Source organism: Dreissena polymorpha, chromosome 4 (assembly GCF_020536995.1).
Source record: "Dreissena polymorpha isolate Duluth1 chromosome 4, UMN_Dpol_1.0, whole genome shotgun sequence".
NCBI classification, from domain to species: Eukaryota; Metazoa; Mollusca; class Bivalvia; order Myida; family Dreissenidae; genus Dreissena; species Dreissena polymorpha.
Genome location: NC_068358.1, coordinates 117,576,015 through 117,720,193, shown reverse-complemented (window position 1 = coordinate 117,720,193; position 144,179 = coordinate 117,576,015). Strand labels below are relative to the sequence as shown.

At 35.8% G+C, this 144,179-nt stretch overlaps 7 protein-coding genes across 9 annotated transcripts in view; 2 read left to right on the top strand and 5 right to left on the bottom strand.

The window, feature by feature from the left end:
* The window catches only part of LOC127878733 (multiple epidermal growth factor-like domains protein 10), a 26,868-nt gene extending 15,076 nt beyond the window's left edge, over nucleotides 1–11,792 (bottom strand). Inside the window, exons 1-3 of the mRNA XM_052425262.1 lie at nucleotides 11,777–11,792; nucleotides 11,136–11,267; nucleotides 9,962–10,084 (exon numbers count right to left, since the gene is read on the bottom strand). Coding sequence (XP_052281222.1) covers nucleotides 9,962–10,084; nucleotides 11,136–11,267; nucleotides 11,777–11,792 — 271 coding nt within the window. The remainder of the gene's footprint in view (nucleotides 1–9,961; nucleotides 10,085–11,135; nucleotides 11,268–11,776) is intronic.
* Nucleotides 11,793–32,175: 20,383 nt separating this feature from the next.
* On the top strand, nucleotides 32,176–48,349 carry LOC127879643 (cytochrome c oxidase subunit 5A, mitochondrial-like). The gene is made up of 7 exons (XM_052426623.1): nucleotides 32,176–32,334; nucleotides 38,047–38,086; nucleotides 39,184–39,274; nucleotides 43,190–43,294; nucleotides 46,956–47,118; nucleotides 47,823–47,866; nucleotides 48,109–48,349. Exons 1-6 carry the CDS (start codon nucleotides 32,259–32,261, stop codon nucleotides 47,834–47,836), a joined length of 489 nt encoding a protein of 162 aa, XP_052282583.1. The 5' UTR covers nucleotides 32,176–32,258; the 3' UTR covers nucleotides 47,837–47,866; nucleotides 48,109–48,349.
* A 1,254-nt stretch (nucleotides 48,350–49,603) lies between these two features.
* On the bottom strand, nucleotides 49,604–91,350 carry LOC127879647 (DIS3-like exonuclease 1). The gene is given in 24 exon segments (XM_052426627.1): nucleotides 49,604–50,022; nucleotides 50,752–50,886; nucleotides 51,231–51,402; nucleotides 52,612–52,754; nucleotides 55,175–55,282; nucleotides 56,225–56,374; nucleotides 58,636–58,788; nucleotides 59,419–59,514; nucleotides 60,716–60,872; nucleotides 70,848–70,942; nucleotides 71,522–71,624; nucleotides 72,948–73,139; nucleotides 73,888–74,036; nucleotides 78,032–78,185; nucleotides 78,701–78,813; nucleotides 80,652–80,781; nucleotides 82,295–82,441; nucleotides 84,151–84,283; nucleotides 84,728–84,872; nucleotides 85,933–86,014; nucleotides 88,135–88,286; nucleotides 89,673–89,809; nucleotides 90,277–90,443; nucleotides 91,192–91,350. Coding segments are annotated over 23 exon segments (3,153 nt in total). The 5' UTR covers nucleotides 90,425–90,443; nucleotides 91,192–91,350; the 3' UTR covers nucleotides 49,604–49,863.
* Nucleotides 91,351–102,636, top strand: LOC127879628 (uncharacterized). Of its 2 annotated transcripts, none has more exons than XM_052426595.1 (8): nucleotides 91,351–91,541; nucleotides 93,321–93,434; nucleotides 94,011–94,169; nucleotides 95,050–95,186; nucleotides 97,913–98,113; nucleotides 98,365–98,525; nucleotides 99,024–99,164; nucleotides 102,240–102,636. In XM_052426595.1, exons 1-8 carry the CDS (start codon nucleotides 91,374–91,376, stop codon nucleotides 102,344–102,346), a joined length of 1,188 nt encoding a protein of 395 aa, XP_052282555.1. In that variant the 5' UTR covers nucleotides 91,351–91,373; the 3' UTR covers nucleotides 102,347–102,636. The 2 variants fall into 2 exon arrangements, with proteins under 2 accessions (XP_052282555.1, XP_052282556.1); XM_052426596.1 differs by lacking the exon at nucleotides 91,351–91,541 and adding an exon at nucleotides 91,586–91,699.
* A 5,581-nt stretch (nucleotides 102,637–108,217) lies between these two features.
* Nucleotides 108,218–111,468, bottom strand: LOC127877827 (uncharacterized). 2 transcript variants are annotated; one of them, XM_052424084.1, is made up of 2 exons: nucleotides 109,920–111,468; nucleotides 108,218–109,855 (listed from the first exon to the last, which is right to left on the bottom strand). In XM_052424084.1, exon 2 carries the CDS (start codon nucleotides 109,825–109,827, stop codon nucleotides 108,877–108,879), a length of 951 nt encoding a protein of 316 aa, XP_052280044.1. In that variant the 5' UTR covers nucleotides 109,828–109,855; nucleotides 109,920–111,468; the 3' UTR covers nucleotides 108,218–108,876. The 2 variants fall into 2 exon arrangements, with proteins under 2 accessions (XP_052280044.1, XP_052280046.1); XM_052424086.1 differs by having other exon boundaries at nucleotides 108,218–109,815; nucleotides 109,944–111,468.
* A 132-nt stretch (nucleotides 111,469–111,600) lies between these two features.
* On the bottom strand, nucleotides 111,601–130,214 carry LOC127877828 (GPN-loop GTPase 2-like). The gene is made up of 6 exons (XM_052424087.1): nucleotides 129,828–130,214; nucleotides 121,515–121,640; nucleotides 120,285–120,490; nucleotides 119,636–119,816; nucleotides 118,317–118,415; nucleotides 111,601–113,120 (listed from the first exon to the last, which is right to left on the bottom strand). Exons 1-6 carry the CDS (start codon nucleotides 129,918–129,920, stop codon nucleotides 112,929–112,931), a joined length of 897 nt encoding a protein of 298 aa, XP_052280047.1. The 5' UTR covers nucleotides 129,921–130,214; the 3' UTR covers nucleotides 111,601–112,928.
* A 6,796-nt stretch (nucleotides 130,215–137,010) lies between these two features.
* Nucleotides 137,011–143,710, bottom strand: LOC127879141 (mucin-5AC-like). Its single transcript, XM_052425809.1, has 2 exons — nucleotides 143,316–143,710; nucleotides 137,011–141,156 (listed from the first exon to the last, which is right to left on the bottom strand). The coding sequence occupies exons 1-2, from the start codon at nucleotides 143,365–143,367 to the stop codon at nucleotides 137,933–137,935; spliced, it is 3,276 nt and encodes a 1,091-aa protein (XP_052281769.1). The 5' UTR covers nucleotides 143,368–143,710; the 3' UTR covers nucleotides 137,011–137,932.
* Between the last annotated feature and the right edge of the window lie 469 nt (nucleotides 143,711–144,179).

Below are 144,179 nucleotides of genomic sequence, written 5' to 3'. Positions count from 1 at the left end.
CAAAATGTAATGTTGAAAAAAGCGTTACATGAGATGAATTTGAACAATTTAATGGACAATTTTTTACGAGAAAGAATTGATGATGACATTGCGCAAAAAATTAACCGACAACGACCTGATTAGGTAGGAATAGAAACGATCGGGGACCGGCATCGGTTTCAAACAAAACTAAGAACACGTGATGTGCATGTGGAAGAAGTTCAGCCAACTCAGGCATGTCAGGGGACGTCGACGTCGGTGAATTCACAATCGGTAGGTGTAATACATTCAGAGTATATGTAGCGTAAGGGGCAAAGATTTTTTTTAAAGAATTTTATGCCGATTGCACTTAACTTATCCCACCATGTTTAAACTGTAAATATTGTTTTTATCACTTAACTGCATATTCAATTTTCTTAAATTACACTATCAACTTTTATTTCATCTCTCACAAATAATTTACAGTATTAATTTTAGTCTCCCATACATTTCTTCCTTTAATTTCTTGCACTTAAATAATTTAGCAATGCCATGTTTCATCTGTAATTGCAATGTTTTTTCCGTGTCTTGTGTAAATGCGGTCCACCTGTCAAAATAGTCGAACTTTGCTGTGTCTACATCGTTCTTTATTATCCTCTCAGAGGTAAATAAATATGATGTAGAAGCTTATATGTTAAGTTATTAGCACTCTAATGAACTTCGTGAAAATCGTCTAATTTCGTACATATCCATCCACTCCGAACGTTTATCCGGGTATGTGCAGAATACTACAAAAATTGATAAATACGCTATGAAATACTAAATGTAGGACCCGCAAGCTAAATAAAATTTACAAACAAATATGGCCGACATTTTACCTGACATAATAGGTCGTTAAAGAAAGAGCAATTTGCTATCTTGAAAGAAGAAAGATTCATAAACGTTTTATTCTTGTTCATATTTATGTGACTTGAGTTAATGATAAACATCAACTTATGCATGGTGGTGTTGATAATTATGAAGTAACGATTCTAGGAAATACGAATGTCAACCATTAAAAAATTTTGACCACTGTCAAGAATAACGTTTAGAACCCATGTCACTTACAAAAATTTAATATTGTTGGTGAGCAGTTAAAAGCACAGGCATTCGGCATTAGCTACTACCCACCCATGACAAAAAAGTTCGTCGATTTTTTTTTTATTATATATATATAAAAAAATATTGTTTCGACAAATTTTTGTCCTGGGGGGGGGGGGGTAGTAGCTAATGCCGAATGCCTGTGCTCGGAAACAGGAAGGTACATGGATTATGCAATATTTTTTTATAACAGTTTTATTATTCATAATTGGAGTAAAGTAGATTTTGTAGGTAAAGTGCAGGTTCAGAGGCCGGGAACCTCGCTCATTATACACATTACAGCCACTAAGCGCCAGATTTGATTTTTTGACGTGGCTGATTTTTATCTGGACATCAACCATGGCAGACGAAATCCAAGTTTCAACAATTGGTAAGGAATGATTCATGTGTATTGCAATTTACAATATATTTTGTTGATTGTCCCATTAATTGAGTGAAACAATAGTTACAAGGATTTATCACATCGTCTGTGGATGTTTCTGTGTGAAACTGAAAGTTGATAGAGAAATAGCGAGGTTCCCGACCTGCGCGCGCATTTTAATAAGCGAGCGGGGTGACAGTGCTTTAATTACGCATAATGACACCACTTCCGTTTGCTTTAGAAAAGTGGCGAGTGATTTACCTTGTCAATATCTATGAACATAAGTCTTTTTTTAAGAAGACGTTTTGTCGGAAGATTTTTATTAATTTAGTATGTGTATGCATTATAATAAACAACGGGTAACTAAAAAACAATATAATAATAAAAAAAACAGTGTCATTGACATCGAGCGCCTATGCCAATGAAAAAAGGATTTATGAGGTGTATTGGCCGCTTTAAGACCCCTTGCTCCCCTTATCTAGAGTCCTGCTATAAGTTCAATTGAACAAAGTCGTGTTGGATCCACATGATCCGTGTATTTTCAATTCTCTCAATCTTAATTTACCACTTAAAAAACAAGTTTAAAATTTAGACCATTATTTTCGGTCGTCACTTGAACTATATTGCTTCAGAAATAAGCATTTGATTCTTATTTAAAATTTGCACTTATAATATTAATTATATATAAATTAAAGATTTTTGAAAACAAACAACACCCATTGGTTATATTTTACATGTGTATGTAATTACGTTATGCATAGATTCCCAATGTGTCGGGCTTGACCAATGCAAATTGATTCGTACTTCAAAATGTTTGGTAAGAATAGCCATAATATACATAATGCATTTTAGGTAGAAGATAAAACTCGGTTATCAGAATGCCAAATTTGTTGAAAGTTCTCTGTTATCGAACTGCCCTATATCGGGAATCAAAGTATCCGCAACTTCATGAATACCACCTATTAAACATGCTCTATCTTCGTTTAAACTTCATTGAATACTCTCAAACTTTCAGTATTTGAAGCACAGTAATTACTCTACATTGCTGGAATATCAAAAAGTTTTTGCCAATATTTCTAAGTAGTTTTTTTTTTGTTAAAATGTATACTGTTCATCCCAGTTTATGCTGTTTTTCCGGCCGAATTTTTATTTTGGGGGGAAAAAATCTACCATTTTTCATTGCTGTTTTTCTTTGCAATAGAAAGGATACACCATTATAAACTCGACCATGGCACCTTGTCTAAAAAACTAATCTTTATGATATAACTTAAAAAACCTGATGAACTTCTCGCGCGTGTCTTTTGTTGTTATCTGGTATCGAAGTGCCATCTGTTATCAAAGTATCCGCATACCCAGCGTGTATCAGGTACCATTAAAAATAATGTGGTTCGAACTTATCAGATTAGACATATCAATAGTCACTTTTTCTTATCAAACTTATTTTTTTTAAATGTTCAATCATATATAGAATGATTTTATCAGAACGAAATGAGAAGAATTATTTGACAATGGGTCGTATCTTAAAAATACTACTAGGACTTTCAACCGGAATAAGTGCAAGATAATAGAATTTGAATAATATTTCAAATAGGATAAACCAACAAAGCACAATTTGCAATCGTTTTATTTACAACCATTCACAATCCAGCAAAAACGTCAATAAGTATACACTTTCAGTCTTTCGCCTTCATAATTTTGCCATGATCTAACATGACAAACAATGTCAATGTCATTGCCGATAATAGTTTTATTTTCGTTATTTACAAGGTTGGTGGCGCAGTGTGAAACAGTCAAGTAAGAATTCAAAATAACTCAGATGTTTCATATAATGTTCGTGTGCTTACTAATAATTTTTGGTCCCAAATTTGGATGTGCCATGTCGATAAGTGACACTCGGAATGCTTCAGATGGGTATGACGAACACGATTCTTAAAAATAAAAAGATAAACTTTTGAATTTTAAAACAGTTTTCACTCACTTTCGTCAAGAAAAAATTTATATTGAAACGAAAACACCCAGCTTAGAACTTGAATCATTTTAGAGTTTTTGTTGAAGGTTTGCCTTATTTGAATTCCTCAACTCTGTCGCACACTGTTTGCAAACGCTTTCATTTATGGTTGATGGTGACGGTTAGGGACTCGGATCCGAGGACATGTGCCTCTGTACGGGACCTGGCTCGAGCTGCAAACGCACCAGCCGTTCACGCAGGAGGCGCCTCTGGTGTCTGGACACCTGCCACTGACGCAGATGCCACCATAAGCACCGTCTAAAAACAAAAATGTAAGACTGTAGGTTCTAGGTTCACTCGCGTCAGTTAAATGTTAGTGCATTTACATAAAAAGTACGGAATAATAGTTTAACACCACATCACAGTTTGAACTTCGGAAAAATATTTATACTGTAAATGTGTATCACAAGCGCCGTTTTGCACATCGCTACACATAAACAGTATGTATTTAAGAACATACAAATACGTGTGTTTTATATGTTATAGCCCCAAAACTGTTATTTGCAGGCGTGAAATGACATTTAAAACGTATTCTTTATCCTTGGGTATTTCCACAATTAAAGCACTTTAATTTTAAAATAAAATAAAAAGTTCTTAACGAAATAGCGAAATTAAAGTTAATGTCTAAAGAGAACATATTGATAACATAGGATTTAAATGTGCATTTTGACACAAATAGACTGGAATTAATGTCTAAAGAGAACATATTGATAACATAGGCTTTAAATGTGCATTTGACAAAAATAGAACTGGAATATTCAATATATAAACGCATGATTACTTCTGGTGCACATGCCGTGTGTGTTCAGTATATCCCGACGCACAGACGCAAGTTCCGTTCGTGCAGACAGTGTTGCTCTCGTTAGGACATGACGTGACGCAGATTCCTCCCAAGCGTCCATCTACGTAAAAACAAATTACGAAATAAATGGTCGTTCAATATAACATGCATAACAAGAAAATCTTTCCCGATTTGGAAGAATTTTATTTGTTAGTTTAAATACAATATTATTGAAATAGAGTATCATTTTTTCTTTTATATTTTGAAAATAGTGTATAAATTTAGGTTCATACTATAGAATAAATAACCTTAATTCAAAAAAGTAAAAATCTACAACAGTAACATTATTGTTACCGCGTGGTTAAGCTATCATCACGTGGTTGGTTATGAAAGCAGGGATTTAACCCAGCTATACTGGTTCCAGTCAAATCACAGCGCGGACGTTGTCATTTCAATCTTAAATAATACTAGACGCATTTACAACAAAAACTAGTTTGCTACGAAGGTTGGGGTTAAGCAAATTTCGTAAGCGATTCATTTTGAATATTATAATGTATGCTAATTAACCGCCAACAGTACGTGTTGGTGAGCTTCGCAGTATGCGTGGATACAAATCCCGTTGCAATAGCAATTACAACAACGTCGTCCCTCACCTTGTACGCATGAACCGTCGATGGCAGTGGTTCCTGGCTTGCACACACAGACCATGTTCTCGGCACACGGCAATTGCTGTCCCCAGGGCAGAGATTCATCAAAGCACCAGAACACATACATGTAGCTGACCGACTGTTTAAAGAAAAGTCGTTGGTCACACTATTGGGAGCTGTTGATGTTACATCAAATGAAAGTCTTCACTTTGGTAAAATGAGAAGTAGTCAACGAAATATTCAACGAAATACTTCTATGTTAAAAACAAAAGATACAGTTATATAACAGTACCTGCTCTGCACGACCCTCGATTCTGCTGAAGCCAGCTTTGGCACAGGCACACCCCGTTCGAGCAGTGGGCGTGACATCATTAGGGCAGGCGGGTACTCACCACACTTTCCACCCGACCTTACCGTCTTGAAACGTTAACACATTATTTTGTGAATGACTTCCCAACGTAGACATTTAAAAAGGTATTATTTGTCTCGCATACCCTAGCAAAATGAAATTTATGTTCGTTTGTAAAAATAAAGTAAAACATCATGCATAAACAGTTATATCAACACTAATGAAATGAAATGCCCAAATTGCAGATCGGAGGATTAAAATTATATGATGATGGTGTAGGTCTAGCATCTCCTTAAATACTTACATCAATATTCGTCTGGAAATATTATATTAAACTATATTTTCTATGAAAACCTACCTTGTACGCACGTTCCCGCGACTCTTGAGAATTCCTGGTCGACATGTGCATTGTGAGCCAAGGCAGTTTGCATTTATGTCCAAGCATACCCCGCTTGCACATGCGGCCCCAGACGAGCCAGCTACAACAATTAACCCATTTATGCCTAGTGGACACTCCCATCCTTCTAAATTGGATCAATTTATTTCCAAAAATTAGGGATGTCTAGTATATTTCTATATTTAGAATATTTCTTACAGAAATTAATTTAAGCAAACAGCGCAGACCCTGGGTGAGACGCCGCATCATGCGGCGTCTCATCTGGGTCTACGCTGATTGCCAAGGCCTTTTTTCTAGACGCTAGGCATAAATGGATTAAACAATGCATAAGAGAAAACATACCAACACGTATAAACAGCTTAAAATACGTCGCCTTCTCTTTTCAGCATTTGGTAAACCATTCGTATTATATAGCAAAGCATTTTTTATCGTCAAATACATTTCTCTTTCTTTTTATGAGAAATTGCTAACAATTGCGTTATGAAACAACATCGAAAGATGTTTATAGCTTTTCTTTTGTATACCAAACAATATTTTAATGTTTATTATGTCTCACACACTAACTCTTATTTGAGCTTTTTAGCTTTACGAAGTTTAAAATCAGTCTAACATGAATATTAATGAATTCTCAAAAAAACAAAACGATTTTGTGCATGCTCATGCTCATTCAAAATCTGAACGGCAAGTATGCGAAATCTCAAAGGTGTGACAATTCCGATGCGAAAGTCTAACATATTGACGTTTCGCAAGATGACAATATAAGATTGCAATATAAATTTGGTTACATGGAATCAAGATTCCCTATTTGCTTACACTATATATACAAGAGTGTAGTCCCAAATCAACCTGTGCAGTCCGCACAGGCTAATTAATCAGGGGCGACACTTTCCGCTTTTATGACATTTTTCGTTTAAATGAAGTCTCTTCTTAGCAAAAATCCAATTTAGGCGGTAAGTGTCGTCCCTGATTTAGCCTGTGCGGACTGCACAAGCTAATCTGGGACGAAACTTTACGCAGATGCATTATGTCCAGTTTTCTCAGAACACGACTCATGTCATCTTAAAATATTGCTTCACTGTATCGAAATTTCATTCTCGTGCAAGATTTTTTATCTAAACATCTCGATAAAACTAACAGGCCCTAACTCATGAAGTATTCAACAAAATACTTCTAAGTGACGCACACAAGACAAAGTAATAGTGCATTACATGCTGCGCCGCAAATCCCATTGACTCTGTTGAGGCCAGGTTTACACATGCACATCATCCCAACGCATTCAGTGTTGATGTCATTTGGGCAGGCGTTGTTCAAACAAACTCCACCGTCCGCACCGTCTGAAAAGTTAACACATGTTTTATTACGACTTTCCCAACTAAGACATTCAAAAATATATATTTAATCGTAAGTCCTAGAAAAATTAAGTTTAAAATATTGTTACTTATAAATCAAAAAATCATAATTACAAACATATTGTTGGCTTTGATCACACAATGGCTGACAAGATCCGCGCATCAAATTCTACACCCTATATCATACTAAGTAATAACATAATGTTTGGTTTTGAAAAACTTATTTGGCCATAAGTCTAGTAAAGGCATGTGCATCAAACTCGGCAGCCGCACAAACTATTGTATTCAGCGTCACACTTTTTAATTTAAATCGTTTGTATTCCTTTTAAAACCTGAATTTAAGTTCTGCACAATACCTCTGAAAATGCCGAATAAGAATCGTATTAGTTGAAACAAAATTAAATGTTTTCATACACTTATATTTAGTTAACGCTTTCAGTGCTGGAACCGAATTTTGAAGACCTTTGCAAACAGGATCCAAACTGTCTGCTATTCTGATAGTATTCTTTGACAAAAAAATCGACCGAAAATGCTAATCTTAGAAATGCAGCAGACGACATTTTAGCAGACTACAAATTTCCCAGCATGCACAGGGTTTTAAAACGGAAAGAATAGAAATTTTCAACTGTACATTAAGCAAGTTTTAACATGCGTAAAACCTTAGTCCTACACTGACTTAGTTGGACTCCATTGTAGGCTTATAAATAAAATTATAAGCAGTTATATACATTATCTTCGTAATTACAATACACACATAATGATATTTTTCTACAGGCAGCATCAATGCCGTGAACATCTTATGGGGTTAAAAGCGTCGTTGTGAGTTTCAATTATTTTTTAGAAAATGGCCACTTCTAAAGTAAGTGCCGAATGGATGGAACATTTAGTTTTCTGCTGATAATGTGTACGGCTTTTCTTCCGTAGGTTCTATATTTAAGAAATGCCACGTTCAGTTAAGAAGCAAGTTCTAAAATGTTGGATATTAATATCGTAAAAGTGCAATGGTATCTGCATGAGAAAACCCTTGTTTGACAACAAAACGTTATTAATGGTCAGTTGTCATCCAGCAAAGCACTTTACAACGGCACCAAACACACATTTTTGACAACATATCGGATCCTTGAGATAAAAGTTATTTATTTATTTAAAAAAAAAAAAAAAAAAAAAAAGTTATTTATTAAACTATCACACCGAATGTCGTTGATTTAAGAAAATTAGGCATAGCTTCACTTCTTTAGATACAAACATTTGTTTTAAGTAATCCTATAAATTGGCAACGAAACAAAGAACTGATAAGACAATCGTTTATCTCTTACATTGATAAAACGTCTAACGAAGACGAAAACACAAAACTTTGAAATGCTTAATTACCTCGAACACAGTGAGAGCCTACTTTTGTGAATCCACTCTGACACATGCACATCCCATTCATGCATATCGCGTTCGGATCATTGAGTTGACATTGGCTGTGGTTGGCACATGGTCCAAACACGGCACCGGCTGGCGGTCGAAAAAAAACCAGTTAAATATTCAATTACTCAGGTTTTATATATTGGTTTCTAATCAAGCTTTGACCGTATACAAATCTCAAAGTATCCGAGTGTGTTTTAAAATGTTGAGTTGTACCATTCTGAAAACTTTCGAAACAAAACGAATGTTTTGAAAGTTCATATCGGAGGTATTTATAAACAATTTAAACACGTTATAAACTATGTGTATTTTAGAAGACTCTGCAGATCTGGAGATCAATCCCCATATTCCTGGAAGCTTCGTATACTTGAGAGTCTACAATTCTACCAAGTAATTAAATTGCCCCTTCAGTTGGTTGAATGAAAGAAAATACCATTGAATGTTTGAAAAACACCATAATTCTTACTATTGAAAATACATATAATACAAGTAAATATTAGCCAAAACACAAATCATATAAGTTACTTACTTGCTATGCAAGATCCGCCAATGTTGGCTTTGCCGGCCGTCGTGTTGCACATGCACATGCCACTCATGCAGACGGCGTTTTTGTCATTACACGTCGTGTTACAAGTACCGAAATTTTCCTGAACTGCAACACAGTCATGCAGTCACGTTATTTTTATATAGTTATTATTAACAGAATTCCTTAAGATTTGGCTTTTCTGAAGAACGCAAGATCCATGAATTGTTTTATATTGGATGCTTTAAAAGGCTGGTTTAAGTAATATTTTGCCGGACTTAATAGCGTCCTCCGCTAAATGTTTTGGTCCTACATAACACATGTGTGTAATCTTTAAGCCTTTGTCTCGGCTGATTTTTTAAAAGTTATTGACTGCAATGTTTCATCCGAAAAGGCTGACCGGTTAGCTCTTGCTTGGTTCGCATGCTTCTCACCATGGTGTCCCGGATTCAATCCCCATTCCCGGAAGCATGTGAGTTTAGTTAGTGGTCATTATACCGGACATGTTGGGCTTCCCCAGGTACTCCTGCTGCCAAATACAACACCAAACCAAAGTTGGATATATTTTAAAACTATAAATAGCTTCGATTTGCAGTTATAATTCAAAACTGGTCCCGACTTTCGTGCGTCTAGTACTTTAATTAAGCAGGAGTTCAGTGACACGTTCCTGGTTCATACAAAGTTTAGCCTCAGGTTTGGAAGGACCTCATAAACTTCGTTATACACACACGTTTCCTCTGCAACTGTTTATCGATTACCACAGATAAGGGTGGGTGTGTATTTTGACGTTTATGAGGTCCCTCAAAGCCAGAGTCTGCATTGTGTGTGGACCCGGCGAGTGCCTTACCATTCCTTCATATCCGCAAACTGCACGCATGAAAATTGGGGTACATTTTGAAGTATAGCTGCTAATTCCAGCTACTAAGGTATCCGCCTATTAGGCTAATAATTCAGGATGACCCCCAGCGGGCTGGAAAAAAATAGATGTATTAAAAACGTTTCTGGATAAACTCTAACATAAACAAGTATGTCACTTACTAGTTATGCACATCCCGTTGAATGGCGATGAAAAGATGGTACACACACACCTTCCATCAACGCATTGGGCGTTTTTGTCCAGAGGACACGCAGTGCCAACGCACAATCCCCCAAATGAGCCGTCTGTAGAGAAGAAGAAGTGATATTGATTGAAGGTTTAGCAGCAGCAGTAGCAGCAGCAGTAGCAGTAGTAGTAGTAGAAGCAGCAGCAGTAGAAGTAGTAGTAGTAGTAGTAGTAGTAGTAGTAGTAGTAGTAGTAGTAGTAGTAGTAGTAGTAGTAGTAGTTGTTGAAGTAGTAGTACATGTAGTAGTAGTAGTAGTAGTAGTAGTAGTTGTAGTAGTAGTAGTAGTAGTAGTAGTAGTAGTAGTAGTAGTAGTAGTAGTAGTAGTAGTAGTAGTATTTTATACCACATTTATATAGCGCCCTTTTCATACTCGCGGGTGCGTTCAAAGGCGCTTACATGTTTTTCCCTGATCACTGAGTCACAAGTTGTCCGTTAACATCTTGGCGCAGTATGCAGCCACGGTACATTGGGCTTATTTCCCTCAGAAATAGTAGTAGTAGTAGTAGTAGTAGTAGTAGTAGTAGTAGTAGTAGTAGTAGTAGTAGTAGTAGTAGTAGTAGTAGTAGTAGTAGTAGTAGTTGCTGTTGTATTAGTAGTAGTAGTAGTAGTAGTAGCTGTTGTATTAGTAGTAAGAGTATTAGTAGTATTTGATATTGTTATTGTTTTTGCTGTAGCAGATGTGTTTTGATGTATAAGTAAGTATGTATTACAGCTGTATATTAATCTGTATTGTTTAATCACAGTTTTAAGGATACAATTACACAAACAATATGTAACAGATGAACATGGCCAATGTAGTATGCTGGGTTGAACGGAAAGTTTATGGTTTAATAATATTACAAAGGAACTCAGTAAAAACTGGATCTTCCTTCCACTTACTACAATAAAATACAAATGAACTAACACATTTGATAATGCAGTGGCATTCAAATAAAACTGAACTCAAATCTTGTGTCAATATGTTAATATGCATGTGACAGAATTGCATCAAAACAGTAAACATTGTACCAAAGGCAAAGGGCATGTTGAGTTCCATTCACGGTAATAAAGCACAGTATATTTTGTCTTTGTGATCCCTACTCTGTAACAGCAGTTGTGTGTGTACTTACTTGCAACGCATGAGCCATCTATTAGAGTAAAGCCTGCTTTGCAAACACAGATGGCCGTGGAGCCACTGCCAGTACATTCCGAATTCTTGCTCACGCAGTTGCCACTCTGACAGGGACCACCAACGGTACCAACTTTAATGTACAGACAACACAGATTTATTATAAAGTCAACGTTTCACCTGAACGCATATATGGTGTTGATGATGTGTATTGTACATATAACATATTCCTCAGAACTGCATTGGATGTGCTCCATGTTTTACATTTTTATAGTATACACGAATATCAGAAAGGCGTTCAATTTATTTCTATATAAAGAGATACTCTGGAGTCTGGAACAGTAATATATAAACAAAAGCACGAAAGGTAAGATTCCCACTTTTTTATTTATATCCTTAATATTACTTTTTTAAACACGGTACATCGTGAAGTTGATAAATGGTATATCCTTTTGTATTGTAAAAAATAGAATTTAAAGGAAGAAGGAATAATGGTAGAGATTTGACACAAACAGAGAGACAATTCCATAGGAAAACAGCATCAACTGAATGATCTTTACACATTTCAACAAATAACAGTAATGAGAAATATTGCAATAAAGCATTTGCTATTCCATTCTTTGCTATTTATAGGTGGTATACATGATGTTGAAGACATTTTGATAAAGGGCACGTCGGATAACTGAGACTCTCAACAACTCAATAAATTAGGCACTCTGATATCCGAGTTCTAGCATCTACTTGAAATACGTTTATTAATATTCTTACTATTCTTATCAATTTGTTTTATATCATAGCATGCACAGTAGTAACTTTAATGATGCAGTGATACATTACTGCAATTTTGCAATATGTATTGTATTCAATGGAATATGAACGCTGATAGAGCATGTTTAAATAGGTGGTATGTATGATGTTGTAGACACTTTGATTCCCGATAACGAACACATCGGATAACGGAGACTGATGTGTTGTAGACCGGCGAGACTAACGGTGTAAAACCAAGGAAGCAGGCATTAAGAGTAATGCATACACGCTTCAACGTTACAATCAATATAGAAAAAATAAATTCAAACTTCACGCTGAAATGGTAAAATGGTAATCCCAAAGATTCCGTGTCATAATTGAATATGCTATGAAAACTAAATTTTCGGAGATTCGTTTTTTATTTACGTCAGAATAGAAATTGTTAATTATTACATTCTTTCTATCAAAGCATTTAACAACGAATTTACATTTCTGGTTCACTAAAGTAGTGTGTTATATACGTTAAAAAGTGTCGGATAATCCAGAACAGTAGTGCCATTGTAATCGAGATGATCGGCGTAAGAAAATTCAATGAAAATGTTGCATCCGACGTATTTGAATTTCCTCAAATACGTCAATTAACTACAAACTTATCACATTGTAATATGAAAAGACATATTGATCATTAAATGCAAATAGTTCGCATTTTCTTTCTAAGTAGTTTTTTATTTTGTTGAAATATATTCTGAGCATCCAGTTCATGCTGATTTTCAATGGAATGTTATCGTTTTTTTTTCCATATAATCCAATTTTCTTTCGCGAATTTCTTTCTTTACAATATGAAGATCGATTTCATCTATTGGCCAAACTATGTTCCATGTATGAAAACCTATTAATTAACATTAACCCATTTATGCCTAGCGTCTAGGAAAAAGGTCTTGGCAAACAGCGTAGACTCAGATGAGACGCCGCATGATGCGGCGTCTCATCAGGGTCTGCGCTGTTTGATTAGAGGAATTTCTTTTAGAAACATTCTAAATATAGAAATAGATATACTAGACATCCCTAATTTTGAAATAAATTGATCCAATTTAGAAGGATGGGAGAGTCCACCAGGCATAAATTGGTTAATGCAAAACAACCCTGAGGAACTCACCTCTCAGGTGTGGCTTATGTTGTTCTCTGTTCCGTTATCAAAGTATCTGTATGACCGGCGTGCTAACTATCAACCCAACCATCTAATAAATGTTTAAACTTACTTGGTTGGCATTTTGGAATCAATGCCGATGTAACAGAACAATCACAGAAAGAGTTGGAGCATTGTGAGTTAGCATCTATGTTCGTGCAGCTTTGGTCTGAAGTGCAAAACACACCCACGACTCCTGCAAAAAAAGAAAGTATAACGAAGGTCGAGCTGTCATAAGGTTTAATTGATGCTGGCATTTCCAGTAAAAAGCTATAGCCAACAGTGCTATTAAAATAGTCAGGTTAACATTGAAATTTGCATTCAATAAAAATACATCAAATTTTAATGTAAAATGCATGCTGAAAGTGTTAAATTGGCATTTGACAGCCTAACGTGAGAGTCTGACAACTAATATTGCTAACGTTACAAATTATGAGTATAGAATGTCGATACATATTCATCAATATTACCTTAACATACACGTATCAGTTATTTGCAAATATGTGGTTCTGGCTGCTGCGAGCGGTGGTCGAAAAGCAGCTCATCACTTTGTTAACTCATTCTGCGATGCTCAATTGAAAGTCGATCACTATGACATTAGTGGCCACAATTGACTGAATTGGTTGAGGTAATTATTATGAAATATTTACAATTAAATGCAAAATTGTGTACAGGACATTATTTTGAATTCAATTAAAATCTTTGGAATATATGCGTTTTGCATATTTGATCAAATATCAAGTGGACGTTATGAACTCATGTTCAATTTATATGAGTATTCCCACCCTTTGAGAATTCAAAGTGGAAGATACACACGTTATCATGTTCATCGTAATGGACGATATTGCCAATGTTGATATCAAAGGGACATTGAATTCCACTTCATATATAAATGTCCATGTTTCCGTCAAATAAGGAATACATAAATATGTATATAAACTGTTTACTAAGTGAATCTGTCAGTTAATAAGTTCCATGATTTATTGAACTCAACTTGTTAATTAGAAATGTGTGTCAATATATGAAGGAAGCTCCAAAAGATAGTATATCACAAATAGTGTCAACGAATACTTAAGTAGTTCCTTACTGCCAGTGAATTGATATACGGTAAGATAAAATCCTACTCATTTGTCTCAAATGGTAAGATAACATCCTAGTATAACCCATTATATGTTATATACAGACACCTGATACTATTTTGTATTGTATTTTGTGCATTTAGACGATGTACAGTTTTACTCGTCTTGATAAACTGTCTGTTATGTTCTGTTGTTGATTTTCAATTTAAATGGTGGAGACAACCTAAGGAAAATCTTAAAGAGATTTTTTTTAATTCAGCCTGTTTTTTCGTCAAAAATGATTTGTATAGTTTCAATGCAGCAATATAATCTAATAAGGAAAAAGCACTCCGATGACCGCCAATGTTTAACGATTGCAACAGTGTGAACACATTTGGTAGAGGGTAACTCGAGCAACGTTTTTTAACACTTAAAAATTAATCAGACTGTTAGACAATTGTGTTAATATAGCGTATGTTTTCTTTCAAAATAATGTCAAGAATTTTCGTTTAATAATTAATTTAGAGACTGATTTCGGACAATATGTAATTACAAGTCTTCTGAGGAAAACTGTCATGATCTCTGAATTATGTCGATTAACATATCAATACAATTTGCATGAGGCATTTCGTCGCTCAATGACCTTTTATTGGTAATTATTTTTAAGTCCATCCGTTATGTATTTTTTTAATTCATCTTAATAGCCTTTAACTCGTTTATGCCTAGTGGACTCTCCAATCCTTCTAAATTGGATCAATTTATTTCCAAAGTTAGGGATGTCTAGTATATTTATTTCTATATAAAGAATATTTCTACAGAAATTCCTTTCAGCAAAATGCGCAGACCCTATGATACGCCGCATCATGCGTCTTATCTGTGTCTACGCTGTTTGCCAATGCCCTTTTTCTCGACGTTAGGCATATATGGGTTAATATAAAAAAAACATGTGACCATATACTTAACGACACAATTAAATTTCGTACAATGTCACTTAAAGAAGATGTGAAATTATTTTAAATTCAGCCATTGCATTCAGACAAGACGATTTTAATTTAAAGAGAAACTGCATTTCTTCTCACTACATTGTCCAAACGAATCACAACAATGCGAATACATTTGGAAGATATTCAACCAAAAAAACATTCATGGCAAAAAGATTTTTAAAAAACCAGCCTCTTGTTTCAAACAAAACAACACAGCTTAATAAAGTATGTTTTAATGTTTGAATAGCCATGGATAATCAGTGACCTAAATCGTTTGACCTAAACCGGATTTTCATGTAAAAAATACTTCCTTTAAACAAACAATTTCGATAAATTTGATTTGCCTATGCGGATTGTGCGGCACGGAATGACCCATAAAGACCGAAATGCACACATAGCCATAAAGGGGCCTTTTCACAGATTATGGCATGTTTTGAAGTTTGTCATTAAATGCTTTATATTGATAAATGTAAACATTGGATCTAAAATGCTCCAGTAAAAAAACAAGAATAAAATTAAAGAAAAAAACAAAAAGTAACCCTCAACGGGGCTCGAACTACTGGCCCCTGGACTGAAAGTCTATCGCATAGACCACTCGGCAATCCGTGCTCATACAATGAGTGATGTATTTTCATACTTTATATAAGCATTCCTCGTAGTACCTAAAGTATAAGGACAACAACAGAACTCTTCAAATTATTCAATCGTTTCGCGTTGCAACGGTTTATAATTTTCAGGTTTTTAAATCGTCAAACGATGCATATAGTGCATATAGTGCATATTTAAGAGCATGGAAAATGTTCAGTATTACTATTTCCTCACAAATATCATAACTACAACGAAAATTTGCGAATCTGAAACATTTTTTTGATTTTGTCAATGTACTAAAACGTGAAAATAGCCCTTTAAGCCCAGTGTTCCCAGAGACAGCTCTATGTTAACTTGCCATACATATCGTTCATCAGTGGCAAGCAAATCGCCACTATTATAACATAAAGAAAGTACGTACCAGGGCATCTACATTCATTCGAAATACCATCCGGCACGCACGCTACGCCGAAGTTGCTATCCAAACACGTGTCAGCAACAGTGCATGTTTGTCCGGTATTCCGGACTGGAATTAAGAAATTAACAAACATCTTATTATAAACTCCTAATTCAAAATTTAAATATTACATATATATATATATATATATATATATATATATATATATATATATATATATCTATATAGATATATAATATATATATATATATCTATATATATATATAATATATATATATATATATAATATATATATATAGAAGAGAGAGAGACGAGAGAGAGAGAGAGAGGAGAGAGATGACTGAGAGAGAGAGAGAGAGGAGGAGATGAGAGAGAGAGAGAGAGAGAGAGAGAGAGAGAGAGAGAGAGAGAGAGAGGGAGAGAGAGAGGAGGAGAGTGAGAGAGAGATGAGAGAGAGAGGGTCAATAGCTGGGAGTTGGATTATTGCAAACTAAGGCCAAAGCAAGTTCGGTTTAAAAACAAAGACAATATATTTAAGCAATAGTTTTGGCTCTCGTGCTTTGAATTTTCTGTCATTGAGATCTATCTACCGATAACCACCTTATGCAAGCATACGTCCCCTTAACAAAAGCCATTATGACGAGTGAATTTGAGTCGCGTTCTGAGAAAACTGGGCTTAATGCTTATGCGTAAAGTGTCATCCCAGATTAGCCTGTGCAGTCCGCACAGGCTAATAAGGGACGACATTTTCCGCTTAAACTAGATTTTCGGTAAAAAGGGACTTCTTTTAAACGAAAAATACCATTAAAGGGCCCCATACACCAAGCACGTTCTTAGACAGTTCGACCACGTTTTGAAGAAAATGCAGAACGGGATGTGAACTTGCTTGAACGTGTAGTTTTGGTCAGAAAAAAAATCTGCAATATGACTAAATGACGTTCATACACAGTTCGCGCTACGTGCAGCTCGTTCCTATTCCGTCCTATCCCGTTGCCAGTCCGTCTTTATCCAGTTCAAATCGGGTCAAAGCTAAATTTCCCCATTGTCCCCGTTGGTATACCGTTTCCAGTCAGACCGAGCCCGTCCTCAGCCAGTTCGATTACGTTCGTACGCAGTTCTTCTTTATTCGTTGTGCAGTGGTAACTCGTTCAAAGGCAGTTCTCACTCCGTCCTACTACGTTCTTAGTACGTTCAGGACGTAGTTGCAGCCATTTTCTGCACGGCGATTATAAAACCGACTACGTTCCTGCCAGTTCTCATTTATGTTTCACGCTTTGAGCCGACCAGACGTACATTTGTAATGCCTCCAAGAAATAATTCCGCCAAATTTCTCACCCAACAAGTTCTGTGTCGTCTCCACCTTCTTTCTCGGCCCATCAAAACAGTATATTGCTGCTCTGCTTCTAGCATAAATTGCACGAAGCCAACATTTACAAAATTAAGAGCTCCAAGATTGTCCATGTTTCAACTTAATATCACAAATGATGAATTTTGAGACAACGACCTCTATTTATATGCACACTGTCTGAACGTATTGTATTTACGGTTTGAACGTTGTAACAACTGCATTTAAAGAGTACATCGTACTTGGAACCTACTGTGAACTCCTTAAAACGAGTACAACGTACTAAGAACGTACTGAGAACTCGTAGAACGCGTTGCAAACGTTGTAAGAACTTATCTTTTAGTTTTTATTTATTTTCACGAAACAAGATCGTACTTGAGACGTAGTGCGAACGGGGTCGGTCTGTCTGAGAACGGATTGGACGGACCAGAAACGGACTCGATATGTTCGGCATCGTACAGGTAATTTCGGTCCGATCGCACTTCGTTCTGGAACGTTCCTAACTCGACCTTAATACGACCTATCCGTTCTTAGTACGTCCATTCCGTTTCCAGTACGTTGTAACTACGTATAATTGTAGAACGGGATGATTGAGTAGGCTCAAAGTTCTGAAACACCTCTCCCGTTCAACCCCGTTCCAGGCCGTCCACAAATCTCGAAGACAGTTCGTAACACGTTGCTACTACGATCATACCGTTCTCACACAGTTCGACCACGATTAGTCACATTTTTCAGAACGTACTTCGAACGGAGTCGGTGTATTGGGGGTTTAATGCATTAAGTGTCGTCCCTGATTAGCCTGTGCGGACTGCACAGGCTAATCTTGGACGACACTTTACGCACATGCATTTTACCCAGTTTTCACAGAACAAGACACATATATATTTGAAGATCATCTTCGAAACAGCTAAGAAACAGCTGTGCGATCACTATGTTTTTTTTCCACTAATTATAGATTGCTTTGAACTCCTGACCAACTTATGTCATATAGCTGTAAAATCGTAATACATCAACTTCCGACAACCATCTGAACCCTGTTCAGCCAACTCCACACACCTTTAATGATCTTGACTGTTTTTTTTGCAAATTTACTTCACCGGTTATTGCATTATGAAACGGCGATGTCGAATATCTGCTATCTTTCAAATCGGTTCGATTTGGCCAGTGAATCATAACCGACATTCAAAATCGACAGTTGCATTTAATTTGATGGTATGAAAGTCTGAATGAACAAGCTTTTGTTTGTTTAATATTTATTTTATAAACACTCATATAAATAACCAATTACTTTTTTAAATGCTGCAACAAGATTTAGCGTTAAAACATTTTGTCGCATTTTTTTTATATAAAAAATACCTCCGTCAATAATGTATGCGTATACTTGGAAGAAAGTGCGAGCATTTGTATTGATGCGGACACAAATGCGAATGCGATAATGTAAATGCACACGTGTACACAAAATAATAAATAAATAAATAAATAAATAAATAAATAAATAAATAAATAAATAAATAAATAAATAAATAAATAAATAAATAAATAAATAAATAAATAACGTGTACGAACCTAATCCAAACACGACGTTTGTCACTAGCGCAGAAAGAAGGCCGATGAAGAGCAAAGTTGAAACGAAGGTCCGCAAGCCAGCCATGGTTAAGTCCAACTGTACAAATGTTAGGGATTAGATGGTCATTTATATAAGGGCCCGACAAACTAAACGAAACGTTTCATAAGTCAACAGTTTAATATATTGAAAATATCCCGGAGCATACGGCTTTGTGAAAACACGCCAGGGGATACGTTTGATTCTGGGAAATAACATTGTGTGTACACGCCAGGGAATACGTTTGATTCTGGGAAATAACATTGTGTGTTTACATGTTGCTACAAATATTTAATGTAACATTCAGTTTTAAGAGTAATCTAGCTACAAATAGAAAGACTTAGATATTGTTAAACAATATGCAAAGAAGATGTGTATCTCCTCTTTTTTCTAAAATGATCAATTTCAAAATTAAGAGATTGTTATTCTTGCATATTTTATTATATAAGTTTAATATATAATTAAATGTTGTTTGAACATGCAGTATATTAATTTGTTATTCATTTTACGAGGAATTTTTCAATTAAAGTAACTATATTTCAATGTGTTTGTTTACACTGTAAACCAATTGAGCGAGTACCGCCGATGTCAAGGATTTTCTCCGTATACTGCCCCCCCCCCCCCGAACACAACCGAGCCAAAATTGAATGCATTTCAGTAAAAACCTAAAAAAACGGGTTCAAAACGCCATACGAGAATCGATGATTGTGCATTTCGAAGTTCATTTACAGGACCATCAGCCTCTTCATAGAGTGCATTTATATTAGCACCCGCCCCGGTGACCTTTCGGGTGACCAATTAGACCTGGTGGAAACTTTCAAGACAATCCATGTATGGTTGCCCTACCCATCGAGAGGACGAGGCTGCTCCTCATAGTTAGGGCTGACAATATACACATTGGTAACTTCTTCCCGCTCCTAACGCACAGCGCCGCCTTTATACTATACGTCACCAGCCGTCGAACTCGAAACTCCGTCATGCAATCTTACTAAGATCATTCCCTCGAAGTCCTGGTCGCTATCGCTGATCCAGGTCCGCTCCGTTCGCCCGCTACTTATCACTTACTTATGGATACTTATGAATGTTTTCCAGCACAGGTCAAGCCTCTTCGCCGGATTCAGAGTCTTCATTATAATCTTCAAGGTCGCTACCACCTCACCAGCCCCGCTGCTCCCGTCCCTCTTCCGACGATGTTGTGCAAATCACTATTTATCACGGCCCATTACCAGTCCGCTGGGCGATTCTTCCAAGTTCTTTGACTCAGCGAATTCGGCGGAAGAGGACGTTCGGCTCGATGAATTACGGTACTTGCTGGATTCGCAGGGCCGCTTTCAGAAGTCCTCTTTTAAAACCGAACCTCTTCGGACCCGCCAACAGACGATTAGCATTCGAGCCGACTTCTTCTGAGATGTCTTTAAGTAATCGTTCTGCGGGTTACTCTCGCCTCGGTCGTGACGTGCAAACATAGCCTGACTGACCGACCAGTAAAGCATATTATTAAAAGTTTCCGTGGTGTCAAAATAATGAATAAGTTTACGAACCAAAATAGAGATATGATTTAGATCAGAACATTGTGCTAAACTAATTACTTGTATATCTATGTTTTGCAATTCCCGAAGAATAGCCTCTTGTTAGTCCACAAAAGTATGCAAGTATATACGCCTTCCTGATCTTTGGCTTTTGTATCCCTCAATACAATTGGTTGCATTTGGCGAACATTATATGATAGGCTTCACACTTACACTGTTTATCCTTTTTCCAGAGAAGGTGCACGCGCATATGCATGTATATGCTTTCTAGAAGCACATTCGCATGTTCCGGATGACAGCTGTAACAGACAGTGTCGATATACCTTTATAATCCGTATTTAGGCTCATATATCTTAAAATATCTAATGTACAAATAAAAGATTTAAAATTAAACTCTCACATTTTGACCAAGGTAAACCTTTTGCTATCCTAAAGGTTAAGGGTATTAAATCTTTGCCTTTTCTTATGGCACTTACTCGAACTGTATGAATACATACTGAGTATGAATCTGAATGTGTATGTTTAAGTGACTTTAGTTATATGGCATAATGCACAACGGGAGAGAGTTTGTTTACGTTGAAGTCCTGAATCCGTTTACGGTGGCCGGGCCTACAACAATATGACAAAGTTTATTTTTGTCCAATACAATTAAAGGAAGAATGAGTTTTTACATAGCCCAATTCTGCATATGAAGGCTTGCAACCTCTCTGCGACTTATTTGTAGAAGAAGGTAAGTCGATTCGTTTGTCGTCTATCATATAGACTTTAGAGGTCCATTTTCTTAGCATGGACGTGATCAAGAATTCATCCAGTGAGCGGTAATCCCATGTGATAAATATGGCTGCTTGTCTCTGGATCATGTCGATTTTGTCAACATGCTTGGCAAGATGTGGGTTCCAGACTACAGAGCTTTACTCAATGGTGTATCTAACTAGAGCTAGGTACATTATTTTCCTGCAGGCCAATAGGCAGTGTTAAATGTTTCTTCTTACAAATTCAAGTGTACAATAAGCCGTCTTCAGTAGTTTGGTGATGTGGGTGTACCACTTTAGGTATTAGGAGACGGTTACACCTAGGTAGATAGTTTCTTCATTATGTTGGCGAAAATGTTTTTACAAGATCATAAAATTATGATCAGCGATTGTTGACACTCAGAATGTTTACATTTATTAGCGTTGAATCGTTTTCCGCACGAGGATGCCAAGATTTATTGTGCCTTCAGGTCGTCTAGATGTTAACTCCTCCTCCATGTCTAGAACATCTTTCATATGGTGGTTGATTAGAGAGTTTTGAGCCATGTATTCAGTGGTCCATCAGTACCAGAACTGGAAAGCTTATTTAGAAGTTACTCTTGTGGGGCAGTGCCAAATGCCTTCGAGAAATCACGAATGGCCATGTCTATTTTGTTTCCTTCCCCGTATGAAGTCAGAAGATTATGTATGGTTGTTATTAATAGTGTTTCACATGAATTGCCAGTTTTTAATCAGTGGTTGAGTACAGTAAGTATCTTGTTCTGTTCTATATTGTAAAACACGTGTGTGCAGAGTATCTGTTCTAACAATTTACATGATAAAGATGTTAAGAAAAACAGATCAATAGTTATTTCTTAGTGAACATATTCTTTATTGAAGACAGGGGAGATGTTTGCATTCCGTAAGTCGGCTGGTAGTGAAGCTTGATCCAAAGATTTCTAGAATATAGGTTGAATGGCTGGTGCTTAATCTGCTGCACAGTTCTTGAGCACAATGCTCGGGATACCGTCAGGGCCTCTAGCTCTAAAAAAACGTTCAAAATAGAAAGTTGTTTATTTACCCCTTCCTCGGTTATATATATATACACAAGTGTAATTGGTCTTGCCTTTCTGCTCAGGTTGGGCAAGAACTTATATGTAACTTCTTTAGTTAAAAACAGCGCTGAATTGGTCTACTAGTGAGCTTTATAATTCTGATGTTATTCACAAGTTGACCCATCTGTTAATGCTTATGTTGTCTTGGCGTTGTGACTTAAGGTACATTGTATCTCCAGACGGGCTTAGTGTTATTAAGTCAAATCAAAACTGGGTGTTGCTTTTTATTTGTTCTCTATCAGCTTTCTTGAATGTTTTTGTGCAACGTTTCTGGTAAATGACCAATTTGTGGGTCAGCTTAGCTATCTTGTGAAGACAAGCTTTGCGCCTTATCAAATTCTGTTGGCCAATATTGAGCCAGGGTAGATATTTCCGATGATTACCATTTTTAAGGACATGTTTGTGCACTATTTTTATGGATTTCAGCCCTTCGTGTTTCTTATAGTTTTTTAATAGTTAATAGTGGGTCCGAAGCTAATACGTTGTCTTATAGGACCCTAGTTGCTTGGTATTTTTTTAACCCAACTCATTTTGGAATATTGGTATATTTTCCGAGGATTTTGCTTTGTCACATGCTCAATAATATTCTGATCCGTAACAATCATGGTAAGGTCACTTAAACATGGCACGGATGTGGATGACTTTACCAGTTAGAGTTTATTTGTAAACACAAGCTCTATTATAGTATAGTGCCATGTTGGTTATTTGTGAAACTGCGTCATACCATGTTCAATCTATCTCCTGATACAAGGATAAGAAGTGCAGTTAGGAAACTGATTCCGATCTGTGTTGGTTTGATATGATGTGGGATGAGTATGAGAGGTTAATTTAGGACAAATATACAATTATGAGGATAAACACAGGATAGGCATACGTTATGTTGTGTTGGTCGTATTCGTGGAGTCCTCTGGGAATGGTTGGACTGTCGTCGGGGGTAGTTACCAGTCTGGCCGAGTGGTTTAGTCAGACATATTACTTTCTGTTACTGAGCTTAAGTGGTTAAGATGAATTTATAACACTTTCACAAGTTTTTCCAGAACTAAAAATACTATTGTTGCGAGTTGCCGCAGAAAGTAACAAGAAATATCTTTAAAAAAGATATACGGCGTTGATTGTGGTCGATGTTTATGAACGATCAAAAGTTATCTCTATGAGATAAAAAGTAGCGGATGCCTTTTTTCTGCGCAGTTCTTAGCTACATCACAAGCAAATCAATTACGGGGTGTTGCGCCAGATTTCGTGGCTTATTTTGCTTTATGTGATATTATTACTCAGATATCTATATTTACATATAGAAAAACACAAGAAACATGAAAATAAACGAGTGCATATAGGTCAGCCGGCAATACTCGAATCGTATTTAATTGCATAATTATAGTATAGTGAATTATTGTGCTCATGCTTAATAAACTGGTCTAAATGGATAAATATTTCTGATTAATTTTATCAAAATTGGTCCTTATCATGCAAATGTTGAAAACATATTAAAAATCGATGATCGACATACCACAATAATATCGCCGAATATCTTTATTCAGTATCTTTCTGATCAAAACAGACTTCAAGTGCGCAAAGTTTACGAGACGGCGTTTATATAAAGATTTCTGCAACTGACCGCAAACTGACCTTGATACCTTGCGGATTGGAATGCAATGCATTAAAGTTAGGTAACAATTCTGCTGCTGAAACGACGGCTTGTTTACGCCAACTGTACACGACCAAGGCAACAGCTATGCCTAAAATATTGATATATCGACAAAGCGACTAAACGAACTATTTACTCCATCAGACAAAAATAGCATAGATTCCAATTTTTTCCTTCAATGAAAAGATCGCAACCCCTTCTGCGAACTCCGGTGATGAACTGTATATAAACTCTGACTTTTACACACTGGCCGCGAATTGACCCGAAACCTCGCGGGTTGAAATGCAATGCAAGTAAGTACTAAATATGAGAATATACGCTTTTGCGCTGGTTATTCTCTGAAAATTAAAGGTGAACGCACAAACTGTATTTATGTCGAAAATTGATTGTAAAACTGTTCTATCTATTGAGCCTTTTCTTTAGAGATAAAATTGTTTCATGCAGTAAAACAGTGTTACAAAGACGCGGATATGTTTCCAATGTTCTGGTGTTATACTCAAATCAGCCAATGGAATAAATGAAGTGTATTCATTCGTACCTAGCCGCCGCAAATTTTATTTGAATATTATTGGGCACTTTCAAAGGTCAAGTCAGGGTGAAAAGCTGGCTTAATACAGGTTACAATATACTAAAATATTTTGGAGTGCAATGCTATACTCTCTAAAAACATGAACATCATTTATAAGAAGACACAATTCTCTGTAGGGGCACTGGCCATGGCTTTATTTTAGAATGATTCTTTGTGCAAGTGGTAGGAAAAACATTGATGTTTAACAGAAATTCACTCTTTTGCTTGAAGGTTGGAGACTACATGAGACTTTGACAGATGGCGGGAAACCCTTCTCAACTGGTACGAAGCCGGTAAATAGATGGCCATAAAACAGTGACCGCTGATTCGCGTCGAGTTCTTTCTTGCATAACGTATGACCCCCCTTTTTTATTGTTTGAATCATTGCGTCTTGGAATGCTCTTTAAGAAAATGTATGGTTATGGGGATGTCTATGCGCAAAAGTTTGACTTTATTTTTAGTTAAAGTTATTGCTTTCACATTGAATTTGTGTAGGAAATCTTTTAGTATATTGTCACCTACAGCTTACGCCGAAAAAGCTTGACACTTCCGGTAACGCCAATCGCACATTCTCGGCCCTTTCCGTCAAACATCGGATAAGTCCGATTATGATAATCTGCCACTCTGGATCAGCAGACGATTTATTTCATAAATCAATCTCTGGGTTAATGGTCGCCATCTTTCGAACTACTTTCAAAAGTACAACAACAACAATAACAGTAGAAGACAATTTTAATTGCGAAAAGTTGAAAAATTGAGTACATGTGTCACGGTTGTTGAGTGAAATAGTGTTATTTTCAACTGTGTATGAAGCATGTGAACTGGTAGTGGAATAACCGAATTGTTGGTGGAAATGGAATTTAGAAATATATCTAATAATTCATCATCGTGTAGAATTATCATCAGCATCATTTCTGTGGAACATTGCACAATTCAAAAAACAAGTGTTTCATAGCTATGGTGCTTTTGACATAGTTCACTAACCATCAAGACTGAAATGATTCATGCATACAGGTAAAGTAAATAATTGAATTTGTGCAGAATGTTTATTTTTTGCAAATTATTATTTAATTTGACCAATTTATTTTAGATTGATTGCACTGAAACTCAAAGTCTAAAGCTTAGTAAGACACTTAAGCCAGTTTTCTGAGAAGAAACAATACTTGTTTAGAGTATAGCAGGCTCATGCGGCCTCTGGTTTATTTATTTGGCCTCGGCCTTTAACCTGGGTCGCTTTGATTTCAGGTGTTTAGCCCCCATATCAACAAGGCTTTTGACCCTATATGTAGTTATTCATATTGTTTAAAGATTTTGAGAACCCTCACTCGGTGCCAGTGGGGATAAAACAGGGAGCTTCTTATAGCTAGATGAATGCATCAAATATGCCAGCAACACTGTATAATCAATAACTTTATAATTGATGATTCTGTTCTTTTAACTACATTACTAATTTACCAAAACAATGTGAAACACATTTTTATGCCCCCAAAGGAGGGCATATAGTGATCGCACTGTCCGTCTGTCTATCCGTCATACTTTGCATTTAGGTTTCGAAAAAATGCTCATAACTTCTATGTCGCTTCAGATGTAACATTCATATTTGGTATGCATGTGTATATGGACAAGGCCTTCCCATACACACACAAATTTTGACCCCTTTGACCTTGAACTTAGGGTCGGCGTTTAGGTTTTGAAAAATGCTCATAACTTCTATTAAAGCGTTTATCGGGGGCATATGTCATCCTACGGAGACAGCTCTTGTTTTTGCTACTGTCCTCTGCACATTAACCATGATATATCTGCATATATGCATCCAACCAAATCAGTAAAACTATTTTTCACTTAATTACAGTAAACTTATTGCATGTTAACTTTTCAACAATATATATATACATGTATATATAATTATATATAACAGATCTTGAAAAAAACACACATCAAACTTCAAATTGTTTTAGTAAATTATAGGCTTTAATTGGTATTGTGACATTGACACCACTCATGCATGCGACTATACAATTATACAACTATGGAGCACATTATTTATGAGAAATTCCAATACATCAACATATCGTCTCAGATTTAAGGCAGATAATCTAGTGCTTTTTGCTGCCATTTTTACTATTACACATTTTTTCATTTTATGTTATGATGCATTGATCTTGTTTCTAAATTAACCAAGCAATCATGTTAAACTTTTGAAGAAAGATGTTGTCTGATAAATATAGAAAATATAATCACTACAAAGTGAACAAAATTCAGTTGAATACTGTGACCAACAAAGATTTGCCAAAGAGCAATTCAGATCATGATTTAAATTAAATACAAGTAAAATGAAAGTCTGCCTATTGGATCCCAGTTAAGACTTATTTGTCAAATCTGCACATTAATTTTCCCTTAGCCATGTAGAATTGGGGACTAAATACCATCAAGTCATGTAAAAAGGAGAAGGGTAAAGCACGCTGCTATTGATCTCTTGAGCTTTCACAAGAATTTTACGGGTAATTTTCATACAACAAATGATATTATGTAGTGTAATGATAAAGCATTATGAGCACAAATTATATCTCTTACTAGTGGTGCAAAAATCATTTAAGTGTCACATTTCAAAAGAAAATTTATATAAAAAGGTATTATTAATTGTTAAAACGATATAAAAGGTTATTTCAATTCACTAAAGCATTTAATTACAAAAACAAGTGCATTTTATGTCCATTACAATACATGTAACAGTATTGGCATTGTATTTATCTGCATTTGATGTGCATTTAATACACTTAAAAATGCAGACAAGACACACTTCTAACAGAAACAAATGTATTTTTTTCTGTATTTTTCCAGCATTAATACTCTTCAAGTGTATTTTTTATCATCCCAAATACACTTTACCAGGAAAAAGGTATGTTAAAATGCATTTTAGTTTGTTTTAAGAATATTTTCAAATGCATTAAGACACTCTTTTCTTTTGCAAAAAATGTTGAACAAAAACTTGAAAATATTTAATATACTAAAGCGTAGTAATAATTAAAGTTTTGTATGAGCATCAAAAACAGTGTCAAATTCATACCAGTGCCTATTTAGTAGCAGTAGGCCTTATATGGTCTACTTGTGGTAGAATTAATGCATTTTGTATAATACAACATACATAAATTAAAAAATATAGCTGCCCATACAGTTCAATACAATGTTCAATTAACTACACTATGCAAAGTTGAAATATGACATCAAGCTTGGAATAATCTTTTCAATAATGAATAATATGCTGTTTTAATTTATAAGTGAAATAGACACTTGCATATAAAAACTGATATTAAATCAAAACTAAATGTTTAATTTGATTTTTAGCTCCACTGGCCAAAGGTCCTGTGTCCATCGTGCATCCATGCATAAACTTTTCCTTTAAACATCTTCTCCTAAACTACTGGTCCAATTCTGATGAAATTTCTTAGGAATGTTCCTGGGGTGTACCTCTTTCAAATTTGTTCAAATTATGCCCCTGGGGTCAAATTTGACTCTGCCCTGGGGGTCACAAAATTGAAAATTTGCTTAAATAAGGCCTATTTTGTGAAAACTTTCAAAATCTCCCGTCCATAACCATTTGGCCTAGGGCTATCAAATTTGGTATGTAGAGACATCTAATAGTCCTCTACCTAATTTGTTCAAATTATACCCCTGGGGTCAAATTTGACCCTGCCCCGGGGGTCACAAAATTGAACATATGCTTATATAGGGTATATTTTGTGAAAACTTTACATATCTTCTCGTCCATAACCATTGGACCTAGGGCTACCAAATTTGGTATGTAGTGGCATCTTATAGTCCTCTACCAAGTTTGTTCAAATTATGCCCCTGGGGTCAAGTTTGATCCTGCCCCGAGGGTCACAAAATTGAACATATGCTTATATAAGACCTATTTTGTGAAAACTTCAAAAAATTTCTTGTCAATAACAATCCGGCCTAGGGCTATCAAATTTGGTATATAGTGACATCTAATAGTCCTCTACCAAATTTGTTCAAATTTAATCCCTAGGGTCAAATTTGACCCTGACCCGATGGTCACAAAATTGAACATATGCTTATATAATGCCTATTTTGTGATAACTTAAAAAAATCTTGTCCATAACCATTAGGCCTAGGGCTACACAATTTGGTATGTAGTGACATTGTATAGTCCTCTACTTAGTTTGTTCAAATTATGCCCCAGGGGTCAAATTTGACCCTGCCCCGGGGGCCACAAAATCAATTATATGCTTATATAGTGCCTATTTTGTGAAAATTTTAAAACTCTTCTTGTCCTTAACCATAAGGCATAGGGCTACCAAATTTGGTATGTAGTGACATGTTATAGTTCTCTACCAAGTTTGTTCAAATTATGCCCCTTGGGTCAAATTTGACCCTGCCCCGGGTCACAAAACTGAACATACGCTTATATGGGGGCTATTTTGTGAAAACTTTAAAAATCTTGTTGTCCATAACCATTGGGCCTAGGGCTACCAAATTTGGTATGTAGTGACATCTAATAAACCTCTACCAAATTTGTTCAAATAATGCCTCTGGGGTCAACTTTGACCCTGCCCCGGGGGGGTCACAAAATTGAATAAACGCTTTTAAAGCGCCTATTTTGTGAAATCTTTAAAAATCTTCTTGTCGAAAACCATTTGGACTATGGCTACCAAATTTGGTATGCAGTAACATCTTATAGTCCTCTACCAAGTTTGTTCAAATTATGCCCTTTGGGTCAAATTTGATCCTGACCCGCATGTCACAAAATTGAACATTATATACGCTTATATCTTGCTTATTTTGTGAAAACTTAAAAAATATTCTTGTCCTTAACTCTAGGACCTAGGGCTACCACATTTTGTATGTAGTGAGATATAGTAGTCCTCTACAAAGTTTTCCCAAATTATGCCTCTGGGGTTAAATTTGACCCAGCCCAGAAGGTCACAAAAGTGTACATGCTCTTAAATAGGGCCTATATTTAAGTATTTGCACATGCAGAGAAATTTGTTTCAGCCTTTTTTTCAGCAGTGGAGGGATACAGGGCCATCATGGCCTTCTTGTTTAAATACTCAAAAAATGAAACCGTGTTCATGCTTGCATGAACACAGTTTATAAATGCTGTCAGAATTATAAAATATGCAATTACTATAAATACAAATGCCAGGGAAAAGTGCTTTTTGTACTTAAAAATTTGAAAGAATATTACAATAATACATTCTGAATACTTTAGTATGTAATTAACAGTTTTGTCTGAGAAAATCACTAAATTTTATATATTTATTCAAATTCACATAAATCATATTTCAAAAACACATCATGACTTCAAATCCTTTCACACAATACTGAAAAAAATGCACAGTTTCTGATTGTTATTGATTCTTTATTAATTTATACATGTACCATTTTTTAATCTTGATGCATCCTCAATTGTATAATGCACATCTTAATCTGTTTTAACAATTATAATATAAAGATTAAGGCTGACTCAGTAAAATAATAATCCATGATTTCTGCAGTACTTGCAGACAAAATAGGAATACTGCTGTGATATTATCTATCTATCTAATGGGATATTAATTTGGCTTCAATAGAAAAAATCAAAGCATACACATGTATAAAATGTGTATGTATATATTAGTTAAACTTAAATTGATTGACCATCGATACAAAGATATTATAATATATGTATGTATATATATATCCTTGTAAAACTAAAAATTAAATATGTATGTTTCTATTACATCATTTAGGACTTTTATTTTCAGACAAAGTAGAGTGAAGCTTAAAACAGTATCCAATTGTAACAGTCAATTTTTGGAAAATCAACCTTATTATTATTTTCTGTGTTGGCCAATGTCATAATTTGTATAAAATGTATATTGAACTGGAAGTTTTCTTTATTTTAAATGATAACATTTGCTTTGTCAGCCATAATTGTCACAATCAAGTGGTCTTTTTACACTGTAGTTTTCTCACCGACTATGGGTTTGTTCTGAGAATGAGCCACACAAAGTATCGTTGGGGAGATGAGTTGTCAATTTTATGTTTATCAGTCTTTCATAATCCAGTATACCTGTAAAAAGGGAATTTGTAACTAATAATCACACAATATACACAATTAAAATTGTCTGCATTTAGATTTATTTAGTACTGCACATTAATCATTTTCCAAACATATGTAGCAACATAACATTATATAATGCTGCAATACTAAAGTAATTTACTAATTAAAGGTCGCTGATGTGTAATGGATGTGGTGTCCACCTAATGATCTGGAGGTCACTGGTTTGATCCCCAGTGTGGGAGCATTCTTAAGAAATCTCCAAGAGACACCCAAGTACTGGTTCTAGGCCCAGGAAACGAACTCAAGAGCATTTCACATACATGTACGTAGTTAGTACTTTAAATTTAATCGAACTAAAAATGGGTTAAAACTAACAACTGAAACCCTTATTAATACATTTTATTTTGAATCAAGCAAATGTGCAAATTCATTAAAAATAATGAGTAAAATTTAAAAATTCTACTTTAAAGTAATCATGATAATTTAGATCATTTTCAGAATATTTAATGATGATAATGATACAATTATATATTCCCTAAATGATAAAAATAAAACATGTAATGTTAATTTATGAAAAAAAAACGTTTTAATTTTATCAATATAATGGTAATTACAACTAGATACAGGCAATTAGATCAGAAACGTGCATTAATTATATTAACCCATTCATGCCTAGTGTCCTGAAAAAAAGGACATTGCAAACAGCGCATAATGCGGCGTCTCATCTGGGTCTGCGCTGTTTGCTTAAAGAAATTTCTGTAAGAAATATTCTAAATATAGAAATAAACATACCAGACAGCCCTACTTTTGGAAATAAATTGATCCAATTTAGAAGGATGGTAGAGTCCACTGGGCATAAATGGGTTAATGAACAACCCAGACATTTGTAGTGATTTATGGTCACTATTTGATTAACGTTCTATACATTACCTGTCATAAAAGGTATTTTTTAGCCAGTACTACAATCGGCAATGATAGTCTGTATTGCATACATATTCCAACGTCTATTATCGATTCGCTTCCTCAAACTGAAAAAATATTTAATGTTTACATCGCGAAACGTAATGCATCCAGTTTCACTTTCGGTTTGGTTGGTTTTGTAAACACCGTACTTTCATCTTAAAAATTGGATGATAGGGTGATTAAATAATAATAGAAAAGTAAATCACTTGGATAATAGGTCAAAATGCAACACAAATGAACGTTAATAGTGCTCTTAATATCAAAGTTTCGGTAAAAAGTTTGGCGCTAGTTCAACGCGCATGTATACAGCCTCATAACAATAGACTGACAACCTTTTGGGTAGTAAAGTAGTAATACAAGGCAATATGGCGACCGTTAGCCACGAGGCCTATCTTACGGAGGAATCCGAGATAGCCGATGTATCACGATTGGATAATCTGCGAGGGGTACCGAATGCCGGTAACGCGCGTTTCTCTCACAGCGTATGGTCATGTGTAACCTACGATAAATTAAGTGTTCGGTATAATATATACATCGCTTCCGGTGTAATCCAAGGACGAGTGGAACGAACATCAAAAATGTTTCGCACAGTTATCACCGCTTCTAAGACTGTTCAAAGAGTGGTGCCCATATTATTGAAGCAAACTCCGATTGGTAATAAAACGCCATAGTTCACTGACAATTAAAAATTAAACGACACTTGACATAGCAAGTTTGTAAAACATCTATTTTCAATTCGACATTTCAGTTATGGGAGATCACGTTAACATAGTTTACTCTTACAAACATGTCATTGCAGTCCGTGCAAAGTTCCCAGAAATACATATATGCATTTGACTGGCTTTGTTTTATACATGGGCCTTAAATAGTTTGTCAAAAATCGTCAGTAATTGTATCTTTTGATTTAAATTAATGCTCAGAACAATAAGTAAATGAAAACTTTAATCCAACCAAAGACCTAAGTTTTGAATTAACAATTCAATCTATCTTACTGAGGTTCCCAAGATAGTCTGTTTATTCTGGTGCGTTGATTAAACACTAGGTCTATCTTGCCTAGGATTCACCAGATGGTCAATGTTTACATAAGCATATTTTCAAATTCCAAATACACAGTGTTTTCCATCGCACAAACTTACAGAATTTCCTGAACTGTTGACATATTTGAAAGTTGGAATACCATAATTTTCAGACATTCTAAATTTTCAGACAAGCCCTTTTTTGTCAAAAATAATTATTTTCTTGACTCTGTTTTCATCCATATTTAATGGCTCTAAATTTCAGTATATCTTAAAGTGCTATGAAACCACATTTCTGTCCTGTTTTCGCCAATCTGGTGTGACTTTGATCATGCGTTTTATGACAAGATTAAGGTCATTAAACGTGGCAAATGAATGCCTGAGGGCTTTAGACTATTACATTTGCGTTAATGGGATAATAACGAGTGATAAACAATGGTTTGACCTCAGAAAAATAGTCCTTACAAATACTTTACACTCCAAAAATGTAATGCACCCTGTTGCAAGTTATACAAACAATTGAAGGTGTTCGACAACGACTGAATTACAAACAAAGAATTCGTAATTTGCAGATGTTTATTTATAAATTTTATTGCATTAATTACAAGTACAGACTTCCCGAACCTCAACAGCCTTCAGTCAGACATTTGGTCTGACTGGACAGAATTTTCTGTCAGACATTAGGTTATTCTGTCAGACCAAAGAATATACGTGAAGTTTCAAACAAAACTGAGAAAAATGTAAATTATTAGAAATACGTAAATATTGCTTGATCATTTTATTTTTTATCATATTACTTTGAGTATCAAAGTAAAGTAACAAAGTTTGTTAACATCCACCTCCTCATTATTAAGTCGCTAAAAAAATCACTATCTATATCGTATCTTTTTAAAAGCTTAATGTCATCTTCACTGTCTTCTTGTTCCCAGTCTTCTTCATCGTACTGCGAGTGTCCAGGCTCGAGCTCCTTGGAGGCAATTGCTCTGAAAAGAAACGATAACATAAGTTTATTCTTAAGTTAATCACATTTTTGAGTAACAAAGTAATTTGTTTAAATTCATGGTCTGTCTTTCAAGACTCAACGAATTTAAGAGGGGGGCTTATCCTTTGCGACATTAAAAAACTTCCACATTATTTACATTTACTTATTTACTATAAATTTACTTAATTCAAAAGAAGGAAAATGAAAACAAAATCACCTGGTTATGAATCCCCGTTAAACTCCGTGCTAGTTCCTTGATATCGTTGATAACTGCAAGCTGTTGCTTTGTTTAACTTTCACTTTTGTTTAAACTAAAAGTCGATCGAATGACGGTCAAATGTACCGATCCCGGCTTGAAGCATGCATTTATTTAATCTTCGACAATAAGCAGGGAACCAAATGTATTTCTAGAACATTTTTCACAGAGCACTGACAGATTATTTCCGATTTTTGACAAAACGACTTTGGACCAATCAACAGTGGGTTAACTGACCGACGAATACATTCAAATTTCACAAATTCTCGTAATCTAGTATTTCACAAAATCGGCAATGTGCGTATTCCGCTGATGTTCTATAAATAATTTCATGGGAAAACCAAATATATTTGTGTCTGACATTGTGGGTTGACGCGTTAAAAATTTTGATCGGCCCTTGACTGTTTGTGTCGGACATGTCCGTAAGTCTGACAGAGTTTCTGGAAGTCTGCAAGTACATACTTGAGTATCGGTAAATCAAATGCTCACCTCTGAATCCGTTCGCATAAGTAGTGTAGTAACTTTCGTTTAAAAAATTAAGCATGTTAAATTATTTTAAATAAATTGCAAGCATCTCTAACAGTATTTTATACTACACTGCCTGGTATTTTACAAGCGTATTATATTAGTTGTTGATATAATGGATGCTCATATTGCAATGCATACCCGTATTCGATCATCAATGTAATATTTTTAGTGTTTCTAATTATTGGAACACCTGTATTTTTTAAATATTTGTGGTATATAAATTTTCAGACACAAAAGAAAATAATTATTTTTAAGTGTCCCAAAACTTTGAGTAATTACAGTAATATTATAGCGTAATTCAGCTAGCACACGGCATCAAGTAAGCTGTTTTAATTTGAGCATTAAGAATAAATTTATGATCTGTTTGTGCTTATTTATCCCTGAAAATATTTAATGTTGCTCATTTTACCTACTTAAGTGCCGCCTTGATTCGAAGCAGCAGCCTATACATGAAAAATCTTGTTTCTAGTTGCAACTTGATTATTGCAACCACAACAACAAAGTGCACTTCTTTCACCTTAGTGGTCTCGGTTACCCAATCATTCCCCAAATTATGTAACATGTGTATTATACCACTCAAGGTAACTGCGCCTTCTTTCCAGGCAGTCAACTGATTCCTATATTCCTATATTTTGGAGAATTTTCCCATATTTCTCAAAACCTCCTATATTTCCTGTATTTTCCCATATTTTTGACTTATTTTCTCAATTTTGTTCTGAAAATTTCCTCTTGTTAAATACTTATAAGAAATGATACTGCCTTTAGATATTTTAATTTACAGTGTAAAAAGCTGTCCCTTCTCTTCCAAAGCATAACCATCTTGCAGGAGTGCTGTTGTAAACCATTGTGATTTCTATATGGACACCTTTGATGAAGAAAAATACAACCATTTCAAAGGTGAGAACAAATCCTGGGCTGAAAAAGTAGAAAAAAGTTGTAACAGGTCTTTCCTCAGGGATTCTCTTATGAGGGGATATTTAATGCTCTTCCTGATCTTAGGTGGAATTTAGCATATCTACAGGCGTCCAATTCTTTTGAATATTGAAAATTATTTGAATATTTTAGGTCATTGGAAGTCTTGTAGAATCATTTAGGAGGCTGTTTAAAAAAAAAGTTAATTATTTTGATGTTCAATAATCAATTTCAAATATATTTATATACTGAAGCTGCAAGAAAAATCTTATATTCTGTATGTAATTGTTATCATATAGGATGTTTTGGTGTTCTTTTCGTGTCCTAAAAATGTTTGATTGAAGAGTGTATTGAAATTTTAATGTGCATAAAATACAGAATTTATATTATATACCATGATATGATACTACATGTGATTCATGTTTTCAGTTTCAATAATTTCATTATCAATGGTATGTTGCACTCTTTATGCTAGGTTGTAAAACTATGTTTAATAATGTTTTGTGTTTGTTGATTGTTAACTATTTTAATAAAAAAAATTCAGGTGTCCACATTGATGACCACAGTGTGTTGCTGCATCAGCATATCTGCCTTGGTGGTGAAGATGGGGGGCTGTTTTGTTAAGTAACACATGAATTTAATGATTATTGACAGAAAACAAGTAAGAAAGAAGTTCTCTACATATGTCTCGAACATTACTTTTTACCATAAAATTCCTATATTTTAACCCTAAACAAGCCCAAACCTCCTATATTTGGATGCAACAATTACTATATTTTTTTCCTATATTTTCACCTTAAGTCAGTCTTTCTTTTTTTCTCCCTAGGTCAAAACTAAAAATGTAAAAACTTATTTAACTTTACAGTATTTTGGCATAAATTAAAAATAAAATGATAAGCCTCATTAGGCATTGCTTTTAAACCTTAATAACTACATTGTAGACTAAGAAATTTCCTAGATCTTTTGTTTAATGTTGTGCAAATTGTCGACCTCATAGAAGACCATCCCCCATTCATGAGAATGTCTCCTCTTGGTAAATGAATTTCCAGCAGGGCAATGCTACTAGATTTTGGCAGAAAATTGATCATAAAGCAATCAAATATTGTAATCTAGGGTTTTAGTCTAGTGCATCTTCAGGAAATTCCTACTCACAAATATGCATACAAAGTTAAATAGTTGTTTTCCCAATTCCAAACTAAACAATTTACCAATAAATAATTATTTTTATGCCCCCGAAGGAGGGCATATAGTGATCGGACCGTCCGTCTTTCAGTCACACTTTGCGTTTTGGTTTCACGTTTAGGTTGGAAAAATGCTCATAAGTTCTATGTCCCTTCACATAGCAACTTGATATTTGACATTCACGTGTATCTCATGGATCTGCACATTTTGAGTGGTGAAAGGTAAAGTCAAGGTCATCCTTCAAGGTCAAAGGTAAAAAAACATGTATCAAAGCGGCGCAGTAGGGGGCATTGTGTTTCTGACAAACACATCTCTTGTTTGAAACTATGAATTATTGTTGACATTGTTTACAAGTTGAGATCAGTCTAAAAGTTTAACCACTGTCTATCTAATATTGACTGAAACATATTAATTAACCATGATTAGGTTTGGTAATAAAAAAATCATGAATCAATTCTTACCAAAACTTTTTATGTCCCCCACTATAGTTGTGGGGGACATATTGTTTTTGCCCTGTCTGTTGGTTGGTCTGTTGGTCTGATGGTTGGTTGGTTGGTTGGTTAACGCCAACTTTAACATTTGCAATAACTTTTGCAATATTGAAGATAGCAACTTGATATTTGGCATGCATCATGGAGCTGCACATTTTGAGTGGTGAAAGGTCAAGGTCATTGTTCAAGGTCAAAGGTCAAATATATGGGTCAAAATCGGTCAATTAATGTACACTTTTGCAGTATTTTAATATTCAAGATAGCAACTTGATATTTGGCATGCATGTGTATCTCATGGAGCTGCACATTTTGAGTGGTGAAAGGTCAAGGTCATCCTTCAAGGTCAGATGTCAAATATATGTGGCCAAAATCGCTCATTTTATAAGTACTTTTGCAATATTGGAGATAGCAACTTGATATTTGGCATGCATGTGTATCTCATGGAGGTGCACATTTTGAGTGGTGAAAGGTCAAGGTCATCCTTCAAGGTCAGAGGTCAAAAATATGTGGCCCAAATCGCTTATTTTATGAATACTTTTGCAATATTGAAGATAGCAACTTGATATTTGGCATGCATGTGTATCTCATGGAGCTGCACATTTTGAGTGGTAAAAGGTCAAGGTCATCCAAGGTCAAATATATGGGTCAAAATTGCTCATGTAATGTCACTTCTGCAATATTGAAGCTAGAAATTTTATATTTGAAATGCATGTGTATCTCATGGAGCTGCACATTTTGAGTGTTGAAGGGTCAAGGTCATCCTTCAAGGTCAAACATCATATAGGGGTCAAGGTCATCCTTCAAGGTCAAACATCATATAGGGGGACATTGTGTTTCACAAACACATCTTGTTATTACAGGTTATTTACAAGTTGAGATCAGTCTAAATGTTTCACCTCTTTCTATCTAATATTGACTGAAACATATTAATTAACCATAATTAGGTTTGGTAATAAAAAAAATTCATGGATCAATTCTTACCAAAACTTTTTATTACAGGTTCCATAGGATGTAGAAAATACAGCATCGGTATATATGAGTAAGTATAATACATGTATTAGGGATTTACTATGTTTTGTAGTGCACATCTCTTTACCCAGTGTTGCCAGTGCGTTTGCAGTCGGGGTTTTTCCACCATTTTGTGAATGGGGCCCAGTCCCTTTGGATTGCAAAAACAGCGTTGTTTTTTTACTAAATTGGAAAATTAAGTGTTTTTGATACTTGCGTTTTTGACAAATACTTTTAAATTGAGAACAAAAGTGATTTCAATAAAACATTAACTAAGGTTCAACTTATATAACTTGATAGGAGATGAAACTAAATGTTGAGACCTATTTTTTTTTCAGAAACCTTCTTTTGGGAATTTTTAGGTCCTGTGTGGGGAAAATATAATATAATGTAATATGAGTCGTGTTCCGAGAAAACTTGGCTTAATTCATGTGCGTAAAGTGTCATCCCAGATTAGCCTGTGCAGTCTGCACAGGCTAATAAGGGACGACACTTTCCGCTTTTATGTCATTTTTTTGTGAAGTCTGTTCTTACCAAAAAATCCAATTAATGAAGAAAGTGTCATCCCTGATTAGCCTGTGCAGACTGCACAGGCTAATCTAGGACAACACTTTACGCACATGCATTATGCCCAGTTTTCTCACAACATGACTCATATTATCATCCTTCATGCATTTGTAAGTATACGACTGCCATGAGGAGTCCAAGTGTTGCTCATCTTAATACCTTAAAGGTCAAGGTCACTTATAAAAGTTTATAGACATTTGGCTATAAAGCAACTAGTTTGTGACATTAGCAGAGTTTTAACCCTTTACCACTTACGATAGATATGTATTTTTACACATTTGTAGTCACTTAGAAAGATAAATTTAATAAAAAAAGGCCTTTCTTACTAGATCCAAGTTTTAAAGGTTTCAGTTCCAACCCTTAGATACTGATAAGCAGCAAACAGCATTAAACCTGAACAGACTGCGAGTAACTCGCAGGCTGTTCTGGTTTTATGCTTTTTGCGCATAGCCATTTTCACTTTGCTTCTGAGTGGGAAAGGGTTAAGACAAAAGTGGAATGGGAGGTATATGTGCCCTATGGACACGTGTGTTGTTAATATAGATGTATGTATTGTTCCAGTTACCTGCAGGCAAACAAAGATTTAATGAAGAAGATTGACTCCGGAAAGGCTGATGGCTATGAATTACGTAAACTTCTCACAGAAATGCAGGTAGCATGCTTGAATATGTCTTAGATTGTTCATCTCTGTGCTTGCTTGGAGCCTTCTCTCAGGTTGATTTTTTCTTAAAAATCTTCCATGCTGAACAATTGCACTTGTTACTGGGAAACTTTTTATGCCCCCGGATCAAATGATGGGGGGCATATTGTTTTTGGCCTGTTCGTCTGTCATTCTGTCACTCTGTCATTCTGTCCCAAAATTTTAACCTTGGTTAAAGTTTTGCGATTACTTTTGCAATATTGAAGATAGGAACTTGATATTTGGCATGCAGACAGACAGAATAAATTATTAACGTCTCACTTTTGTACATAAAACACAATAAAACAGTACAAAATCATTATATATATATATAATGTACAAAACCACTCTAAAAGAGTTACGAGAGACGATAGTTCTAAAAATTCTAAAAGTGTTCAATTATATACATAACAGGGCTTTCCTTAGACCTCAAATCTCAAGAGTCAAGGACTCTTGGGACCATATTTTCAAGAGTCAAGATCAAACTTCTGAGTCCTAATAATAACGCAGGAGAGTCAATGATTTTTTGCAATTTAAGCAAATTACTGAGATATAATATATAAAAAGCAACAAATAAAAAGATACATGCATGTTAACATTTATTTCTTACATTTTACTGTCACTACAACACTATGCATTTAAACACAATATTTCAATGATTAATAAATACAAAACATGTATTCTAATACAACATTAACTTCATGTATACAGCAGAGTAATATGTCATATGTTCTTCTTTCGCACGTTTGGGGGTGTTAGGAGCACTGTCATTTAGATCTAAAGTACGTTTGTCGTTGGCGTCTTACACACACTTTCAGAGTTACTACCGATTCCGAATTCGAAAAGGTTTCTCTGCGACATTTTCCGAATGCACTAGCACAATTACACTTTGCACAATTACACTTTATCCAATAACTTTGTTTGACCGTTTCGCGTGGCTATTAAATTAAGAATGAAATACAAAATGTGAAAAAAAAAACCATTTCCGCTGGCTATCACAAAAAAAAACAACAACATACGGGTGGTACCTAAACACAATAGCCTATATAAATCGGTAAACTATAAAAGGAAATTATTTCTACTCGCCGATAAAGGTGCCTCCGTATTTAATCCCATCGAAAATTCCGACGCCCTTTAACTATTTCATGTGTCATCTTCACGGAAAACGTGCGACAAACATGCCTTATCAAACGGTCAATTATTACGCCTACATGTATTTTGTAATCAATTAGCTCATGCAAAAATTGTCACTTTGCCACAAGGCAAGTTGTATCGGTTCTATAGTTATTTTTAGCAACTTTGATGCAAAGCGTGTAATTTGACGTTGTAGACAGTACATATGCCAGCATAACTTTCGCGCGTCTTTGAACTGAGCAATCATGAAGCGAAACAGTGATGGGTGCATTCAGCTTTGGAAATACATTCTGCCATACTCTGGAAATATCTCAAAATATGCTTTACGGTGTTATGTGGATATGGATGTTATTATTTTATATTGAATATTATTAAAACTGACGCGGATGAGTCCATTCTGTTTTGGTGGGTTTATAGTTCTTCTTAAATGCTCTGAGCTTTTATGAGTACATACGTACAGCTCAGAGGGTCAATAGCTGGGAGTTGGATTATTGCAACTAGGTGGGTTTAATACACGTCTTTTCCGCAAACAGCTGATAACAAACGCTATGATAAATAATGGAAAGTTAATACACGCGTCATCGAACCAGCAGTGTTTTAATTGGTCAATACTAGATTTCTTAATTAACCAAACTCCGCCTACTGGGTGGACTTGTGCTTCGATGATTGGAAACGGGCGTTAACGATTAGCGTGTACTAAATGAGATACTCCGCCCCGAGCCAATTATCGCTTAGTCTTAACAACTTTTGATCTCGTTGACGCAAGTCGGTATATTCCCCCGGGTCAAATGTGACGCATGACGTAATTTTCTCAAGAGTCAAAAAGGGGTCTTCTGTAATTTTCAAGCGTCAAAACCCGGGAGCTCGGGTCAAAGGAAAGCCCTGCATAATTGAATCTTTCACATCTGTTAGAAATATAAAAAAAGAATCTTAAGGAAATTCGATTTAAATGATTGGTGTTTTTAAAATAAATAAAAATTACAACTGTTAGAATTATAAATAAGATCCTGATGTAATTGCTTTTAAAATTATAAGTTTTCTTAAAATAAATAAAAATATATATCATCAAACAATATAGTAAGAGAACATTTGAATTTGTACATTATAAACAGTTTTGTACTTATGAAGTACAAAGTATATTATTATTTGATACGAAATTGACTATGCGCACACATTAAATGGATTATATATACATGTGGTTGAGTCGCTTCATTAAAATGTCATGACAAGCTCTGGCACTGGGTTTAATGATGTGATCATCTGACAGCAAGAAGTTCATTTTCTCTCTTGGGTTTAATGCGTTGAAATTTTGTTTTTTTTATTATATAGCGGACACATCATTAGGGCATGTTCTTCACTTTTGACACATGTCTTACAGATAAAACAATATCGTTCATTTTCTGGTAAACCTTCATACTGTCCTGTTTCTATACAAAGAGGTGCAACACCACAGCGGAATTTTGCCAAGGCTCTACGTTGTGCTCGACTTATTGTAGATCACTTGACGTATGGCTCTACAGTGAATTCTGTCATAAACTGCCTATAGTTCTGAAGTTTATTACCCCCATTTGTGCGTATTTGACCATGTTCTCTATTAACAGTTTCTTCCCATTTAAGCTCAAATTAATTCAACATGGCTTGTTGATAGCTATTAATTATTGACGATTGTTGAGCTTTGCTGTATGTGTGTCCATGGCTGAGAGCGGCATTTTACAGTTTTGTATTGACTGATAAGATTATCGTTTTGCCCCAGTTGTTTCGTTGTGCGCCTTGTCTAGTTAAGTAGTCAAAACACTGTTTATCTCATGGAGCTGCACATTTTGAGTAGTGAAAGGTCAAGGTCATCCTTCAAGGTCAAAGGTCAAATATATGGCATCAAAGCAGCGCAATAGGGGACATTGTGTTTCTGACAAACACATCTCTTATTTTATTCTATTGTTTTGATTTTTTTCTTCCGATTTGTTTATTTTCTATGGAAGAAAAGTTGTTGAAATTCTTCTAAAATTGTAAAAATTTAAGCTTAGCCGTAAGAGTTTTTGCAAACACGGGACTTAACTTAGGTTATTGAACATACCGGTTGTCAGTAATGTGCATGATTTTCAAATTTCAAGTAATTTAAATTTCCAAGATGCCAGACAAAGAAATAGACAGTACATTTCCAAGTGGACATTACAAATATTAATGAATTAAGGACATAATATTATTTTATGTTCTTCATCTAAATCATTTTAATCTATGTATATTTTACTTTATTATATTTGTCACACCACACAGACTACAGTAATGGCAGATAAGTTTAATATTAAACAATGAATATTAAATTAATAATGAATAGGTGATTTCTGTTTTGTCGTCCCACATAAGCCCCCAATGGTCAAACCGGTCCAAGGGATTGATGAGGATGATTTTGAATGTTAAAACTTAAAAATACAATTATTGTTAATATTTTCCCCAAAAAATATCCCATAAAATGCAAACATTTTACCCCCATTCTGTGCCTTTTGCTTGTTTGTTTGCACTTTAAAAAGTCATGATCATTTTCGCAACTAGGCAATTCAACTGGGTACATTATATTAATTTTGATTTGATTTATCTTGTTGTTTAAGTCATAAAGATTTCTTTATAGAACTGGATTTTCAAAACGTGCCTAGCAATTAAAATATTTACATGGAGACATGTGTTTAACCTTTGTCTCTTGGGTCTGTGCTAATCATGATTTGGATTCTATGATAATTGCGGTTTCCATTTTGATAGGGAGCCGACTACATACCAGGATCGGAAGAAATTGAGAACTTAATGAACGCCTGTAGGAAATTAAACGACTTCAGTCTAGCAGTGCGTGTTTTGGAAGCTGTCAAGGTAAATACTGCAAAAGAGACTCAACATATACTGATAAAGCTGCACTGAGTGATCTCAAGGTGTTGATAATGCACAAATGACTTCTAGAAATAAACAGTAGGACATTTCCAAATATAGAATTGATGGAATAATTTGGTTAATATCTCTAAATATGTCTGTAGAAAATCACAAATGTGTATTCCTGAAGTAAGTCTCGCAAAAATGTAAATCACTTGTTATTTTAAATTAGACAAAATTGCTATAGAGATTTCTACAGATTTTGTGAAACTTAGCCATAGGCTTTGTAAATTATATAACAAAGTCTAAAATTCTTATTAATATTTTATTAATTTAATTTTAAGCTCGAGTATTTACAGAATAGTCTGAGCAATACTGCTCACAAAAACGATGGCATCATCGTCGTGGCATACACTTTTTTCCCTCTAAAAGAATTTAGGCAGTTATTCTTTCTGAAATTTGTTGAAGCTACTGCTCAAATTTGCACAATTTTGAGACTTTCACGATTTCAAAGCGTTTGCGCCTCATTTTTATACGCCCGTCTATGACGGGACGTATTATGGTATACCCCGCGTCTGTCCGTCCGTCCGTCTGTCCGTCCGTCCGTCTGTCCGTCCGTCCGTCCGTCTGTTAATGTCGTACGCTACGTCAAATATCCTTTGACAGATTTTCTTCAAATTTTAACACAATCTTAATATTGATAAACCCTGATCCCCTTTCGTTTTTGACGGAATTCTGAATTGTCGTTCCAGAGTTATGGGACTTTGTTCGTCAAAATTTCGTGATTTCATTCAATGTCCTACTGTAGCTCAAATATCCTTCGATGGATTTTTTTCAAATTTCAACACAATCTTAATATTGATAAACCCTGATCCCCTTTCGTTTTTGACGGAATTCTGAATTGTCGTTCCAGAGTTATGGGACTTTGTTCGTCAAAATTTCGTGATTTCATTGAATGTCCTACTGTAGCTCAAATATCCTTCGATGGATTTTTTTCAAATTTCAACACAATCTTAATATTGATAAACCCTGATCCCCTTTCGTTTTTGACGGAATTCTGAATTGTCGTTCCAGAGTTATGGGACTTTGTTCGTCAAAATTTCGTGATTTCATTGAATGTCCTACCGTAGCCGTCCGTCCGTCCGTCTGTTAATGTCGTACGCTACGTCAAATATCCTTTGACAGATTTTCTTCAAATTTTAACACAATCTTAATATTGATAAACCCTGATCCCCTTTACTTACCCATCTACATTTCTCTTTTATTATTGGTCAAAATATCTATAACAGGTTTACTTCAACTCCATATCCTCTAAAGAAATGCATACATATACTCAAAAAAAGATATGGTATGAATGTCGAGGAGACGGCGCTCCATGCTCATGTACTTATAAAATAAACCATGTATTCAAATACAAATAAACTGAAGTAAAAAAATGATTCAAAGGGTTATTTATTACCTTACTACTTCATTGGCGAACGACGGGCGTATCATGCGCTCATGGCGCAGCTCCTCAGTTTACAAATTGAGGGGGCAAAGGGTTGCTTCACAAAGCCCGGGCATAATGCTCTGGTTGAGGTAAACATACAACATCTCCTTATCATTGTTACTACGAAAGGTATTCAATTGAAACTTCACGCATGTGTTAAGGTTCATTTTGAGTTTGCTTACCAAGTTTCATAAGTTTTACCTGCAGTTATGCACAATTATTTTTCCTTTTTATGCATAGAAATTTGGTAATGGTCATTTGGCAACATTTCCATATCTATTTCTACAACAAATAATAATTTGAATCTTGAGTTACATACATTTACTAAGTTTTTTAAGTGCAAGTTTGCTAAATTATAACCCTTTTTAGAAAATTCTCCTAAATATTTTTGCTTGCAACTACTCCATATTAGTTCATTTACTACAGATGTAGAAATGAAACATAACGTATGGTATGTGTTCAGGGTCTTTCGCAGACATTGCCCCCTTTTGTACTTAAAAGTCTTGTTAAGGATTGTGTGCATGTTAAAATTCAGTTTGAAGTTTGTATGCAACAAGTACATATCCCTGTAGACTACATATCGTCGCTGTCGTTCTCAAACCTCGTAGCTACAAAATGCCAACTTTTCAGGAGAGAGAAAAAAACGTCTCATTTTTTTTTTAACGATGTTTTAGAAATTGAAATTCTGTAAAAATACCAAACAAATGAAGCTGCAAAATACGGTATAAGACGTAGACGCGTAAGTCATACTTATAAGTCATACTGACAGTCAGACATGGTAGCTACGATATTTTGTCACCACAGTTTTGTCATTTTTATGAGGTACGACAATTCGTCCTGATAGGAAACCTCGTAGTTGCAAATAATTTTTTTTATAAAAACGTTTTTGTCAAATTTGTCCAAACGAAACGACATACCTATAGGTGAAATGGCGTCGCTACGACTTTTCGCCGGGAAAAAAAGCCAACAATCATTCTACAACATTTCGTCACGAGGCTTTTTCAAGGGTTCTGATTGGCGTAGAGCTACGAGATATAGCACAACACACGCGCCAGACTTCATATATTCGGAAAAGACGAAAAAAATATTTTTAAAATTTTGGAGCTACGAAGTTTGAGAACGACAGCGACGATATATTCAGTTGTAACTTCTAACATGTCTTTGGGATCATCATGCAAGGTCATTGACAAAGGCAGATTGCTCTTACCTTCAATTAAGCTGAATTATTCCCTTTTGGACTAAAGTTAGGTATAGCTATGCTTGTGAGTTGAAATTCATGGCAGTGCTATGTGGAAAGGCAGTTTAATGCATATGCATAAAGTGTTGTTAAAGATTAGCCTGTGCAGTCTGCACAGGCTCATCAGGAACGACTATTACCGCTTTAATGCTTTTTTCTGTTCAAAGAAAGTCTCTTGTTAGCAAGTATCCAGTTTAGGCGGAAAGTGTCGTCCCTGATAAGCCTGTGAAGGCTGCACAGGCTAATCTGGGATGACACTTCACGCACATGCATTTAACCCCCCTTTTCACAGAGCATGGCTCATATCCTTGTGATCATCATGTGAGGTCACTGACCAAGGCCCATGCATTTGAGCTGCTATTTGGCTTAATCATGCCCCTTTTTATATTGTTATGCCCCGGATCAAAAGATCGGGGGTATATTGTTTTTGGCCTGTCTGTCATTGTATGTGTCCGTGTATGTGTCCCAAAACTTTAACCTTCTTCATAACTTTTGTAATATTGAATGTAGCAACTTGATATTTGGCATTCATGTGTATCTGATGGAGCTGCACATTTTTAGTGGTGAAAGGTCAAGGTCATCCTTCAAGGTCAAAGGTCTTTTTTTTTTATCAGTGGCGCATTAGGGGGCATGGTGTTTCTGACAAACACATCTCTTGTTGTTTTTAGAAAATTCAGGTAAGATTTTACTATCAAAGCAAAAGAAAAGTCTAGGGCGCTGTTTTGGCACAGCTCGTTTTTACACTATCACTATTTAAAAAATGTCTACATTATCTTAATAACATACATTTAAACAAAGATTCTTACTCTGAAATGAATGGAAAGTAATCAATATGGATGATAATACAAAGCTAAAATGTTTAACATTAACAAAGAAACAACTCACAGCAGAAATCTTGACCTACTTACAAAGTTCATGTTTTACTACCTGTTGCACAGTGGAAGTGTGGAACTGATGCAGCATTATACAACAAGCTAATAGCCAGTGTGAAGCCCACCCTAGATAAACTGGGGATCCCCACTGTGGACCAGATTGGTTATGAAAAGCCGGAGTACTGGTATCCAGATGCCGATGATGTGCACAACTATGACCCAGAAACTGGTACGTTTGTACACAGACATGTTTGACTTTGTTGTTTGTTTGATGTTAATTGGGTTTTGATCTTGAATTGGCATTAACAAAGAAAAGTTCCAATTTCTCCGAGTCCCAATCACAAAACAAGTCCGTCCTTTTTCAGTAGGTCACTATGCTGATTTCCTTTTTTAGCTCGGCGTTTTCGGAGAAAACCCGAGATATTGTCATAGCCAGCTCGTCGTGTCATCCGCGTCATGCTTAAACCTTGACAATGGCTCTAAAATCAAAGTGCTTCCACCTACAACTTTGAAACTTCATATGTGGATGTACCTTGATGAGTTGTACACACCACAACCATTTTGGGGTCACTAGGTCAAAGGTCAAGGTCACTGTGACCTCTTAAAAAAATATGACAAGCTTTCATTTATTCAAAACTGCACCCGTAGCCGAGCATGGCACTCGTTATGCAGTACTCTTGTTGAATAGTGTTATTTTAAAGTGTATTAGGATTGACTATTTGGCACTTCTAGAACGGTTATTACCATATTTATTGTACAGTTATGAATTGTCTTATCAATTTAAGAGTTTGCATTGTTTTACAGTATTAATATGTTTTGTAACATTTTTGTCAGACACAAAGGTAACATAAATTAAGATTTGTGCACACATGTTTGCAGGTTCTGGAAACACTGCTTCAACAATACTTTAAATTATTTGCTTTTTGTTGACAGGAAAGGAACTGTAGAAATAATAGCAAACTGGGACAAACTATTTTGTAAGTACATGTACTTGTAATATTTGTTTTATTTTCATGTACTTAAATTTCCCTTCATGAACACACTTTTCTGTAATTTATATTGAAATATTGTAGAATATTTCTTACTTAAATTTCTTAATTTTCATTAGTATATGCACCATTGTTGTTGCTACTTGGACATCACAAAATCTCGTTTAAAATTAAAAAAACCCATCTTGAACAAATTTGAGTGTATTACCCCTATTCATTTTAATTTTCAGATGGTAAGAAAACAAGGAGGCAAATTCCAATGAATCTTCATACCTTGACCATGAACTTGATGACCATTTAATGTTTAGGGACTATTTATTAAAACAGTATATGTGAAGAGTGAGGACATTATGTGTGCTTAGAACTTTGGTGGATTAAAACATCTCTGCATGGTAACTTTTGCAACCATTAAATGTCATTTATGAAAATGTTGAATATGTTTGAAGACTTTGAAATAAAATGTTGATTGTACATTATGTATTTTTCTGATAGTGCTTAAAACAGATGCATATTTTTAGCGACCAGTATTCCAGAAAGTGTTTCTCCGAGGACCATGACTCCTATTAGTAGGCTTAAAAGTATGTGCCTGGGTGTTCTGATGAAGAGAAAAGTATTAATTGAAGTTTCTTGAAACTTAACATATGCTATTATTTATAGCATTTTAACTTGTACTCTTGGAAATATGGTCAGTTTTTAAAAAACCTCACCAGGTATATGACGTGAGGGACATAACTAGTTTCCCACCATCTGGGAATTTGTCTACAAGCTCCTGCTCACCTTAAGCGCATAATTATTCTGCCATTTCTTTGTATACAATGTGTCAGTTGTGACTCAATTTTTTAAGGAAAAACGAAGTGGGTGTAAAGGGCAAGCAGCACCCATAAAATTAAAAGTAAAATAATACAAACATCTTTTTTTAATCATTCTTAAAATAAACTTTTTTATTGAGATACTTAAAGACTTTTATTAGTGACACTTGTATACCCGGTACACATTTTGGTTTAAGTTTTAAAATGTCATAAATTTGTCATTTGAGTCTTTAAAGTACTTCCATTTTATGCACATGGGGTTTTTGAATATTTTTTTCCAGATCTTGTTTCTGCTATCTATGTTGATTCATTTACTTCAATAAGGTTCACTACTCACTAGTGTGCGTTCTAGTTTCATTATATAAACTTTATGCCGAGATTTAACACAACTTGTGTTCTTCCTTCAGTAATGAATTCCCTTTTCAGCCACTAAAAACTACATTTTTCTCTCTACATGATTGATACCCATCAGTGTCAAAAAACGCATGACTGAAATAAGATATTCGTTGGTTACAAAATAATGCATTCTTCATATCATTAATTTTGACAAATCTCTGCTTATGAAATGCCGTTGCAATCCATTTGCAAATAACGTAGTCATGGCCCTTTTTGACTTATGCCTACTTTGGTGTCTAGAGCCACATCTTGGATCAGAACTCATTGAACATTGGTATGAGTGTATATATATCGATACGAGAATTATGCACTTGAAATTGCGATTCAAACTACTTAAAATTGCAATCAAACTATCTTTTTAAATAGGTTTATCTGTCTTCCGCTTTTTCTCCTATAACATACAAACAACAGTCATGAAACTAACCACAGTTCTTCTCAATTTCTGGGTCACATGCAAGACCCATAACCCTTGAGGCCAGGTCATGGTCACACATACACTTAAATACAAGAACAAATTAAGTTTAATTTTCTCCATTTATCTGTAAGAAAACGCATTAAAACCATTCCACTAATATGGTAAAAAACCATTCCACTAATATGGTAAATCAAATTTAATTTTTTTCCATACATAAGATAATATTGTTTTGAGAGATCATGTCACTGATTTCATAGCTGTTGTTGTCAGTTCTGAAAACAGCTCAAAGAGACTGGTAGTGAATTGCCCTCCTCTAATATGGTAAATCAAATGTGTTTCCTTTTACATAATGTTGTTTGGAGGAATCAAGTCACTGATTTCATAGCTGTTGTCTTTAGTTCTGAAAACAGCTTATAGAGACTGGAAGTGGATTGCCCATACTCCTGCTTCAGTTGCTGAAAGTTGGGCCCAAGGTCGTACGATTCCAACTGCAGCCTCTTCTCAACTGCTTCACTTGTGACTTCCTGAATGAAACAACAGCAACTATACTTTACTAGACATACGAAGACTCCTCTAAAACTTTAGAACAAAAAAATATCCAAAATTTTCCAAAACGTATACAGAGTGATGCAACCATAATGGCTAGACTCACATGTTCCTTGTATCCGGAGACATTTATTGCTGCTAGTCAAGAAAGAGTTGAGCCCTTCCATCCCCACACATTTCAAATATTAACATTCAATGATAACATTAATTAAATAACTTCAACATCCCCAAACTCAATCCAACAAGTGAATACTGTCATACCCTGATGCTATGCACAAAATGACTTATTAAATTTATTTGCATGAGTAGCACAATATTCATACTCAGTCTTGTTTATGCACTTATTTCACAAGATAAATGAGAAAACAGTTAACACCTGTTTAGATGGGTACTCTGTCAAGTATTGTAAACTGATTCTAAAATGCAAATTATTGTATTCATCATAGCAATACTTTCAAATATTCATTCAAAAAGGTCAGTGTCTGAGTTTAGTCACAGGTATTGGGCACGTGGCCAAGTCACTTTAACACTATCAATATGTCGTAAAACAACTTATTTCATCAAAAAATTAAATAAAAAAATTCTGATATATTATTATATCAGATTTAAAAAAATATTTTTTTTGTGATGAAAAAGTTGTTTTATGACATATTGATAGTGTTAAAGTGACTTGGCCACGCTCCCAATACCTGTGAGTTTAGTTATACCTGAATGATGGATGCCTTCGTCTGTTTTGCAACGTCTTCCATGCTTGCTGCTGGCTTCTTAAGAGGCATATTGGACACAAGCTCTAGACGCAGCGATGATGCGTGTGCCCAGGAATCCTGAAGGCTTAGCTTAACCTGGCAATAAAAACCATATGTGTGCTTATCTGATCATTCTAGCGTTGCTAATCACTTCTTTCGGTATGAACGTTAATATCCTACAAATGTCTTTTGTCTGAAAACTGGCAAGAATTTTATGTTTGTTAAGAATAACTTGTTTTCCTATTTTCTTTTACCACCTTAACGCACAAGAAACACCTTTGAACATTAAGATAGAATTTCGAACTCTTTAATATTAAAAATATGTGGATTTAATTTAAGGATTAGTTAAAAATTGAGTGCTTACATTTGTAGTTTTATGAACTGTTTTGTTGATTCTTTTCGTGTCTCGTACATTTCACTTTGTATGAACTAGAGCCTACCGTGATGTGGTTCAGCAGGTCATACTTCTGCTGACCCAGGACACTGTCCACTATGATGTGGGTGTTCTGTTTGATGAGCTGACCACTGCTCCACACAGGGGAACCAGTGTCCGGCAGATACAACACCTCCCCCTGTTTACTCCTCAAGTACACTGGGCCCTTTATACCATACCTGCGTAAAAAACAGCAAGAGATTATTTATTAACGATTGGTCAGTGTCAGCTCATGTACTATTTAAAATAACCCCGGGTATTCTTAAGAATACTACAATGTACCCCAGGTACGGAAATTACGCAAATAGGCACCTGGGCATACTCTCGTGTTTTTTTAGTATATTTTCCGTTCTCTGTGTTCTTTGGAGTATACTCAAGAGTACCCAGGGTTCTTTTGAGTAGAACCTGAGCGCACAACCACCAATTGAGCTTTATTTACAGGTTTTACATTTACATAATCATGATCAATGGTAGTTGCAGTGTATATCAAAATCAGACTCTAATTCCCCATTTTGCTTTTTATAATTGTCTGATTTTAATGAATATAATAGATATAGGACATATGGGTGGACAGACAGACAATTACTTTATTAAGACTTGCACAAAAGTACATGGACTTCATAATAAAAAATACACACTTTCTGTCTTTGAATGCGAATAATGACACAACATTATATAACATAAAAGTCAATTCAAATACAAATAAAAGCACAATATATGGTAAGAACATGTAAGTTCCATCCGTTGGGTTAAATAAAAAAAAGTATTACCGGTATTTAGGATTGTATCACTTATAACTAGACAATATAGGTATTGTATTTCTGTAAAAGAGTCTATTTATATCTATATTCAAATTTCACTCTACAAGTCTTGTCCCTAAGATGGAATCTGCAGACATGAGTACTGGAAACTATGTGTAAGACATGTATGAGGTCACAATGGTGCGATGGCTACGATATCGACCTACAACTGAGAGATCAACGGTTCGATCCCCAGTCAGGTAGCTTTTTCAGGATCTATGAAAAAGCACATGTATATATTGTTAATTCATTCATGGGCAAATGATTTAAATATTCATCATCATCAATTTACTAGTGCAGATGGTATGGGTTCCAAACTGAACATTATGTACAAGAGTACATTACTAGAGGAATTCATTCAAATTGACAACAAAACTTTCACTTCAGATAAATAAATATACACTCTGCAGGACTGTCACACATTAAAACGAACACAAAACAATTAAACTTTCTCGTATAATCACAAATATAAACGAATCAAAGGCTCACGAAATAACAATTCCTGAGCCGTAGTATATTTTAAACACGGTAATAAATGCCAATTTATGTTATATCCTATACATCCAACTTTCCATGAAATTAAATTACCTTGGAATAAATACAAGAAGACCGTTTAGTCGTAACTGGAAAATGATTGCATCAACTACACAGTTCTCATCATCAGTGCCATGACTACGGAAATAGAGGCACTGGAAGAGTTCTTGGGACTCGCGCTGGGCGTATTGTGATGACTGTAAGAGGAACAAGAGCTGTCTCCATAGGATGACATATGCCCCCAAAAAACGCTTTGATAGATACATCTCAAGCAACATAGAAGTTATGAGCATTTTTCGAAACCTAAACGGACCCTAAGTTCAAGGTTAAGGTCAAAAGGGTCAAAAACTGTGTGCGTATGGAAAGGCCTTGTCCATAAACACATGCATACCAATAACAAGGTTACATCTGAAGCGACATAGAAGTTATGAGCAATTTTCGATACCTAAACCCAGATTTCGAAACATAAATGCGGACCCTAAGTTCATGGTCAAGGTCAAACGGGACAAATTTGTGTGCGTATGGAAAGGCCTTGTCCATAAACACATGCATACCAATAACAAGGTTACATCTGAAGCGACATAGAAGTTATGAGCATTTTTCTATACCTTAACTCAGATTTTGAAACCTAAACCCGGACCCTAACTTCAAGGTCAAGGTCAAAAGGGTCAAAATTTGTGTGCATATGGAAAGGCCTTGTCCATATACACATGCATACGAAATATGAAGGTTACATCTGAAGGGACATAGAAGTTATGAGCATTTTTCGATACCTAAAACCAGATTTTGAAACCTAAACGCGGACCCTAAGTTTAAGGTCAAAGGGGTCAAAACTGTGTGCGTATGGCAAGGCCTTGTCCATATCCACATGCATACCAAATATGATGGTTATATCTGAAGTGACATAGAAGTTATGAGCATTTTTCAAACCTAAACGCAGATTTGGAAACCAAAACACAGACCCTTAGTTCAATGTCAAGGTCAAAGGGGTCAAAATTTGTGTGTGCATGGAAAGGCCTTGTCCATAAACACATGCATGCCTATTATGAAGGTTAAATCTGAAGCGACATAAAAGTTTTGAGCATTTTTTGATACCTAAACCCAGATTTCGAAACCTAAATGCGGACCCTAAGTTCAAGGTCAAAGGGGTCAAAAATTGTGTGCGTATGGATAGGCCTTTTCCATAAACACATGCATACCAATAACAAGGTTAAGTCTGAAGCGACATAGAAGTTATGAGCATTTTTTGATACCTTAACCCAGATTTTGAAACCTAAACGCGGACCCGTAGTAAAAGGTCAAGGTCAAAAGGGTCAAAATTTGTGTGCGTATGGAAAGGCCTTGTCCATATACACATGCATACCAAATATGAAGGTTACATCTGAAGGGACATAGAAGTTATGAGCATTTTTCGATACCTAAACCCAGATTTTGAAACCTAAACGCGCACCCTAAGTTCAAGGTCAAGCTCAAAGAGGTCAAAAATTGTGTGCGTATGGAAAGGCCTTTTTCATATACACATGCAAACAAAAGATGAAAGATACATGTGAAGCGACATAGAAGTTATGAGCATTTTTAGATACCTAAACGCAGATTTCGAAACCTACACGCGGACCCTAAGTTCAAGGTCAAGGTCAAAGGGGACACAATTTTTGTGCGTATGGAAAGGCCTTGTCCATATACCAAATATGAAGGATACATCTGAAGGGACATAGACGTTATGAGCATTTTTTTTTTAAATGTGATGGACAGACAGACAGACGGACAGTGCAATCACTATATGCCACCTTTGGGGGCATAAAAATGCCATGATACAATTGAATGACAGGCAAGTTTAGAGCTAGAATCCACACAAAATAGTTCACTTCATTTTACAAGGGCTTTCATTGTATTTAATAATGTAGGGCTGTTGATTGTGTTTCTTTACTCTTCTTATAAAAATTGTGTTGGTATAAAGGTCACTGAATATTGGTGGGGTTTGAAAAAAACTTGGCAAGGAATGGACTTTACACTTGCTACACCACCATCGCTTACATTTTGTTAAATAATTTCATAGTTTTAATCAGCTTTTACATTTAAAGAAACAATATTATTTAATTACAAAATCATTATTTTATATCGATTTAAAGGCCTGACATGGCGAGAAAGATGTCTGTTTGGTTTGATTTCTTCAAAGTATTTTTTTTCTAACATTTATTTTGACTGTGACTTAAATTTAAGAAATGTTTTCCACAACTTTCAAAATTTACATCATTTTTGTTTGAATTTTTTTAAGTTACGCAATAAATAAAGAATAAAAAATGGTTTGGCATTTAAGTATTATTTGCATTTTCCCCTGGAAATTCACAATGAAAAGTATGAACCGAAGAAATGCAACTGAAAATACAAATGTATGTAATTTTGCTACAAAAATGGTTTTGTTAAAAAAAAAATCTGAAAAAAATTAATGCCTGTTTTAAGCGACTGAAATTCAACTTATCTGAAGCAGCTAAGCCATATGGACAAAACTTCTATTACATGTTAGTTCTTTAGTCACTCCTTCCATGTTTGTGATAAACGATTAAAAACATATTGTGATAAAATGAAATACGATTTTTAAAATGATTCTATGGAATACTCTGTGTTTTTTGTTGATGTGTTGTGAGAGATTATCAAGTTCTGTGCAGTTGGGGAGGTTCAATGTGTCACCATCCCTGGCCACCGCTGCAAGTAACTGACGATGTACCTGGCAAAAACAAAAAACACCTGTAAAACCAGACCTGTTAATGTAGTATTAAAGAACCAATTAATAAACTCAAAACTAAGATAAGGACCTAAAGTTAAGCTAAATTAATTGTTTGTTGGCAAATATTCTTTGTATTGATTTTTCTTATTTATGTTAGAAACGTTTGATATTTTATTATTCTAATAAATGTTGTGATAAATTGTATGGTCACGTGTTTACTCTTTAGTCACAATTCTTAAAACTGTTGATTAAAACAGGGATTGATTCATCGTACATGTTTTTGTTAATAGTCTGACCAATAAAAGCAACTGATTGGAAGCCTTAGGGGAATACATACTAGCCAAGGAAACAGTCATTGATACATGTGTATGAACTAAACAACATACAACTTTTTTACTTGTTGATATCCGGTGACGTCAATATTGGTTTAAACTGTGGTTGAAAACCATCCAACAATTTTGCTTAAGGGGCAAATTATTGGTATTTAATGTACATACAATTTTCAAGATAAACAACTTTGATGTACATTACTGCATTCACATTTCACTCATCTCACCAGGCCAATGTGACTTCTCAATTCTTAGTACCAATTTATGTATATACATGCCTTGTTTTTTTAGACTGAAACTATTAAACTTAAAAAGATTCAGAAAATACAACAATTTTATGCTCAATCCTTGCTGTTTGTGTATTTTAATCCTTTAAAATCAAGGGAATAAAGACATGTTACAGCTCCTGCATTTTAACACAACACTCTTCATATCATGAGTCAATTTGTTTCATACTTAAACTTGAATTTGTTTTGCAAGTTAAATGATAACAAAAACGTATGTTCACTTCTTTATCTTGTCCCAAAGGACTTGTTAAATCAGAAATGGAAAGCATTCAACCCTTTAGCTCAATATCACGTCCAAGTTTCCAAGCCAAACAGAAATCCCTTACAATGATATCGGCATATCGCCTGATTGGAGATGTGAAATGCGTGTACAAGTCCAGAGCCAGGCCGTAATGGAAGAACTGGTCATGGGCCAGGATGCCTGTACAGAAGTAGGCCGCATTGGACATCGCATGGGTAGCAAGCATTCTCATGATCTGCAAGTAGGATAATGCATTTCTTAAGATTTTGTCTTACAACGCAAAGAATTATTGAACATGCATTTCTTCCGGTAATGTCTCAAAGCGTATAGGACACAAGAAAAATATTTTCTATAACTCATGTTTAAAAAGGCTGCACAGAAACATACACATGATAATTTTAAGTTATTTTAAACATAACAAAATGAATTTATTTGGGTGATGAATTAAGCCAAAAAGTCATACAGAAACTGATCTTCTTTGGATAATCATAAATGTCACAAAAGTGAAAGCAGTAAAATATATTTATATATTTACTGTCTTTAAAATGAAGAATAATAAAAATACATCAATAGCTAATGCCCTCGCAATGAAGACAGAGGGGCAATGCATTTCTTAAATAAATCTCTAAAAAACATCTCAACAGATAAAAAAGAAGAAAAATGCATTTCTCTGTCAAAACTAAATATGTTAAAAATTGCAATTCTTCAGTTTATAGATAAAAAATGTAAAGTGAAGACAAGAAGAAAAATGCATTTATTCTTGTAATGTCTAAAAAGGAAAGACAATATACTGAGCAATTCTTATTATTCATGATCCATTTATTTTCATTTATTTGTTGGTAGACCATTTAACAAATTTAAGGTACCAACCAAAAAATTTCTGAACGTATTTTTTTATACCAAACAACAGCCAGCACAAAGGGCATTATCCAACAAAATCAGTCGCTTAATCAATACCAGACACCAGTTATAACCACATACCCAAATTTTTACAAAATCACAAATCCAAGAATTTATGTGTCTGCAAAATCATCATTTTTTTATTAATCTTAACATTTTATGCTGATGGTTATACAAACAACTATACTTTCATGTAAAGGACCTTTTATATTTGTTATGAATCAAATAAAAATATTTTTCATTAGGATTAAAGATAGATTCGAAAACAATTGTCATATGTTATACATTCAAAATTAATGAAAATAACCAAATGGGGAAAATTTGTAATCAAACAATTAATTAATATGGTTATACACCACAAGAATCAATACTTATTATTTACAAAGTTTTAAATTAAAATAATATGAATTCATTTTAAGTAAGAAAACATTTTTTTAATTAATATGCATACATTAACATTTCCATAAGGGCTATTCATAATTAAAACTTAAATGAAGAATACCATTTCAATATACATGATGAAATAGAAATTCATCTTGTAGCCAGGGGACCTACCAAAAACCACAAACAAGTTAGAAAGAGGGATGAGGCATATAGTATAGGCATGTAGTCAGTCAGTGGGATGAGGCATATAGTATAGGGATGTAGTCAGTCGTCTTTCATCAGAAAACCATTAATATGATTGATTGTTTGACTACTCTAGGTTGCCCCAACCTTTTCTAAGGATGGATTGACAGGAAACATGCTATTTCCAAGTATTTTGAAGGATGGGTTGGCAGGAAACATACTATTTCCATGTATCATTTTAATTTTTGTCGCTGAAAACATAGTAAACAACACGTTTTCACTAATAACTAATGGCCAAAGTCACAAACATTCCTAAATGATCTTAGTAATAACAAAAATTAAAAACACAAGCAATGTTTTATAAAGTTGTTTATTGCTAAACACAGGATATCCAATCATGATGATTTAATCATATAGTACTAAGAAATCTTAATCATTTTCCAAATGCTTATTATTAGGAAATACCTCCAAAAGTGTAAATATTTGCTTCATTTGATTTTTTTCCTGAAATTTCAGTAACCATTTAAAGATTTAAGTAGCCAATTAGAAATATTAGTAGCCATTGGCTATTTTTTCAACTGGTGACTACCATAGAGTATCTTCTCAATATAGAAATACTAGAAAAAGTCTACTAATAAGTTCACATAATATTCTTAATAGGGAAGATTTTTAGTTAAAGATTTCTTTTTTGAAAGGATAGCGGGGATAGAGCAATAACAAGAGCTGTCACCATAGGATGACTTATGCCCCCTATAAACGCTTGACAGAAGTTATGAGCTTTTTTCGAAACCTAAACGCAGATTTTGAAACCTAAACGGGGACCCTAAGTTCAAGGTCAAGGTCAAAATTTGTGTGTGTATGGAAAGGCCTTGTCAATATACACACGCATGCCAAATAAGAAATTGCTCTCTGAAGCGACATAGAAGTTATGAGCATTATTCGAAACCTAAACGCAAAGTGTGACGGACAGACAGACGGGCAGTCCGATCACTATATGCCCTCCTTTGGGGGCATAAAAAGCATGTTTACTTTGTTAACAGTGGAATCTTCAGGGTCAACACACTGGTCCAAGGAGGACGCCAGGATCTTGTTGGTTGACGTCCGTACTTCAAATCCCCTGGACATTGCACAGTGGTGAAGGTTTGCAAACTGCTCTTCCTTAGGCAGAGGGTGATGGCGCAGCTGTGAAATAATGATACTGATTTAAGGTACGTTTAATGTTGTGAAATTCTCTACTAATAAATCAACGGCCCAGCATCAAACTATCCAGTCTGATATGTTTAGAAGATAAGTAGTTTTCCATACAACCCCCAATCAACATTATTATCAAGAATGATTAAATAAATTCATCTTTTGTTCTCGTTCTTTAAGAAAAATGTTATTTACAGAATTTGCTTAAATCAACATAGTACATGTTTATAATATATATATGAATCATAAGAAGCATGGAAAGTTAGTGAAGGGAAATTACTCTGTTGAAAAATTCACATACATTGTATAAGGCAAAGACAGAAAGTAACTAACAAATGAATAATAATTAACCCTTTCAGTGCTGGAACCTAATTTTGAAGGCCTTTGCAAACAGTTTGGATCCAGATGAGACGCCACAGAATGCTTGGATCCCATCAGGATCCAAACTGTTTGCTATTGTGATAATATTCTTTGAAAAAGAATCGAAGAAAATGCTTATTTTAGAAATTCAGCAGACGACAAATTTCCCAGCAAGGAAAATTAAAGGGTTAACAAGAAATTGAAATAAGCTAAAGTAACACATTTTACAAAATACTGATACACTAATAGGGATGAACATACCAATGCTTGGGTTGGGAAGACCTCTGCTATCTTCTTCGCGACCCAATGGTTGGCAAATATCATGCACTCTGCGATAGTGTCATGGATCTCCAGGTGCTAGGGAGCAAAGATGAAGACTATTATAATTTATACGTGTATATAGAATTAAACGGGAAACTATAAAAACATTGAACTACCCACCTGCAACTATCGGGCAAAAATTCACCATGACTTGATAGATGTGTCACAGACATGGACTTGGCTTCAAAGAACATATTTGGACACACGCAAATGGCATGTTGCCAACATTCAATGTAAAAAAAGAACATTATATTTTATCATTTACAAATGGCAAAGCCAAGAACAAGCTAAATGATGCCCATAATTTACCATTGACCTGTTGGCACATCAATTTTGACCTTTGAGCTAGAGGCACAAGTTTTGCTCTTATAATTTTTTTCACATTTGAATATTTAGGAAATGATTTTAAAACTGCCTTCTGATATAACAGACTGTAAGTGCATTTCCTATCATTTTACGTCATACATAATTATAGTTCTTTATTGCTAAGCTGGGTAATACGCTGCTTTTATTATTCAGTGATGTTAAATGACGTCAAGGAAAAACGTAAAATGACTTCCTTAAATGAAGTATAACACACTTTCAGCCTGTTATCATGGTTAACAAACATAACGGACAAACCCATAACAAAACAGATAAACCTGGCAGCAACATGCAATCAACACGGCGCTTGCATGGACTGTCCCAGAAAAGCTACCTTCTATTATGGACCAGCATGGCATAGGCGCTGATTGCCCCAGATAAACACAGACAGAAATTTCATCTACATGGACAATCCCTGACCTTCACGATGACATGGAAAACAGGCCAACAATGCAGACAAACACAATTTTCCCCTGAACGTAATTAACTTGAATAAAGTAGGTTAATTTTTGGTGATTCCATCATTTTGCAATCAGATCTTACATCCAACACAAGTAACAGTAACAATAAGCAATTAATTTATATCCAACACCAATTTTATGTTGTTTATTGATGGGTGCAGAACTAAAAGAAAACCAAGGGAAATAACTAATCTAAGAATGTCTTAAGTGATGGATCTTGTTCATAGCACTTTTCCTCATTAATATCTATACACCCAAGAAGTTTCATATTAAAATCTTAAATAGTTTTTTAGATAAAGCCCTGACAAGTTTGTGAAAGACTAACAGACTGAAATATGGACAGACAGACTGATTGACAGACAACATTGAAACTATATCCCGCCACCTTTGTCAGGTGATAGTGAGTGCCATACCTGTTTGGGGTTAAGGTTCTCAATGCTCTTTGTCTCAGACAGTTGAACCTGGACCTCCACACTCTCCAGTTCAAGAGCCCCACCCTTGACCCGCCGGGCTTTCAGACCCCGGGCAATTCCCATCAGCTGGTCTATTGCCCCACGCAACTCTTGAACCCTGTGAGAATATACTCAAACTTTTATTTATTAATTTGTCTGATAATAATAAATCTGTTGCTAATATTTTGTCTTGTTTAAATTAAATGGTATTGTATTTTTATCATCATTTTCAGTTGTTTTTTTACCATGCCAGGAAAGGGGCCAAGTCCCTTATGATTGTAAAAAATTGTCTCGTTTTGAGTACAATTGGTAATTTTGTTGTTTTTTGCTAACAAATACTTTAAAATTGATTATATAATTGTGTTGCATATTATGTTTACTAAAGTTCAACTTATAAAGCTTGTTAATTTTACTTTTGCCAAAAAGTCTACATGCTGTGATGTGAAATTTTCAAAAAAGACATTATTATTGTTTAAAAGAGTTAAACAATAAACTAAAGAGAATAATAAAACAGGGTGTTCATTTTAAATATGCAACATGATTACACATTTTAAATGGAGATTTTGTAAACAAAATATGAAAACATTCAACAACTCAAATGCATAAAGATTCCCCTCAAGCCATATCAAACAGAAGATTCAACCTAACATTTTACTGACTACACCTTGTAATTACATTCATACCAATAACATTAGGTGGGACACGTGTATTTATGACAAATTTTTGCGGTTATAAGGAAGAGGTGTGATAACATGTATATCAATATATGAAAACAACTGTAATACATTTTTTTTTACACTTGTCACCAAATATTTATTGAAAAGCAATAACAGTAGCTGTAAGTGCTAGTAGTGTTGGTGGTTGTGGTGATGGTGTTGGCAGAGGTAGAGGCGTTGGTAGCAGTGGTGGTGTTGGCAGTGGCGGCAGTAGTGTCAGTGGTAGTAGTAGAAGTAGTAGTCGTAGTAGTAGTAGTAGTAATAGTAGTAGTCGTAGTAGTAGTAGTAGTAGTAGTAGTAGTAGAAGTAGTAGTAGTAGTAGTAGTAGTAGTAGTAGTAGTAGTAGTAGCAGTAGTAGAAGTAGTAGTAGTCGTAGTCTTAGTCGTCGTCGCAGAAGCAGTAGCAGTAGCAGTAGTAGTAGTAGTAGAAGTAGTAGTAGTAAGGTGCGTGAAGTTGACATGGACAATCGACATTAATTTGAATATCAAGCTGGGACTAATGTCCAGCCAGGTCTGACATCCACATTCGGCAAAAGTCTCCAATATCGAGCTGGGGCGAATGTCGAGCAGGCTCTGACATCAACTTTCGGCAAAAGTCCCGAATATCCAGCTGGGACAATGTCGAGCCAGCTCTGACATCGACATTCAGCAAAAGTCCCAAATATAGAGCTTGGGCAAATGTTAAGCCAGCTCTGACATCAACATTCGGTACTAGTCTCAAATATTGAGCTGGAGTGAATGCCTTGCAAGCTCTGACATTGACATTCAGCACTAGTCCCGAATATTGAGCTGGAAAGAATTTCGAGCCAGCTCTAACATAGACATTCAGCAAAAGTCCCAAATATCGAGCTAGGACGAATGTCGAGCCAGCTCTGACATCAACATTCGGCAAAAGTCCCGCATATCGAGCTGGGGCGAATGTCGAGCCAGCTCTGACATTGACATTCTGCAAAAGTCCCGAATATCAAGCTGGGGAAAATGTCTAGCCAGCTCTGACATCGACATAAGGCAAAAGTCCCGAATATCAAGCTGGGGCGAATGTCGAGCAAGCTCTGACATCTACATTCAGCAAAATGTCCTAATATCGAGCTGGGGAAAATGTCAAGCCAGCTCTGACATTCGGCACTAGTCTCGAATATCTAGCTGGAGGGAATGTCGAGCCAGCTCTAACATCTACATTCGGCACTAGTTCAGAATATCGAGCTGGGGTGAATGTCTAGCTAGCTCTTACATCGACATTCGGTACTTGTTCGAATATCGAGCTGGGGCGAATGTTGAGCCAGCTCTGACATCAAGATTCGGCTTAAGTCCCGAACATCGAGCAGGGGTAAATGTCGAGCAAGCTCTAAACATCGACATTCAGCACTAGTCTTCAATATTGAACTGGAGCAAATGTCGTGCCAGCTCTGACATCGACATTCGGAACTGGTACTGAATATGAGTTTGGGCGAATGTCTAGCAAGCTCCTACATCGACATTCGGCACTAGTCACAAATATTGAGCTAGGGCGTATGTTGAGCCAGCTCTTACATCGACACTTGGCACTAGTCCCGAATATCGAGCTGGAGTGAATGTCTTGCCAGTTCTGACATCGACATTCTGCACTAGTCTCAAATATTTAGCTGGAGCAAATGTCGAGCCAGCTCTAACATTGACATTCTGCACTAGTCCAGAATATCGAGCTGGGATGAATGTCTAGCAAGCTATGACATCAACATTCGGTACTAGTCATGAATATCGAGCTGGGGCGAATGTTGAGTAAGCTCTGACATCGACATTCAGCACTAGTCTTAAATATCGAGCTGGAGCAAATGTAGAGCCAGCTCTGACATCGACATTCAGAACTGGTACTGAATATTGGGGCGAATGTCTAGCCAGCTCTGACACTAACATTCGGCAAAAGTCCCGAATATCGAGCAGGGGCAAATGTCGAGTAAGCTGTGACATCGACATTCAGCACGAGTCTTGAATAGAAATCACAAACTCGGAGTATGTCTATAACTATGATATGTATTGATATGAAAGTGCTTTTAGTATATATAGGTATAATTGAATTGGTTTGTATTGTTTGTAACATACTATTCCACTTAAAATGACCATCAAAGAACATCAAAGCTGTGCTTTTACTCAATTTTTCAATAGACAGACAGACAGATTTAATGATATCAATTAATTAAAGAAAAATTTCTATCAGGCACTTATAAAAACAAATATACCGTTAATCATATCTATTTTATTGGTAAAATTTGTTAGAGGCTTCCCTTAAAACAACCATCAAAGAACTTCAAAGCCTAGTGCTTTTACTCATGTATCCATATTTTCCCACTTGCATATTATTTGTGTTAATTTGCTCTTATTGGATCCAAATAAGTTCAACTTGTAATTTGATGGTACAATTGATTAATTAATATTTTAATCACTCAGGACTCAACTTACATCATTTTTTTTGTAAATCATTAATTATAATGACACATAAAATGCTCTCACTTTTAATACTTTTAATATTTAATACTAAAAAAAATGATAAAGTTATTTGATTTTTTCACATATCCTATTATTACAAATACCGGTAACTACTTTTAATATACATTATCATATTATGTAGACCTTTCACCCCCAAAATGGAAGTGAAATGTCTATGGGGGGAAACGTCTGGGGAGGAAACGGCTTGGGGGGGAAACGACTGTCATCTCTGCTCATTTGTCATCCAAATCCCCACGCAGAGTTGTCCTTCCTTGCTCTCACATACATGTAATGTAACCGATGTGCAAGAGATTGTTGTCATCTGAGTAGTGTGAGATATGCAAGACCGTGAATATCTTGAGATAAACCAAAAGTCTTGAATTTCTCACGTTACCCCCGTGAGACTTACAAACCCGCTGACAGTGAAAACCTTAAGACCGATGTCCAATACAAATAGCACTTAATTTATTTCAATTTTTGTTAATAGTAAAAGTACAAAAAGACTTTTTACATGAAGAGTGCAAAGAACTACTGTTTGGACTGTTGTTATTTACGGACATTATTGGTGAAAGTTATTAATGGTAAAAATGAAAACAGCCCGAGGAAAAACGGCCTCACAGGTGAAAACGGTCACTGTTTAAAATCTATGTTCTAAAAACAGACCTGAATTTTTATGAATATGTTTATACTTAAGTGTTACCACAAGTACACCTAAAACGTTTATATCTCACAAATTCACCCCAGCTTGATATTCTCTACTTTTGCCAAATGTCGATGTTAGAGCTTGCTCGACATTCGCCCCATCTCGATATTCAGGACTTTTGACAAATGTCGATGTCAGAGCTGGATTGACATTCCCCCTAGCTCCATATTCGAGACTAGTGCCCAATGTGGATGTCAGAGCTGGCTAGACATTCGCTCCAGCTCAATTTTCTGGACTAGTGCCGAATGTCATAGGAGTTGGCTCAACATACGCTATAGCTCGATTTTCGAGACTAGTGCCCAATGTTGATTTCAGAGCTAGCTCAACATTTGCCCCAGCTCAATATTCAGGACTTTTGCTATATATCGATGTCAGACCTGGCTTGACATTAGTCCCAGCTCGATATTCAGGACTTTTACAGAATGTCGATGACAGAACTGGCACGACATTCACCCCAGCTCATTATTTGGGACTTGTACAAATGTCCATGTCAGAGCTGGATCGACAATTTCCCCAGCTCAATATTCAGGACATTTGTCCAGCTCAATATTCAAGACTTTTGCCAAATGTTGATGTCAGAGCTGGCTAGACATTCCCCCCAGCTCGATATTCGGGACTTTTGCTGAATGTCGATGTCAGAGCTGACTCGACATTCGTCCCAGCTGGGTTTTCGAGACTTTTGCTTAATGTCGATGTCAGAGCTGGCTCGACATTCACCCCAGCTTGATATTCAAGACTTTTGGCAAATGTCAATGTCAGAGCTGGCTAGACATTCGCCCCAGCTTGATATTCAGGACTTTTGCTGAAGGTTGATGTCAGAACTGGCTCGACATTCGCCCCAGCTCGATATTCAGGTAAATGCCGAAGGCGATTTCAGAGCTGGCTTGACATTTGCTCCAGCTTAATATTCGAGACTTTTGCCAAATGTCGGTGTCAGTGCTGGCTCGACATTCGACCCAGCTTGATATTCAGGACTTTTGCGGAATGTCTATGTCAGAGCTGGCTCGATATTCTTCCCAACTCAATATTCAAGACTTGTCGGCGATCGTATTGTTTATGCAAATCTACTTCGGTTGTTAGAAAGAAACATAAGTCAACCCGTTCGACCATTTACTACCGCTTTAACATACATGCCAGAAATTTTCAGGTCCAAATCAGGACATTCCATTACATTTTTTTGGGACATTTGACCAAAAAGCGGGAAACCTAAAACGATCAATCATGCCACCTTTACTGGAGTTATTAATCCGTTTATTACTTACAAAACCTCATTACTTCTGGCAAATATTGACAATAAATGTGTGTAAGAGTTTCATAAACACAGACGTTCTCTATTTTCCGGAATTTAACAGTCATGTGCATTATAGGGATGAATACATAACGTGAAATTAGGGCATGCCTCTATTTGAGTTCAATTTGGGACAGAGGAATGAGTAATCGTTCAACACGATGTGCGCGCATTGAGCACTGTTTTTATTCAACCAATCATCAATTAACTCTAAATTTAGATTGATGCAATACATAGAAATTATTTTAAGAAAATCAGTCTAAAACGAAAGTAAATTGATGTGAAACATCAATGTGTATCGGTTAGCGCTCAATTATTTTGATAAACAAAACTGGTGTTTTGACAGGTTTTTAAGCCTCAGATGGTATAATACACAAAGTACCACGTTATAGTATAATCTTTGGACTTGATTTTGGCCATGAAATACAAAAGCAGTCTGCTTTTAATGCACTATGATGCATCTCTCGCTAGCAATTAGCGACCCCTATCATAAAAAACACCATAGCGTGAATGCCCGATAAAATCAGTAATTTGCCGATATATCGCAGATATGGTGTCAAAAACAACTCTGGATCACTCGACTAGTAGACATGGTTTGTTAATAGGGGGCAATTGATGGATTAGCAATGGTAATTTAAGCCATACGGAGCTTGAATAGCGAATTTTAGTGTGGTCTTATATAACAATATGTCGATTTAACGAATGTCGGGACAAATTGTGTCAAAGCTGGACACCGGGACAAACACCCCAAAAGCAGAACTGTCCCGCCAAGATCGGGACATCTGGCATGTATGGTTTTTAATATTCAACTGGCCATTATAAAAACAATAACAATAATGATGACGTCTTAAAATGTGAACGTTCGCGCCGTCGGCGACGTCGCGCCAAAATCACAACATTCTCCCGGCCGCGAAAAGAAAACCAAAATGAATACATACAGAATTATAAACATAACAAACACTATTTCATAAGACAAGGCAATGTTAATTAGATATCACAACACAATATCCAATGTCTATCAAATCACTCTTAATAATTGAATTACAAAAAGAGATCTAGAAAATGTCGAGTGTTACAGTTTTTCCCTTTGATTTCCTTTCCCTTCTTTTCTTTTGTTTGTCTTTCTTTGGGGTCGTTGTAAGCGTGTATTTGTCCTCTACGTCTTTGAGCCGCGTGTTCCCCATCTATCCGAATGATCACCTCCAGAGCCATGTTGTATTTTCTATCGTAAATCGTCTGCGGCATTGCGGTTGCGAGCAATGGCGATGGCTCATCTTTCACGACTTCTGGGACCTCAAGAATGAGTTCAATTGCGGTTTCGTCTGTTATAACCCGGTCGCCGCCAGTTCTTCTCAGTAAGCTATCTGTTGAGTCCGCCTCGTATTCATAACTGTATTTCGATGTCGTCTGCTTCTGCAAATTCTTATTTGGCTCACCTTTGGTTTTAACTTTTTTCCTCACGCACTCTTCGAGTTTCTTCTTATTCTGTCGGTCGCCATGGTTTGGTTCCACTTCCAATCGCTTATAGTCAAACATGGCTCTGTCGGGAATGAGGTGATGAGGAACTTCCGATTTTGACCCATCCACTTCCGGTAATGAATAAAGCTGTCGCGGATCGGGAAAACTCTTTTTCCGCGTACGCAACCGTTGTCGTCGGCGATTATTAGTGTTCTCCATCTCGTCGACGTCAACCAGCGATAACCAGGGTTTGGTGAAGTAACTGTCAATAGTGGAGTCATCTGCGATTTCGACCGGAAGAGAAGTCAGAGGATCCGGAGGTTGAGACCGTGCCGCGCTTCTCCACCGTCTGCGGTTAGAGTAGGTTGGCTTAACGATTGGGGTGCCTTTCTTTTGGTTATCTTCATCACCGCTGCTGTTTTGGTCGCTCTCGTTACCGGACGATATCACATTACCGATCACCGTGACAGTACAGGAAGTCCCCATATGAACAAGACCCGACAGTAGGTAGCCTAGCTTTGACTTCACAGCTGTAGGACCGTTCCCGCGAATAACAGTGTCTTCAACCAAGTCCCAGTAGTGGTCTGCCCCAATCAGAACGGCAATGTCTAGCATTGGAATGACTGAGACTGGTTGGGCTAACTTCAACCGTCGGAGATAGGGAAATGTGACTGCAACTGACTAGAGGTTTGTGTCGATGGGTTTCGCTATTGTTGGAACAACCAGGACGCTCAGTGGGATTATTTCGTTGTCGTCTGTTTTCACGTAGATTGTACTGCGATCAACGTGCCGGACTCTCATTGTGTTTCCACCGAATGACGCAATGGTCAACATTTCCGTACCATCAACCGGAAGGTGTAGTTGGTCTGCTAGCTACTGCGTAATAAAAGAATTCTGAGAGCCCTCGGCGAAGAGAATAGTTGCATCGACAGCCACCGTCTCCTTGATACATACAGTAGCAATTGCTGTCTTAAGAAGAACACCAGAGTGTGGGTGTTTTATAGAAGAATGGAAAACAGCAGCGGAGGGGGCGCTTGGTGTGTGAACCGGAAGTTCGGATCGCGGCATCGTCACGACACTTGAAGATTGGAGGCCGCCCTATTTCTCACTCAGTACTGTGCACAACATGCGAAGTTTGATGTCGATGTCCAACATGTACGTGTCGGTGGCTAATATTTCGTCTACAATGCCTTCTGTATCCACTTTTGATAATATGTCCTCGTTGAGAAATGGAACTTGCGTGACTTTCTTCTCCAGAGCGTCGAGTGTGGCAATGAATTCCGTGAGCGATAGCGTATCGGCGTCTGCCAGAGTCTCCAAATATCGCTGAATAACCTGTTTATTGCCATCTCAGAGCGTTTGTAGTTTTTGCAAATTCATTCTCGTATTCTTTTTCTCACGGCACCAATATCGGCGATCTTATTGTTTATGCAAATCTACTTCGGTTGTGAGAAAGAAACATAAGTCAATCAATTTGACCTATTACTACCGTTTTAAATATTCAACTGGCCATTATAAAAACAGTAACAATTATGATGACGTCTTAAAATGTGAACGTTCGCGCCGTCGGCGACGTCGCACCAAAATCACAACAAGACTTGTGCCGAATGTTGATGTTAGAGCTGGCTCGACATTCGCTCCAGCTCTATTTTCGGGATTTTTGCCGAATGTCATTTAGAGCTGGATCAACATTTGTCCCAGCTCAATATTCAGACTTTTGCCAAATGTCGATGTCAGAGCTGGCGCGATGTTTGCTAGAGCTCAATATTTGGGACTAGTGTCGAATATCGATGTTAGAGCTGGCACCCCATTCGTCCCAGCTTGATATTTGGGACTAGTGCCAAATGTCAATGTCAGAGCTGGCTCCACATTTGTCCCAGCTCGATATTCGGGACTTTTGCGGAATTGTCAATGTCGGAGCTTGCTCGACATTTGCCCCAGCTCGATATTCGGGACTTTTACCGAATGTCGATGTCAGAGCTTGCTCAACATTCATCCCAGCTGGGTTTTGGAGACTTTTGCTAAATGTCGATGTCTCGACATTTGCCCCAGCTAAATATTCAAGATTTTTGCCAAATGTCAATGTCAGAGCTGGCTAGACCTTGGCCCCAGCTTGAAATTCGGGACTAGTGTCGATATGTTGATGTCAGAGGTGGTTTGACATTCACTACAGCTCGATATTCAAGACTAGTGCCAAATGTCGCTGTCAGAGCTGGCTCAACATTCGCCCCAGCTTGATATTCGGGACTTTTGCCAAATGTCCATGTCAGAGCTGGCTCAATATTTGCCCGAGCTTGATATTCGGGACTTTTCGGAATGTTGATGTCAGAGCTTGCTCGATTTGCCGGAGCTCGATATTCGGGACTTTTCGATATGTTGATGTCAGAGCTGGCTTGATTGGCCCCAGCTCAATATTCGGACTAGTGCCGAATGTCGATGTTAGAGCTGGCTTGACATTTGCCCCAGCTTGATATTCGGGACTAGTGCCGAATGTCGATGTCAGAGCTTGCTCGACATTCGCACCAGCTTGATATTTGGGACTTTTGCTGAATGTCGATGTCAGAGCTGGCTTGACATTCGCCCAAGCTCAATATTCGGGACTTTTGCTGAATGTTGATGTCAGAGCTGGTTCGACATTTGCCCAAGATCAATATTCATGACTAGTGCCCAATGTCAATGTTAGAGCTGACTCGACATTCGTCCCAGCTCGATATTTGGGACTAGTGCCGAATTTCGATGTCAGAGCTGGCTCCACATTTGTCCCAGCTCAATATTTGGGACTTTTGCCAAATGTTGATGCCATAGCTGGCTCCACATTTGCCCCAGCTCGATATTCAGGTCTTTTGCCAAATGTCGATGTCAGAGCTGGCTGTACATTCGCCCCAGCTCGATAATCGATACTTTGCCAAATGTTGATGTCAGAGCTGGCTCAACATTTGCCCCAGCTCGATAATCGGGACTTTTGCTGTATGTTGATGTTAGAGCTGGCTTGACATTCGCCCCAGCTCGATGTTAGAATGTTAAATGTCAATGTCAGCGCCAACTTCACGCACATCTAGTAGTAGTAGTTGTAGCAGTAGTAGTAGTAGGAGTAGTAGTAGTAATAGTAGTGGTAGTAGTAGTAGTAGTAGTAGTAGTAGTAGTAGTAGTAGTAGTAGTAGTAGTAGTAGTAGTAGTAGTAGTAGTAGTAGTAGTAGTAGTAGTAGTAGTAGAAGTAGTAGCAGTAGCAGTAGTAGCAGTAGTAGAAGTAGTAGTAGTAGTAGTAGAAGTAGTAGAAGTAGTAGTAGTAGTAGTAGTAGTAGTAGTAGTAGTAGTAGTAGTAGTAGTAGTAGTAGTAGTAGTAGTAGCAGAAGCAGTAGCAGTAGTAGTAGTAGTAGTAGTAGTAGTAGTAGTAGTAGTAGTAGTAGTAGAAGTAGTAGTAATATTAATTAAGCATGTAAGTAAATGTGCATGGACTGTCACTCACTTGTCATCGAGTTCTTCTCCCCAGAGATTGTGGAGTTCTGGGATGTTCCTTACTACTTCAGCATCCACAATACCTTCATGAATGGCTTGAGCCAACTTAAAAAAAGCGCAATAAAGTATTACCTTCTTCACATATGTATAAATAAGTTAAGGTACAGTACCAAGCAGTGTATTTATATCTAAAAAATTTTGCTATGAATTTTTTTAATGTTCTGCCAAGTAACTTTGGTAGCATACTGATCTGAAAGAATCCTTTTGTGTATTTTTTAAATAAGGATTTGAAATTCAGTCTATTTCAATACAAGAATTAAAGACTTCTTAATTTCAGAAGTATATGTTGCAGTATGTTCATTAAACTTATAGCAATTTTGGCGATGTGCAAAGCATGAATAAAGGCATAAAAGATTAAATAAAAGATTAAATATATGAACCTTGCTCTGGGACAACGGGGCTTGATTCATTATTTCACAGATTAGCCTGTGCAGTTACATAGGTTTATCAGGGATGATACTTTCCGTCTTAACGGGATTTTTGCAAAGCAGAGACTTTCTTTTAATGTAAAATACCATAAAATCAGAATGTATTGCCCTGATTCTGCACAGGCTTATTTGGGATGACACTTTATCTGTATGCATTAAGCCTTTTTCCCCAGAACATTGCCTAAAGTATTTCTACCTCGTAGAACAGTTTGTACTGTGAGCGTATGATCGTGCGTCCGTACCACACGTCTACCAATTCCAGACTTGTGTCAAGCTCCCATATGACACTGACTGCATACCTGCAATGGAGACCAAAACAACTTGTAGCAGTTACCTCCCATATAGGTTAAAGGTTACAATTAATATGAATTTTGTATACATGGGAATAGAAAATAACTAATTGAATGCCCCTGACATCAATACACATTTCAATTTATCAACATCCCATGGTTTTTAATGATAGACTTTTTCAATAGAAATTCTGATGGATCAAACAACAACTTTAAAACTTTATAAGAGCCAAATATATACTTAATATTTTAATAAATCAATATTTTAAAACAGTCACAAATACAATCAAATAAATATGATATTATTAATGTATGTCAGCTATTTTTCATGTAGCACATTTACGGTTAAAGGATACATGTAAGGAAAAGCACTAAGAAACAAAACATACATAAGCATCAAAGGCACATTGCTGAAATATTAAATAGCACAACGGGTATTTATTTAGTTACTTGTGTTTTCTTTAAAGAATGACATGATAAAGTACAAAGTTTACTATTCCATCAAGTTGACTTGTACATATTGTGATGCAGCTGTATCAGCCATAATAATACAGCTTCTACAAAAACCACTAGATTGTCACAAAATGTCATCTTTAATTTAAATCAATTGACAATTGAGTCAATGACATGTTTGCAATTATGGCGATTTAAAGTAATCAAGCACTCTTAATTGATTAACAGCTTTATGTGCCCAAAGCGAGTTTGAGCCAAACAAACTAAAGAACGTGTGAAAATTGTGACCGGGACTGTGAAAACAGCTCTAACCATCCGATAATTTAACCCTCGCAAATTCGAGCCATCCATCAGAAATGTATATGCATATATAGAACAAAAAAATCGGTGTTTCGAGGAGAGTTTGAGCCATACGGAAATTCGAGCCAGCCGAGTTTGAGCCATCGGGTTGCGACTGTATGTTTTTATCATATTGTAAAAAGCTTATTGACACATAGATTTGAGGGTAAAAGACTACTTCTTACAAAAAGCATGTAATGAAAATAATTGATTTGAAATCTTAATTGTTGCCCTGCTGGTATAACTTAAATTATGACAGCTGAAAATGCAACAATACAAATTTTGTGCCTTATAACGCTCAACAGTGTACACGTTAAGAATTGTTTGTACGACAACACAATCTAACCACGAAAGAACTATAAACGAAGGTAATATATTATGTACAAAAATGTACATAATTGCAATACACATTATCATTTGAAGCCTCATTGGGCTTATAAGTCACTTTATCAAGTTAACACGCCACCATAAATTCTCATATTTAAAAACCCAAACCATCGAATAACACATACCAAATTACCCCAATTCCACAGATCTCACCTGTCTACACCACTGACCAATGAACACAGGTTGGCACTTAGTATACCAGGCAGCATGTCATAGCGTCTGTCCGCCAGGTAGACCGTTGTAGAGCGGCACTGTGCTTCGATGTCTGTCAGGGAGCCCGGCAGAACAAAGTGGGCCACATCGGCAATGTGCACACCTAGTTCAAGGTTGCCATTGGCTAATGTCCTGTGGGGATCAGAATAATTGACTTTCAATCAAAATAACTGTACAATTATGGCGATATTCAATAAATAAAGGCATGTCTTATTAATAACTGCTTTTGGAAAGTTGTATGTTTTTGTTGTCTTCTAAGGGAGGTGTGGAGGCAATACTATTAACCCATTTATGCCTAGTAAATTCTCACATCCTTCTTAATTGGATCAATTTATTTAAAAAATTAGGGATGTCTAGTATATTTATTTCTATATTTAGAATATTTCTTATAGAAATTCCTTTAAGCAAACAGCGCAGACCCTGACAAGACGCCGCATAATGTGGCGTCTCATCTGGGTCTACAGCTGTTTGCAAAGGCCTTTTTTCTAGATGCTAGGCATAAATGGGTTAAACAAGAAAAGCAACACATTTGATGACAATATAGTCTTAAAAGACCATGACGGAATACCAAAAAGCAAACAGCAGCAACACTGAAAATTACAGTTTAAGGCCTGATAGCCTGAGTGACCCCACCTTTACAATACAAAAAATTAGTATAATTTATCTATTTGAAAGTTTGTGTCCTCCAAACAAGAGCATCAACATGTTACTACAGTAGATGTCTTTGTCAAACCATTATGAATCATAATGTCAGTCAATAGCTACTAACTGATATTATTTATTAAGAACGTTATATCTCAAATGCAAAATAAACATTATGACAGTAAATATCCTATCTTTTCCACAACACAATACTAATTGAAGCCAATGCATGCCACACCTGACAGAAAGTGTGTCGTCCACGTCCTCACATCCCTTGGGGTCGATACTGAAGACAAGGTGTGACTCCCGGAGGTCCCTTCTGGCTGCCAACTCCTCTGGGCTCATCTGCCAGGGCTCCTGTGGGGTGTCCACTGGCAGCTCTTTCAACTGAAACAATCACAAAGGTCATGGTGGGGTAGTAGACATAGCGTTCAGGGGGTCATGGGTCATACCCACTTGGATAGATATCATGATTCTTAAGACATCAAGTACTGGTTCTTACCAAGAACCATACTTAAGAGTTTCTCAATAAGCCTTAGGCTTTCAATGCAATCAATAAATAAACAAAAATCAATAGGTCAATAACTAAGTTGAAACTAAATGTAAAAACTAAACAACAGAGCCAGGAATGGTCTAAACCTGTATTGATATAAGAACAAGACACTGCATTTAATACATTCCTTTAATGTCATACATTTTCTCTTTATAGCCATTACGCTAAACACAAGATATCCTGATATGCACAGAAGAAAAACTTTTGAAAGAATGACAGTTTCTAAAATCATAGTTAAACACCTTAATTATCGTGACAAATCGCTGAGCAGAAACTTTTAATTAGCCGATAATTGTCATAAAGTTTCGATTTAAATATTATGATTCAACAGCTTCAAATAATAAATCATAAATTAAGAATCTCTGTAATAATAGGTGATATTCGCACGTGCGAAAACAAAAAGATCAAACAGTCGCATATTGCTTTTAACCCAATAACCCAATAATCTGCCGCTTAATTAATTGCAATTTGCAAACTGGTTGTCAAAATGTTTATCACACGTCATGCTTCAGTACTAATGAGCCTAAATTGCAGACTGAAGTACGTATTGATTTTTTTCGCCGTTGCAGCGGTGTAATGTTGCCAATGTACATGACCGACTTACTCGCGCGTGACCACTCATATGGGGGAAATGTAACATTTTGGATGCAAAATTGCTGGCCGCTGGCCGGAGAAATGCGGTAACCGCTAAAGAGGGGTGCATTATATAGTGTTTATCGACGGTCGCGGCACAGACCGGCCGCCTACACGGGGCGACCCGCCGCCGCGACCGCCGATGAGGGGTGACTGGAAGTAGGGGTTGGACTGTACACAAATGTCAGTATTGGTTTGTCCTAGTTATATAAGTGTTAGTCCAAAAAAGGTCAATGTCAAGGTCAAAAGGTCAGGTGTTGTAGGTGTATTGTGAGTGTTTATAGAAAACATCCATGCAAGTATGAAAGCTTTCTAGCAATAGAGAAAAAACTTGCCTCTTTGGGTAACCCAATGATTTTGAACTTCTGAGTTGGTCTATTTCAAAAGCATGACAATGTCAACGTCAAAATCAGGTCTAGCGATGTAGGTGCAGTTAAGTATCACTAATTGGAAGGATAGCATTATTGATGTTATGCAAAACATCATACATGTCATCATGGGTTTACCTTGTGAGGACAGAAGAACGAACAAACAAATGAACAGACAGGCCTCATGGCATCTGTTGATTGGAGGATTAAAAACTTAGAAATTCAGTCCAGATATTGACAAGATGAACATGGAGACCAAGTTTGTTGAAGACCGAGTTAAAAAATGTGGCCTCTAAAATGGTTACCAGTTTTTTTTACTAAGAATTGATCTGGTGACCTAGATTTTGACGCACATGGTCTAGATTTCAACTAAAGCTGGATATTGCATTCTGATCAGGTTTCATCAAGATTTAGTCATAAATAAGGTCTTTAGAAAAGGTAACAAAGTTATGAATAAGATTTGACCTGATGACCTAGTTTTTACCTGCACTAAACACAGATTGGAAATTGGGCTCGAGTTGTTACATTTTGACCAATTATATAAAGATTGGATGTAAAATGTTGGTCTCTAGCTCTAGTTCAAATAAGCTAAATAAAGCTCTGGATTAAGAAAAAAATGTTTTAAATATTGTTGCATTAACAGATAAACATCATCAAAAGTGGTAAAATAATAAATGTTTGTATCCCTTTTCCTTGATAATTTGAAAAATTAAGTATTTATATAGGTTATAATCTTCTTATAAACACCTAAGGCTGGTTGGGGCAGTAGGTAGAACTTTGGCTTTTGCTTCCAGAGGACTGGGTTCGATTGGCAGGAACAGGTAATATTTTGTATTGAACTGTTTTCTTGCTTTTAAAACTAGACTATTAAATACATATTAGATTTGTTAGTAAACATATTTATAACATTTTTCAAAACTGAAAAGATCTTTGAACATGTCCCTTTATCTTGGCATCTAATTTGCATTCATTTTTATAACAATTTCACAGTAACAACACATAGTGGCTATACACATCCATTATTTACTAAATGTTAATGAAACAAGTCAACTTCATTTTGGATTGTTCTCTGGTTTTGACCTCACAAAAAGCAGGTATGAATGTATTTGGCCTAAACACAACAAATAATATACATTTTTTTTGAAATATTGAAATAATTTACAATGAATTGTGGATTATAGCAGTACTAACCTACGTTTTGTTATTGAGATATTTGTGATCACACAACTCTGGCTATATAAATGCAATAACAAACAAGAGATGTGTCCCCTACTGCGCCGCTTTGATACATGTCTTTTGACAGACAGACAGACCAAAAACAATATACCCCGATCATTCGATCCGGGGGCATAAAAACAAACGACAGTAATAAAGGGTATAAAAGGCTAAAAATACCTGTCTCAGCATGGCCATCGCCATAATCATGTGATAGACTATCACATGATTAAACCCTCTGTTAACAACTATCACAGTTTCCGCCAACCTATGGACCTAACCTTCAGTAACATGGGTTGCTTGTAAGAGAAAAACTGAATATTTTACATTTTAACCAGGTTTTCCAGAGCTTTACATTGACTTTAAAGCAAATTATTTTATAGTGCTTCAGGTACAAGGCATTGAACAAATAAAGGAAGGTAACCTGCATTATCCACATATCTCCAATAGAAGGAAATTTTGAATTTAACATGTTTACATTAACAAAGATGCTTGCAGGACTTTCTCTGGTGGTATATGTTTCTGATGTAGATGTTTGTTTTGTATAACACATGAAGGTTTTTTAGAGAGGGATATAATGAAATAATCAGGAATGAGCTGGACATTATTTCTTTCATATTAGTATGATTGCTATTAACAACAATCACAGTGTTCTCCAACCCTTGAACAAATAAAGGGAGGTAACCTGCCTTATCCACATATCACCAATATTTTTTTTTCAATTATATGTTTCTGTCAATGTTTAGAAAGATGATAACAGGAATTTCTGTGGTGATAGATATTTCCATGTTTAAGTTTCACTTTATAAAAACGAAATATAAAATGAAAGACAATTTTAAACTGAAAATTTCACACAAAAGAAAATGTGAGCTTAAGGAAGAAGAAGAAATGTATCACATACACTGATGACCCAATTACATGTGTTTTAAGGCCGACAAATCCAATATTTAATTTACAGTGGGAAAAAAAGATGATGGGCCATAATTCAGCCAAAACTAGTCGCAGACAAAATTCCTTTCTTTATGATCATATGCACATTAATGTCATTAAGCAGAGTAAGTCTGAGCAATATCCATCACATAATTAAACGGGTGTTTAAAACATTTTTTTATAAATATTTTTTTGGAAAACAGACAAAGGGCTATTATTCTGCCAAATTCAGTCAGAGATGAAATTCTTTTTTTCATTTAGTTGAATGTTTTAGCAAGATTTATCCAGAAGTTAAGTAGGAGTACATTCTATGGCGGAAAAACAGACGGGACAATAATGCTTCCAAAAGTGGTTGCACCACTATTCCTTTGTGTAAAATCCTCTACACATTAAGGTCAGTTAACTGTACATGGATAATCAAAATCTACTAAGTACTAGTAGTTAAAAAAGAAAAAATATGGATCAGGATGTACATACCCATGTTGCACATACATACGTACAGATCTGTAGGAAAGAGAGGGTGCCATGCTTAGTGTGTCCCACTCTGTGGGGACTTAATGATAAGAATTTCTCTTCTGATATTGTTAAAGATGCTTCATTATTGCTTTTGTTACCCTACTCAAAGATCAAATTGAGGGTGAAATTTAAACAAAAGTCTTGTATAGTTCTCAACAATAAAATACCTGAGCTTCTGAGAATGGGGGAACTTTGATGTCGTTCTCAATTAAGATTGCTGATATTTCAGTCTCCAGGTGCCCAATCTTTCCAAGGCTGCGCACAAAGTGTCCATTGGGATACGTTGAATCCACATCCCAGCTGTCTAGACGAACTATTATCCTAACAAAAAACAACAAAAATCTCTAAAATAACATCACCTTAATACATTGAATATGAAATAACTTTTGTTAACATTGGGGAAAAATGTTTAGACCAAGTGTTAGGAAGATTGGGTCAAATATTTGGCCTCCACAGAGTTTACAAGCTTTATCTTCAGCTGAACCCAGTGACCTTGTTTTTGACAAAACATGTTTTAGTTTCAAACACTAGGAAAAAATCACAGTGAAACTAAGTCCCCACTAAGTTAAATGAAGATTTGCAAAATGTTTTGCCACCAGATAGTTCACAAGCCTTTTTTTCAATTTGACCTACTGACCTAGTTTTTCAAGACCATGTAACCCAGTTTCAATTTGGTGGAAATACCAATGAGACATATAATGTTCTTACCAATTATCATTAACGTTAGGCAATTAATGTGACTGGAGTGTTCACAAGTCTTTTTCTTTTTATGTTTTTCAATTTTTCTACCGGTAGTGACTTTGTTCATAACCCCAAATGACCAACATAATACGGACCTGTGATCCTTGAGAGCGTCCACCTGGCGTGTGCTGATCCTTATCTTGGGTATTCTGTAGTCCCAGGGTATGACCAGCAGCTTGCCTGCGCGCTTGTCTCCCTTACCAACCTCCTGTCAACACATGACTCCATGTACATGACACATACTTGTATAGAATCTGTGTTCTGAGAACTTAGAATGCTGAGGAAATACAAAACGCTAGAAACAATAATTTGCATTTTAAATACAATATGAATTTTAGGTGAAAAGTTGATAAAAAGGCAGTGATTGCTTGTACAGTTAATTACTATAATTAAAACTTTATATCTGATCATCTGAGGTTGCCATGGTGTAGTGAATAATATGGAATCTGCCTGGCAACCCTTTTCAGTCGCTATTGTGGGGAGGTTCTGAAGATCTCCCAGAAGACACCAAGTATGGGTTCTGCACATTGAATGACTTGATAGCATTTTAATAAGCGTCAGGCTTTTGAAGCACTCGATCTTAAATTAATAGGTTGAAATAAACTATGTTATGTAAAATGACTAATAACTGAAACACCTCCAATGTGACGCTAGGCAAGGCATTACATATCCTTAGTATCATGAGAGGCTTGAGAGCAACTACTAGGTTAGCAAGTATTTCGCGGACACCAGTTTTTTCCGCTCTATTTATTTCATGCATTGTAACCTTAGGCTTTAAACTCCATTTGATTCATTACATAAATACAGACGCTTATTTTTTCTTGAAATTCAAAGTTGCAATTTGTAAAAAGGCAAGTACTAAAGTGTTAATATTGCAAACTTTAACACATTTTGTCTCAGTGAAATATGATTTCTGCACAGGGATATTAATAACAAGAGCCTTTAAAAAAGAAGTCCCTGAATGAGACCAAACATATGTTTCTGAGATGTCGTTTGTCTGCTAAAATACAGCAGATCTCACTTGTTTGTCTTAAAGCATCATAATTAATTAGAAACTTGTGTAGACAGCCTGCACACATTATTTACATTATTGTTTTTACTTTCAAAAGTTGACACACTTTGTTGTTAACAGATATCTTAATTGCTTGCAAAATGTACCTTATTAACATGTCAATTAAAGGGAAGCAAATCTTATTCACCATTATATAAATTTACTGTTTTGATTTTTGTGTGTCTTTTTTCACATAAGAATTTGAAATCCTCTCAAGTTTATTAATGCAGCTGAGAGTCACACATTTTCAAGAAGATATTAAAATGGATAATCTTATATTGATATTAGAAACAAACTGTTAGTCTATTTATTTACGCTGAAGCAGACATATTACAGCAAAAATGGATACATTCACATCATTTGAATGTTTCAATATAGAAAAGTATTATTTAAACTAATTTATTTCCATTTACTCAAATGATCAAAAATATTTGGAAAATAGTCCTGTATAGTGTAAAATAACCTCCCTTTAATGACTACATATAGGGGCATTGTACACAGAAATGCGTACATCAAACAACTGTTTCATTTACATTCACTTTAAAAAAAATTAATGCCATATATTTTAGTAAAGAAGTTATCCTAGAAAAAAAATATTTCCCGTCCAAGAAATACTTGCTAACAAGTACGCCTAAAAACCAAACTGAAGTGTCTGTTCATGCTTGCAACACTTCCCTAAGTTTTATAATAACTGCCAAAAACTTCTCTAGTTATTGTCAGCAAGTAAGAAGGGCAACAGCAATTACCCCAAAAGCCAAACATGACCATTTTTTTCATGAACATACATCTGAAAACAGTTTCCTATAAAAGTCATTTTTATACCGGTAGGTCTCAGCCCTAATTAGATATTGTGAGGCAATGAAATGGTCAATTGATTAACCAACCATGTCACTCACACACAAACATTCCAACCTATTGACCAGATATGTGCAAAGCAATATGGCCCACTTCTTTGAAGGCACACTGTTAGTCTCTTAACCATATTGCGATCTCACCTCATCCTGAGCAAAGCACGCCACATACTCCCTCCAGTTTCTCTGAGTGATCCCTACCACACGACCCGTGACCTTGACCTCTGACTTGTCACCCATGCCCTTGACACTGTCCCCAGCAACTTCCTTGCTACTACCTACAAGAGCAATACTATTAATTTCATTTATCTCTTTCCCACTCAGATGCAAAATGAAAATGCCAATGTGCAAACAGCACAAAACCAGAACAGCCTGCAAGTCACACGCAGTCTGTTTAGGTTTCATTGCTGTTTGCTGCTCATTAGTATCAAAGGGTTGAAAATGAAGCGTTTACAACTTGAATTAAGTAATAAAAGTCTTCAATTTAATTTAACTTTCTAACTGACTTCACACGGGTAAAAATACATATCTAATTGGTAAAGGGTAAATAATATACATTTCGAAGACTTTGAAGCTTTTATTAATTAAATGCTACTTATTCTCTAGATTTTGTTTGTGGAAAAGAAAAATTTTCAGATGATGTTCAATTTTCGTTAATTAAATATTACTATATTTTTTCTTTAACCCTTTCCCACTTAGAAGCAAAGTGAAAATGGCTATGTGCAAACAGCATAAAACCAGAACAGCCTGCAAGTAACTCGCAGTCTGTTCAGGTTTTATGCTGTTTGCTGCTCATCAGTATCTAAGGGTCTGAAATGAAGCCTTTTAAACTTGAATGTAGTAAGAAAGGTCTTCCATTAAATTTATCTTTCTATGAGACTACAATGCGTCAACATTGTATCTAAGGGGTAAAGGTTAATTCTTCATACATGAAATTTCCATACATGTAGTTAGAAAAAGTGATACTTTTGTGGAAAGTTCTAAAAAAAGAAATTGAAACAGCCTTATGTAAAATAAGATAAAAATGAAAACTGCACAACTTGAAAGAAATAACCCAAAGGGATAACATATAATAATAGCTCTTACTCTAGACAAAACACTCTGTTGTCTACAAATCCTACTGGAGGCAACATGAGCCTTGTTCTGGGAAAACTGGGCTTAATGCATGTGTGTTAAGTGTTGCTCACAGATTAGCCTGTGCAGTCTGCTTTCACAGAATTTTTCGCTTAAAGGAAGTCTCATCTTAACAATACACAGGTTTTTTTTCCCACTTTTTGGGAAGATAGCCCATGGCTTTGGAATTGGGAATTTTATCGGCATTTTCATGAAATTGGGAAAATAAAATTCATTAGCCTTTTTATTCCAAACAAACAGTCCACTGATTAGGGAAATACTAAATTTGATATAACTCTTTATAATCATTCAAATTAAAAGAACACAATCATATAATACTTTGTTAGGTGTAATTGAATTAAAATTTAGATAAAATATGCATTAGACACTTCTTTAAAAAAAAAAAAAAAAAAAAAAATGTTTTTTTTTTGTTTTTTTGGAAATTGGGAATTTTTTGTCACATTTTGGGAAAAAAGTATCCTTTTTGGGATTGGGAACATAGCCGAATTTCGGCTATAAAATCGGGCCAAAAAAAAACCTGATACAGTATAGGGGTAAAAGCTTGTCCCTGATTAGCCTGCGCAGAATTCACAGATTAATCTGTGACAACACTTAACGCGCATTCATCAAGCTCATATTTCCTTAGAACAGGGCTCAAAAAGAGACTATATAACCTGGTTCAGTGCAGCAGTATGGCCCTGCTCTGCCACTGTGACCTTGGCAGGATCTCCACAACCACCAGGTCCCCATGCACAGCCCTGTTCCTGGCCGGCATACCTGGGATCAGCACATCTGAGCCCGAGTCTTCCCTCATGTCCACTCTGGAAAAGGCGTAGAGGAAAATAACATACTTATGAGATATTATGCAGTAGATGTTTGCTTCTAGTGAATAGACATCCTATGCCAAGATGCTATTTTAGTTTTACTTATAGAGATTGACAACTGAAACCCTCTTTGGCTAAACAAAATTTCTAAAAAAATATTGAAATAATAATTTTACACAGAGGATAATTAGGTTTTTTTGAAAAGGGTGTTAATGCATGTGCTTGAAGTGTCGTCCAAAATCGGCCTGTGCAGTCTGCACATGCTAATCTGGGACAACACTTTCTGTATAAACTTGATTTTGCTAAGAAGAGACTTTCTTTAAACAACAAATATCATAAAAGCGGAAAGTGTCGTCCCTGATAAGCCTGTTCGGACTGCACAGGTTCATCTGGGACGACACTTTACGCACATGCATTAGACCCCCTTTTCACAGAGCACGCCCCAAAAGTAAATATTACATAGCCCATGCCTAGTCTCTCGTGCCACATTGGCCGTATTATCAGAGAGAGTAATTGTCTTACACATTATTGGACACAAGCAATAATCTTTTGTTGCCAGAAATTATGTATGGTATGATTCTGTCCGAGCAGCAATACTGTTCATGACTTTGGGAGGACTATAAGTCATATATAGGTTTGCTACCATTTAAATCAAATATAAATTATGTAAATACAATAGCTAGATACCAAAAGTAAACACATTTGCAAGTAATCATTTATGGTTTGATCCTTAAGGGAAAAACCTTTGTGAATGCCATATTAATATGATATCAGAACCAAATTTTACTGCTTTCGTGCTTGACCAAATATAAAGAAGATAGTTAACTTCTAGTGCCACGACATTCAGGTTAAAGAACTCTAAAATCCTGCAGGACAATATGCATTCAATTGAGCTCAAAAATTACTTTTGATTATGATCATGGAGTTTTTTATGCTTGATATTCAAAAAATCTATCATCAATTCTTATGATAAAAATGAATAAATTATATAAGGGAGGCTACTCTATTTCATGAAAATGTACACTATTATTTCCAGCACAATTTTTTTACAGCAACACCAAGTACTCTTACTTGGGTCATATTTAAATCATATATTTAAAAACAACAGCCATATACCAGAAATGAACATTAACAAATTAAATGTAATAAGGAATGGCATGATCATGTTTCAGGACAAATACCATATATGAATTCCATATTAATAGGGTATTAGCAATACCTAACTTAAACTGCTGTCATGAATGAATAAATAGTAACAAGATAAAGAACTTCTGAGGACAATACATTAAGGATGAAAATAACTTAAAATACTTCAAGACAATGTTCATACAATAAAGCTCAATAAATATTTTTTATTTAGAAAATGTTTTTAATGCTTGATATTCAATAAAAGTTTAGAATTTTAATGTAAGAAAGTAAAATAGTTATACAAGGGAAGCAACTGTATTTAATGAAATTTATTTACTATATTATTTCTAGCACACTTCTTAACTCTTTCAGTGCTGGAACCGAATTTTGAAGGCCTTTGCAAACAGTTTGGATCCAGATGAGACGCCACAGAACATGGCGTCTCATCAAGATCCAAACTGTTTGCTATTCTAATTGTATTCTTTGAAAAAAATCGAAGAAAATGCTTATTTTAGAAATTCAGCAGACAACATTATAGCAGACGACAAAGCGTGAACAGCAACACTCAGTTCTCTTACTTGGATCTTCTCACAAAGGCTTCCAATGAGGCATTGCTCTTGCTGACCTGTAGAAAGCCTTGTACAAACTTCCCCGTCTTCACACCATCACCTAGCACATCTTGTGGCAGGTAGCCAATATATTCACTGACCTCTGTAAACAAACATGCATTACTGTAGTTGATACACACCATAAGTTAGTATTAAGACAGTTAAAGGGGTATCTAAATTTGCACCAACCTTGGAATTTCAGAAATTCAGATATAATTGTTTTCTATTAAATACAATGTTTTCTTCTTCCAAAATAGTAAGTCTTCCAATAGCATAATTCACTATCAGGGTTAAGACTGATATTAGTGAATTCAATCTGACAGAAAAATGTAAAAATATTTGATATACAAATATCAAGCAATGAAATACTCAACACATTAGGTAAGTTTTCATGCACAGTTAAAATTAAATTTAATTAACAGCAATTGTGATAAAATTTTAGTAGGTGACTTTTTTGTGTAAACACAAAAAGAAAAGAGACACCACAAACCATAAGAATTTCCAAAACAAACAGAGCAAGTACAAAAGAAGTGCCAGGAAATTGCACCTTTAGTTTTGCTAGCTGACACATCATGAAGCGCAAGATGAAGGTCCATAATGCCCGGTATAACTTCCTCCCAGAAGCCTGCCAGATAGTCCTTCATTGTCATCACAAACAGATTGGTGGTCCTATGTCCATAGTCATGAGCAAACTGAAATGCATCATTTGAGCTGCTCTCTTGAGCAACAGTGCTGAATACATGTACATAAAGTGTCCTCCCTGATAAGCCTGTGCAGTCCCGGGCAACTTGTGGCTTTTATTTTTATGGGGGGGGGGGGGTTTCTTGAGAGAAAGGCCATATAAACCAGCTGGACATTTGGTGGTTGATGCAACTTTATTGTCACCTCTACAAACATGAACGTCAGCCTGTTGGTTCTGCAACTTAACATTTAGAAAGCACTCTGTTTGGTTATTAAAACATTCCAAAAATGTAGCTTTGCTTAAACAAAACGTTTACAAATAATTACCGGATATCTAATGGTTCAATAAATGGCACATAGTACTCAAGGTTTGTTTTAACAAATACACTAACCTGCCAAAATGTACCTGGAAAATCAAAAAATATTGTTCCAAATACATGTAGGTACACTGTTATCCCATTTGTACAAAATAGAGGGGCATGCATTAACAGGAGCTTACCAAGTTTAAGTGAGGTTATTTGGAACTTAACTTCCAAGATGACGTTGTTTTCGTGTTTTTCGTTAAGGAGTAGCAGATATTTTCATCCGGTAAGCCAGTTTATATTTCTTTTAAATGAATAAGCCCTTTCGGATCTACTGTGTTTGTGCTCCCCTCGTTTTTTTTTCTCATTTAAAAGAAATATAAACTGGCTTACCGGGTGAAAATATCCGCTACTCCTTCATGAAAAACACGAAAACAAAGCCATCTTGAAAGTTAAGTTCCAACTAACCTCACTTAAACCCGGTAAGCTCCCGTATACACATGCCCCCCTGACAAAATAAAGCCTTTAATATTATTGTAAACACAGTTAAATCTCATAGTTCAATCTATTTCCTAGTACTTTGAAAAAAACACCATATAATGTTGATACATAAATAAAACAATATCACAGGTTCAAAGTTGATCTAAAAATATGTACATGATTGTAATTTGGAAGTGCTTTCCCAACTTCTAAAAAGAATGAGTGTTGAAAGCAGTAGACCACAACTTTACAAATCATTTCTATAATTTAAACAGTTCCAGAAAAGTACCTGTTGGTCCTCTGTGAGCATAACTATGGACATTTTGGCAGCAAGGTGGTTATAATACCAGTCTGCTGCCTTGTATGTTGCCCTAGATTATACAAAGAATTTGTGTTACAAATACGCTGAAAGCTTGAAACAAAACTCAAAAATATATATCTCAAAACCAGTAAGTATTTGTTAAAATATTGCTCATGAAACAAGTTTTAGGCATAATGTTAATGTCAAAGGCCTCTACAATGTTAACAAGGTAAACGTTGATGAAAGACAAACGGCGCTCACAAAAGCTAAAAAAAAAACAAGGCACAATTGGTACTCTGAGCTATATTTCAAACGAGTTGAAAACAGCAAACACATGCACAATTGTGAAGCCAATATTTTAATTTTAAATAAGTCATTAGATTATGGTGTTTTTCAGCCATTTTCGTTTGCTTATTTTTAGAATATTTAAAATGTGAAAATGATGGGCTGAGTACTATACCAACTAGAGCTTTGTCACAGACGTGACGTTTACCCCCACATGCTGCATTGACACAGAATATTTTGCATGCTGTCTTCACAAAACAAGAGAAGCTAATTTATGGTGATTTTTAAGAATTATTATGCCATTATCATTTATGGTCATTTTGACCTTTAAACTCTTGAATTCTTTCCCATGACACGCTGTCCAATGACTGTGAACAAAATTAATGTACAGAGTCTTTTTAAAATCTCACAATGAAAGACATAGTTATGGCCTGGACAAGCTCATTTATGTCCATTTTTGACATTTGAACTCAAAGTGTGACCTTGACCTTGGAGATATTGATGTAATTCTTTCGCATGACACACCCTCCAATGATTGTGAACAAATTACAGAGTATTTTTAAAATCTCACAATGAATTACATAGTTATTGCCTGGACAAGATCATTTATGGCCATTTTGGGTCTTTGAACTCAAAGTGTGACCTTGGAGATATTGACGTAATTCTTTGCATGACACACCGTCCAATGATTGTGAACAAATGTACTGATTAATTTTAAAATCTCACCATGAATGACATAGTTATGGCCCAGACAAGATCATTTATGGCCATTGTTGACCTTTGAACTCAAAGTGTGACCTTGACATTGCAGATATCGACGTAATTTTTTCACATGACATACCGTCCAATGATGGTGAACAAATGTGCCAAATGATTTGAAAATCTCACAATGAACAACATAGTTATGGCCCGGAAAAGGTCATTTATGGCCATTTTTGACCTTTGAACTCAAAGTGTGACCTTGGAGATATTACCATAATTCTTTCGCATGACACACCATCCAATGATGGTGAACACATGTGCAAAATGATTTTAAAGTCTCACAATAAATGACAAAGTTATGGCCTGGACAGGCATTTTACCTTTGAACTCCAAGTGTGACATTAACCTTGGAGATATCGACGTACTTCTTTCGCATAACACACTGTCCCATGATGGTGAACAAATGTACCAAGTCATTTTAAAATCTAATGATAAATGACATAGTGTTGGTCTGGACAAACTTTCGGTTTAAAACTCACTAAGTGACCCCGTGACCTAGTTATTGACCCGGCATGACACATATTCAAACTTGACCTAGACATCATCTAGATATAACTTCTGACCAAGTTTGGTTAAGATCGGATGAAATTTTTGATACAGACAGACTGACCGACAAAGTGACTATTTTGTGTTAAGCAATAGGTAAAGTTTATTTGCTAAGAACAAAAACATGAACCACTAACCAAGGCACATGGTTTAGGTTTTCTAAGCCATACTTGGTAAACTTTTCTGCATTTATAATGCGCAAAATAAACTGAATACAACACTTATCTAGCATTCTTTATGTGCAGGATGAATCATAAACGTATCATGTTTATTCCATATTTTTACATATCTTCCAATGCATAGCTTCATAAATGTGTCATGTACTGAGAAAACTGGGCATAATGCATGTGCATAAAGTGTTTCCCAGATTAGCCTGTGCATTCCCCACAGGCTAATCGGGGACGAAACATTCTGCTTTTGTGGTATTTCTAGTTTCAAGGAAGTCCCTCATTACCGAAAATCAAGTTAAGGCGGAAAGTGTTGTCCCTGGTAAGCCTGTGTGGACTGCACAGGCTAATCTGGGACGACACTTTACGCACATGCATTAAGCCCAGTTTTCTCAGAACGCGACTCAAATACAGGCTTTGATCTACAAACCTGACATGCCACTGGCTGAGTTTTTCTCCTTTCATTCTTTCGCAGTATGCATAAGTCTGAAACTCATTGTGGAATATGACTGAGCCTTTCCGGGGATCTTTCACCAGGGATTTCAGTCGAGCATGAAGTCTACGGCTGCCTTCGTGCTGAACCTTACAGCATTAAAAAAATAATGAATGTTAAATTAGTGTCTTGGAATGCATTGATGTAAAAACAAGTAAAAAATGTGCAAATAAACAAACTATATGTATTTATATATTTGAATTTACAGCTTAAGCCCAATTAATTTTAAATCTATTAACACATGAATTTGAAATCCTCATTTGATCATTGTAGAGTGCTATATAAGTTATAACAAAATAATGCAATTATATATATATTTATACTTAAAAAAGTGCATATATATTCACCAAAGCTATCAAATTAAAAATTTTGACATTTTTTAAACTAAGGAGAGAAAATAACTCATCAAATGGATAAAATCAAATTGCATACATGGTGACATTATAAAAATCATAATACATGTACCAATACTACATACTGCACACATACATCAGACCATACTAACCGTAAGCAATATGGCAAGAATATAACATTTTTAAAATGTCTTTCTGTCTAAATATGATCAATTATGGACTCAAGCTATAAACAACAGCACCGCATAACAGGTGCAGTTTTGAATAAATGAAAGCTTGTCAGAATTTTTTTTTTAGAGGTCACAGTGACCTTTGACCTAGAGTCTCAAAAATGGGTGAGATGTGTAGAACTCATCAAGGTGCATCTACATATGAAGTTGCAAACTTGTAGGTGGAAGCACTTTGATTTTAGAGACAAATGTCAAAGTTTTAGCATTTGACCAGCTGGCGATGACAATACCTAGGGTTTTCTCCGAGCTAAAAACCATGATTGATAATAAATTAATATGTGCGCAAGTTTACATGTTGATTAACCCTTTACCACTTAGATACGTATTTTGATGTATGTGTTATCCCTAAGAAAGTTAAATTTAATTAAAAGCCTTTCTTACTAGATTCAAATTATAAAGGCTTCATTTCCAACACTAAGATACTGATGAACAGCAAACAGCATAAAACCTGAACAGACTGCAAGTTACTCTTAGGCTGTTCTGGTTTTATGCTGATTGCAGACAACATTTTCACGTTGCTTCTTATGAGGGGAAGGGTTAACTTAAATGATTGTCAAGCTTAATCCCTATAGCAGCTGATTGTTTTTTATTGATGCATAACACAAGTGAGAAAAAAGAGTTTTAGGGGCCATTTCAATGGGTATGTCTCCTACATCAGAACCAATCTGTAGTGGTGCAAAAGTTCACATTTTGGCTAATAAGACTGCAGGACTGATGGAGACACACACATATGCTTGCCCCCCCCCCCCCATAACCTCTCTCTAAAATAAGCAACATATAAACACTTTATTGAACATAAAAACAATATACCCCCGATCATACAATCCGGGGGCATAAAAATTAGGTTCAGTTAATGGGGAATCTTTTGGAGATATGTTGCTTCTTCACGTACACTATGAACAGCTGTCTGAGTGAAGATGATCCCACGTATGAGGGGGTTCTCAAAGATCTCCAGATATTCCCGCGCCGACTGGGGATCCGGCATTACATAGTGGGTCACATTGCCTGGAAGTACTCCTGGGGGTCCTCCTGGATAAGAAACTTGATTTTTAACAAGGTAAAACAGACAAACACAAAAGCTCACACCATGTGCACATTGTACTCAGGTGAGCTAAATAAATTGACTGAAACATGAGGTAATATAATCCAGATGCATGTACTTTCTTTGCGAAAACATTCTTCTAAATAAAATGATTAAATATTTAATACATAAGTGGTCAAGCAAATTTTGTTAACATGTGTGGGCCTACTTCATGCTTGACAATATTTTCTCTAAAAAGACTTGTTAATTTGAAGTTGATGAAAAACCAAAAGCTACAAATATCCTCTGTAAAGATGTACCGGTATTCTACATGGATTGGCTTCAACTTACTACATTCTCTTACACAACTATCAACATCATTATAAAGTAAGCAATGTGAATAGTTACTTCAAAATTAAATCAACCTTAGCTTTCAATGACATGTGACAATAATTCTCATAGCTAACACATTAACCTGTTTTTGCACTGGTGTTGGTGCAATCTCCTATGCACAAAGTGCTCTGGCACGGAATGTCATCCCGCCTGTATACCTCACGAACCACACTGACATTCTTGCCATTTACGTTCTTAAACCTCAGCAGTCGGTCACTTTTTTCCAGCATCTTTCACGTTGATTGTTACCTGAAATAGTTTGATAGAAATAACTATTCAATTAACAGTTTCTAAACAATATATGTGTATTACAAAGTTTCTTAGTATGGTTGGTTCTTGTTGAGTCGCGTTTTTTTTGAGTTGTTGGTATGGAGATCACATTAAATCCCTTGATAGAACATTCCCATATGAAGCAGTTTGTTTGTTACAAAAAATGTATTGACACAGTCACCATCATTTCAATGCAGAAAGGAAATTCATTTATGCATTGAATAAGACCAAGATTGTGAAAATTGCTGCACAATTGATGAAATTATGGCTGTTTGAAGCGATGCACCCTGTTTTCGGGTGATTTTGAGCTGGATACCAAGTACTGGTTTTTTCCAGGAAACGGACTCGATAATGTCCCTCTGCCTATAATGCTCTAAAAGGCGCTTGGCAGTATATATAGATAGATAGGTACCTTGTTATATATACGATTGTTCGCTATAATATGATTATTTATCATTCAAAATGATGTTTTCACTAATTAATATCATAGTCACATGCTAACCAACTGTGCTGTGAAAAGGTTCCTTTAAAAAAATTGAAGTGAGTGTACAATTATTCACACAAAATAATAATGTATTTTTAAACGTTTTTCATATAAATTGTCAGAAAACTTGTCCTTTTATGCCGGAAAAAAACCTTAACAAGTGGAAATCGCATCAATAAAGTATCTGTCCGAAAAGGTGGATCCGGAAAACATAATACATATACAAATGCATATTGCACATACTGTGGTGACGTATTTTCAATAAAATGCAACCGAATGCATAAACTAGTGTTTAATTTTATTACAAACGATACGTGCTTTGAAAGCGTTGAGGGTAAACGTTTAGTTTTTGTTATTTTCTACTCCTTTCTTAAGTTTTTTTCTAAATATCTTGTATTGTAATAATCGCAAGCCAATGTAAACAAATGTCTGTCATTCAACAAGTGTCAAAGTCCACTTCTACTTTGTTAAAGCCTTTTACTCGCTGCATTGTGTGTCAGTTGCGTCGATGTAATAGTATGGAGGCAATGCAACCGTATGCACCACCACCATGGGCCAACATTTTGAAAAATATACCCAAACATAAGATCAAGGTAGGTGTGTAGTTGCAATAATCAGACTCCCAGCTATTGACCCTCCGGTACGTTTGTTCTAATAAAATTTTAGAGCATTTAAGAAGAACTAGGTAGCTGTGTTTATGGTGCTGATCATTTCCACGACTATCGGCATATATGCAGCAAAAGAGACTTTCGTAAGTTAGCAATGCTGCTGAGGAAGCTTTCATGCAACTGTCTGCATGCAAAATAACACATGCTACCTTGTTTTGATGCAATGCTATCACTGATAATGTCTTTAAAATGTCTCGGTGGATTAGTTGTTCGTACAACAAATTGGCCTCTGATAGGTATTGTAGTTATTTTATTATTCTGGATGCCCAGCATTGGACACATATCATTGAATTTAATGAAGCTCAAATGGTCATTGTCGGCTCGGGAACTACTTAAATGTACCCCAGATACTCTTAAATATACTAAAATGTACCCTGGGAAGGAAAAATACCAACACGCACCCGGCCAATTTAGACTGTACCCGAGTAATCACAGTATTATTCCCTCCAAAAATCTGATGTTGTAAACCGCGCTACGGAATACAAAACAGAATTATATCTTTGAAAAAAAACAACGGCATCAACATTTTTTTGTTGTATGAGTTTCGATAATATAGACATCATTTCACAAAATATTGATACAACTATGACCATAATGAATTTGACATAAATAGCAAACAACAACCAATAAACGTTAGAATTCCCAGGTACGTTTTAGTATATTTACCATACCCGGGGTACATTTAAGTATACTTAAGAGTACCCCGGGTTCCTTTTAATAGTATCGGAGTCCACATTGACCAATCAAGCGTTAATGAACTGGTTTTCTATTGAACTATATTTCAGGGTTGATATTACTTATTTTACCGTCTAGTCTGTATAAGACATCTTGTGAAGGAGATTATGTCTATCTATGATTTATTGATATGCTATTGTTGTAGGTCAACGACTGTTGCCAGCAAGTAGGTTTAACACTACATAAATAGCCTTACCTAAATCCATGTTTGAGATTGGTTAATTTTTTTTTCTTCATAGATCTACAATATGTCTTTAGATTGACAATGTGTTCATCGAGTTTACAAGTAACGCAGGTGAGAGATACCATAGGTTGGGAGTCTCCTTTTTTACTGACATGTACTATGTAGGTGCTCTTCTGATCTGCTGGCAGTTTCCCCTCATTTTTTATATTTGTCATGTTGTATTTCATGGTGTATGTTTTGTCTTGTATTGTGTAGGTAATTGGTCACATGCCTTGAATAAATGACAAATAGGAATGTCTCTTCTGAAAAAGTTTTTATAGTCTCGTTTCTCCTATATAATTTATAAAAGTACCTATGTTTGTTATATTTGTATAAGAAAAGCTTTGTTGTTTTACTTGAATTAAATCTATAATCCTTAATCACCATTTGAAGCAGACTGAGAATAAAATGAAGAAAAAGTGTTGAAGCTAAATGCAACGATTGCAGGAAACAGATAGCTCTCCTACATCAATATTTTTGCTTGTATTTTATTAGATAGAATTTATGTATTTTAAATATTTATATAAAAAGTGTGTAACTTATAATAAAAGAAGATTGGATAACACGATTTTCTTCAGAAATACGAAATCATTCTAACATGATATGTGTATGTCTAGATTGTTATAAAATAAAATTTATAAAAACAAAAAAAGGGCAAAAAAAAGGAATTGTAATGCTTACTGTATGATTGTTTTTTTACATAGTGTTTTAGCATGGGTAATACAATTTGAAGGTCTATTTTGCAGCTTGGCAACCTCAATACTGCTATTCATGACTGGAGAATCAAGGGAATTCCATCAGATGTCAAACTGTCCATTAAACGTGATGACATGACTGGAAGTACTTTGTCTGGAAATAAGGTTTTATTCTTAGGTGTTAATCTCTTATTACATCATATATTATAAGGCATCTCATGGAGATTTTATCTTTTTATATTTCTTAAAAAGATTGTTTTGAAAATACCCTGTTTTGGGCTGATACATTTTTATAAACTTAAATGAATGTAGGTATGCTTTTGGGATTTTTCACAACCTGATAATTTTGATTTATCAAAACAGTTTTGTTTTCAATTATTTTGTGAGAAAAAACAACAAAAGGCATAACAATCATCATCTTTAAATCTACATACTGGTAGTTATGAATGTTTTTTTTTAAGTACAAATGAGCTTGCTCTGGGGTAATGGGGCTGAATGCATTTTTGTAAAGTTTCATTGCAGATAAGCCTGTGAAGTCTGCACAGGCTAATCAGGGATGACACTTGCTGCCTTTACACAAGTTTCTCTCACAAGGCACTTGTTTTTAACGAAAAATTCAATAAAAGCTCAGTGTCGTACTAGCTATAAGCCTGTTTGGACTGCGCTAAATTAATAAATTATGCCACATTTTCCCAGAGGACCTCTCAAATAATTGTTCATGGAATGCGGTTTTTTGGTAAGGTTCGCAAGCTAGAGTTCCTGATGGCGGACTGTGTGTCTCAGCGCTGTACTCATGTGGTCACATGTGGGGGCATCCAGTCTAACCATTGCAGAGCAGTGGCTGTTTGTGCGCGCCAGTTGGGGCTACAACCTCATCTGATACTGAGATCTGGTACACAGGTATGCTTTAAGTACTTGGTGGCTTTCTGCTTTGCACAGCGATTGGTTCAGTCCCACTTCTCACTTAGGTGAGAGGTGAGAAGTTCCCAGAAGCATGTGAATTTAAATGATGGTTACCATACCAGACAGTTGGGATTTCCTCCAGGTACTTTGGCTTCCCAACACAACACAAGACATCACCAAAATTAAAAATCTTTCAGCCACAAGTAAAAATAGCTGGAAATTGCGTCTATAATTCAAATTCATCTCAGCTTTTGTTATTCTAGTATTTGTATTGGGAAGGAGTGCTGGGGCTTACTCGAGGTCCACAAATAATGAAGCCTTAATTAGGCCCAGAAGGACTTTCTAAACTTCAGAATACATCCACACAAATAAAGTACTCGACTGTTTGTACTGCTATGATTTGAGTTACACTCTTATAACTTCCAGTATGTCAAAATACTTTTACACAGGGCTCCCTCTGGCTCAAAGTTTTCGGTAGCCAAACATTTTTATGTCTTAATTCTTAATATTTTGGATATTTTATGGATGATAATATAGACAACGTTGTAGCAGAATGGATTTTTTTGCCGAATTTCCTTATTTGTAGCCATTGGCTAATTTGGCGAATGGCAGAGTAAGCCCTGCTTTACAGTTATGCTTTATTTACATGAATATTTAGGCTCAATAGTAACTGTATGTTCAATTTTATAATATTTTGAATGTCTTTCATTATTCAAGTAAATTGTTATTATCTAGTCTAATAACATGTATAATTGTAAAAAAAACACTTTGGCCGTTTTTTTAAAAGGCTCTTTATAAGCCATTTACTAAAGCCTTAAATTGCTAAATGTACACTGTAAACTAATTATGGTTAACAATGTCTTCCCACATATACAAGGTAGTTGACGACATAGGATGTGAAGGAAATTTGCTTTTAGACCGACTATGCGCATCCAAGATTTATCTTGTGCCACGACAATCACCTTATCTCACGTGCCTTAAACCTCGAATGGATGCACTTTCAGAGCACATCAGGTACTGAAATAATATTGTCTCTAATGATCAGCAATGTTTTTAACCAGGTTTTCCGATGGAAAAAACTGGTTATTAGATTGGCGAATGCGGGCGGGCGGGCGGGCTGGCTGGCTGGCTGGCTGGCTGGCTGGCGGGCTGGCGGGCGGGCCGAACAAGCTTGTCCGGGCCATAACTATGTCGTTCATTGTCAGATTTTAAAATCATTTGGCACATTTGTTCACCATCATTGGGCGGTGTGTCGCGCGAAATAATTACATCGATATCTCCAAGGTCAAGGTCACACTTTGAGTTCAAAGGTCAAAAATAGCCATAAATGAGCTTGTCCTGGCCATAACTATGTCATTCATTGGGAGATTTTAAAATCATTTGGCACATTTGTTCACCATCATGGGACGGTGTGTCGCACGAAAGAATCACGTCAATATCTCCAATGTCAAGGTCGCCGCGACTAAAAATAGATTTTTTTTTAAAACAAACTTACAAAGGGGGTAAATTTTGTTTGTTCATTTCAAAAGTTCAGTTTGAGTTTTCTCCCTTTATCAGATTTTTTTTTCACAATGAAAACCTGGTTTTGTGACAATTTTGTCCCTTGTCTCTTCATGCATTAATTCATTGTTTTACTAAAGAAAGAAAAAATTTAGATAGCAGAGTGATCATGATCATTTTGCTATATACAATTAAGAAGCTGCAGCTGTATCGAAAGTCAGTTTTTGTCAATGTTTTGGAAGTTACCAGTAAAAAGCAGTATATCAAGAGCAATACATTTAGCAGTTATTAAATAATTTTGTGTGTGCACTTGAATTAATCAAGTAAATACTAAAAGCACTTTCTCGTCAATCTTTTAAGCATACCACTACTCTAATATTTTCCAAATATAACGCTACCTGATATATTTTTTATATCATGTCTACAGGAAGTTGTAATAATAGTCCATGTTTGGAAGTAGGTCATATTACTTGGAATCAATCATATCATTAAAAACAAGAAAACGTCGGAGACAGGTGATGCTTCCCAAAGGTTTTTTTGTCACAATATTGCACTATATATTCAGATAAAAGGAAACGTTTTGAGGGCACAGTAGTTGGGGGGGACAAAAATAAAATTATAGAAAATTTCAAAGGGCCATAACCCTGTGAAAAATCATCCGACCAGAACCCGCTGATAATATGCACATCTCTTGGTCGTGAAGCTTCCCATAAAGTTTCATTTAATTCTGGTCATTAGTTGCTGAGAAATAGCCTGGACAAGAATTGCACTTCATGTACAGTTAATGGGAAATTTCAAAGAGCCATAACTCTGTGAAAAATCATTTTACCAGAACCAGCTGATAATATGCACATCACCTCTTGGTAGTGAAGCTTCCCATAAAGTTTCATTGAATTCCAGTCATTAATTGCTGAGAAATAGCCCGGACAAAAATTGTGCACCGACGGACGGACACACAGATGGACAGACTAAGTGGCGACTATATGCACCCCCCAAAATTCTTTGTGGGAGCATAAAAATATAAAATCAGATTCAACAAAACAAACAAGTTGATACCAAGATGAAATATATTTGAGAAACAAAAAGCAACCAAAAGCTTATTTTACAAATATTAAATGCAAGTGCACATGATGTCATTAATTACACATGAACTGTCACACATTATATTTATTCATGCTAAATAGATCTATGTGTCATAGACAAAAACATTTTATTTATTCTTTTAAAATAATGGCATGAATAAAAAAACAGCAGGACAACCTGTAATACAGTTATGTTAAATGCTTGTAGTTATATCAAGGCTTGCAGATTGTATCATTTATATCAAGACCAAGTAAGGTATTCTAAGCAAGTTCTGATCAACATTTTTATTTATATCAAGACCAGAATACAGTGTCCTCTGGTCAATGTTTGCATTTGTATGAAGACAAATAGACATATCAGTTTGTTGTTGATGTTTGTTAAAATACCAAGACCAGTTAAGGTTTACTTAGCGATTTCTGATCAATTTAGTTTTTATAACAAGCCCTGATGTAGCATTTTATGGTCAATTTTTATAATAATATTAAGCCTAATACACATACATGTATCAACTTTTGATCAATATTTGTTATTATATTATACCACAAATTTCTGGTCAATGCTGGAATAGTTATATTATATAGACTAAAGCGCTTTATCTGACCATTTAACCATGCATATTTAATTCAATAAATGTTATTCGTGTAAATTTTGAACAATAGTTACTGGTACAGATGCACACTTAGGTAAAGATAGTACATACATTTTACCTGTGAAATTACCTAAAGCATTCTCTAGGCATAAAGATATTTGTATCTTTTTGACTATTGTACTGCAGCTGCTTTACTTTTTCCTTAACCCATTGCATGCTGGGAAATTTGTCGTCTGCTAAAATGTCGTCTGCTGAATTTCTAAAATTAGCATTTTCTTCAATTTTTTTCAAAGAATATTATCAGAATAGCAAACAGTTTGGATCCTGATGAGACGCCATGTTCTGTGGTGTCTCATCTGGATCCAAACTGTTTGCAAAGGCCTTAAAAATTCGGTTCCTGCACTGTTAGGGTTAAACATAATTCTCTGAAATTTCTTGCCTGTATAAGTTTAGGCATTTTTATTTTATTTCCATCGTCATCCTCTTTGATAGTAATAAGCTTTAAATATTCGCATCTAAATCTCATTTATTTTACATCGAATTTGTATCAAATAATTTGTTAATCCAGGTCCACAACAGGAGAGTCTTGTTACGCGATACCAGTCGGAGGATCAAATGTTATTGGTCTATGGGGCTACATATCACTGTTTGCAGAGCTGGAGTCACAGGGTGTACTGGAAGACTATGATGACATAGTGTTTGCAACAGGCAGTGGGGGAACAGCCAGTGGGCTGGCCATAGGCAACTACCTGACAGGATCAAAACTCAGGTGAAATTTACATTAACTCGAAATACCACACAAGGTCATGTGTATGGAATATTACAAATCAATATTTAAAGCTTTCTTGAGGCGTTTCTGGTATTTTTGTGCTATTAGATAAGTTTGGATATAAATTGTACTTGTATTCAAAATAGTCAGTTTGTTCGGGTATTTATAATCTGACATTAGAAATATAAATATAGGCACTTGTATGGTGGATGCTTAATTTGTTTCTAGCGTCCAGAACTGAATGTTTCCAGGATCCATGGTGTCTCGGTCTGTGACGACAAACATTATTTCCACCAGCATTGCAATGAGATGATACAAGCTGTAGGTCTGGATGCGAGGTCAGAGGATATCCTTGACATCATTGATGGGCACAAAGGTCAAGGTTATGGGCTGTCGGCACAGGAAGAATTAGGTCAGTAACAGCCTCCAAATGAGATTTGTTTGTTATTCCTTTAAAGTACTGGCAGTTTTTTACCGTCTTACTTCTAATTGTCATTTATTTGATAGATACTCATTTTGATATATTGCTAAGGGAACATAGTAGTTTTGTAAAGCATTGAATAAATAAATGTAGAAAAGTTCATGTTACATTTTCTAGAACAAAACATTTTCTAGAACAAAATGTACCATGTATGAATAAACAAGCTAAACTTTTACAAACATTGTAAGACATAGTTAGCATTGAATTTCGACTGCAAAATACTTGACAGTGAGTTGGAATTCAAACATTTTTGCATGTCACGTTATCAATAAATAAACAACTATTAGAGTTTCTGTAGTTATTGTTAATCAACAGTATTTCCTTTTGATTTTCATTTAGATGAATAACTGCTGTTTATTTCTGGATCTACAATAATAAATTATTGAAGCTTACATTGATAACTGAAATGAAACATGTTATATGCTACAGATTTCATTCTTGAAGTGGCCAGCAGTACTGGTATTATGTTAGACCCAGTTTATACAGGCAAGGCTGTGTATGGACTAGTTAAAGAACTGAACACTAACCCGGACATGTTCAAAGGAAAAAGAATACTATTTCTTCACACAGGTTTGTACAAAATGTATGCCCTTTATTTAAGAAGCATATCGATGGCATTGTACCAAAGTAATAATGTTTATTTAAAGAATTCACATTTCCCTTTTCATGCATATATTTATCAATCCACATTAAAATATTAATTGATTATCAATAAGAAAAAATGTATACACTGCCAATAAATATTTTATAAAGATTCGAACCAAAAATGTTGTTTTTTCATCATCTCTTTAAAATACTGCAGCAAACTATAATGCATTTGAGCTTGTCAAGTTCTATAATAATGATTTTATTATTGCTTCTGACCAGGGACCTGTTTGTATAGGCCCATGTTCTTACGCAACATGACCAGGGACCTGTTTGTATAGGCCCATGTTCCTACGCAACATGACCAGGGACCTGTTTGTATAGGCCCATGTTCCTACGCAACATGACCAGGGACCTGTTTGTATAGGCCCATGTTCTTACGCAACATGACCAGGGACCTGTTTGTATAGGCCCATGTTCTTACGCAACATGACCAGGGACCTGTTTGTATAGGCCCATGTTCCTACGCAACATGACCAGGGACCTGTTTGTATAGGCCCATGTTCTTACGCAACATGACCAGGGACCTGTTTGTATAGGCCCATGTTCCTACGCAACATGACCAGGGACCTGTTTGTATAGGCCCATGTTCTTACGCAACATGACCAGGGACCTGTTTGTATAGGCCCATGTTCTTACGCAACATGACCAGGGACCTGTTTGTATAGGCCCATGTTCTTACGCAACATGACCAGGGACCTGTTTGTATAGGCCCATGTTCTTACGCAACATGACCAGGGACCTGTTTGTATAGGCCCATGTTCCTACGCAACATGACCAGGGACCTGTTTGTATAGGCCCATGTTCTTACGCAACATGACCAGGGACCTGTTTTTATAGGCCCATGTTCTTACGCAACATGACCAGGGACCTGTTTGTATAGGCCCATGTTCCTACGCAACATGACCAGGGACCTGTTTGTATAGGCCCATGTTCTTACGCAACATGACCAGGGACCTGTTTGTATAGGCCCATGTTCTTACGCAACATGACCAGGGACCTGTTTGTATAGGCCCATGTTCCTACGCAACATGACCAGGGACCTGTTTGTATAGGCCCATGTTCTTACGCAACATGACCAGGGACCTGTTTGTATAGGCCCATGTTCTTACGCAACATGACCAGGGACCTGTTTGTATAGGCCCATGTTCTTACGCAACATGACCAGGGACCTGTTTGTATAGGCCCATGTTCTTACGCAACATGACCAGGGACCTGTTTGTATAGGCCCATGTTCTTACGCAACATGACCAGGGACCTGTTTGTATAGGCCCATGTTCTTACGCAACATGACCAGGGACCTGTTTGTATAGGCCCATGTTCTTACGCAACATGACCAGGGACCTGTTTGTATAGGCCCATGTTCTTACGCAACATGACCAGGGACCTGTTTGTATAGGCCCATGTTCTTACGCAACATGACCAGGGACCTGTTTGTATAGGCCCATGTTCTTACGCAACATGACCAGGGACCTGTTTGTATAGGCCCATGTTCTTACGCAACATGACCAGGGACCTGTTTGTATAGGCCCATGTTCTTACGCAACATGACCAGGGACCTGTTTGTATAGGCCCATGTTCTTACGCAACATGACCAGGGACCTGTTTGTATAGGCCCATGTTCTTACGCAACATGACCAGGGACCTGTTTGTATAGGCCCATGTTCTTACGCAACATGACCAGGGACCTGTTTGTATAGGCCCATGTTCTTACGCAACATGACCAGGGACCTGTTTGTATAGGCCCATGTTCTTACGCAACATGACCAGGGACCTGTTTGTATAGGCCCATGTTCTTACGCAACATGACCAGGGACCTGTTTGTATAGGCCCATGTTCTTACGCAACATGACCAGGGACCTGTTTGTATAGGCCCATGTTCTTACGCAACATGACCAGGGACCTGTTTGTATAGGCCCATGTTCCTACGCAACATGACCAGGGACCTGTTTGTATAGGCCCATGTTCGTACGCAACATGACCAGGGACCTGTTTGTATAGGCCCATGTTCTTACGCAACATGACCAGGGACCTGTTTGTATAGGCCCATGTTCTTACGCAACATGACCAGGGACCTGTTTGTATAGGCCCATGTTCTTACGCAACATGACCAGGGACCTGTTTGTATAGGCCCATGTTCTTACGCAACATGACCAGGGACCTGTTTGTATAGGCCCATGTTCTTACGCAACATGACCAGGGACCTGTTTGTATAGGCCCATGTTCTTACGCAACATGACCAGGGACCTGTTTGTATAGGCCCATGTTCTTATGCAACATGACCAGGGACCTGTTTGTATAGGCCCATGTTCTTACGCAACATGACCAGGGACCTGTTTGTATAGGCCCATGTTCTTACGCAACATGACCAGGGACCTGTTTGTATAGGCCCATGTTCTTACGCAACATGACCAGGGACCTGTTTGTATAGGCCCATGTTCTTACGCAACATGACCAGGGACCTGTTTGTATAGGCCCATGTTCCTACGCAACATGCAAAGTCCTATAGTAATGGCATGAAATTTTGAAAAGCGTTTGTTTATTGAGTGTGTCTTATACCACATCAAGATCTCAAGAAATTATTTTAAAATGCATATAATCATAAAATATAATCTTGAATTTTGAATTTATAGTACTCTTAACTGCACATGAAAACTCACCCCATTTGCACAAGTCCACTTAATAGAAGCACTGTACTGCATGTCAGGTTTCACTAAATTAGAGACATTATTTCCCGATATATTATAAAGAATGTGTTAGATGCAGAAAGACAGAATGAATCCAGGTAGAATTGGACATATCAGACAAAGCAACGTTTTCATGTTCCCTTCTTTTTGAGTAACTTGCTACAGAGTAAGTTAAAACAGAATGCGACTTATTCATGTACAATGACCATTTTGCTAAAAAAATAATACAATACACAAAATGTTTTTAAACAAAGAAAGATATAAATGTATGTATTACCAATATGTTAATGCATATTATACACTTGTTTTACAGGTGGAGTGTTTGGATTGTTTGACAGACGAATGGACGAAATGCTGAAAATAAAGGGAGCTAATTCCAACCAGATTTATGCTTGGACTGAATTAAGTGACTTCCCTTGACATGAAATGAACAACACATTTGAAAATCTGATGTCATCTAATTGTTGTACTGCAATGCAGTCTATTCTGTGTAAATATTATCATCTAAAACATAAAGACCAAAAGGTTTAATAATTGATGTGTTCAAATTATACCCCAGGAGCAATGCCCAAGTGTCTATTTATTATTGTAATAGGTTGCTTCATATTTCTGCATGCGCGTAGGAGGTTATATTATAACTTATATATCATGTCTTTGAAATCGTTTTGTTTTATGATATATGGAATTGAAATAAAATAATGAACCATTAATTACTGTCTTATTAAGTGAGGTATATTATTAATGTGTGTGGCCTAAACTTAAGTATAAACACCTAACTATACTACTTATTCGTGTAAAGTACAAACTATTAGATTATAGAAAGATAGATTAGATAACTTTCTCAGCTGAATTGAAAATCTGTTGTGTGTTTGAATAATAATATATGTCCTCTTGTAATGCCTAATGAAAACAATTTCAACACAAATTAGACATTTGATAAACATGTTCATGTGTTTGCAACAACATAAAGGCAAAATAAGTTTAATATACTTCCTAAGTGACAGGAACATTCTAGAAAAGCACCCTAACAGGTATGACTTGTTTGTACCTATTCTTTCAATCTGTTAAGTCATCATTTTGATAGGGAATCACTAAACTTTGTACTAATACATAAATAATTAAATAAATCTCATGGAATAAAAGACACCAAGATTCTGTCAAAATGTAAATATTTTCGAAATAATAGGCATTTACACAACATTTTTGCTAATTTTTTTCCAAAACATTATTTTTCCCCCAATACATTTTAAAATGCACATGTTTTGAACCCAAAAAACAACATATATTAATTTTTTTATATAATTTTCTAAATAATGATAAATAACTTAATTTTTTTTTTCCAGAATTATGTCCTTATATTAAAAAATATTGGGATGGTCAATTTTATAAAAATAGATGAAATTAAAAGAAAGAAGGATAAATTATAAGAAAGAAGGATAAATTCATAAAATAGTGCTGATGGATTTAACAAAATCATTTAATGATGTATCAGTATTTAGCTGGAATATTCACCACTTAGTCCAAGCTATAATCCTCACCTAAATGTTTGCCTCTGCATAACACTCGTGTTAATGTTACTGTCTCAACATCTTTATATCACTATTTATACTGCAAATATTTTGTTGATACTTCACACATGTGTTTGGGTTCATTTTGTCACTGACAAAGTTCCATAATTCTTGCCTGCAATTAATCAGAATAATGCCCATTTTTTACTTACTCATTTTGTTATGGTTACCTTGACAGATACATATACATCACTGTATCTACAACAGATATTTATTTAAAACTCAACACATCTGTTCAAGGTCAGTGTGTTAGATCACTGACCAAGTTCCATAACTGTGACCTGTAATGATGGAGATTTATTCATCTTAGAAAATTCTGGTTAACTTGTATTAATCTCTATATAAGCTACAGATTTTAATATAAACTGTTACAAATGTGTTCAGGTTCTTAATGAACATTCACTCACCAAGACCTATAACTGTGACCAGCTTTTTAGCAGAATTGTGCCCGTTTTGTACTTATACGCACAGTTAAGGTTTGTGTATAAGTTAAAATACACATATTGAACTTGGGGTGTATTAAGTTCATATTACAAAAACTGCCACAGATATTCAATTGAAACTTTGCACATATCTTTGGGATCATCATGCAAGGCCGCTGACCAAGGCCCAAACCTTTGACCTGCAATTGTTTCCCCTTATTGAGCTAGGAATCTTAAGATTAACGTTTGAGTGCAACAACTTCATATCTCTATGCCTACAAATATATAGATAATGGAATTAAAATTTACATGTACATGACCAAGAACTTTGCCAGTTTTTTATCAGGTTTACTGACTCTCTTATGCAATTAGAAAAGTCAAGTTAATGTTTGCATGCAAGTTAAAGTTCAAGTCAATATTTGCATGCAACAATCACTGAAGCTCTTAAATTATTATCCATATTCAACCGAAACTTCATGCCTCTTCATGATCATCATGTAAGGTCACCGACAAGACCCATACAAATGACAACTTAGCAACAGCTGCTATAAATAGCTGCCATACAGAACTGGAGTTGGGTTGCATTAAGTAGCAGTTTTGTGCGTAGGTAGGCTGATCTACAGAGGCATTGCATTTTGGGCCAGTGGGGTCAAGGTCACTCTTGCTAAAAATAAACAAGAGCCCCGAATAACGGGTGCCACGCTCGGCTGCGAAAGCTTGTCAGATTTTTTTTTTTTAGAGGTCACAGTGACCTTGACCTTTGACCTAGACCAAAAAATGGGCGTGATGTGTAGAACTCATCAAGATGCAGCTACATGTGAAGTTTCAAAGTTGTAGGTAGAAGCACTTTGATTTTAGAGCGAATGTTAAAAACCTTAACAAAATGTTAAGGTTTTAGCACAACACGACGAAGGACACGGACACAACGAGCTGGCTATAACAATCAGCTTTAGTTTAACATGAATACTATTAATATTATGAGATCACTTAGCCTTGAAAACTTTTAGTCAAATTCCCCAAGCAGTTATAAAGGAGTTGAGTACACACACATTTGGAGCTAATATTCTCTCATCAATTTCTCTGTAGTTTATAAGTGCTATGCTTAATATTCTACACATTGTAGGAGCAAAACAATTTATAATTGCATCAACAAGTCATCTAAGACATTGTTAATGCAATTCATTTTGCAACAATAGACCATTCATACCAATGTGCAATATGTCTCGGGCTGAAATAGGTCTCTATAAATTTTGAACATGTCACTGTCATCATAGATCTCATATTGTTCTGTACTGTTTCATTACATTAATACCTAAGTTACCATGTATGTTTCCATTTGCCAGTCATAATATGTCCTATCATCAATCTCTCAGATAATAATTGTTTTAACCTGTTACAAAATATGAAGCCACAATATATCACCATAAAAAGACATATCGTCGCTGTTCTTCGAAAACCACGTAAGTTTATTTTTACAACTTTTCAATAGGCAAAAAAACATTTTTAAAATATAATAATTTAGATAGTCTAAAAAAGGAACCAAATATTAAAGAGAAAACTGCGTAAGTCCATTTTTAGAATTAAAATGACAACTACAGGTTTTTATATTTTCATAAATAAAAAGTATGCCCATTTTGACTAAGACTATCTAAATTTATATATTTTAAAACTTCAACAAATATTTTTAAAATGTTTTTTGAAAAGTTGGAAAAATTGACTTACGCAGTTTTTGCAGAAACAATTAGTGCACCAATGAGTGTTCAGGATTTTCTCACGTGCTCATAACTATGCCTTCCAATTGGATATGAACTCCAGTATTTTCGCAGAAAATGACCCGTGAACCCGCCGTTCTTATAAAAACAAATAACAATTTGCGCCAAATTTGACTTACGCGGTTTTCGAGGAACAGCGACGATATAACACACATTTTATGGATCATTAAAGCAAAATTGCCATAAGGCCAGAATCATAATATTGTTTGATACCCCTTCTTTGACCACCCCAATATTATTGCAGCAGCCAAAAATATTATTTACATAAAATATAAAGAAAAAAAAGTAATATTTAGTGCAAATTGTACGGATGCTTATTATGTAGTGAAAACCGTAAACTGTAATAAAACATGCACAAAATATTTAACAAATAAATTGTAATCATTAGAAACTAATTATTGTATGTTATTTGAAAAATACAATAAAAGTACATTATTTCCCTACCTAACTTCTTGTCTTGATTTAGAATGGTTTGCAAGCGGGCAACAAAAAGTATTTAATTCTCACTTAACCTGACCACTATATCAATTTCTACTAATTTATGAGAGTTTCTCTGTATAAGACATCCCTCAGGAAGGCTTTTGAAATTTCCTTATCTATAATTTATACTAAATTACACAACTTGCATGGGAACGATAATTGATCACTTAGTGATTTACATTTTGAGGTTATTATTAAACGCACACTGTTATATAAATAACTTTAGAGAAATACCTATGACATTTGTATTGACTTTAAATGAGTTGTTTTGCTTCATGTTTTGATAAATTTGACAGGTTTATATATTTGAATATTATTTACTGGCTCATTGGCTTATGTAAGTATGCCATATTTGGGGCATTCTAAGGGCATTTCAAAAATTATTAAACCGATTATAGGACGAATTTTGAATAAATCAAGTTAGGTTCAATGTGCATTTGCTGGCATACTTTGGGTGTATTTCAACTATATGGCATTCTGAGCATATCATTATAGCATAAGACCTCTTGATTTACACCAAAAGTAATAACTGAACAATCGTTATGTTTTTTGGCATCTATTTGTAATTAATTGAAGTATAAACTAAAGATCTTTTTTTAAAGCATCCATGAACTGCTAGTCATCACACTATTTGATTGTTCCGAAAACTTATTGTTCCGAAAACTTGGTTGTTATCATTTATTTAATGCTACAGTTATTGCACATAGTTTTAGAATAAAATAAGGTGTATTTTTATTTTACTCATAAGTCATGAACTTGTCAAAATAGTAATAATCTCAGTAAAAAAAAAAAGAAGAATAGAAACATGTCGCAAAAGTGAGTTTACATTGCATATCTGGGCAACGTGTTATATAAATTACATATCTCATAAAGGGTGATACAAACAAGGGCTGTTTGTAAAACATGCATGCCCCCCCATATGGGCTGTCCATTGTAGTGGCAGCCATTGTGTGAATACGATTTTTGTCACTGTGACCTTGACCTTTGACCTAGTGACCTGAAAATCAATAGGGGTCATCTGCGAGTCACGATCAATGTACCTATGAAGTGTCATGATCCTAGGCAAAAGCGTTCTTGAATTATCATCCGAAAATCATTTTACTATTTCAGGTCACCGTGTCCTTGACCTTTGACCTTGTGACCTCAAAATCAATAGGGGTCATCTGCGAGTCATGATCAATCTACCTATGAAGTTTCATGATCCTAGGCGTATGCGTTCTTGAGTTATCATCCGAAAACCATTTTACTATTTCGGGTCACCGTGACCTTGACCTTTGACCTAGTGACCTCAAAATCAATAGGGGTCATCTGCGAGTCATGATCAATCTACCCATGAAGTTTCATGATCCTAGGCGTATGCGTTCTTGAGTTATCATCCGGAAACCATTTTACTATTTCGGGTCACCGTGACCTTGACCTTTGACCTAGTGACCTCAAAATCAATAGGGGTCATCTGCAAGTCATGATCAATGTACCTATGAAGTTTCATGATCCTAGCCCCAAGCGTTCTTGAGTTATCATCCGGAAACCACCTGGTGGACAGACCGACGACCGACATGTGCAAAGCAATATACCCCCTCTTCTTCAAAGGGGGCATAAATATTGTCTTCCCAATTAAGAAAGGTATTAAAAACCATACCGCAAGCCAAGGTTGCCATCACCATTTCGAGGGCTGACAATATGTTGAATGATCCTCTACAGGATATTGATCTTATTTTATTATAAGGCATAAAGGATCAGTGTTGTACTTTTTTTACCCATGCATTTCAGATGTTTAAAAGCTGTGGACATCAAGTGTCATAAATCAACCAGCAGCTTTGACAGATTAGTTTAATTATGTTTTTCTCTTTTCTATTGTATAAATCATTTCTTAGTCCACCATTATTCATGCATACTTTATCTAGTTATTATCAGCTTTAAATACTTAAGAAATAGTAAACTCCACTGAGGTCCCTATGGCATTATAGTGACCAGCCAGGCAGCCAAAAACTGTATATGGACCGAAGCCGTAGGCTGAGGTCCATATACAATTTGTGGCTGCCAGGCTGGTCACTATAATGCCATTGGGACCGAAGTGGAGTTTACTATTTCTTATATTACACCGAAGAGTTTCCCCTTTACCATTGTACAGTGTTGTACGATTGTTTATGGTTTAAAAGAGATAAACTGAAGAATTTCGCAGGAATAATGACGTCATTTCGTTAAAAAAATGACGTCATTTTACAGTAAAACAGTGCAAATTTAGTGGTGTGTTACCCCGAACGGTCCATATTCAAAAAATAGTGACCGGTCCATATACTATTAGTTTCATCTATCGCATTTTACAGACTGAAGCCGGTCATATAGATATAGAAGGACCAATATCTCTGAGGTGTAATATTTATTAATAACTGTCATGAAAATGGAGCAGGTACAGCTATATTTAGATGTGTCATGTTTACAAGATGCCATGAGCGTGACAGAAAGTTTCTATATTGCATTCTGTAAATCAGTGATCAACAAGGTGCAATAAATACATAAAGTTTTGTGTCCCATATGATGGATTAAGGTATTGATCATACAAAGTGTTCATTGGATATGTATAAGAATCTTACAATAAGGTATGGCGAGATGTTAAAACAAGGTCATAAGAAGCTGCAATTTCATTTTCAGCATAAATTTTTAAAAGTAGTTTGGAAAGTAATATCAATAGTTAGATACATGTCTGATCAATAGATGGTAATTTTAAAAGATAAATAGCTCTTATGAGTCATGTCATTTTTCAAAATTAAAACCATCACTTTTCTAGTTTGCATGAAATGAAAAAGAAACTGCCTATATCCATATCCTGTATCCACTGTCTGTATCAACCACTCTATATCCACTGTCTGTATCAACCACTCTGTATCCACTGTCTGTATCAACCACTCTATATCCACTGTCTGTATCAACCACACTGTATCCACTGTCTGTATCAACCACTCTGTATCCACTGTCTGTATCAACCACTCTGTATCCACTGTCTGTATCAACCACTCTATATCCACTGTCTGTATCAACCACTCTATATCCACTGTCTGTATCAACCACTCTATATCCACTGTCTGTATCAACCACTCTATATCCACTGTCTGTATCAACCACTCTATATCCACTGTCTGTATCAACCACACTAGATCCACTGTCTGTATCAACCACTCTGTATCCACTGTCTGTATCAACCACTCTGTATCCACTGTCTGTATCAACCACTCTATATCCACTGTCTGTATCAACCACTCTATATCCACTGTATGTATCAACCACTCTATATCCACTGTCTGTATCAACCACTCTATATCCACTGTCTGTTTCAACCACTCTGTATCCACTGTCTGTATCAACCACTCTGTATCCACTGTCTGTATCAACCACTCTGTATCCACTGTCTGTATCAACCACTCTATATCCACTGTCTGTATCCACCACTCTGTATCCACTGTCTGTATCAACAACTCTATATCCACTGTCTGTATCAACCACTCTGTATCCACTGTCTGTATCAACCACTCTATATCCACTGTCTGTATCAACCACTCTATATCCACTGTCTGTATCAACCACTCTGTATCCACTGTCTGTATCAACCACTCTATATCCACTGCCTGTACCCACTGACTATCAACTACCTGTATCCACATCCCTTCCTCTACTGCATCTATCCACTGCCTTTACCCACTGACTATCAACTACCTGTATCCACATTCCTTCCTCTACTGCATCTATCCACTACCTGTACCCACTGACTATCAACTACCTGTATCCACATCCCTTCCTCTACTGCATCTATCCACTGCCTGTACCCACTGACTATCAACTACCTGTATCCACATCCCTTCCTCTACTGCATCTATCCACTGCCTGTATCCAATCACAATATCCGCTAACACTGCACACTAAATGCACCCCGCACCTGTATCCACTCCCAGATTCCTCTGCCTCTGTCTACTTCTATCCACCCACTGCTTCTATCTACTTCTATCCACCCACTGCCTCCATCTACTTCTACCCACCCACTGGCTTAATCCACTGCCTATATCTACTTCTATCCAACCGCTGCTTCTATTGACTTCTATCCTACTGCTGCCTCAATCAACTGCCTCTATCCACTGACCACTGCCTCAATCTACTGCCTCTATCTACTTCTATCCACCCCCTGCTTCAATCTACTTCTATCCATCCACCGCTTCAATCCGCTGACTACTGACTCAATTCACTTCCTCTATCTACTTCTATCCACCCACTGCTTCTATCTACTTCTATCCACCCACTGCCTCTGTCTACTTCTATCCACCCACTTCTTCAATCTACTTCTATCCACCCACTGCTTGTATCTACTTCTATCCACCCACTGGTTCAATCTACTTCTATCCACCCACTGCTTGTATCTACTTCTATCCACCCACTGGTTCAATCTACTTCTATCCACCCACTGCTTGTATCTACTTCTATCCAACCACTGCTTCTATCTACTTCTATCCACCCACTGCCTCAATCCACTGCCTCTTTCTATTTCTGTCCATCTAGTGCTTCTATCTACTTCTATCCACCCACTGCCTCAATCCACTGCCTCTTTCTATTTCTGACCAACCCGTGCTTCTATCTACTTCTATCCACCCACAGCCTCAATCCACTGCCTCTATCTACTTCTATCCACCCACTGCCTCTATCTACTTCTATCCACCCACTGCCTTAATCCACTGCATCTTTCTACTTCTATCCACCCACTGCCTCTATCTACTTCTATCCACCCACTGCTTCTATCCACCCACTGCCTCTATCTACTTCTATCCACCCACTGCCTCTATCTACTTCTATCCACCCTTTGCTTTTATCTACTTCTATCCACCCACTGATTCAATCCACTGCCTCTTTCTATTTCTATCCACCCTTTGCTTCTATCGACTTCTATCCACCCACTGCCTCAATCCACTGCCTCTTTCTATTTCTATCCACACTTTGCTTCTATCTACTTCTATCCACCCACTGCCTCAATCCACTGCCTCTTTCTATTTCTGTCCACCCTGTGCTTCTATCTACTTCTATCCACCCTCTGCCTCAATCCACTGCCTCTATCTGCTGACAACTGCCTTTATCCACTGCTTTCTATCCACTGCCTCTAATCTTTGCACTGAATCTATATTGAGTCCACAGGTGGCCCTTTTCCTTTAAACTTCGCTCTTATGCACCTTTCAAGTTGTGCTAAAATGTGCATGAGACACTTCAACTAAACACTTCAAATAATCCTTATGCTGTATATCTGATAGACATAACTATGCTCATTAACACTATGTGTATTATATAAGTCAATATTAAAATGCTTATCCAGCCTTTTATAAAGAAACCAATGTTTTCATCTCCATGGCATATGCTTGTATACTAATTTACAGTGAAAGTAGAAGCAGCAGGACAACACAGGTACATGTTTATTGCACATACATCTATGAAAACACAGTTTCTAGCATTGGATGTTCATTCAATGTTAACATTATTACTTTTAAACTTCACTTTCTATAAAAAAAATCAATAAAGTACATTTCTTTAGAAATAATTCCATTCTTCCCCAAACTATATCTTGGCGTATTCAGGAGATACAGATGGTCTGCACAGGCTGATCAGGGCCAACCGTTCTGTCCAGACTGGAATTGTGTTACTATCAGATATCCTGTAACAAACAAGAGCTATGATTGTGAAACACAATGCCCCCTACTGCGCTTTGAAGCCATATATTTCACATTTTACCTTGAAGGATGACCTTGACCTTTCACCACTCAAAATGTGCTGCTCCATGAGATACACATCCATGCCAAATAACAAGTTTCTATCTTCAATATTGCATAAGTTATTAGCAAGGTTAAAGTTTTGGGACGCACACAATGACAGACAGGCCAAAAACAACATACCCCCTATCATTTTCGATCCAGGGGCATACAAATTCCATAAATATGGATTGTGTCATTCCTGATTAGCCAAGGTGCACTGCACAGGATTGTCTGGTACAATGCATAACGCACATGCATTACACTCCGTTTTCCCCAAGCAAGGCTCAATTGCAATATGTTAAGTAAACAAAGTGACATTTAAATTTGATGACCACAAACAATTACTGTTCCCTAAAAACTTTATGTAATATTTAACATTTGTTTATTAAGCCCTGTTTTCTTTGAGAGTGGCTCATTTAGTTTTATTGATTACCAGTTAAATTATTTTTCATAGTGTATAATTACACTGAATGATTCTGGTTACAACTTTAAAGTGAACATGGTCTACTTACACTTGCCATTTGACATGTGAACATTGAAATACAATAACTTCATATTATATGATAGAAATTCCAGATTTTTCTTCATGCACTAACAAGCAGTGTCGTTTTCTTTGTGGAATCAGCACTCATATATATGCAGAAAGAAGTCTAATACTGATGTCATACATGGCAGAAACATTTAATGTGCATTACTTAATGACATCTGTTGTATCATAAGTGACTCTCTTCTTGCAAACTCACATTGAAAAAGATGGGTAGATATAATTAAAAATTCAAGTATTTCTTGTGGCTACATTAACATTGATTGGACTCTACAGCCTTATATACTCACTGATGGTGATCTATAAACAAATATTTATTTAAAATACAATTGACAAAAACACTTGTCTACATAACTGCAGTAACTTCATTTCCAATGTTTTTTACAGTCTCTTAAAGGTAGAAGATGTGTTATTAAACTCATTATACATCTCCATCTCATCCTTTCTCGCTCTCTGTTTCTTCCATATCTACAAATCGTTCTTGCACAGTTTTGATTTTCTCGTATTCAAACTCCGCTCCTACGGCACAAGAGAGCATCTGTTGCATGTTTCGATCCTCCAGGTCCCCAAACACGTAACAATTTGCCTTGTCCACCGCCTTCATGACCCTCAGCATACTTTCTTTGTCCTTAACAAACAGAGATTGCATGCTTGTATTGAATGAATTATCATGAAGGTATTCAAAATCATGAGGACGTCGATACATTTTGTTGATTTTGGTGTCAAATTTACTTTCATAACATGAATAAAATAAAATTAGGTATTATTTAAAAACAATGTGATTTAATAGAATATTATTTTAATTATATAATACGGTAAACTGCTTGACCCCTACTTTTTCACATTTGAAAGCACTTTGGCCATAAACGAAGCTCATCTTCATCAGTGTGACAAGATACACTCAATTTTCAAGTAAATACTTCTTATCTACATAAAACCTACATTCTTACATATTCAGTAACCTGGTGTTCTATGATGTTTAATTGATTTTACATTTTAACAATTCGAGGAAATTTTTGGAACTTTTCTTTATATCAATATACATGTATAACAAGACTATTGCCAAGCAATAAAAGTCCCCTACCGGCTCCACCATTGTCAGAAATTCCACCATTGTCAGAATATTTTTTTTATTTGTTGCCATAGCAACCAGAATTTTTGACGTAGGAACAAAATAAATGACGTGCATAATGTCCATATTGCCATCTATCCATGTTCCAAGTTTCATGAAAAAATATTAAGAACTTTTAAAGTTATCGCAGGATCCAGAAAAACACCATTTTCAGCAGTATTTCTAGTCTATTTGTTGCCATAGCAACCATAATTTTAGACGAAGGAACAAAATGAAATGACGTGCATAATGTCCATATTGCCATCTATCCATGTTCCAAGTTTCATGAAAAAATATTAAGAACTTTTAAAGTTATCGCAGGATCCAGAAAACCACCATTTTCAGCATTATTTGTAGCTTATTTGTTGCCATAGCAACCAGAATTTTTGACGTAGGAACAAAATTAAATTACGTGCATAATGTCCATATTGCCATCTATCCATATTTTAAGTTTCATGAAAAAATATTAAGAACTTTTAAAGTTATCGCAGGATCCAGAAAAAACACCATTTTCAGCAGTATTTCTAGTCTATTTGTTGCCAAAGCAACCAGAAATTTTGACGTACGAACAAAATGAAATGACGTGCATAATGTCCATATTGCCATCTATCCATGTTTCAAGTTTCATGAAAAAATATTCAAAACTTTTAAAGTTATCGCAGGATCCAGAAAAAAAACATTTTCAGCAGTATTACTAGTCTATTTGTTGCCATAGCAACCACAATTTTTGACGTAGGAACAAAATGAAATGACGTGCATAATGTCCATATTGCCATCTTTCCATATTTCAAGTTTCATGAAAAAATATTAAGAACTTTTAGAGTTATTGCTGGATCCAGAAAAAAACACCATTTTCAGCAGTATTTCTAGTCTATTTGTTGCCATAGCAACCACAATTTATGACGTAGGAACAAAATTAAATGACGTGCATTATGTCCATATTGCCATCTATCCATGTTTCAAGTTTCATGAAAAAATATTAAGAACTTTTAAAGTTATCGCAGGATCCAGAAAAAACACCATTTTGAGCAGTATTTCTAGTCTATTTGTTGCCATAGCAACCACAATTTTTGACGTAGGAACAAAATGAAATGACCTGCATAATGTCCATATTGCCATCTATCCATATTCTAAGTTTCATGAAAAAATATTTAGAACTTTTTAAGTTATCGCAGGATCCAGAAAAGAGTGACGAACTGACAGATACAAAACCATAAGTCCCCTCTGGTGAAACCGGTAGGGGACTATTAAGCAAACTTAAACTTTAAGTAAAAAAACATTTTGCTCATTTTTCATCCTCTCAATGTATGCCTTTTCACCGCTTCACACAGTACATAGAGCTCAGTGTGTTACAGTATAATACTTCTTAAGTTTGATGATAAATTTATCCCTTGATTCACATGAACCATTCAGGATAACTCAGACGACAGAGCAAGTTTTTTTACAGTTCTTGAATATTCACTGAATTAAACAGGTTAAATGACAGAATGCTAATTGATACACATATAAATAGCCGTAACTGTAAATACTGATCTTGGAATGACCCAGATTGAAACTTCGCCTAGACATTGTCCAGATAAATTATCATCAAGATTGGATACAAAATATAGCCTCTAGAGTGATAACAAGCTTACAATGTCATGTAAACTTGACAACATATGACCAACCACTCATGATGATGGACAGCAGAGTTACCACAAAAGCTCATCATGGGCAAAAGAATTCTGTAGCAATACCATTCTGTTCTCCATCCATCCATTCATCCATCCATCCATTCATCCATCAATCTCTGATCTGTCTGTCTGTCTGTCTGCCTTCCTTTGATCTGTCTGCCATTACATATGCCTATACAGTTGTATCAAAGGATTCCATACAGGAAGATCAATACTTAGGTTTAAAGGGACTGTCAACCGCGAATGACAATTTTTTTTTTTTAAATACCGTATTTTTTTGTGCAATTTTTAGTTTATATTGATTAAAATATCACGACTGGTATATAAAATTACTTGAAAAAAGTTCATATTTTCAGTATATTTGGTAATAAAATTTTGCGATATGAAATCGAAAGTACATCCCGAATATAGGTGACATTACGATAGACACACTATAAATAACGCAAGTAGATTGATAATTTTATATGTAAAATAAATACATTTTACTTCCCATGCACAATTTGCATTCCTGGGTTCTACTTGCGTTATTCATAGTTAACTCATAGTTACCTGGTAGACATACCCAGTAAAATATATTACCGAATATACTGAAAACATGAAAACATAACAACTTTTAAGTAATGTAATATACCAGTCGTGATATTTTAATCATTATAAACTAATAATTGTAAAAAAAAATACGGTATTTTAAAACTTTTATTTTTCATCAATGGCGGTTGACAGTCCCTTTAATCATGAAACTGAAACACTTGTGACTTGAAAGGCAAGCATGGAGCAGTTGTACCTGCCTCTAGTTTCCAGACCACAATCCACAGTCAGAGCTCCAGATAAGGGTCGTATTTTCGTAATTACGAATTATTTTCAAGTCCGTTACGTATTTATTTTAAAATCTTGTCGTACCATTAAGAATTACAAAATCAAGTAACGAATATTATTGTTAAATCGGTTCATATCGATTTTTATTGAGTTCTTTTCGCGTTTTAAAGATCTTTGCGGTGCTTATATAGAATGGTTATCGGATTTGTTTAACAAAGCGCATTTTTCCAATACAAGCGGCGTTTACAGTCTATCTGTCAAAAAACAATGGCGGCGCCCAGAGCGTCCTAAAAAGACTGCAAAGCGTCCAAAAACACGCTTTTAACATATTGTACGCAAAGTGAGCCGAAGTTAAATGTTTAGAAAGACATTATAGAAAAGATCTTATACGATGTTGTATGTTCAGTTGCCGACACAGTCGGAAAAGCTAAACAAAAACGCGACACGACGGGTCCAAACTTAAACACACAAAAAAACATTGAACGAGTGGAAGGGACAAGTCCCGTGGCTAATCGTTGAAAAGATTCAAGGGGAGACCCGTTTTAAATGTGAAATATGTAAAAATTCATGCATGCAATCTAAACACAGTTTGGGCATATGAAGGTATTGGGAAAATAAAATTGTATAATACTGAAAAGACACTGTTGAACTCGTATAAATAAAGTTGCTAGTATGTTTATTTTGATGTTTTTTGCATGAAAATAACCATCATTATTTATTTTTAGGTCATTTAGAAAAAATTAGAATAATTTTCCAAAACTTAGTAGTAACGTTAAGAATAACATTTCAGAGTTAAGAATTATTTTTGAAAATCTGGTAGTAATTTAAGAATTTCACAAAACCTTATCTGGAGCTCTGCACAGTTTCACAATCATCTCTCCAACTGTACTACTGACCTCCACAAACAATGGCACAAAGGAGACCAGACTTTGTGCAAACTTAAACTTTAAGTAAAAAAACATTTTGCTCATTTTTCATCCTTTCAATGTATGCCTTTTCACCGCTTCACACAGTACATAGAGCTCACTGTGCTACAGTATAATACTTCTTAAGTTTGATAAATTTATCCCTTGATTCACATGAACCATTCAGGATAACTCAGACGACAGAGCAAGTTTTTTTTACAGTTCTTGAATATTCACTGAATTAAACAGGTTAAATGACAGAATGCTAATTGATACACATATAAATAGCCGTAACTGTAAATACTGATCTTGGAATGACCCAGATTGAAACTTGGCCTAGACATTGTCAAGATAAATTATCATCAAGATTGATTACAAAATATAACCTCTAGAGTGATAACAAGCTTACATGTAAACTTGACAACATACGACCAACCACTCATGATGATGGACAGCAGAGTTACCACAAAAGCTCATCATGGGCAAAAGAATTCTGTAGCAATACCAGTCTGTTTTCCATCCATCCATCCATCCATCCATCCATCCATCCATCCATCCATCCATCCATCCATGCATTCATCCATCAATCTCTGATCTGTCTGTCTGTCTGCCTTCCTTTGATCTGTCTGCCATTACATATGCCTATACAGTTGTATCAAAGGATTCCATACAGGAAGATCAATACTTAGTTTTAAAGGGACTGTCAACCGCAAATGACAAAAAAGAAGTTTTAAAATACCATATTTTTGTGCAATTTTTAGTTTATATTGATTAAAATATCACGACTGGTATATTAAATTACTTGAAAAAAGTTCATATTTTCAGTATATTTGGTAATAAAATTTTGCGACATGAAATCCAAAGTACATCGCGAATAAAGATGACATTACGATAGACACACTATAAATAACGCAAGTAGATTGATCATTTTATATGTAAAATAAATACATTTCACTACCCATGCACAATTTGCATTCCTGGGTTCTACTTGCGTTATTCATAGTTAACTCATAGTTACCTGGTAGACATACCCAGTAAAATATATTACCAAATATACTGAAAATATGAAAACATAACAACTTTTTTCAAGTAATGTAATATACCTGTCTTGATATATTAATCAATATAAACTAATAATTGTAAAAAAAATACTGTATTTTAATACTTTTATTTTTCGTCAATCGCGGTTGACAGTCCCTTTAATCATGAAACTGAAACACTAGTGACTTGAAAGGCAAGCATGGAGCACTTGTACCTGCCTCTATTTTCCAGACCACAATCAACAGTTTCACAATCATCTCTCCAACTGTACTACTGACCTCCACAAACAATGGCACAAAGGAGACCAGACTGTAGTCCTGTATGATGTCCACAATGGCGCTGTTAAGCTTCTTATACTTGCTGTCTTCTTCTTCTTCCTAGTAAATAAGAACGGGAAAACTTTGATACAACATAACAATAAACAGATATAATATATTATAATGTAATTGCTTTTAAACAAAATGTTTGATTGGAGGAAAGGCGGTGCATGAATATTCAAGACACGCAAACAAGACTCTTTCCCTTTTTTTATAACATGCTATCTGCTAATGCTACCCACAACGGTATAATACTGCCTTCTAAGAACAAAAGGGGGCATAACCATGCTTAAAGGATAGTCAGTGTTATAGGTTTTAGTAGGTAAATGGTCATAAAGACAATGAACACATATGCACTGTTTTATTTCAATATCTGTAGAAAATATAAATATTGAGTGTTTGCACACATACATGTACACATCAAACTGAATTGTTTGAGTACAAAAAGGGGCATAATTCTGCTAAATTGCAAGGCAGAGTTGTGGAATTTAGCTCATAGATCTTGCATTAGACCAAAACACATGTGTATAGTTTTCATTGAATATCTATAGGAGAAAAAGTGATATGAGAACGTTGCACATTCACCTTAATCAAATTTTTAAGTACAAAATGTGAGCATAATTCTGCTAAATTGCCAGTCAGAATTATGGAACGTGTTTAGTCACCTCACACAATGACCCTTAACACATATACAAAAGTTTCAATTGAATATCTGTAGTACACACAACAAAATTGAGATGTTGTGAGTTACCCTAACCAGAGCACCACAAGGCTGCCAAAGCTGCTAATGCAAACATTTGAGTGAACAGCATAGTTGGAGCCAAAAAACAGACAAAGGGACATAATTCTCTAAAAAGTTATTTCAGACCAGATTATTTTCTTTAAAATCATCTGCACATTAAGGCATTCAACTGCAAAAGTTTTAGCCAGAAAAGAGAAGTTAAAAGCACACAATTTTGGGGCTATATATTCTTTAGTAAAAAAGAGACAAAGGGTCATTATTCTGCCAAAACTCGTTGCAGCCTAAATTCTTTTTTAAAGATCATCTTAACACTTTGGTCATTCAGCCTTATAAGTTTGAGTTATATCCACCCAGGAGTTAAAGGAGTCTGAGACATACAATACAGACAAATGAATGGACTAATGCAATGCTAAATTCCTCCCACTATGTTACGATATAAAAATCAATTCATCACAAAACAATCCAACATTTTTAAAATGTATATTTAATGTGGACAGTGATTTACAAACCATATTAATACGGGTGTTATATGTTTTACCTTGAGCTCATCAAGAATATAGGAAAGATCCAAAACATCAGTGTAGAAATCCAGATTGAAGGCCAGCTTGCCATATTTCTGTATGAGATCACATTTAGACAGAACATTTACATGCGGAAGCTCCATCTGCAGCATGGTGGTAAGGGAGGTAAGCAGGACAGATATGAATTTGGACGCATCACTGAAAAAAAGTTCAGATATAAATTCAAAATTATGTTATATAGCTCAATATACACCCCTAACTTAATAAATGCTCCCACACACACTTTTTGGCTAAGAAAAATGACTTTGATAAAATAAAAAGGTTTACAGAGACACTTTTGTTTATTTTATAATTGAATAAATGTAAATTTATATAAGGAAGGCAGTAACTTTTGACCAGTTATACCCCATAACAAAAAACACATAAATATAATACCATGTTTATTCTTGAAGCATGATGTTTTCTACTGCTATGGCAAAGCGTAACCACAGTAACACATTTTGTACAGTATCAGAAACTTCCCCAAATCTATACTCTGATAACTACCACTAAAGATGGAGTTTAAGTATTAAGGAAAGGCACTTAACTTGCTTAGCTTTTATTTCAATTCTATACATTTTTTGAGTGCATTTCTTGATTCAAGTTTTATTTGAAATATATTCCTGCCTGCAGTAATGGGAGTCCACTAAGTGTACAGCTACAAGTCTGATATCCATGGCAACCATCTGGGCCACGATGTTACGCATGGCGTTGTTATGCGTGTACAGCTCAACCTGGCCAGGACAGTCAAACAGCAGGTACTTGCCCTTGACCTTTGCCAGCTCTGACTGTAGCCAGGCCAAGTTACTCTCTAGAAACTCCATGCAATATACCTGTTCAACACAACATATTTAAGTTCACTCTCTGCATATTCTCCAAACTTTACCATTTATACAAAACTAGGAATAATTTTGTCTACATTAGTATTATAATTTAATGTAGTTTAATAAGGACTACTGAGACTGGAAACTTTGCCTTAGTTAATAACGTATGGGTTTCTCTCAGTATATTTACAGATATTGTCAAACGATGATTCTTTTAAAAATGGACATAAAGTATCACTCATTTTGTAAATAAAAGATAATTTAAACCAAACATTCAATAATATGGGGCTGGGTAGTAACCGACTTACATGTAGCAGAGGGCCATCATATGTTACAAACCAAATATTAAAGCAGTCATCCATGTGGTTTAAGAGACCAATGATTTTTTGTTAACTTTAGTCTTTATAAATCATGTGAACAATTGGGCATGGAAAGTTTTGATCCATGGCCATAACTTGAAAAATCTTGGTAGAGGTCTATGTTGATGTTACAATACAAATGTAACACCTCTGAGCCTTGCAGTTTAAGAGAAATTGTTTGTAACAGTTATTTACTATTTAAGTCTATATAAATCATGTGACCCCTATGGTTTGGTCAGTGTAGACCTGCAAAGAGACATGATTTGAACATTCTTAGAAATGGAGCACTAAAAGATGTTACACACCAAATAGAGTATTGTCTTGACTTGATGAACAGTCCAACATCAATTTTTGAAAAGGTTATAATTTAAATGCAAACTGAAAGCTTCCGATAGAAAAAGAAAAAAATGTCTTGATTAATGTAGTCAACATAATAGTGTTATGAACAAACTCATTGTTACTATCCATTGCTAAACTTATTGCAAAGTATCTTTCATTCCACATTTTTCCCTCAATTTTCCAGTCAAACCCAGTATTATACAGGTTTTCATAACTTACTAAGCCTTTTTGCATGGCAATGCTGAAAAAAAAAGTTTTATATCAGCACTGCTCATTATATGTATAAGTTTGATAAGTAAAAAAGAAGTCAGCATTATCCACCCTAATATTATTACCAGTCCACCATTAGGGCCTAGTTTAAGGGTATCCATAGCGTCTGAGATGGTGATCAGGTCGGCTATATTGATGTCTGGTTTGTAGGACATCATGTCATTGGCTGGATCAAGATTTACAACAGCAACCTGAAAGGAATGTGGGTTTCAATCAAGTTGCATTATTTATGTCATAATATGAGCCTTGTTCTGAGAAAACTGGGCTTAATGCATGTGCGTAAAGTGTCATCCCAGATCAGCCTGTGCAGTCCGCACAGGCTAATCAGCGATGACACTTTCCGCTTTCATGAAATCTTTTGTTTAAATTAAGTCTCTTCTTAGCAAAAATCCAATTTAGGCGGAAAGTGTCGTCCCTGATTAGCCTGTGCGGACTGCACAGGCTAATCTGGGGCGACACTTTACGCACATGCATTAAGCCCAGTTTTCTCAGAACAAGACTCATATGATTGTCATAGTCTGTTCGCCCTCTGAAAAATGGGCTACTGCTGTTCAGGAAAACAAAAAATTCTCAAAGAAAGAAACAGCAGTTTCCGACAGGTTTCATATGGTCGCAGTAAGAATAGGATTTTTTCAACTTAGCATGAGTACTTGAAGAGTTATCGTAAAATCCTGATTTTTTTTTATTATTTCCACAAGGAGCAATTTTTTACTTCTTTTTAAAGTACCAGTCAACTGCACATTCCAAATCAACGAAAAATTACACAAATTAATTTGCCTTAATTTTGTTTCAAAATAGCTTCGCTAGCAAGTGAACAGATACATTGTAATATTGAGTAGTTGGGTGTAAACAAAAGCATCTCACTCAATTAAATCAGGTTAAACAAGACTATGTCAAGCAATATAAGTCCCCTACTTGCTCCACCATTGTCAGAAATTCCAACATTTTCAGATTAATAAAATATATTTGTTGCCATAGCAACCATAATTTTTTGACGCAGGAACAAAATGAAATGACGTGCATAATAATGTCCATATTGCCATCTACCGGTATCCATATTTTAAGTTTTGTGAAAAAATATTAAGAACTTTTAAAGTTATCGCAGGATCCAGAAAACCACCATTTTCAGCAGTATTTCTAGTCTATTTGTTGCCAAAGCAACCAGAATTTTAGACGTAGGAACAACATGAAATGACGTGCATAATGTCCATATTGCCATCTATCCATGTTCCAAGTTTTATGAAAAAATATTAAGAAGTTAACGCAGGATCCAGAAAAGTGTGACAGACTCACAGGCGCACAGAGCAAAAACCACAAGTCCCCTCAGGTGAAACGGGTAGGGGACTAATAAAACAGCATGTTTGATCAATCAGGCCATTTCCCTTGCTTATATTTTTCCATAGATTTTGACCTTTTTTTTACTTAAAAGGATCTCATTTCTGTAAATGAAATGAGTTACAATAGTAAGAATTACACACAATTAACAGGGTCATTTGCCTCATAGATAACTGCCGTGTTCATGAATACCTGCCTTTCAAGATTATGGCTTTGAATAAAACTATAACTGTGTATGACTGCCCCAGAAACTCAACAGCCAGTCTCTCATTTATTGAAAAATCCCATGACTATATGAAGAGTGTGAGTGTCGGTCCCTTATCAGTGTTTCTTTTACAAATAGGGGAATGGTGGCGGGGCCTTCCAAATGGGGAAAAATGCACCTTTTTTTAGGAAAAGGGGAACATTAAAAATTCACTCTTTTATATATAATGTTATTTATTATATGAATACACATGTATGTATGAATGTAATATTCACAGCTGAATGTCTCTGTCCTTTTTCTTAAATATATATCAATTATTTGTTCAACATTAGTTTCAGACAGTTCAGCTGTCATGCACAGTCTCAGTTTTCCTGACCAATTTGAGTCTAACTGGGAATTTTTTTAATGGATAGAATGGCAAATTTGAGCATTTTTTATCAATAAAATGGACCAAATTGGAATGCTTTTATCGAAAAATATTGGAACAATATAGATACATCAGGCTTTTTCCTGGCCTGGTCCACTTATTTGGGTAAAACTAATTTAATACGGGCAAAAGCCCGTGAAGCGGGCGTTGACCGTTCATACATATGGAAATTTAGACATAAAATTACATAAGAATACCACATAGGGATGCGTCTCAAAAAAATTTGCCACGCTACATATATTTTCGCGATGCTATTTATGACGTTGAACAAACCAAAAACACTTTGACATATTCTAAATCACATGTAAATACATACCTCGGGAAAAATTATATCAATGACATCATAATTGTGTAGCGAATTGCACTAAATATTCTCGCATTATTTGTTTTTCTTTGAAACCTTTCCAGAATTAAGTCATTACTCAGATATCTCCCCTGAATACTCATCTTCAGTGGGTATAAGCTTAAAACTGGTTCACTACATATAGTGACAGTCTTTACCTAACACAATTTACATGAACATAACCCGTCTTAAATATATTGCCGAATCTCAGATTTCTGGCGAATTTATTTGCTTTGATCTTTTTGATATCTTATTGTTATAATTATCCTGACAAATCACAAACTATTGTTAAAAAATTATTTGTTTTAAGCATTAAAGTTTGCATCTCTATTCTTCCAGTATTCCGCGGTATTTCAATAACGAATCCCTACTGTTTGTCAGAATTCATGACGCATTTTCCATTCGCTCTCAGAAAGAAGTTTTACGTGTGATCATGAGCAATATTCTGGTAAGTTGTCGTTGTTATCCATCAGAAACAAATTTATTCACAAAATTTAAAGATATTCAGATGTTACTTTTTAGACTTTTAGCTTTAATTTTTAACGTATAAACAACTCGTCTGCTCGCACTTTACCGATATCCCGAAAGGTTACAAATCACTATAATAAGTTTAGGCCTCAAACCACAAAATCCGATACCGTTGGATTTTCATACCACAATCTTACGTAAAAAATCTTCCAGATTCGAAATCAACAAAAAAACAAGACATTTATAAATTGTCTGCATTATTGATCAAATTTTAAGATATTTGTTGGTTTTCCGTTTAAAGCATAGTTGCGGTTACGCAACTATGCTTATGTTAGAGCTACATTTCGAAAACCGACATGGAACGGTTGACCATTATGAAGCCTTACCTGATCAAAAATCAGACGAAATATCTATTTAATATAGTATATGGTAATTCTAACATTTTTTTTATTTAGAAACGTTTTTCTAACGTTTTCTTCAAAGAATATTGCTGACAACGTTTTTAGTGAATTTTTCTAAGACCGTTTTACGTGAAAAAACCTTCTAAGAAACTAAAACAAATTTCCTTCGTAAAAAAATTCTGTTCTGGTGATAGTGATCTCACACCTCCTTTCTATTTCCTTTGTTTACTGTTCTGGGAGAGGTCAAATTCATTAGGCCCTGGTTTAAGGATATGTAGAATTTCATTGGTTAATTATAAATAAAAATTAACATATTCTCAATAGGAAGTGGGGCATAAAGCACTTTCGTTCTTTGTAAATGTGTAAAAAAAAATAGTGGAGTACGATGAATGTTTTCTGATTTATGTCATGGATTCTGACCTGCCTTTCTATGGATTTAATGAAGTAAAGTTTGAAAGTAACAGAGATGTGTTAATTGAAATTAAAATGATTTACTTTGAGCCAGAAATTAACGTTACGAGTAGAGCTAACGGTTTAAATGTTGCATCGAATTTAATGGATTCGCGCAAATTCTGGACGAGTGTTGTGTCTGTAAAATATTAAATGGAATGCCGTAAATGTATCAAGTCGGAAAAGAAAACGGATGGTTGCATAATGGTATGCGTGAAATTATGTAATTCTACCTATTTATTTTCATAGTTATGTCATTTTGTAACCATTCACATTCGTCACAATTTGGAATTCCCGTTTCTAAAAATAGAACATTTTGGTAGCATGAACCAACAAGGGAGGCGACTCGTGATGTCAGAAATTGTTAAGGTTACAATAAACTAAATAATCGAGTCATGAATAATCGAGTCATGATGGTCTGTACTCTCTAAACAAATCATCATATTTTCCTCAATGCATGTTTTACACTTTAGACTGTTGTTCTGGTTTTATCGTTTGGAGATATTGATAGGGTAAGCATAGGTGTTCACTATTAAATACCTGAAAAATGATAAAATTAGAGATTAAAGTAAAAAATGGTACTGCAAAAGGTTACAATCCACTAGAAAACGGCCAAAAAAAGAAGGTGCAAAAACAGTCGATTTTGATTTGAGTCGAATTCTTTTTTGGTTTAAACATGACATATCTTTTTAATTGCTTAAATCGATTCAGCTTAGAATGCCCGTCAAGAAAAGGTAAGGTTATGGGGGTCTCTATGCGCAAAATGTTGTATTTATTTTCGCTCAAATTTGTCGCTTTTACATTGAAACATATAAGGAAACTTTTTAGTATATTTTGACCTAAACATTTACTTCAGCAGCAACTTCCCTGTATTTTGCAACTATGCTTTCAACGCCATCGGCGCTCTCGTTAGAAGCTGTCCTGCAAAGGCAAGAGCTGGGCATCACACAAGCCATTCTATCCAGCAAAACTGACAGTTTTGGTTTACAGAAATCAACAAAGGAGGGATTCCTGAACTATCAAAATTTCCAAGCTATACACACAGTTATTATCTGTGGTGATCTTTATTGGATCTGTTGGTTAACTTGGATGGAACATGTGTGAACTTTTATAGAACTTTGAAAAGTCTGTATCTGTCTATCTATAAACAAAAATCACCTATAGTATAATAAGATTAGATGTGAAAACAATGTCAAAGGGTTGTTAAATTAACAATTTGAAGGCAATTATGCTGAAAAAAATATGAAAGTTCCCATGCAAATTTAGTCTGTATATCGACAAGTGTCTGCCAATAAATGTCAAACTTGTAATACAAAACTTACCACAAGTATGTAAAGGCACTAAGTACCTGTTGTGATCATTTTTAGTAAGATAGTGTAATTCTATACAGTAGCAAATAGCTTGTTTAGTAAATGCATAATGCAATTAATATGATTTCCTTTCTATTGTGTAATTAATAAATTGGTTGTTACTTGTTAATCCATGATAAATGTTTTATGGCTTTGTTATTTCATATACGTAAATATTCTTGTACTGTAGGTTGATGACAGTGTTTTAGTATTACTTATTTTGTAACTATTATTTTATTTGCAAATAAATGATGTTAAGTGTTTTGTATCTCCACACAATACCACATACCTTTTCTGTGTTATGTGTTATTTGAATGTTAAAATAAAAAAATATGGATGATATCTCATGATGCATTCTAATATTTGCATTCAAATTGTAACTATAGAGCTAAGTGTATGCAGTTTAGACTGTGATTTAAGAATTGCTACAAAATGGCCAGTTTTTTAGTGGCAACAAAATTTAAACTATTCAACAATAGTTTGCGAAAGAAAATTAGAAACCTGCAAGATACCTGTATTTATTAAATATGTTAATTTCGAAACAAGTATGTTGTTATGCTGTTACACATAATTATACATTGATAATAAATAAGAAGACAATTAGCGGTGTTAATGTTTCCCAACAGTAGAAATCATTCTTCTGATGAAGTCAGTGGTATACAGCAGAAAGCTCCAGGTAGTGTGTGTTATTTGACAATCTAAAACTTATTGGATTAAAAAAAATACTGTCAAATTTGTCAATCAAAATTGATTGGACACATCACATGATATTGATTATGTTAAATCAGTGTACTGTATGCTAAATGCAACTGCCTTAGCAAGCTGTCAAGTTGAATTGAGACATTTGATGAAACAAGTTAGCAAATCAGAAGACACCTTACATCTGTTGCTTTTAGAGATATTTGACATTGAACATAATTATTATTATTTATACCAAATGATGCGACTATCGACCGCTAACTCATAGATATTGTGCGTATTTATTGACCTGGCATGGCTGAATTACCCATTTACTTATGCAAGTTATGGTTATCACAAAATACGACCAACGGGGAGGTTATTATACATTATTTATCCTGTTAATGTTTGGTAACTGTTTGGTTACCGTTGGGAATTTCCTACACAGTAATGCGCTGGACGGCCATGATACTCCGCCCCGCATGATCAATAAATACTCACAATATGCTGAATAATTTTAATTTAAAAAAGGTAACAATTGAATCTTCTTCAAATTTGAATAAAATCTATTTCAATGCATTAAATACTTGAAACTTCTATGGTTTTTTTTTTGCCATTCTGACATACATGCCATAATTTTTTAGGTCAAAAGCGGGACATTCCATAAAAAATTGTCGGGACATTTGACCAAAAAGCAGGACACCTAAAACGATCTATCATTCCACCTTTACTATAGTCAGTATAGTACTAACAAAAACTCTTGATACTTTTATTCAAGACATAAAACATCTGATATGAAGCATGAAATCTAAAACATAACAATAACAGTTTTATTAAATAAGACAATAGCAAACAACGAAGATAATATTCATCTGTTTAAGAGTACAAAATCTAGAACATTACGACAACAATACTCATTATATTAATTTCAATGGCAAACATTAACGCAGGGGAGGCTATCCAGTTGACTGAAAGTACGGGTTACAGTACACTATCTACCGAACAGTTACATCAGTTGCACACGGAATGCGCGGCCGTACACATTTCCGTATTTTGTTTTCTTCATAAATATACAGATTAAACTGAATTGTGAATTGTCAGGCGCTGTATTGGGGTAGTGTCAAACTGTCATGAATAACAACACGTTGTTTTTATTACAATAACACAAGACAAGATGGGTAACTCTTTTACTGTTTGTTGCGATGTTTTTTAAGCATGTGTCCATGCGCAGTTTGTTACTTTTCAATTGTCGCGGCTTAATTGGAGTAGGGTCAAACTGTCATGCATAGCACCTCGTTGTTTTTAGCTTAATTGGAGTAGGGTCAAAGTGTCATGCATAGCACCTCGTTGTTTTTATTACAATTACACTAGACAGGATGGGTATCATTTATTGGACTGTTTGTTGCGATTTTGGTATATTGCACATTCGGAATATCCCTCTATATTGGAACTAAACATTGAATGTAAAAGACTCATTTATGACGTAGCGTTAATTTTACAAAACAATTGTTTTTTAAACCGTTTCAAACAAATACAAAATAAACACATTTTCAACATTTATTTTATTATAATAAAACTATCGATAGCAATAAGCGACCACTATCTTGAAGACCACCATAGTGTGAATGCCTGATGAAATCAATAATTAGCCGATAAATCGCTGATAAGGTGTCATAAACAACACTGGTACAAACGATAAGTAGAATCGGATTGTTAATTGGGGGGCAATAAAGGGATTAGCGGTGTTAAGTGATAGCGAAACAGAGCTTGAATAGCGAATTTTATTGGGAACCTATACACCTTACATCGTTTTTTACGAATGTCGGGACAAATCGTCTCATGGCGGGACGGCGGGACAAAGGGCCCAAAAGCGGGAATGTCCCGCCGAGATCGGGATGTATGGCATGTATGCATTCTGATACTTAAAAAGCTTTTGCCTGTAAATTAGGTAACACCTATAATCATATTATGAGTTTATAATAATTCAAAATCATACTCATTATAGTTATATACTTTGTTAGTTGTTTATGAAATAAATTTGAGATATATTTATCATAAGACAATTCTTTTTTAACTTCTGGAGGGGATTTTTTCTACAAAATTGGGGAAAAATGATAACCCTTTCTAGAGGGGATAGGGGCCGAATATCGACCCCAAAATTGCTATAAAAAAACACTGCTTATGTCAATATGAGCACTGACACTGAGCATATCTTAAAAAATGCATGTGAAATATTACTTGAATGGGACTGGGAAAATTAAGTACCAAAGGAATTAAACAGCAAAATTCCCAATAAGAAGATTTCATGAAGCAAATTTTCCCAGCTTCAGGGGTTTTAGCACCTGTATTTTTCCCAATTGCGAAAAAAACGCTGGTAACCATTGCAATAACAAACTTTGTCTGGTAGCTTAAGGAATGTCCGAACTCTACATGGCCTACTCCACTCCAAAGTTTATGTAAATATGTAAAATTTTCTATGTGCACATTGAAGCAAATGAATGCAAAGCATAACCAGTGTTTTTCCTTGTGAATTCGGGATGGGTGTTCATCTCCCATCCAGCCCTATAAGTTGAACAGAAGTAAATAATAATATTGAAAAAACAACAACACAAATTTCCAATATTATTTCAAAACACTTCAATTTTTCCAAATCCAAAGGGACCTAGCCCCATTCACAAAATTGTGATTTTTTTAAAGTGCAAAATTTGATAGAAAAATTTACCTCACGTCCAAACCCTGACAGGAACTGTACCATGCCAGCACAGTAGGTGGTTTTCCCTGAACCAGGGGGTCCTATTACAAGCTGACCAAACATCTCCAAGTGCTATTGAGTATTATCGGATTTTCTTAAGTTATCAACATAACAATTTGAAAAAAATCAAACTTGTTAGATGTTGTACCAGCTCGCGAAAACATGTAATAGACGTAAAAGGTTCCCTAAGACGAATATTCATTAACAATAATACATGTTTAAACGTTAAGAATGAAAATAGTTAGTCTTTAATAAAGTGCACTGTGAATGACATCGTCCGATGTCCATATGAATACATATACATTGTTTTCTTTTTAGTCATCATTGTTGTTTTCGTATCGTTAGTTGTTGTTGTTGTATAGGTTACAAGTGACATTTAAAATAAACGGTTAGAGTAAACTAATTCTGGCAAATTAGCTGCTTAAATAATTACGCTCGATTGGTCATTGTCGGCTCCGGTACTACTAAAAGGTACCCCGGGTACTCTTAATTATACTTAAATGTACCCCGGGTACGATAAATATACTAAAACGTACCCGGGAATTCTAAACTCTAAATTGGTCGTTGTCGGCTATGTTTGTCAAATGCATTATGGACATAGTTATGTCAATATTTTGCAAAATGACGTCTTCTTCTTCTTCCGGTAAAGGTCAGGAGTCTTGATAGACTGTACGGTTGACCTAACTGAGGGACGAAACAGCCACTGGGTCTCTACCAATTTAAAATCAAAACGACTATATGGGCATTAAAACTATGTACAGGCTTTGGCTGGTTACGCTGTCCTAGAGGGTGAGGCTCTGAACTGGGCCAGAGCAGTCTTAAACCATTCTAGGCAGGTGAAGTCAGTTACAAGGATCGGCAGCTGGTTCCGCTGGCTTATAGTTCTGGGATATAACGAGTTTTTGTAGACAGTATATTGTGGGGTTGCCTTTTTCAATCTTGATTTCCAGGCCTCTAGTTCTTGTGTCGCTCCGTGATAGGATCGGTCCGGGATCTACATCTACAAGGTGGTGTTGTATCTCGTAAAGGAGGGTCAGACGAAGGTCCTGTCTCTTCTCCTGTAGTGGACGCCATCCAAGATCCTTGAGCATATTTGTCTCTGGCCTGGTAAGGGTCCAATGCAGCTACTGCATAGTTGAGGGTTGGTAAAACAAGGAGTGGTAAGTTCGTTCTCAAGCTTTTTTGGTGCAGTAGTACAGGTTCCTCCCCAGGAATCTGAGTGTTTTTGAAGCTTTGCTGCAGTGTTGTCGGCATGTTGTTTCCATGAGAGGTCTTCAGTAAGTGTCACTTCCAGGTACTTAGCACTGTCAACGTCCTCAAGAATGTGTCCATGAAGGTTATTCAATTATTTTTTGCGGAACCGCTTGTTGGTAGACATATGTATTACCTGGCATTTCTTGGGGTTAAAGTGCATCTGCCATCTTGTCTCCCACTCTCCAATGGCATCCAGGTCCGTCTTTAACTCAGCTGAATCTCTACATCTGAATCTGAACGTCTACATTATCGAAACTCGTACAACAAAAAGATGTCGATGCAGTTTTATTTTGAAGATAATTCTGTTTCGCATTCCGTAGTGCGTTTTACGACATCGGGTTTTTGGCGGGAAAAATACTCGGGTACAGTCTTGATTGGCCAAGTACGTGTTGGTATATTTTCCTTTCCAGAGTACATTTTAGTATATTTAAGAGTACCCGGGGTACATTTAAGTAGTACCCGAGCCGACATTGACCATTCGAGCTTTAACTACATACGTAACGTATTGTAAGCATTAAGTCTGTGTCCAGACGAGATAATAAGAAACTACCAGTATTGACTTAATTGTCAGCTTAATCATAATATGTAAGCGTTAAATGACTATACTTGTTTAATAATTCGCATACTCAACATTTAGCATACATAGCACGTAAGGTTAAAGTCATTACGTAGAAAGATTGTACGTTTCCGCATGTGCGAAAAAATCCTCATTAGAACCATCAATTACGATTTACCGCAAAGAGGGCAGATTATATTTACCAAGACTAAAACAATTCAGATATATGATATAACATGCTATTTATTTAGCATTCATAATCACTAGTAAACAGACTTAAAACAGTAAACAGAAAATTCAATTTGCAGCATGTGCAGAAGGCGTGAGTTTCTTCAGTCGGATGTTAAAACTCATAAATTTTGTCATTGAATTAAAAAGAACAAAAATTTAATGTAAACTAAAATGAGCATACAATTAAAATACCTCAGTGTTACATGACTTATTAATACCAGTTTTTTTGCCAATCAGTTAGTGAGCATGCGCGAAAAATCACGAATGTTAACAAAAAACATCTGCCTGGTCCTATATATATTAAGCGCCGAATTTTCACTTTCCACGGGTGATGAACTATGTAACAAAATTCTGATCAAATGCAGAATGTCGTCGTCTTATCACCGTCCAAAACAGGGATAGTTTCCCCACATCTCGAGTCTCGGGTCTCCGTTGAAATACATCGAATTCATGAACAAGCATCGCAGACACCAGCACGGTTTGGGCTTGAACACTGTTGACGTCCGACCTGCAGGAGTTTTGGATCTGGCGTTAATCGCAGCCACGTGCACGTCGTCATGCGTTATTTGGTCTACCCCAATCGCGTGATTGACTTGTGGCATTGCCAATTTTGGTATAGGATTTCGCTCATTCAGACCCACCGCTAAAACACGTGATAAATCAATTTGTTTTTCAATAATATTTTCATAATTTGCAATGTTTGTGGAGTTCTCGTCGTTGTAAGGTATTAGGTCAACCCCAATCGTATTTTTAATCGGTGGCATGGATACTTTTGGTCTAGGCTGTTGATTCTTTAGGCCAACCGTAAAAACATGCGATAAGTCATTTTGTTTTTCTATAAAATTTTCATAATTTGTGATGCTTGCGGATTGCTCGTCGCAGTGTGTTATTTGGTCGACACCAATTGCATTTTTTACAGGTGGCATGGACAATTTTGGTCTAGGATGTTGCTTCTTCAGTGCAACGGTAAAACCATGCGATAAGTCAATTTGTTTTTCAATAATATTTTCATAATTTGCAATGCTTATGGAGCGCCTCTTTTCAGGAAACTCAGAACATTTGGCGTCTTTAATTATCGATATTTTCCGCTTACTGTCTTGCCTCCCACCAATTTGTCCTCCACTTATTTTCCGACATATCAAAGGCAATGCACGTGTCGTCCAAGCATTGTTCTGGTAAGGATTGTCATTAGCTTTACGGTAAGGAAAGTCTTTATTTGGATATTTTAACAATTGTTCGTGTTGAATTATCTTCCTTGCATCGGGAGTCTGAACAACAGACGTTCTCTGGCAAGGCATACTGGGAAATCTCGGATAATCTCGGGCACCTGTTCGACGGTTTATTTTCGTATACGAAGAAATCTGAAACGAAGATGACACACTCAATCAATTAAAAATAGAGCATTTAAAAAAGCTACATCGACATAAAAAATAGCACGTATAAAAGACATAGTGATAGTAAGTATATATACATGCATTTATTATAATTTGAGTTCGATAATGGTACTCACAAACTTTGTTTTCCCCCATGTTTTTAATTACCACATGCATGCATATATGAGAAACTTGTGTGCAACGTGTAAAAAATGTCAACACGACACCGTTAAATTCTTAATTAAAAGATAAGTGTTACGTACACATACGATGATTTTCTTATTATAAAAATTAATGAATTAACATCATCTCTCTTAGCATGGTTGTATTTATATTTATTAGACGAGGTATTAATTTCATTATTGATTATGCATTCGTTTGTTTCATGTTCAGAGCTACACGTTCGTATCTTTCCGGGGTCACTCAGTGTGTTGACAGATATTGTGCACAATGAGCATTATGTAACAGATGAAAAGGGAATTGCGTGCCTTACACTTGACATTAACGTTTGTGTTAGACCTGTATCATGATATATGCTTGGCTACGCACAGTGTGGTTTGAAGCGTTTACATGATCTACAGGCATAGTATCGCATTTTTCGCATGTTTTATATCCCATTATATACGGACCGACCTTTCCATTAACTTCATAAAAGAGCGTTAAATATTAAATGTATATCTTTTAAGTTTTTTTTTTATGCATTACGTCAATTTAACAGTAAAGCAAATACAAAAATCAAATGCACTAGACAAAATAAACACGTACAAAACATACACTTCACGCACACCTGAACAAAACTGGTGCTGTCGCATAGGAACGTTAAATGCATAAGCACTCGGGGTTTAAACCGGGTTAAAGGTTCTCCAAACCTAACTCTTGGACCAGAATATATTATTACGCAAAACATTGTACAGATTATATGTTTATGCCCCCGAAGGTGGGCATAAAGTGATCGCACTGTCCGTCTGTCTTACCGTCACACTTTGCGTTTAGGTTTCGAAAAATGCTCATAACTTATATGTCTCTTCAGATGTAACATTCAAATTTGTAATGCATATGTATATGGACAAGGCCATTCCATACGCACACAAATTTTCACCCCTTTGACCTTGACTTTGAACTTAGGGTCCGCGTTTAGGTTTCGAAATCTGCGTTTAGGCTTCGAAAAAGCGTTTTTTCATCCTATGGTGACAGCTCTTGTTTGTTGAATCATTATATTATTAAAAGTAGCATCATTTTCCGTTTTATACTGTGCATTTTTTATAAGTTTAGGTTGATAATAAAAAATAAATTTCATAAAAAGTAAAAATAACAACGAGAAAATTATTTTACCACGTGGCTCGGCTATCATCATATGTGGTTGGTTATAACGGCAGGGATTTGATCGAGCTATGCTGGTTCCAGTCAAATCTGGTCAATTTCGGAGGTTGGTAAAGTGGGGGTGAACACATGTTGATGAAATTTTACATATGATCGCATATTGGAATAACGAAACTCAATAAATATTATATGAAGGGATGCATTCATGTGAAAAATCTTAAGTCTTTTAATTTATGGCGAGCGACCTTAATCTTATGCAGAAAGTCCTGTATCTAAACGGAATTAAACATAAAACTTATTGACACTGGTGTCCCCTCGTTCGAACTGTCAATGAATTATATAACATTTTGTACAGGTAAGTAACTTAACTGGTTAATAAAAGGTTTAATCGATTTTTATCGAAAAAAATTGAATTTTGTGTCACACTTTCGGTATAAAATTCAAACTTGAAAACATATTTTCATTAAAAAACATTTCTTTCGCAGGCGAAGTTCTTTATATTTAAAAATGTTAACTACTCTTATGGTTATATTTCGTGGCTATTTAACAAGTAGTGCCTCAACTCCCTCGTGCTTGAAAGCCAACGCATTAGAACAAGAACATGTTTTTTATTGCATAATAGGCAATGATAAAATTCGATTATTCTTTCATAAAAAGACATATCCTTTTATAATGCATGTTCATTAAACGATCAAATTCTTAATACACAATCATATAAAGTCATCATTTATTAAAGTAAAGTGTCGTTTAAGGTCATAATAGAAATAGTCTCGTCAACAATCATAAATATTACGACAAAGCAACACTTACCTAACAGAGTGATCCACCGAATAAAACTGTCAGACGTTTTTGCGAAAGTCATGTGTTGGTTTCCATGGGAAACATGTGTGTGTTTATATATGTATTCACAGACCATTCCTTCTAAAAACGTGCATAGAGAAACCATTAGCACAGGCAAACGCTATTTTGTTTTTAAAATATATTGAAGCCGGTCTCAGGGAATACAGGAGTTTAAATTGACGTGGGTAGTGTTGTGCAAGATTTGCATGCGCTGTCTTCTTGTATTGAACTTTTGTTTTATGGAAGTCACTTCTTACCGAAAATCTAGTCTTAGCGGAAATTGTTTTACCAGATTAACCTATCCAATGCGCACAGGCTTTTTGCCTATTTGGTACAATATGCTACACACGTGCGTTTAGCCCGATTTTCGCGGCTAAAATACAGATTGAATGTGGTTATTTTTGATGAATGAATTTGAAACGTTTTTTATTTTGAAGATTTTATTGTTGACCTTATCGATTGCATTTGTTTGGTTAACTGACCGATTGCATGGCGTAATGTCTGCAAAATGACGATTTAAACGTCCAAAGTCTTCACGTATGCATACTATTAAGTGGACGTTGCAGTATGTTTTCATTCATCGGAACTACCTTACAATATTACAAAATTCAAAATTATATTACCTTTATAATTTTCTAGTTTATTTAAATTTATATAGACACGATTGAACTTTATGTATAAAAAAAACAGTTTATACCGGATGTAGAGGAAGACTAAATCTTATTTTTAAATACCATGTCTGCCGTTTATTAACATTGTCAACCGATAAAATAACTTGCAAGCCGTCGGAATTTCAAGTAGCAATGAGTAACAATGGGGTTTTGTTTACAAAAAAACAGCAACCGTTGCACGCGCAGCATATAGTCTTGTTAATTTTAAACCAATGCGAGGTGTTAATTTATGACGATATAATAATAACAGGTCTGCCAACGGTACACGGAAGAAGCAGTTTGTTTTATTAAGTTGACAACTAAATGGACAGACACATGCCTATTTAGCCTGAAACGATCTACGTTACAGTTGTCAAGAAACATCACCTTTCAGCTCCTTCATCCGGCAGACTTGTTGTATATAAGCGTGAAATAGACGTAACTGCATACGTTTTGACGTTAAGATAATATGACATACTTTTTGAAAGTAATTAATTTTGCGTAATTTCCATTACATCATAACAACTAGACGCAGCTATAATTTGCTTGCAGTTTCCATTTTTAACAAAGTTTATTAACAATTTAACAATTCTTTGACAGGCCGTCCAAAATACAGACTTTATGGCTATCATGACGTAAATGCAAATTTGAAACGGAATAATGTGTGCATTAAATGCAAACTTCCTATTAAGGGAATGATAAGCTTGATTTACGATTCCTAAATAAAGTATTTTTTCACTTCCGTATAGGGAGTGACAATAATGCATGCTTTACAAACTATCAACCACATAACGGTAACTGGTTTTATTCGTTTTATTAAGTATTGCCTATGGCATAAATCTATAACAATTTTAAGCACAAGTATACTTAAACAATCAAATCAACAAAGCATCCAGTAGAGACTGGTTTAATAAATGCTATTGTTCAATTCTGTTTATTCACTTTTTGTTGGAATACTTTTCTGTATACTCGAATAATCTGATCACACTAACGCATGTCATTTACAAATTTTAGTACAATTAACTTTATACATGCTAAATGCCCAATTCGTGTCAATCTGCATAAGAAATCAGCAGTTACTTAAACCCTACACAAGCAAATTGACTCTTAGTCAAAATTGAAGGTCATCAATTTATTTCTTACGATTAACTTTTATTTATGTATTTATAAGGTTAATCGTTCGAGTTCTCTACATGATCAAAACTGCACCAAGAAGCGACACAATTAAGTTCGGTCATGTCTAAACACTCTTAAATATGTGTTATTGAAGACACAGAAAATGTAACAAAATTCTAATAACAACTACACAATCTGGAATGGCAAAAATGGTAACATTTCAGACACACGTGTTCATGAACGAGAACATCTTTTATAGTATTGCACATTTCATAACAGTAGTATTATAATAACAATGCGATCAATATAATCTTCGCAAGGTCCATTTCCAGGTTTAGATGCCCTATACATACATATATGCATGACCTTTTGCTCACGAATAATATCAATTTTGTATTGCGGTAAACCGCAATGACATATACTTAAGCTGAAGTCTTAAGTCTGTGTGTTTTGGCCGCTCCAATCGCACTACTCGCGACGAGTATCGGACCTCGAGGCAACTAACAAAGCACCATGCAGACTTGTGTGGTCTACAAGCATGTCATCGACGAACAATACAAGTTTAGCGCCTAGCACATTGTTCATATCCGAAAGGTGACTGCTGAAATCGGTGTTATGGTGACCTGCGATAGAGAGCCTCACAGAGGGTAACCGAGTTTGCATGGAGCGAACAAACCGCAATGACATACTTAAGCTGTAGTGTGAAGTCTGTTTGTTCTGGCCGCTCCAATCGCACTACTCGCGACGAGTATCGGACCTCGATCCAACTAACAGAGCTCCATGTAGACTGGTGTGGTCTGCAAGCATGTCATCGACGGACAACACAAGCATCGCGTCTAGCACATTGTTCATATCCGAAAGGTGACTGCTGAAATCGGTGTTATGGTGACTTGCGATAGAGTGCCTCACAGAGGGTAATTGAGTTTGCATGGAGCGAACAGGAGAAGTATCTTGTATACGTTTGTGGTTAAATTGGGAGGCAGTGTCACGAATTGGTTCCGGAAGATTTGGAAGACCTGTGCCATATTTTGTATTTTTGTACTTAAACATATTTTCGAATTGAATTCTTCTTATATCTTCAATCAGCTTATTTATTGCGTTGACCTGCTCAGTATGACCGGTTTTCGAAATAGCACTTCCTTTATTTACAAGTGCAAAATTCGGAGAAACATCGGAAAATAAATTTAAATAATTACTAGTTGGTTTAGACGTTACGATTGGTGCTTTCTCTGTGGTCGTTGCAGCCGTAGTTGCAGAAGTCTTGGTTGTAGAAGTTGTAGTTGCTGTGGTCGGAGACGTAGACGATTGAGTTGTCGTTTCTTCTTGTGTAGTTGTGTACGAGGTAGGTGTCGTTGTTGAGGATGTAATATATGTTGTTGACACAGGAGTGGTCATTGGTTCTGTAGATGTTGTTTGAAATAACGTTTGTTCAGTAACTTTACGTGTTGACGATACGGATTCTAGGGTGGTCGGGGCTGTTACAGCGGTACTGACGACGGTTTCGTAGATATCCGACGAGGGGCTTGTAGTTCTTGAATCCGGTGCGTCGGTTGTTTGAGCTGATGGATACACTTTTGCAATAGCGGGAAGTTTCGGATGAAAGGGGGACTGATCAGCTGGAACTTTCGTGATCGGCTGGTACTGCTGTGTTGTTGTAGACCATGGGGCTCCGCTCTCTCGAGGAACTTGTTGGGCTTGGTCAGACTGCAAAGTGTTTGACTCGTTAGTATTAAGCGAAAATACAGCTGCTGCCGTTACAGTGGTCGGAAGCTGACTAATTAATGAGGTTTGATCGCTGTGCGATTTTATGTTTAAGCTGTCAATGTTTGAATCGGTCGCTTCATCCGATGAATCGACAGGTGGCGTTGTTGGTTTCGTGTCAAAAGTATCGGAAATACTACTACTTTGTATTTTTAATTCGAAATTGAAAGCCGCATTGCCACCGTTAGAGTTTGATGCATCTCCATCACTTGAATAATTTAACTTACTAGCATTAGCTATTGCTTCAATCACAGTTTGTATCTGCTCGAAGGGATCAGATGCGTTTGCAATAAACTGAAACAACTCGTAATCGTTATCTTCCCTCTTCTCGATATTTTTTGAAGAATTCCTTCCTGGATAAGGGATAATTTTAGCCAAACTTATGTTATGCCACGGAGACAGAAATCTTGGAACTGGTTTTAAAACACTTTCAGTGGCTGTTAAATTAGAATGTATATGGGCTTGATGGTCATGGTGCATATGCTGATGCTGTTCATCCAAGGTACTTTGTTCAATGAAAAAGTCACTGGCAAAAGCAGCAAGAAGATCCACAACACCCTCTTTCGTCGTTGTCGGCATTGGCGTCGTCGTAACAGTTGTTCTTTGCGTAGTTTCCGTTACTGGTAACTGGGTTTGTGACGGAGTCATGTTAACTCGTTTATGGTGCGTTTTGTTAAATATCATATCAAGTGATTTGTTTGGGCCAAAAGGATGTATCACAAGATATAAATGTCCATTGCGTATTACAGCTGTCCCAACTAATTTCTCTACAAAGTTGTTTGATGTATCGCTGCTTTTGTCTTGTTGGCTACCTTGCGAGCTTGCACCTGGTGGTGTCAGAGAGGCTGTTAAATGTATGGTTGGAACTTGATTGCTTGCATTTTGAAGTCCGTTAGAAAATACTATGTGTATTCCATTTAACTGAATCAAATCATTGTGAGCAACGTGCGTTGTATTTGAAGACCCAACCGGGGATCCGTTAATGGTTGTTGGTGTTTTAGTATCAGGCGTTGCCGTTGACTTTACACTAATAATTTCTGGTGTTGTCACAACTTGAGTTGTTGCTAGCGCGATAGTTGGCTGTGTTTCAGAGAGATAAGTTTGTATAGTTGTTTCAGCAAATCGAATGTTTAACAAATTGTCGATGAATGTGTCCGATCTTGTCTGTGAAATGTCGCTCATAACACCTCGTTTGGTTATTGGTCCTGTATGAATAGTCGATCTTTGATAGTCCTCTTCAAACGGAAATTCTGTGTGCACACTATCGTAAAGTGGTTTGGTTTCCCGTACCATTTGAAGATTCCGCATTTCATTGTAATGGGTTTTAAACATTCCAATAATTAGTTTATCTTTACAATTAAGTTGCGATACCTTCGAACCGTTTTTTGTCCCAGTTGACCCATTCAAGTTCTGCTGTTGTATATGACTGCGAATTTGGGTGGAATTAAGTGGTTTCTCATCCTGCTTTGATTTGCCAATATGTTGGGAACTTCCGCGCACATGAGTTTGATTGTGTCGATTACTTGATAAATTAGTATGTTGTGTATGACTACTTTCCACTTTGCCAGACACACTCACGCGATTATCTATGTGTCCGGGTATCAAAGTCGAAAAGCTTTGCTTCAAAGCCCCTTGTTGTATCGCATCAGTTGATGTTGTATTTTTTACCTTCACTGTATGAATAGTTGCATTATTTGTAACACCACTGCCCCTAGAAAGTACGTCAATAACGTCTAATCTGTCGCGCAGATATTTTAAGTCTTGATTGCCATGTTGAATATGCTGTTGAAAATTTAGGCCTTCATTCAACGGCAAATCTGCATGACGAATCGTCTTAGTTTTAACTCCTTGTAAAGAAGGTAAATGTACTTGGTCATCTCCTTTGATTGTATAACTAGATTGAGTAAGTGCCATGGCCTTTCGTGCCTCTGCAGTATTATCACTTAGTTCTTTAATTGCCACATCTATATCTCCGGTCTCGTCGCCTCTGTTATAATGTCTATTACTTGGGACTTCATAAAGCGTCCCCGGATCTGACAGGTTGGGTCGCAAGAACTGCTGCAGTGTATGAGACGGTTGAGTCCTGGTGACAGGTGGGTGGAAATGAATATGTCGTTCCGTTGAACCCCTGTCGTTTCTGTGGTAATGAATGATGTGACCATGGCTACCTCTTAGATCGGATGGGCGGAGTGGTAAACCTGAAAATATCGCAACCATCCATAACCCATTCACTACATACTAATTATAAATGACTCAAATACTAATTATAAATGACTCAACGAAACATCTATGTGAATAGACACTGCCATGTGAATCGATTTCAGATTGTGATACATATGCCCATCATTATATAAGAAATACAGACAACTTTGTGATAACTGATGTAATCTTGTCGATTATTGAGAATATCACAACATGTTGACTAAACGCGCTTAATCGGTATATGTCATTCAAATGTGCGTTTCAATTTGCATTAATGTCATGAAAATATTAAATGTCATACTTTCAAACAATAAAACATATATAATAAAATTTTAATAGAGATAAAGGAATGTATCTGTTAATGGAATTTTATTGATTCTTACGATTTATACAAGACAAGACTGCCCAGGCTACTCTGGGACGAAACTTTACGCACGTGAATTAAACTCCCTTTTCACAAAGCACTTCTATTATGAGGTTTCCTGGCTAAAATAGCTTCTACAAATTAAAGAGGCGGATTTACTTGAATGCGTCTGCTTGTTAATTGTTTATTAATAGCAGGAAATGTTATCTGTTCACTTAGCCAAATGATAATTATAATTAAATGTAAGCAGAGGAGGAGTCAAACAAGTATAAACAGTATTTTATTATGTCTTTGTTACCAGTAAAACACATGTAATATGTGTGCATTCAATACGTGCGCTTGATTTGATGGTAACCATGTCGACATATACTGTTACTTGATTGCTTACATAATAATGGCCGACATACTAATGTGCATTAACGTCGCCTGTTAAAAAATCAACATTGAACTTGCAGGCTGGCAAAATAGTTTAAATGTTACGTGTGGTTGTCCCAACACGTGCTTTTAAAAACAAAAACTTTATTTAATAACAAGGGAACTACAGTATTTAATTTGAGATTTTTAACCCATTCATGCCTAGCCTCCTGAAAAAGGACATTGCAAACAGCGTAAACGCATGATGCGGCGTCTCATCTGGGTCTACGCTGTTTGCTTAAAGGAATTTCTGTAAGAATTGTTCTAAATATAAAAATAAATATACTAGACATCCCTAATTTTGGAAATAAATTGATCCAACTTAGAAGGATGGGAGAGTCCACTAGGCATAAATGGGTTAATTACGTCTTGGTAATGTTCACACACACACGAACGCTGTTGACATATAATGTCACCCACGCTCCTAAAGTACAAGTTTAATGCAGATACTGCAAGATTTTGCGGTGGTTATAATAATAAATGACAATACAAATCGATTAGTTTCTTTTTACTGCGTGGTCAATCGAGACACATGCAAATTTGCAACAACACGTGTTTTCCGCATAACCAAATTTGTATATCTGTCTAGTGTCTGTGAAAGTGATCGGATTTCATACATCAATCACGAAGCCATCCACATTATTACCTTTGACGGCTATACATTCTCAAACCTTGTAGCCAGAGCGGACTATAATGATCTGGTACATGTTGTCGTGACAGCTTTATATATATTTACTGCATTATCTGTTTGTTATGACGGCCACACTTTCATTACGAGATTTTTAATATTAAACTATCTAGTGCAAAGCCAACAAGGCCGTCTTGACATCCAAGGGACCACATAGGTGACATCGACATGGGAAACATATTAATATTTTGCATTTCAACGTTGCCAAATTTTAATTAGAAAAGATACAACTGTTGCGTATGTGTAAAATTTACATACCCATACTCAATACCTCCGAGCTAAATCGTATTCATTTCTCACTCTTATATTCCGAATTTAGTCACGGGCACATAAAAGGAGCCTTACAACTTTATATTTAACATTACCTAAAATAAGTGACTATGTATGTGTTCTGTTATTACAAACACTGTCCGAGTTTATAAAGCACAAAGCGCGTTATTGCAATATTTTTCTTTGACCTTTTGCCGTTTCGTTCATCAAACGTTTTCATTATTATTGTGTATTGCTTGATTTATTGAAATAAATCTTTTCAGCAAATACGTTCAGATAAGCATGTGTTAATATTATATAATTAAAACTCGTGCAGAATATAATTGGCTTAAAAATAATACAAAGCCCAAAACAAATACAAAATGTAGCTTGATCAAATTTAATCCAATAAATGGTGACATTAAATTTATTTTACTTACTTTTGATTAGACTTATTCCAATCAATATTAGAAACGCATGTCTCATAGTCATGTCGTCGTTTATGCATGCTACATCACAAAAACAAAATCACACCGAAGAGCATTTCATTATGAAACATAGTCGTCTTGTCGATTATGCCAGATACGTGAAGATAATAAAATGCTGAATATATTTTCTAGGCAATGTAACACTCGCCGTTAACATGGTCACGTTGTCAGAAATACAGTTTTATTTTGTCACAACTGTTAAATTGCCTATTAAACTAGTAGAGAATATACTATTGGACGTATAATAGTCCCTTTTCAAACGCATGCCAAGTCCGAAAGTCTTTTGAAACGAATGTGATTTCCTAGACTGCAAGGTCCATTGAAACCATTCCTTTCCAACCACTCGTCATGACATATACATCAGTTGTGACAACAGTTACTAGCAGTAGTTAGCAACCAAGAAATCAGTCCTTATGCTTTGCTTGCTCAGTCTTGACAGCTTAACACGCCGAGCTTAAATTCACACTTCATCAGCAAGTAAACGTGGTTAAACTCGTCCTATTCGAGTAATGCGAATTCTTCATTTAATCTGTGTCATTTAAGAGTAAAGCTGCATTTTATAATTATTTGGGCTGTGCTCTTTGAAAAGGGGGTTTAATGCATGTGCGTAAAGTGTCGTCCCAGATAAGCCTGTGCAGACAATATTTTCCGCTTTTATTATATTTTTCATTTACAGAAAGTCTGTTTTTATCAAAAACCTAGTTTATGCGAAAAGTGTCGTCCATGATTAGCCTGTGCGGACTTCACAGGCTAATATAAGACTACACTTTACGCACATGCATTAAACCCCATTTTCACAGAGCGAGGTTCATTTAT

What these genes read in the sequence shown, in the direction of transcription:
- LOC127877828 (XM_052424087.1), bottom strand. Translation starts at nt 129,920, where the DNA reads ATGTTTGGTCAGCTTGTAATAGGACCCCCTGGTTCAGGGAAAACCACC. An exon ending in TAGGCCCTAATGGTGGACTG is followed by an intron (nt 120,491 to 121,514) that starts GTAATAATATTA and finishes TGTGTTGAACAG; the next exon opens with GTATATTGCATGGAGTTTCT. An exon ending in TTGTGCCATTGTTTGTGGAG is followed by an intron (nt 113,121 to 118,316) that starts GTCAGTAGTACA and finishes CTGTTTGTTAAG; the next exon opens with GACAAAGAAAGTATGCTGAG.
- LOC127877827 (XM_052424084.1), bottom strand. Translation starts at nt 109,827, where the DNA reads ATGTGGATACAGGTAGTTGATAGTCAGTGGGTACAGGCAGTGGATATA.
- LOC127879643 (XM_052426623.1), top strand. Translation starts at nt 32,259, where the DNA reads ATGTTTCGCACAGTTATCACCGCTTCTAAGACTGTTCAAAGAGTGGTG. An exon ending in ATTGAAGCAAACTCCGATTG is followed by an intron (nt 32,335 to 38,046) that starts GTAATAAAACGC and finishes TTTTTATTACAG; the next exon opens with GTTCCATAGGATGTAGAAAA. An exon ending in GTGTTTTGGAAGCTGTCAAG is followed by an intron (nt 43,295 to 46,955) that starts GTAAATACTGCA and finishes CCTGTTGCACAG; the next exon opens with TGGAAGTGTGGAACTGATGC.
- LOC127879141 (XM_052425809.1), bottom strand. Translation starts at nt 143,367, where the DNA reads ATGACTATGAGACATGCGTTTCTAATATTGATTGGAATAAGTCTAATC. An exon ending in TGGAATAAGTCTAATCAAAA is followed by an intron (nt 141,157 to 143,315) that starts GTAAGTAAAATA and finishes CGATATTTTCAG; the next exon opens with GTTTACCACTCCGCCCATCC.
- LOC127879628 (XM_052426595.1), top strand. Translation starts at nt 91,374, where the DNA reads ATGTCTGTCATTCAACAAGTGTCAAAGTCCACTTCTACTTTGTTAAAG. An exon ending in TACTGAGATCTGGTACACAG is followed by an intron (nt 94,170 to 95,049) that starts GTATGCTTTAAG and finishes CACATATACAAG; the next exon opens with GTAGTTGACGACATAGGATG. An exon ending in AATACTATTTCTTCACACAG is followed by an intron (nt 99,165 to 102,239) that starts GTTTGTACAAAA and finishes CTTGTTTTACAG; the next exon opens with GTGGAGTGTTTGGATTGTTT.